Raw genomic sequence first — 144,179 nt, forward strand, 5'->3', positions numbered from 1 at the left:
ATCTGTCCACGATTCCCTGGAAACAGCAGTCTAAATGTATGCCAAGGGCCATATCGGCAGAAGAAATCCTGACAGGTAGGTCTATAGAAGCCAACTAAAAGGCTATTGAAATACCAAACAGTAGAGAAGTACAAGACTGTCCTCTAGTTCCACAGAGGCACACGAGGTGGATTAGCAATGCTAGGAGCTGGCACCTACAGTGTTCTCCAGCTTGGACGAGGTTGCTCCCATCATGCAAACTGAGCAGAAGAGCAATGACATCAGCAAGTCAGAATCTGAAGTCTCCGCTCAGCAGGGCTGTGGGGAGAGGGGCCATGGGACCCTGAGGCCTGCAAGGAAAGCTCTCTTGCGCTGCAATATGTCATACTTCAGGGTTGTATAAAAAGGAAGTGTGGGGTGGGCAGAGAGCCTAAGATGGTACTCATGCCTGTGAAAGAGGAAGCTCTCTGGAGCAGAGATGGTCAACCAGTGTGCGGTGGGCAGCAGGCACACTGGGGTACCGCAAGAATGTTTAAAACATGCAATATATGATGATTTAGTCAGGGGCACTGACCTCTTTTCCCTTAGATTGTCAAGGGACAATCTATGTTGTTATTAAAAAATGACAACAGTGCCCTGGCCAGCGTGGCTCAGTTGATTAAGCATAGCCCCGTGCACCAAAAGGCCATCGGGTTCGATTCCAGGTCAGGGCACATGCCTAGGTTTCGGGCTTGACCCCCAGTAGGGGGCGTGCAGGAGGCATCCAATGGATGTTTCTCTCTCTCCCTCTCTAAAATCAATAAAAACGTGTTTAAAAAGAAGTAAAAAATGACAACAGCTAACACAGTAACAGCCATCCAGTGTGAGTGAATCAAAATTATACCTGTTTTTTTGGTCAGACTGACAAAAAATGTAGTACGTGTTTTGGTGTGCCGCAGAATTTCAGTACTCAGTTTATGTGTGCCGTGAGGTGACGAGGGTTGAAAATCGCTGCTCCAGAGTGAAACGAATGAGCAGCTGGAATGGGAAGCCCCAGATCCAACAGTGAAATCAGCTCCCTGCAGCAAAGGAGGCAGTTCTAGCAAAATGTTGGGAACCACACACAAGGCTTGATTTGTGTTCTCCCAAGGTCCCTGCATTCCCGACCACACCTAGAGCTCTGGCCAATCGTTTCAGGGCCTCGGCAGTATTAATAGGTCCTATTGGTGGCGTTGTTGAGCTCAGGAAATAAAGCAGCGCCCCCGACTTGGCAGTGAGCCCAGCCAAGACTGACCAGTGGTGGCATCCAGCTCAAGAGCAGTCCATTCACACAGGCAGGTGGAAGTGGGGGGCTCCCTCCCTTCCTCAAGTCCCTGTAGTTGTGAGTGCCGCCAGGTGGAGCTGTTCTGTCTGTTCCACAGCCACCTGTTGAGCTCGTGGGTACCGCAAGTAAAACTGAAAATGGGTTGATTGCAATTCCAACTCTTTTTTTTTTTTTTTTTTAGGTTAACTATATTTTAACTACAAACGCATGACATGCTACATACTCAAACTTAGGAAGCACAGAAAGGCATAATCGGTGTCTCTGGGAAGCCACACCATTGACCGTCTTTTCATTTTCCATGCTCATGTGCACACCTCCTCCATGCTGGCTTCCCAGGACTGTTACTCTACAATGTGTGAAGGACTTCCACGCCAAGAACTCCCCATCTGTTCTGCAATATGCTTCCCCCTCCAGCTCTACTCCTTCCCCTAGGGTATGTGACTGGAGCCCTTTGAATGCGCTCTACTTTCTGAAGTAAGAAACTTGAGGGATGATGCTTGCTGTCTTTCATCAACTTCAACTTGTCTATACTGTTGGTGGTAGAAATTCTTTTACTGGTTACTAATACTACGAAAAGCACTCCCTCCTTATCTTCGGGAAGCTTGACAGAAAAAAAAAAAAAAAAGGATTTTAGGCAAAAACAATGACACAAAATCATGAAAGTATGAAGAATGTGGTATCCCGGGGAATGATGAGCAACTGGGGTGGAGGGATGATATGGTGCATAGAGAATGGAGCACAGAGAAGAAAATGAGAATTCAGGGAAAGGTTGAAGTCAGATAGCAAACAGACTTAAAAACTATGTGCATTGGTCCCGTTGCTGCTGTAACAAATGATCACCAACTTAGTGACTTGAAACAACACCGATTTATTATCTTACAATTCTGAAGGTCAGAAGTCCAAAATGGGTCTCAGAGATTAAAATCAAGGTGTCAGCTGAGCAGCATTCTTTCCAGAGATCCTAGAGGAGGACCTGTTTCCTTGCCTCCTGCAGCTTTCAGAGACCACCTGACCTCCTTACGCAGAGCCTCTTCCTTCAAGAGCAAAGTGCACCACGCCAGCCCCAGCTTCTGTCCACATCTCCTCTCGGACCTTGATCATTCTGCCTTCATCTTCTAAGACTGCACGGGGCCACCCAGCTAACCCAGGATAATCTCCTCCTTGCAAGATTCTGACTTTAATTGCATCTCCAAAATCCCTTTTGTCATGTTAGTTTCCAGAGATTAAGACATGAATATCTTTGGGGATTGGGGCATTATTCAGCCTACTATACCAAGCCCAGGAATTTGGACTGTATGATGTCAACCAGAGATCAAAACCTCGCTGCCTACCAGGGCCATGTGGGCCACGTAGCTAGATGAAGCAGGCTGTGTGTTAGACCACGGGGACAGTGGCAAACTGTCTGAAGGGAGTGCCGTTACTCAGCTCTGAGTGTCACCAAGATGAATGCAAACCAGCGTTGCCCTTTCACCTGGCTATTTTAGAGAAGCCAGAATCTAGGTTTTTATGTAAAATGTATCAATTTTACAATTTTATCAGACTCTGTTGGAATTCTTCAAGGGTTAGGTAATGCCTTGACTTAGAACGCTTCTCAAGGAGGTTGTGAGGGAAAGGGGCTAGAGGTTAGAATGGGTCAGAAAAGAACAGTAATATAAAGAATGATAAAGAAAGCCTCAACCACAGTGGAGTCAGTGGCAATAAAAAAAGAATGGATTCAAGAAATATCCAGCCCTGACCGGTTTGGCTCAGCGGTTAGAGTGTCGGCCTGCGGCCCGGAGAGACCCGGGTTCGGTTCCCGCTAAGGGCACGTACTTCGGTTGCAGTTTGTCCCCGGCCCTGGTTGGTCGTGCGGGTGGCAACCACTCGATGTGTCCCTTCACGTCGATGTTTCTCTCTCTCTCTCCCTTCCTCTCTCCCTCCCACTCTATCTGTACAAAAAATGGAAAAATATCCTCGGGTGAGGATAAAAAAATAAATAAATAAATAAATAAAAAGAAATATCCATAAGGAATAATCCACAAGACTCAGAGTTGCCCATGGGCTCTGCAGCCTTTATGTAGGAATGAACCCAGACAAGAGTGACATTCCCAAGAGAACCTGCTCAGAAGCAGATGCTTACATACCTGAGCACAAACCCAGGAGCTCTGTTTCCCGTGGTGAAACTGGGGAGGAAGGTCTGAAAAATACTGGTTAGAGAGGGAAGAAGAGCATCAATTACCAAAAAAGAAAAAGCCCATCATGTGAGCTCTTTGAGACTTGTTATTTAGACAGTTTTAAACATTACACACCACTCACATATTTTCTAACAATAAAAGTAATGTGTCTATCGTTGAAAATAAACATTTGGAGACTGCTAAAAATGTATGATAAAGAAAACCAAAGTGGCTCATGCTCCTGGAGCAGGTTTTCCCCATCTCAGCACTGCTGACGTTTGGGGCTAATTGTCTGTTGTCCCCAGGGGACTGTCTTGTACACTGCAGGACGTTAAGCAGCATCCCTGGCCTCTTCCCATTATATGCCATTCCACTCACGACATCCCCAAACGCCTCCAGACATTGTCAAATGTCCCCAGTGAAGAACCACTGTTCTAGAATATAGTAAGTATCACTTTTAACACTTTGGCCATTTACCACCAGTCTTTATGCTTTTACAGTGTAAATGTTAACTTCTGTGCTCAATTCAGGCTCCTGCTTTAATGCTCCGACAGCACGTTGGGAACAAATCGTATATTATTATGGATATGTCATGGTTTATCGAGCCATCCCCCAGTGTTGGAAATTAAGGTTGTTCCCAATTTTACACCATTATAAATAATGTCATGATGGCCATCCTTGCACATCAATCATTTTCTGCAATTCTGATGGTTTCTCTAGGATAGATGTCTTGAAACAGAATTAACAAACCAAACAGAACTAAGACGTCTTTAAAATGCATGGACAGAAGGTGAGGCTAGGAACACAGTGCTCAGTCTATGAAACACTGCTTCTCAAAGCATGCTTCCAGAGACACACAACCGTCCTTGAGCTAAAGTTTCTTTATCTTTTTTTTTTTTTTTTAAATCAGCCTTTACTCCAAAAATTGAATGGATAAAATTTCTCAATTTTGCTTTTTTATCCAATAAATATTAATCTGCGGATCCTGCCTATGCTTCCTCATAATGAGCCCTAGCAAGTTTTGTAGATCATGACCTTAAATTTTTCCAATCTAGCCCTGGCCAGTTTGGCTCAGTGGTTAGAATGTTGGCCTGCGTTCCGGGGGGGAGACCTGGGTTCAGTTCCCGCTAAGGGCACGTAACTTGGTGGCAGTTTGTCCCCGGCCCTGGTTGGGTCGTGCGGGTGGCAGCCACTCGATGTGTTCCTTTCACGTCGATGTTTCTGTGTCTCTCTTCTTCTTTTTCCCTCCCACTCTATCTGAACAAAAAAATAGAAAAATGTCCTCGGGTGAAGATAAAAAAAAATTTACAATCTAAGGTATTCTGAAACAGCATCCTGACCTGCAGATGCTCCTGACATTGGAATCGATTGGAAATCACCTGTGTAAATCTTTTCATTTGGCATCTGTTTCTTGAGGTCATGAAATACAATCATTCAAGACAGGTTGCATTTCACACCAAAGAGGCCAATATAAGAAACAGACCAGCCCTGGCCGGTTTGGCTCAGCGGTTAGAGTGTCCGCCTGCGGTCCGGAGAGACCTGGGTTCGGTTTCCGCTAAGGGCGCATACCTCGGTTGCAGTTTGTCCCCGGCCCTGCTTGGTCGTGTGGGTGGCAGCCACTCGATGTGTCCCTTTCACATCGATGTTTCCCTCTCTCTCTCTCTTCCTCTCTCTCCCTCCCACTCTATCTGTGCAAAAAATGGGAAAATGTCCTCGCGTGAGGATAAAAAAAAAAAGAAAGAAAGAAACAGACCATAGGGAAGGTGGACACAAAGCAAGGAGTCTCCTGAGCTGACTGATGATGGAGCAATCAGATGTCGGTGCTACCGTCACATGGCCAGAAGCAAATGCTTCCAGTAGGTAAAAGGAAAGGACATTTCCGGTGTGTGTTTGGTCTTGAATATAATTTTGTGGGTTATAACCAGACTTACACACAAATGTGTACACATGCACAAATCCACGTGCGTGCGCGCACACACACACAGTGCGACAAGATGAAACATACTTTCCTCACTGTGAGTCTCAGTCGAAAGTATTTCAAAGCCACTGATGCATAAAAGAGAGAGATGCAATATGTCACTCACATTCTCCGAGAAGCAGATGTCAAGATATAAGTAAACATACATGAGATTGATTGGTGGAAATGACTGTGCAGGAGAAAGAGGAAAGGATTAGGAGAAGGCAGTTTTGAAACTGAGATGTCAGTCTGGGACCCCAAAAGGAGAGAGGGCAGGAAGGTGGTTTGAGCAGAAAGAGCCTCAGTCCATAGTGCATCTTGACATAGGCAGCCTTGGCTAGGCTGCTGGGTACGCCAGAGCAAATTTTGTCCTCTAGAGCAGTCCTGTGCTGGGCAAGAATGGTCCAGCAAAAAATTACCCTCAACCCTGGGAGAACATAATCTTGGCGTGAAAGAGATGGCAGATTCGGAAATTTGGTTTTAGAGGCTGTCTACCAACTAAGCTTCTTGCAGTAGTTTCTCTGAAGGCAGATTTTTTGAGGTCACGTGGAGGTCAAGGGAGAAAAGATCTCCATACGTTAGATCCTTCTCTGTGGCATTTGCATGTAGCACAGCTAGGAGGAGTCTGTGCGCTGAAGAGACACTCCAGGGCTTCCAATCCCCGCTCCAAGGCCAGAACTCAAGTTCTGAGAAAAGTGAGACCCCTGGGCACAAAATTTAAGGAGGCCCTGTGTCCCTGAGACGCATTGGCATAATTCTGAGAGTGAGTGCTTCCTTAAATACTGTGCCCTGGGACCTCACCCTGGTCCCAGCTTTGTTCAGCTGGGTTAGTGACTAGCTATGTGACCTTGAGTCAGTTACTTACCTTCTGTTTCTTTATCTATATAAATGGAAATGAAAAAAAAAATGCAGCCTACTCACAGGACTGTTGTGAATATTAAATGAGTTCATGAATATGAACACTTTGGACAATGCTTGCTACCTAGTGATGATGTCAGAGTTGACTGCTTATATTATCTTCAGTATTACATTCAAGTTTAAAATTCAGATTTTCAGGCACAATGCCCCTGCCCCGAACAATGTTGCTTCAGCAGGCCTGGAGTGGGGTGGAGGAGGGTGTCTTTGCAACACGCCCCCTTAGTTATTCTTACACATACCCAGGTCTGAGCACCACTGACCAGCCTCTCCTCACTGACCACTGCTTTCTTACTCCTCGGCCACTTGCTCCTCATTTATTTCACTATTGTTCAAGCACCACAACATGGGCAACGAAGACAGACTGTGCCAGGTGTGCTTCAGCCCAAAGAAAGCCACAGGGGAAGAACCCAACGAATGCAGGGTCCATCTCCCTCCAGTATGACCCTGAGCAGGTCATAGTCACTTTATCTTCAGCCATTAAATGTAGGTGACCTAAGGTCTCTTTCCGGGGGGCATGCCTCCGTTCTGTGTTACTGTAGTCCCATCTGAATTGAACTTTTCTGCCTCATCCTCGTGTATTTCTCAGCCTCCTCATCTGATCCTTTGAAACACCTCCATAGAACGTCCTCGAGAATGCAATCACTCAGCTATTCACGGTGCTCCAGATCACGACAAGGAGAAGCCTTATGAACAGTGCCTTTCTTTCACACGTCGAAATGCTTCAGGTACAGGGCTGTGAATGCCTCCCAGCCACCTGGAACCAGGCCCCCAGCAGTGCCCTCGCCCACAGCTTTGAAGTCTGACATCCTCGCTAGGCAGCCAGCAAGAAGCACACAGGTGCGATTTCAATCGGGGCTCCTGTGGGACAATAGCTTCTGATTGAGATGCCATCCCGCCCATGTCAGAAATCGGCTGCAGCATAATCAACAGCTTTGTATTAAATGATAGCACCACTCACCAGCTAACTTCTGTGCTGCAGTGATTCATTTAACATGGAAAACACAAGCCAAAAAGCTTGAGCAACTGAAATGTTTTGCCCTGCTCTCAGAGAGGAGCTGAGGTCAGAATAAAAGACACGGTTCCAAACACAGCCTGAGCTGGAGTCGCTGGGGCAGGAAGCACGTCTCAACCTGGCCATCAGTTCAAGCTTCAGCCTGCATTCATGACAGGTCAGGGCGCGCCCAGCCCTTACGTCCTCACCGATCCCCCAACTCAGTGGGTTGGCTCTGGCTGTGGCAGGCAGGATGCTACCACAAATAGATGTTGCCATGATTTATTAAGTACTGACTAGGCACAGTGTTTTACAAGCACATTATCTCACTTAATCATCGATGACAACCTTACGAAGTTGGTGTTATTATCATTATCCAGATGTAATTGCTGAGGCACAGAGAGGTTAAGTAACGTAGTCCAAATCACAAAGTCAGAAAGGAGAGAAACCAAGTCCCTGTGGCTCCAGACCACTGTCCTGTTTTAAAGAGATGCATTTGAACAGAATAAAACAAAAAAAAAAGTATGACGTGGATCTGCCCTCTGTATTATGATATACAGGTGTAGAAAGCATCAAACATACCAGATAACAATCAGGTGGAGGGTCACTTTTGAAAAGGGCACAAATTCTGCAGAGGTTGAGAGAGCACCGAAGAGAGGGTGTCATTTACAAGGTGGAAGAAGTAGGTTAGAGAGGGCATCCCGTTGCTGATTCATCTTGTTATCTAAGCAGAACCAGGAAAACTAGAACCTGGGGCCTGAAACTCAACCCATCTCAAGGGGCGAGCAGAATCCAGACCCAACTGGGTACTAGAGCCCAGTATGTGGCCTTGGGATGAACATAGCTAGGCAGTCTGCTCGAAGTGATGCAACCCAAGGACGCAGAGTGTCCTGGTGTAGGATAGGGAGTTCCACGTGAGGGAACAGAGACAGAAATGTTTTGCCATACAGGAAAAGAAGGTCCACTAAGTGGATCAGAGGACAGGCTGGATTTATCCAAGTCTCTATCAATCACAAGCTGTGTGATCACAAGTTGCCCGATTCTGTCTCTTCATCTGGAAAATTGAAGAAAATAATGGCACCTAAATCATACGGTTGTGGGGAAAAATAACATGATTGATGGAAAGCACTTGACAGCATCTCTGAAAGAGGTTAAATCTTTTATAAAGCCTTGTTATCATTTTAATCATACACAGAACACAGTAACAATGGTTAGAAGGGGTAAGCTTTCAGAACTGGAGAGGTCGGCAAGGGGGAGAAGGGGATGGCAGCCTGGGAGAAGTTGGTGGCACTGAGATGTACCTTGGGAGGTGGACGACAGGCATGTGCCTGGTGGGGAATTAAGAAGTACTGTAACAACTGATTCTTTAACGTGTGCCAGGTTCTATTTTATGCACTACATGACTTAATTCAATTACACCTCCCCCCAACCTCTATGATGTAAGTTAGAATATAGTTTCATTTTACAGATGTGGAAACTGAGGCTCAGAGATGAGAGGTAACTTGCCCAAGGTCATAGAGCTAATAAGGGGTGAAACTGGAATGCCAAAGAAACATCAGATCATTTACTAATTGCCCTTACGTTTCTATTTAATCCTTGGTTCAGAATTATTTTGGTTCCTATATCAGGTATGGAGGAGGATTTTGGTCATATCTAGACTCTAAACTAAATTTTCTTTAACCACTAACAATCCCAGCTACTTCATAAAATGACATTAGTGTGTTAGGATACATGTTATCTAATTTCACCTAATGTGTCTAGATTATGATCACCTCCACACACTTTACCCATCCCAACCACTATTCATTCAGTCCCTCATTCAGCCAACAGTTGTTGTTAAGTTTTTTTCTACATTCTAGATACTATTCAGGCCATAGGGACTCAAAGATGAATAAAATACAGAGACAGAGAGCAGGTAAATAGAAAACCCCAGAACAGCCCTGGCCAGTTTGGCTCAGCGGTTAGAGTGTCGGCCTGCGGTCCTGAGAGACCCGGGTTCGGTTTCCGCTAGGGGCACGTACCTCGGTTGCAGTTTGTCCCCGGCCCTGGTTGGTCGTGCGGGTGGCAGCCACTCGATGTGTCCCTTCACATCGATGTTTCTCTCTCTCTCCCTTCCTCTCTCTCCGTCCCACTCTATCTGTACAAAAAAATGGAAAAATATCCTTGGGTGAGGATAAAAAAAAAAAAAAAAGAAAACCCCAGAACACTCTTATAAATGCTGTGACAGAAGTTTTACAAGACTGGGTGGGGGGTTCTGTGGGGAGAGGTGGTCAAGAGCCCAACTGCCTCACTTAAGTGATGCAACCCTTGGAGTGGAGGACGAGATCAGCTCCTGGACATGCAGGCTCACCTCCTTCTCCTCCCATCTCTGCCTGCTTTTGTCCAACACTTGCTCCATCCTCCAGGCCTCACAGTGACTTGAGCTCCATCCCCGTCCCTGGGATTCCTATTTACGTTCCTCTGATCATACTTCGTTCAAATTGGCCACTCAGTATTGAAGGTGCTTCTTTTCCAAATGTCAGATTTTGAGCAATACAGAGATGGAAAATAAAGACTATTGAGGGGAGAGGAGAAAGATAACTTTGGCAGAAAAAGTCTGTATATCTTATTCTAAATTAAAGGTGATTTTGGGTGTACGTGTGTGTGGCTTTATGTTTTTGTTTTTGTTTTGTACTGGTAGTTATTGGCTGTAGCTATGAATGGTATGCTAATCAGGGCAAAGGTCTCCTAAGTACACAAATCCCCTTTCCATGACACCACAGAAGTCATTCCAGCCTTCCCCCTATCTTTATGAACCTTAACTTTTCACTTGATATAGTCATACAAGTGTGAGGGGGATTGTTTTAGAAGTTGATATTACCTTCATAATTAAAACAATAAAATAAAATAATAGCAACGATATTATATTAATGTTTAACATGTTGGCCGTGACATTGGCAAAGCCATAAGATAAACACAAAAGGGAATGAGACATGTACCCTACCTCCAAGAAATTTATAATTTTACAGTATATGATGAAGCAGAAAGTCAATATTGCCCCAGAGAAGCAATTAAATAATCTGACTAGATATAAAGAGCTGACCGTTATTTATGGTCCAGATAGCTAATATTCTCAAAGTGCTTTTGAACTACTCTGATAAAAGGATCTCAGGAGTTATCTATACTCCCAAGCTTTCTTTTATCATTTCATTTTATTAGGGCAGGAGATTCTCTGCTATCTGTCATGAAACTTGGCTGCTCTTAAACGGAGGAGACAGCAACAAACTATTGAAAGCTCTTAGTTTAAATTCTCTGAAGTGTGGCAAGAGAGAACTCACTTTCTGATGTTTTAATGCTTCTTATAACTTGATCAGCAGCAATGATCTATCTTGCCGACTGATGATGAATTAACACTTGCTGAGACTCGACATCCAGGTAACCCACAAGAAAAGATGGGAGGAGCCAATGTGCACACACATGACTGGGATGACTCCCCTAGCCAGTTCATACAGTCTGTAATCAAAGTCAGGGTGCGAGCTCCTAGTAAGTTTGGGCAAAGGCCTTATTTGTGGGTCATATTGATGATGATTAGGAAGACTGCTTTGCCCTCAAACATCTACTGAAATGCTGCTGGGTGCTAACTCCACAATTAGTATCCCTCCCCCCTTTTATTCTGCCCTTTTTCTCTGTTAAGTTCAACAGTTTGAAAGCTGTAGGCAGGAAGTTATAATCAGTTCAGTTTTGGTCAATCAACATGTATTGAAAACCTCCTATAGACCAATACTAATGCTAGGCTTAGGATACAAAGCTGAGTCAAATGCTTTGCTTAATTTAAGAACCACATAGTCTAAGCAACAGTTTTCTAAAGCCTGCTCAAGGATTGCAAAAGACTGCCACTGAGGTGCTTGTTAAATAAAAATAAAAATAAAAATTCCTCAGGCTTTATATCAGAGATTCTGATTCAATAGAGGTGCTCCAGGTGATTTTTTTATGCAGACTGAGTTAGGATTCACCAGTCTAGGAAAGACACAAAGCCATCCATAAAATAAGTTATTATAATTCTGTGTTGTAAATTCTACAGTAGAAGCATCTATAAAGTGCAAAGGGGAAAAGCAATTAATATGGACTGGGAGGATGGAGTGGGACAGCCACAGGTTAGACGTGGAATTCAGACTGACAGTGATGGATGAGTGGAGTTTATTTGGTGGACAGGGTGTGGGAGAGAAGGGCATTTTAGGCAGAGAGAAAAGCTTGCAGGCAGACGCTTAGAGGGAAAGTTCTTGGCATATTCATTGGGCAATTTGGTGCCTGCTGTGCTCTCAACATAGACAAGCAGAATATGGAAGAGATGTGGACAAAGGGGACAAAACTATGGGAGAATCAACTAAGGGGCCCAGACAAGAAGGAAAAATGCATTCTTCTATTAATTGAAATGTGGTTCTAGTCATGTGTTTGAATTCACTTATTCAATCAACAAATATATATATATTGAGTACCCACTGAGCATTTTGTGAGATAAAGACCACAGGGTCGTAGAGGGGAGAATGGAGACTTGGAGCATAGGAAAGGAAAGTAGGGTGCTCAAAGGTGACCCACTTATTTAATGCAAATGTAAATGCAAATTATTAAAAATGTTGGGATTAAAGACCCAAGACTGGAGATTCCTGAGATGTGGCTAATTTGTATTTGAATATAGGAACTGGAATTAGATAGATAATGTATGAGAAAATCATTTGTAACTATATATTGCTACACAGATGTTTAGATTGCTATATACATATTCAAATAAACACAGAGTAGCATGTGAAGTGGGAGGGAAGATTGGTCCCAAGACAGGTCGTTTACTGAGGCTAATTTATTCCTCTCACGTACTTGAGAAACATGTACTTCTAGCAGCAGGATTTGCCTGTGCCTGTTGTCATAAAAGAAAGAATATTAGGTCTGTATTCCTTCTGTATCATAAGTCTTCCACTGGGGACCCCAGCCATAAACTGATTCTGCTCAGAAAATCTCATTTGGCCCCAAGTAAGAGATTCAAGCCAGGGAATGTAGGCTGCTAATCATTTACCTTTCTTTTTTCTTTTGTTGTGTTTTGTTTTCTGGTTTGAACTGTTTGGGATACTCTGGTTTGTTTCTTCTTCCTGTTGCTGTTCATTTATTTGTTTATGTTTTGTTTTAGTTTGCTTCATTTAACTTTCTTTTCTTTTGTGGGAGGGGCAGTGTGGGCTGTTTGATGTGACTGGTAGCCCAGGACAAGGTGGGTCTCTGAAGCCCCTCCTGCTCCTCAGGACACCTGGGACGGAAATGTGTTGAGGGCAAGTCTCCGTGATTAAGGAATACAGCTGGGCCAGGGTCTTGGGTAACTCAGGCTACCATAACAAAATAGCACAGTCTGCTGGTTTAGCCAACAGAAATTTATTCTGTAACAGTTCTGAACATAGTGGAGAGAGTGAAACATGGCTAAAACGTTCCCAGGGCCAAAGCATGCGGCTCCTGGTGGCTCACAGGAGGGGTGCTTTACTTGTCCAATGAGGCCATTGAAAGGATTTAACCAGGGGAGTGATATGTTGGGTCTCTATTTTTAACAGATCAAGAGGCCTGTTAAGAGACTGGGACTAGAGTGCTAGCCGTAGAAAAGGAATAACATGGAGGGATTTTCCAAACATAATGAATATACAACAATAGGATATAAAGTTGGACTGAATGTTAAAAGAAGCTGTCTCGAGAGACTTCCGGTCAAGATGGCGGCGTAGGTAAATGCGGTATCGCGTCCTCCCACAACCACATCAAAGTTACAACTAAACTACAGAACAACCATCATTCAAAACCACCTGAAATCAAGCTGAATGGAAGTCCTACAACTACGGAATTAAAGCAGCAGCCACATCCAGACTGGTAGGAGGGGCGGAGGCACGAGGGGCAGCGGCGAGACAGGCTGGTCCCACACCCACGTGTGGCGGATAAAAATCAGGAGGACACCTCGGCTGGGAAGGTCCTTCCTGAGGACTGAGGGGTCCCCGTCCCACACCAGGTGCCCCGCTCAGGGTTCCAGTGCCAGGAAGAGAAGTCCCCATAACTTCTGGCTGGAAAAACCAGCGGGAACTGAGGCTCAGGGAATCTGAAGCGGCTGGAGCCCCAGGAAGCTCCTTAAAGGGCCCACGCACGGACTTATCGGACTCTCTCCCTCTAAGCTTGGAGGGGAGGCAGCTCGAAGGGCACTAGAGGCACACAGGGAAGAACTGAGTTGTTTGGCAATGGAGCGAGGGTTGGAGAGGGGGCTTTCTCCGGGACAAACGTGCTGTCAGAGGCCTTTGTTCCTTTGGTGAGCCCTTCCCTGGGGCTGCAGACAGCTACCATATCTGGGACTCCAGCAACCTGGCTCACACTGGTAGCCCCACCCTGGTGATTCCCTGATGCCCCGCCCCAGCCAACTTTCAGGCCCACCCAAGCTGTTGCCACTTGCTTAACCATAGGATTGGCTGGTCTTGGACCCTGCTTCAGGTGTTCCTAAATTCTTTCAAACGAGCAGCATCTGGTCTCAGCTAGGCCCATACCACTTGTTAAGTAATACACAGAAACAAACACAGGGAGGCAGCCAAAATGAGACAAAGAAACAGGTCTCAAATGAAAGAACAGAACAAAACCCTAAGAAAGAACTAAGCAAAATGGAAATAAACAACCTAACAGATGCTGAGTTCAAAATACTGCTTATAAGGATGCTCAATGAACTCAGTGAGAACCTCAGTGACCTTAGGGAGGGCCTCAGGAGCATAAAAAAGGGCCAGTCAGAAATTATGGATGCACAGTCAGAATTGAAGGAGGCATTAACTGAAATAAAGAATAATTTACACAGATTCAATAGTAGAGAAGGTAAAGCCAAGAAGCAAACCATTGATTTGCAATATAAGGAAGCAACAAACGCCCAATCAGAACAGCAAAAAGAATCCAAAAAAATGAGAATAGTGTAAAGAGCCTCTGGGACAACTTCAAGTGTGCCAACATTCGCATCTTGGGAGTGCCAGAAGGAGAAGAGAGAGAACAAGAAATCGAAAACCTGTTTGAAACAATAATGGCAGAAAACTTTCCAATTTGGTGAAGGAAACAGACATACAAGTCCAGGAAGCACAGAGTCCCAAATAAGATGAACCCCAAGAGGCCCACACCAAGACACATCATCATCAAAATGCAAAAGGTTCAAGACAAAGAGAGAATCTTTTTTTTTTTTGAAAAATTTTTTTTTAATCCTCACCCGAGGATATTTTTCCATTTTTTGTACAGATAGAGTGGGAGGGAGAGAGAGGAAGGGAGAGAGAGTGAGAAACATCGACGTGAAAGGGACACATCGAGTGGCTGCCACCCGCACGACCAACCAGGGCCGGGGACAAACTGCAACCGAAGTACGTGCCCTTAGCGGGAACCGAACCCTTAGCGGGAACCGAACCCGGGTCTCTCCAGACCGCAGGCCGACGCTCTAACCGCTGAGCCAAACTGGCTAGGGCCAAAGAGAGAATCTTAAAAGCAGCAAGAGAAAGGCAGCTAGTTACCTACAAGGGTGTTCCCATTAGGCTGTCAGCTGATTTCTCAAAAGAAGCTTTGCAGGCCAGAAGGGAGTGGCAAGAAATATTCAGAGTGATGAAAAGCGAGAGCCTACAACCAAGATTACTCTATCCTGCAAAGCTGTCATTTAGAACTGATGGCCATATGAAGAGTTTCCCAGACAAGAAAAAGTTAAAGGAGTTCATCACCACCAAACCGTTATTATATGAAACGATGAAGGGTCTTTTGAAGAAAAAGATAAAATATATGAACAAACAAAATGGCAATGAATACATATCTATCAACAATGGAATCTACAAACAAAATGAACAGGCAGAACAGAAACATTCTCATAGATACAGAGAACATTTTGTTGGTTGCCAGATGGGAGGGGGGTTGGGGTAATGGGTGAAAAAGGTGAAGAGATTAAGAAGTACAAATTCATTGCTAGACTGACAAACCTCAAAGGGAAAGGGGTTGGGGGGGGGGAGAAATAAACCAAAGAACTTATATGCATAACCAATGGACACAGACAATAGTGTGGGAAAAGGGGGAAGGGGGGCGAGAATGGGGAGGAGGGGGTCTATGGGGGAAAAATGAGGAACATCTCTAATACATTCTACATTCAACAATAAAGATTTAAAAACAAAAACAAAAACAAACAAAAAAACAAAAGTGATCAATAACAAAAAAAAAAGAAGCTGTCTCTGGGTGGTGGAATGGGGGGATACATTCAGTTACCTCTTTTTTCTTGTATACAGTTTATAATTTTTCTACAATGGATATTGATTATTTCAATAATATATATTTTTTAATTTAAAAAATAAAGAAAGGAATTTTTTCTGAATATACCAAAAGAGGATAATGAAGTTGTGTATAAGGCAGATCCTGGAGAAACAACTACCAAATAAAAAGAATATACAAGAGCAAAGCAAAATAGATGGAACAGGAGAAGACCAGCTATCAGCATGTGTTCGTAACAGGAATCTCGGTCTTTGTGTCTGGCTAGGGCAGTACTTGTCAGATTTCTTTTTCAGCGTTGCAATTCATTCTTCCAATAAAATCTCCACAGAAGCCTTGTGTATAACAGATCATGGGGCACAGCTTTGGTTGAAAGGAGAGGAGGCCCTGAGCACCCCCTTCTCCACTTACACCTGAGGCCTCCTTTATCTCACTCCCAAAGGCGAAGGCACCTCTGAGAGTGAGATCCACATGGCTGGGCTTTTTCTTTTCTGTGTTTGTTTGTTTGTTTGTTTGGCTTTAGGGATTTAAGCAGAAGTAGCTCTGTTTGATGCTGAGTGGAAGCCTGGTTTCAACCTCTAGTTGACCACAGCCGTGATGGTGCACTGGCTGGAAAATGTATTTTGAAGGCAGTACAGCGCTGATTAAAAAGATGCCTTAGAGCCTGGCTGGTGTGGCTCAGCAGATTGAGCATCACCCCATGGACTGAGAGGTCCTGGTTCATTCTCGGTCAGGACACATGTCCGGGTGATGGGCTTGATCCCCGGTGCAGGGGCATACAGGAGGCAGCTGATCGATGTAGTTCTCTCACATGGCTGTTTCTATCTCTCTCTCTCTCCCTTCCTCCCTCTCTTAAAAAAATAAATAAAAAACATATTTTTGAAAAAGGATACCTTAGATGGAAAAACAAGAAAAAGAAACATTTTTCTTTAATCCTCACCCGATGATATTTTTCTATTTATCTTCAGACAGAATGGGAGGAAAAGAGAGGGAGAGAAAGGGAGAGAGAGAAACATCAATGTGAGTGAGACACATCAATTGGTGGCCTCCCACACGACCCTGACCAGGGCCAGGGACAAACTGCAACCAAGGTACGTGCCCTTGGCCAGAACAGAACCCGAGACTCATTGGTTTCTGGGCCCATGCTCTACCACTGAGCCAAACCGGCCAGGGCAGAAAAAGAAACCGTTTATCTTTCAAGGAAAGAAAAGACAAATGAGAGGATGAGAATACGAGTTGCAAGAAAAATGCCTGCCCCAGGTTTGGCTTAAACTAGATGTTTCTTTGATCTTTTATTTGAATCTGGGTCATGCCCTGGCCAGTTTGGCTCAGTGGTTGAAGCTTTGGCCCATAGACCAATGAGTCGCGGGTTCGATTCCAGTCAAGGGCGTGTACCTTGGTAGAGGTTTGTCCCCGGCACTGGTCAGGGTCGTGTGGGAGGCAACCTGTCAATATGTCCCTCTCACATTGATGTCTCTCTCTCTCTCTCCATACCTCCCACTCTATTGAAGATACATGGCTAAGGTGAGGATTGAAAAAAAAAATTATTTGCCTCTAGGTCATTGCTAAGAACAATTTATCAAGTCAATGTGCTAAGAGAGCAGGGCCAGTCCAGTCTCGGTGAATGGGCTGGACCACACAGGCAGTCACTACCCTTGTCTGTTACCACCCAGACAATGAAGGAATGTAATTGTTTCTACTGAACTGAGTTTGCAACACGGCTCTCTGAGCTTATGAATTAAGGATGAGGAACTGTACCTTTGAGACTGATTTATCTGAGAAGGAGTTTGATGAAGAATAGGTTCATGGGAGATAGGTTAAGAATGCATTATTTTTCCATCTCTCGCTCCCTCTCTCCTCATGGTGTCTGTGGCAGCTTCCCTGTTCTCTCATGACTCTGCACTCCTGGCTCAAGGTGATGCACCAGGGCTGAGCATGGGCCCAAAGTTGGACCAATCCTAACCTCTTAAGCCAATTCTGGTCTATTTCTCCAGGGAATGACAACTTACTTCACGCTGGTGCCACAAGTATCTCACAGGGGTCTCTAGGTTTGAAACCAAGAACATCATTTAATCTGTTTCAGGCAATTGAAGAGCTAAGCTTTAAAATTTGACCTCACCTTTCAGCAGGGGGAATGGAAAAACAAACAGGTGCACCCATACAGCAGAATACTATACAGCTGAAAAAGGAATACACTATTGATTCACATGGCGACTTGAGTCCATCTCAAAGACACTGTGCTGATAGAGGGAAGCCAGTTCCTAAAAGTGACAGACTGTATAATTCTGTTTATATGACATTCTCAAAAAAACAGACCATAATGATGAAGAATATGTGAGTGGTTGCCAGGTGTTAAGGGTAGTGGTGGCATGAGGCAATTCGGGGAGTTATGAAACTGTTTTGGGTCCTGATTGTGGTGGTGGTTACAAAAATTTATACTTGTGTTAAAATTCACAAAATTCATAAATAATTTTCAAAAAAATTTTACTGCTTGATACTTTTTAAATTAAATTTATTGGGGTGACATTGGTTAATAAAATTATGTAGGTTTCAAGTGTAGAGTTCCGTAATACATCATCTGTGCATTGCATTGTGTGCTCACCACCCAAAGTCGAATCTCCTTCCATCACCATGTATTTGACCCCCTTTACCTTTTACTACCACCTGACTCCCCTTGCCCTCTGGTGACCACCACACTGTTGTCTGTGTCTATAGGTTTTTGTTTGTTTGTTTGATTTGTTGCTTTTGGTTTTATATCTCACATAGGAGTGAAATTATGTGGTTCTTGACCTTTACTGTCTGACTTATTTTGCTTAGCATGATATTCTCAAGACCCATCCCTGTTGTCCCAAATGGCAGCATTTCATCTTTTCTTATGGCTGAGTAGTATTTCATTGTATATCTGGAGAAGGTGTGGTATATATAACACACACACATACTGTATAATACTTTTCAAAATAAAATTTTAAAATGGGTAAAAAGAAAAACTTTCTCACCTACAAGGAGAAAAGGCTGATCCACAAAAGACAGAAAATAGAGGAGATTAAAACTGCAGAGAGGCAAGAAGTTATGATTGGTGGACCAGACCCTTTTGGGCATGGTCATTTCCGTTGCTGCATTCTCAGTATTGGGTTATGTGAGACAATCTTCCTCTCTTGCAAAAAATTCCCTTTTGCATTTAAGCTAGTTCAGCCAAGCATTTCATTAGCCAGCCAGAGTCCTCACTGATTTAGGGACGACTGGCTGATTCAATTTGGCCTTAGTTGTCTGGAGCGGGAGGGTCCCTTTCCTCTCTGCAGCCGTGGCAGGGAAGGGACAGCTGCTTCACAGATAGTATCACCTTGGCATTGAGAGGTTTGACCATGTGGATAATAAAACCCACATTGCAAATTGCTGACCCACTAAGCCCTAACCCTGGCCAAAAAGTCTCTCTCTGTAAGGTTGCCACATAACACTGTGGGAGCTCATTAACTCTAAGAAATGTTCTAAGTGACATTTACAGTTATACACAGTTTAACATATCTTATGGGGATAGTTCCCACAAAGCCTGCCAGGAAAAGGCCCGTGTTAGCAGCCTGCTAGCAGAATTTCCTCCCTGGCTGAGGAGGGAGGCGAGGAAAGTCACGCATACAGAGACCAGTCATCCTTCTTCTCTAACTCCTGAAGTGACAAATGTCTGGGGCATCCTACCAGCTTGTCCTGTTCCTCACGGAGATCTATTCCACCTAGCCTGCAGTTCCACGAGGACCAGAAGCAGTGACCAGATCCTGTAGTCAGGACTGCACCCTCACTCCCACCCCACCCACTAGTACAAGGGTTAAAAAAGGAACATGTGCTAGCGGCAATTCAAGTATATGCTTATTAATTTATGCACCAACATTAATAAATGTGTGTTTCCTTCAATGAGGTCGGCACTTTGCTAGGAAACCAAGGTGAGTGAGACAGAGGTCAAGGTGATCACAGCCACATGGGGAAACAGACTTCTCAATGACTCTCTCCGCCCGGAGGCAGACCAAGGTTTCGAAATGCACTCAGGAAGGAGTGAAGAACCGAGGTGGTACCCACGGCAGCTGGGGGGCAGTAACAACATGGGTTTTGAAGGATGAGGAGGAGTCTGGCATGCTTCCGAGCGGGAAAGGGCCGTCTAGACTGAAGGGACACACAGAGCGTGTAAAACCGTGCAGCAGAGTTGGGAGCTCAGAGGAGCCTGGTGCATGCAGAGGCAGCCGAAGAGACCAGCAGGAGAAGGTGCAAAGCTTGGACTTCGTCCTGAAGGAGACGAGCAACCGGGTGGAGTTTTAAACAGAAAAATGACATGCACAGCTCTGCATTCGGGAAAGTCCACTTTGGCGGTGATGTGGATGGCTGGTGAAAATTGGGCTGAATCTAAAGGGAAGAGGTAAATTAGGAGCCCGAGGCTGTAGTCCAGGTGAAAAAATACCATGGCAATGAGGGCAAACTTGGGAGAATAAATTCAGAAGACAGAATTGATAACATGTGGTGATGATTGAGGTGTGAGGTTAAAAGCAAAACGAGACCGGGATGCCACTCATACTCATGGTTTGGGATCACAGGTGGACAAGGGGATGATGAGGTCAAGGAACAAGAGGGAAGACCGAAGGAAGAGCAGGTGGGATGTGGTCAGGCGGGGGTAAGAAATACTGAATTCAAGAGGAAAGCTGTTCCTCTCTGAAGAATAAAAGGAATCAGTAGGGACGTTTGTCATTGTAATAGTAACTTTATTTTGTCAACATAGCAATGCCCTGTACATCTTGTCTTATCTCTTACAGTCCATGGAGCAGAAACAAATAAAAAGCAGCTCAGTGAGGAGAAACCCGAGGAATGTTTAGCAGGCTCAGAAATAAAGTCTTGTCATCTGAGACACTCCTGGACAGCCAGTGAGAAAGAGACGTGAGCCACTCTGGTGATGAGTAGCCCACCAGGCTACTGCTACAAGAGGCCAGCGAGCCCGGCCGGTGTGGCTCAGTGGTTGGACATCGACCCACGCACCAAGAGGTCACCAGTTCGATTCCCAGCCAGGACCTATGGCCAGGTTGTGGGCCCGATCCCCAGTTAGAGGGTGTGCAGGAGGCAGCCATTCGATGTTCTCTCTCATCAATGTTTCTGTCGCTCTCTCCCTTTCACTTCCTCTCTCTCTAAAATCAATAAAGGGGGGAAAAAAATGTAAAAGACACTGATGATGCCAAGCTCAGAGGACTGATTTTAAAATTCAGCAATCTGATCACCATCTGCGCATAAGACTAGGTTTGGAAAAAATTCAAAACATTTTGGAAACAGTGGGAAAGGCAAAGTTCCTCTTGATTCAGAAATTTTCTCTTGATCATCAAGACTTGGTGTAACATTAAAATCACTGTTTTAATATGAGATTCTATTTTTTTTTAGTTGAAAAGTAAGATAGGCTTGTGCATGACTTACTGCTCCTAGGACACACAGAAAGACAAGAGCAGCAATTCTGTCAATGCAGACGTAAACTTTTAAAGGTTGACATTGCAAAACAGAATTCCGGATTTGAAAACAAATATCACTATGTTTATAATCATAAGCTTTCTATTATAGCAGAAGTTCTCTTATTAAACAGTCCCAACTATTAGCAGACAAACCAATATTCTTTGTTCTCTTCATAAAACACTCTGAGTCATCTCAGGATGTTCAGTTACTCTGTAAAATGCCCCCAGCCATTGAACTGTGTGCTCAGGAGCACTTGTTCCTCATCTCACTCCACTTGTTATTTTATATGCACTATAATTAAATATTCCATAATCTGATAAAATGTGATTGCAAAGAGCGACCCTGGCCAGTGTGGCTCCGTGGTCAGAACATTGGTCCACACACCTAAAGGTCAAGGGCATGTACCTGGGTTGCAGGTTTCATCCCCAGCCCCAGCTGAGGTGCATGGGGGAGGCAACCAATGGATGTGTCTCTTTCACATTGATGTTTCTCTCTCTCCCTCCCACTCTCTCTAAAAATCAATGGAAAAATACCCTCAGGTGAGGAATAATAAAGAAATAAGCCCTGACTGGTTTGGCTCAGAGGTGGAGCGTCGGCCTGCGGTCCAGAGAGACTGGGGTTCAGTTCCCGCTAAGGGCACGTAACTCGGTTGCAGTTTGTCCCCGGCCCTGGTTGGGTTGTGTGGGTGGCAGCCACTCGATGTGTCCCTTTCGCATCGATGTTTCTCTCTCTCTCTCTCCCTCCCCACTCTATCTGAACAACAACAACAAAAAAGAAATAAAGAAGTGTGATTGCAAATAGAAATGGGTGAATGCTAAAAAGACCCAGTAAAGACAAAGTGCTACAAAGGATGGATTAGGTTGACTGTGTGGGGTGTGGGTTACTGTTGTTGAGTCGGCTGTGACTCCAGGCCGCCTGTGAATGAGTGAAGTCCACAACACCCTGTCTTCGAGAGCCCTGTCCCACTCCTGCAGACTCGTGGCTTCTTTCAGAGTCGCTCCATCTCATGTCTGCTCTTCCTCTTTTCCTGCTGCCTTTTATTTTCCTCAGGGTCATCTGTCTTTTCCAAAAAAACCCTGCCTTCTCATGATGTGCCTGGAGTGGGACAATTCCCGTTCCTCATTTGTGCCTCCAGCAAGGTTTCAGGCTTCATTTGCTATCGGACCTGGTTGTTCACGGTATATCCCTAGAGCTCTTCTCCAACACGCATTTCAAATGAATCATCTTCTTTTATTTAGACAATTACAAATAACCTAAAGAAACAGTGAACATCTAGAGAGAACATATGTAAACATTTTTTCACAAGTGTCCTTCGGTTTTCTTTCCACTGTATCGAAACTGACACTGGAAATTAGTCAATACATTGTAAGTGTGAGCTAAGCAAGAAAGACCAGCGAGAACTCTGGTGACTGGATCTAGGTTTTTTTTTAAAAGCCATCATTTTATATCAATGATTGTCATGTGAATATATTTATATTTTAAGTTAACATGTAATGTTTGATCATTTTTACACACACATGTGCCTCTTGTGTGCTCTACAGGAACAAGCATTTTGATTACCTACCCCCCTGCCAGCCCACGACAAAGAATGAGTGAGCATCTACTCGGATACTTCGCCCATCCTTTCATATAGCTTCAGTTACCATCAAAATATTGGTGTCTCCCAATTCTCCTTATTTAAGACCCATTTATCAGACTGCTTTGAAGACGTCTATTTGAGCATAAACAAAAATAAATTCAATGCCACAAACCATATTTATTCCCTGGACCCCACCTCAAGCCTGATCCCCCCACACACACACACATTTCTTATCTCAGTGAGGCCAAAAACAACAAAAAAAGACTTTATCCCTGATTTCTTCTTAGTCCACAGTCACTATCAGTTCCTGAAGGGTGTGTGTGTGTGTGTGTGTGTGTGTGTGTGTGTGTACAAGAGAAAGGACACTTACGTCTTGAGGGCCTTTCACATCTGTGTGGTTCTCTCCAGCTACACTGCCATCTCTGCTCCAGGCCACTGTCAACTGTCCTCTCTTCTAATTGATCCCTCTGCTTCAAGCCTGTTCCAATCCAATCATTCTCCTTCCCAGAAAGTGACCTTTCTAAAATGTAGGCATGATTGTGTGAGTCCCTTGATGAGTTTCTTGATTAAAATTCTGTGGTGTCCTTTGTTCTTATAATAAAATCCAAACTCCTTAACGCGGTTACCAGGCCCTGCAGGATCTATATTCTAATTCCGGCTCTAGCCTCAGAAATTACAACTTCCCTTTGACACTCTAAACTCGAGCTAGAATCAACTTCTTTCCCTTCTAAGGGCAGACAAAGCTTGCTCTCGCCTCCTGGACTTTGAGTCAACTCTTCCTTATTCTTGGTGCACTCCCTTAACCCTAACCCCCACCCTAGCCTCCCAAAAAGCATCTTCTCCTGGATCACTTTCACTCATTCACAAAGCACCTTCAGGACTCCCATCCCGCCCTCATGAGTTCCCCAAACACCCTGCTGTGCTTCTCTTCCATCACTCGAAGCGCCGCACTATGATTATCTGCTTACACCTTGTTCGCTGCCATGCACCGGTGCTCAGCAGGAGAGTGCTTTCCTAATAAAGGCACATTGGGTGAGAGAGCAAAGGAAAGTGTCCCTGCAAGTAGCGTGGTCTAACAACAGAACCTCCTTTTCTGGAGGACAATCTCTCTCACCTTCCTTGAGAGCTTTGCTTCATTATTGCTCCAAGTGCTGCTACCCGAGTATGAAGACTATTCCCAAGAACTTGGAAAGGCAGCTATCCTGAAATGTCTCCTTACAATCTACCCTTCCTCCCATGTAAAAAAAAAAAAAAAGTTTCAGCACCCTCTTTTGGCATATAATTGAGTCAGCCATGAGCTGGAAATGACAAGTTTTTATTGTATAGCTTTATGACAAAGCCTTCTGTCATCAATATCAGAAGGCACAGGGTTTCACTAATCCAAAGGATTGCATTTCCCATTAAAAGAGTGAAACATTCTTGCATTAATCTATTTATTTAGTGTGAACTTAGCATCGACTGCGTGCTTAGTCACTGGACCATAGTCAGACCAAAAGAGGTTTGTCATAAACACTACTCCTACTTCTATGGTTAGATAAGGCATACTGAACAGAAGCTGAGCAATTTCTGCAAGGCTAGGAACTCAATCCTTAACATTCTGAAAATCTGTCATAAAGAGAACTAACCAGCTAATGATGGATGACTCCAGGGACAGAACAACAGAGATGGGTTCGTTTCTAGGTTCCTGTCACTGTAACTTTTCTCACAAGGTAGCCTAAACTGGGGGTGGAAGAGGGGGGATTAATTGCCAGAATTTTTAAAAACAGATTTGTCTTTTAAAAATTACTTGTACGTGGCCACCATTGGCTGGTAACATTGTAGTTGTCTCCTTTGAAGGGGTCAGTTTCTCTCCTACCTCCACTCAGCTGTTTGAGCCACTTTCAAATCTACCTGTCCCATGTAGGCTTTTAAGATTGTGACCCTTGTCTCAAGATAAAGTCTAAAGTCCACATAAAAGACCTACTCAGCCTGTACCCAGCTCACCCCTCCAGCTTGATCTCTTCTGCCTCCAGCACTGCAGTTAGTTGAAGTTAATGGAAAACAGTCACAATATACCCAACTTGTTCCTCTCTCTCAACCCGTAAGCGCCCTGTTCCACCTGCCCAGCCAACACCTATTTGTTAAGAATGAGGAAAAAGAGTTGTGGGAGAGAGGGAAGTAGTGAGAACTAGTTGTAGACAGGCTACAAAATTTCTCCCTAGACAAGGCATTAGATACACTATCCCGCATTAGGAAACCACAGATCTTAGCACCCATCTGGACTGGACTGAACTTACAATCGATTGGCTTTAGAATAAATGTCCCCATTAGGACGGAGTTAAGGGCACTTTGGCTCTGCCTGCTGGTTCTGCATTAGTTTTTCACATCACTGCACTGAAACACTGACAACAGCCTGGTGCTGTTTTGATCATTACCACAGTGGGTTATAGCAAAACTCATCCGGCTGCTTTGGGCAAAGGATAAAGGAAAACAGAGAAGGAGCAGAGACCTGGTGACAATTCACCCTAGGGCAAGATCAACTGTACTGTTAAGCTTTTTTTATTCAAAGTCATAAATTATTTTCTTTTTCAATATATAATGTAAAACAAGTATTCCTCCTTCTAAATATGGGTGTCTGCCCAGTAGAGGGTGGTCTGCAGTTGTGTGTTTTCCCAGTAGAGGGTGGTCTCTCACCTGCTTACAAAAATACTATGCGTTACATAGTAACACTCAGATTTACAGAGGGAAAAGTAAGAATAAGAACTTGAAAAATGGTTTGGTATAAAATCATGCCAGCTAGGGTTATGGTTGGCTTGAAATCCAACAAATATAACAGACAGAAAAGGGAAGCAGAGCAACACAGCAATTAAGCTCCTGGAGATCCTTGCAAAGTTCTCGGTCCAGACAGAGTGCGGAAAGATAACACATAGCCCAGTCTGAGGGAGGAGAGGCCAACAAAGGACCCAGGTCTCCAGCCTAAGAAGTTCAAGCTAATGAGATATCGAGGATTCCTACAGGCAGAGCTGGGTGATCAAATACATTATTTTACTATAGAATACACCTAGTGAAGCAACCTTTTGAATATTAACATCTTTTTTTTTTTTTTCCTCACCCGAGGATATTTTTCCATTTTTTGTACAGATAGAGTGGGAGGGAGAGAGAGGAAGGGAGAGAGAGTGAGAAACATCGACGTGAAGGGACACATCGAGTGGCTGCCACCCGCACAACCAACCAGGGCCGGGGACAAACTGCAACCGAAGTACATGCCCTTAGCGGGAACAGAACCCGGGTCTCTCCGGACCGCAGGCCGACGCTCTAACCGCTGAGCCAAACTGGCCAGGGCTGAATATTAACATCTTGACTGGCACCCAGGACTCAGAACCTACGTGACCTATAGAACTGAGCACATCCCAATCATATGACTACTTCAGCACTGTCTCCTGATGAATTAAGATGACTTCATGGAGTCCCAACCCAAGGTTTAGAACAAAGACAGGTCTAGTGTCTTTCCTAGTCCTTTCCTCCAAAGGGTACCCTAATTTCTAAGTCTTGTTTCTCTGATGGTGAATAAAGATGACCAGATGAAAGGTAAACCCAAGGAAAACACGAGCCCAGAATAGCAGGGAGATCACAGCTCCGTAAAGATGGTCATAGCACACCTAAATCATTCAGTGCTCCGGACAGAGCATGAGGCCCAATGGACTTTTCAAAGGCTTATTTTATTTATTTATTTATCTATCTATTTATTTGTTTATTTGTTTATTTATTTATTTATCTTTATTAATTTTAGAGAGAGAGGAAGGGAAAGGGAGAGAGAGATGGAAACATTGATGAGAGAGAACATCAATTGGCCGCCTTCTGCATGCCCCCACTGGGGATTTGGCCCACAACCTGGGCATGTGCCCTGACCAGGAATTGAACCAGTGACCTAGTGCATGGGTAGACACTCAACCACTGAGCCACACTGGCCAGGCTCAAAGACTTATTTTTAAAAGTGCATTAAGACCAACTTGAAAATCATATAGGCTCTGAAATATAAAAAGAGAAAATAAAATGTCATTATGTATTTTTTAAAAATTGAAGTTTTGGCAAACAGCTTTCTAGTACTTGCTCTGTCCCGGGCTCTGTTCTGAAAGCTGCTCTCATACTAACCCCTTTGCTCCTCAGCATCCTCTGGACTGTTCCTTCTGTCTCCATGCTACAGTTGGCAAAAGTGAGGCACATAATAGTCAGTCACTTTGCCAGTAAAGTGGTAGGAACAGGATTTGAACTCAAGTATCTAGTCTCTGAGTTCTTGATTCTGAATGTAAGCCAGAACACTCCTCTAAATAGTGCGTTTTTAATTTAAGTATCTACAAAACCTAATGTTCTGTCACCTAGAAAAAACTGCACTCCAACACAGCTCTTACACTGCATATATATGAGTGACATTTATTGAGGGGTGCAGTGCATTTTGGTAAGTATTGCTGTGGTAAAGTAGGAGGGCCTAGGGACTGCAAAGGTAGTGGTTCTGACCCGAGGCCCTTAGAGCCCTGAGAGTCTCACTGGAGACCTTGAGAAGAAGGTGGCAAGGTCACAGGGGACAATCACTGCTCAGACTCGACGACTCTGTGAAGGTCCCATCCCTTGATCCATGGCCCAATAACAGCCTTACCAATCACCCTAGGGGTTGGCAAACTATCTTGGCAAATGGCCGGATAGTAAATATTTTAGGCTTTGTGGGCCATATAATAGTCACCCCTTGTATCCGGGGGATACATTCTAAGACCTCCAGTGAATGCCGGAAACCACAGCTAGTGCTGAACCTTATGTTTCTCCTGCACATACATACCTATGATACAGTTTAATTTATAAATCAGGCAATTTTACAGATAGAAGATGCATTTTCTCTATAGATCTTAGCAACCTCGACACGCAATTGTTTTTCTTTCTTTATTAAGTTGGGAACGTTTACCTTTACATTTAAAGAACGTATTTAGGGCTTCTCTTTGGCATATCCAAATTGCCCACATCACTACTCTTTTGCTTTGGTTCATTATTAAGTAAAATTAGGGTGACTCGAACACAAGCACTGTGATACTGCCACAGTGGGTATCATAACCTGGGCGGCTACTAGTGACTGACAGGTGGGTAGCACATACAGCGTGGAGACACTGGACAAAGGGATGATTCACGTCCCGGGTGGGACAGCAGCATGAGATTTCATTGTATCACTCTGAACTGCATGCACTTTAAAACTTATTCATTGTTCATGTCTGGAATTTTCTATTTCATATTTTCAAATCATGATTGACCACAGGTAACTGAAACTGCAAAAAGCAAAACCGTGGATAAGGGGACTACTGTACTCAGCTCTGTCACTGCAGTGCAAAAGCTACCACAGCTAATGCATGCACAGATAATGGGCATGGCTGTATTCCAACAAAACCTTGTTTGTGAACATGGAAATTTGAATTTCATATCATTTTCATGAGTGACAAAATATTTTCTTCTTTTGATTTGTTTCAGCCATCTAAGGTTAATTTAAAAACCATTCGCAGCTCATAAAACAGGCCAGCAGGAATTGGCCCTGGAGTTATGGAGTGCATAGCAAGTCCTGCTTAGAAATTTGAAGGCTGAGGCAAGGTAAATGTGGAAGGAAGAGGCCTGAGCGCCACCTAGAGGCCAGATAATCTAATGTCATTCCTAGAATAATGACCCATTTTGCTAAGCTGAGTTAGTACTGTGGTTCTCAGGCTTGGAAGTACAACAGAATTATCCAAGGTGCTGTTTAAAAGACAAATTTTCAGGCTTCATCTCCAGAAATTCTGATTTAGTCACATGATGGGACCAAAAATCTATTATTTTAAAAGAATATGAATGGGTAATTCACAGGAGTCCTGGACGGCTAATAAATATGTTTAAAGATGTTTAAAATCACTAGTAATCAGGGAAATGCAATTTAAAATAACAAGGCATCATTTTATATACCAGAGTGATAACATTGGTAGAGCTGATAATACCTTGTGTTGGCAAGGTGTGGGGATGAAGGGGGGGTACTATTCAATGTGGATGCTGGGAATGTAAGCAGGTCCAGTCATTTTAGAGAAGAACTTAGTAACACCTGCTAAAATTGAAGAGGCACAAGCCTACCACCTCAAATTCAACTTCCAAGAATATACCCTAGATAAACTCTTATACATGTTCCAAAAAAAGACATATCGTAAAAATTTTATAGAAGCTTTATTTGTAAAATAGCAAAAATTTGGAAAAACATTAATGTATGTGAATAGAAAAATGGATCATTTGTGTTCTGCTAGAATGGACTTTTATGCAGTGTTTGAAATAAATGAATTAGAGTGACATGTATCAGTGTGGAGAAATCTCTCAAAAACACGTCAGTGAGAAAAGGCTAATTGTAGAATAATGCATACCAGTTTAAAACAGGGAGAACAATGCCAGACATTATGGACAGTTCATGCATGTGTGATCTAACATGCAAAGGAAGGATAACTCCAGGAATGCTAATTCAGGATGATTCTCTGGTGAGGGAAGGGGGGACAGCAAGTGTAAGGGACTATGAGGAGTCCTACCTGGATCTGTTAGATGTCTGATAGGGTCAGGTATGGTCATGTACTTCTATGTACTTTTCTATACAAGGGAAATATGTTGTAATAAAGAGAACTTAGCAGAAGAGCAGAGTTAGACATAAGGTCACAAACCTCCAATCAAATGCCAGAATGTTCAAAGCTTTCATAGTGGGTGGAGAAAGAAGTGTCAGACAGATTTTGTCACTAATCAACAGAGTTAAGGAGTAGGGGACTGCTATGTGGATGGGCTTAGTGAGAAATCATAGAATCGACATATATCAGGGTTTGCCCTATCAGTACTTCTCAACCTTCCTAATGCTGCAACCCTTTGACACAGTTCCTCATGTTGTGGTGACCTCCAACCATAAAGTGGTTTTTGTTGCTACTTCATAACTGTAATTTTGCTACTGTTATGTCTTAGGCGACCCCTGTGAAAGGGTCATTCGACCCCCAAAGGGGTCACGACCCACAAGTTGAGAACCTCTGCAAGATGGTTTCTGTTTATGCTAGTTGTCCGACACGATTACTAATAGTGCCCCCCTTCACTTTCAAAGTGGCCCAGTTTGGAAGATCAGTGATATGGCCACCTAATAGTAAAGCACCGTCAGCTCCTACGCCTGATGGGACAGACAGTGGGCACCCATCCAGGGCTTGCCTGGTAAGGCCAGAGGGGCTCATCAGGTAGACAAGGGAGAAATTTAAAGTAACAGTGAGAGTAGCTACTCTTCAATAGATCTTGTATCTGAAAACTGAAGATCCCAAGGTTCTCGCTTTTCTTTAGAATAATGTCAGTTTAGAACATAGGTCTGTGGTCTTCTCATCTTCTCAACAACACAGCTGATGGAGTAAAAAGGCCTACAGGGTATGCTCATGGACCTGGTGTGTATGAAAATCCCCTGAGGGGTTTTCAAAATAGAGATTCCCAGGTCCCAACACGAGATTACTGATTTGAGATCTGTAGAGTATGGCCACAGAATCTATATATTTTTCCAATCCCCCAGGTAACTCTGATGCGTGGATCTACAGAATTTTGCACTGAATACCAAAACTCTAATAGTTATACTATTGTATATAGCAACTTATTACTTAGAACTATATATAAATCTGGGACATGCTTACCTTGTTCCTTCCTGGCCCTGCTGGCGAGGTATCCGGGAGAGGCTGGAGGACAGTGCCAGGTCAGGGAACACTTCATTATTGACCTGAGTCCAAACCCTCGTGTGACACTCCAGCCTTGGCCATTGACTAGCTCGGATGCCCGCAGTCTCCTGCTCGCTGGAGAGGCAAACCAGAGTGAGCTCCTTTCCTATGGCCTCGTGCCGCTTCCCATTGGGTTTCTAAGACACTGAGCTGAAAATCAGAGAAAACTCCCCCGAGCTGCAGTCACACCTGTGGAGAAACATTAAAAGGATAATTTTTATTTTTTTGCATTTTCAGCTCTTAATGTTTTGTTTTGTTTAGTTTTATTTGTTCTTTATTATTACTATTATTGTTTGGTTTGATTTTTCTCCTTGAAACGCACCCTTGGATTTTGCCAAGGGTCACTAGACTTGTTTTGGATGTACTGAGAGATTTCTGAACACAGGGAGAAGAGGTCAGTGGCTGGGGTGTTGCAGCTGGCAGGGGAAGGTGCACGCCCCTGGGGCATCAGCAGAGCCTGGCGTGATGGCCTTTTCACTCCGGATGTTTAATTCATTGGCACTGGATTCGTGAGAGACCAGGTGACATTGTGTAAGACATTTGGTCCCCTAAATATTGTTCACATCTCATTGTCTGGGTAATTATCAGAGTGCTGTGTCGGGGCTATCACTATGATGACTTTAGATGTTTTATTTTACTGGATTTTCTCATTTCCTCGTTTACCTCTTTTTTATGTTTTGAGGACTGGGAGAGTACAAAACCGTAAGAGCCTCTATTTCCCAAAGGGCTCTGAGAAATTGGGGTCAGGAGAGAAATCTGTCAGAGGACACATCAAGTCCTAAGAGAATTCTTTTTTCCATTGGCCTGATGGAAGCTGCTTAATTATCTCTTAAAGGCGTGGTTTTCAGCCATCACTGAGCATCAGAACCCCCTGGGGGGACTTCTAAACAGCATTGATGCCCAGCCCCACCACAGGCCAATTAAAAGTTAAAACAAATTAGACCCAGAGACATAGAAGTAAGGTTCAGACTGACAAACTTCACAGGAGGAGGTGGGGGGAGGTAAGAGATAAACCAAAGGACTTATGCATATAAGCATAACCAACTGACATAGACAACAATGCTGGGGTGGGGGAGTGACGAGGGGGGGCAGGAACAGGAGAAGGGTGTCAATGGGGCAAAAAGGAGAAACATTTGTAACAAAAATAAATTAATTTAAAAAAATATATATATATATAACACATTTAAATATAAAGTTAATGTCTGGACCAGGACCTTGGACATAAGTGTTTTTTATAAAGTTTCCAGGTGTCCGGTGCCTGACACTGGGGGGTTTTGGTAACAAAACCAGGAAAATGCTCCACAAACCTTGGTCACCCCTGAAGAAGTTGAGACTCCCATTGAGAACACTGCCCAGGGGCTGTCACCATCTAGCCTACTGTGCCCAACACACACCTCCCCAATCCTTCTTGCTAGTGGAACTCAGCACTCCTGTGGATGGGGATAGGGACCTGGAACCTTCTGACACTGACTGTTACCTTGCAAAAGGTGTGAACGAGATGCTGGAAGAGGCAACAAACCTGGTCTAAGGAGATGGTGGGGGTGGGGGGGCTCTACACTGCCTGTGACCAGAGAGAGGGCAATGGCAAGATATTTGAGATTACGTGGAAAGAACAGTGCTGAGGACAGATTTTTTAAAATAACACTGTTCCCTTTTTATTTTTTGTACTGCTTTTTTTGCCCCTCACCCTAGGACATTTATCTTCAGACAGAGCTGGAGGGAGAGAGAGAGGAAGAGAGAAAGAAAAACATCAATGTGAGAGAGACACATTGAGTGGCTGCCACCCACATAACCCCAACTGGGGCCAGGGATAAACTGCAACCAAGGTACATGCCTTTAGTGGGAACCGAACCTGGGACTCTCTGGTCCATGGGCCAATGCTCTAACCACTAAGAAAACTGGCCAGGGCTGTACTGCTTTTTATTAAGCGATTAGGGACTCCCTTTGCAGGTCAGACACTCTGGGTCCCGCTGGTGTTCCTCCTCCTGGGAGCGTCGGGCTGGTGTTCTGTCCGGTGTTCTGTCCTGGTGTGTTGTGTGTGAGGCAGCCGGTGGGGTCAGCTGACTGTGAATCACTTTGGTCTTCCTTGAAGCCAAGTTGGACTGTTTGGAATTGATTGCACTTCAATGTGCAATATAAAAACGTTCATATAAACACAAAGTGTACCAGTGTTGGGGAGATTTATAGAAAGTGTCAATGCACTTGAAGTGAAGGTGAGCTGGACTAGGTACTCAGTTCTAGAGCCAGAGCTCCTGTGGTCTACAGCTCACACCTGCCCAGAAGCCCTTGGGAACAGAGCTTTGGTTGCTATGCACCACCATCTTCTCTTGTGGCTCCGATACATTTTCCTAAGCATTTCCTGGGCACTAGGGAAAGAATCTTCTTGGTGCAGAGATGTTAGAATCCCCTGGATCCAGCTGATGGGTTTCCTCAGAGCTCATGAGCAGGCCCTGTATGCCACAAAATGCCAGCATTGCACCCTGAGGGGGAGCAATTCTGAATCAAAAGACTGGCCCTGGCTGGTGTGGCTCAGCTGGTTGGAGCATTGTCCTGTACACCAAAAGGTCACGGGTTCAATTCCCAGTCAGGGCATGTCTCTCTCATATCTGTCTCTCTGTCTCTCTCTCAAATACAAATTATTTTATTTTTATTTTTTAAAGACGGCATATGTAGACACACTTCCCATTTTCCCTAAAAATGTCTCTTATTCTTATTAAGGGACATGAGTTGTTAGAGTGATGGAAAGGATTAAACTGGGAAGAGATTATGCAATGGGGAGGGAGTTATGAGCTACACAAACTTTTGTGCAAATTTCCTTGACCTGGACTTGAGATGTCATGTGGCCAATCCATGACAAGTGCGTGGTGAGTGCTAGTATAGATAAAGCTTCCTAGTGTTTGGCAAACATGAGCTACCTCTGCCCTCCATCCTGAAGCTCCTGTACCTGGAAGCCCACACCCTCAGGGAGGAGAAGATTTCTGGAAACAATCAAGATGACAAGGTTGAGATCATGTCATAGTCCACGCTCTCTTCTTATTTTCCTATGCATTCACTCATTGGACTCTCATAAAACTTTACAAAATAAATAGTATCATTTATAAAAGGAAACTGAATTACAAAGAGGCAAAAAAGAAAAAACAAAATTCCCAGAGCTAGCTACATAGCCATGGAGTGGAGGGGCCCAGGTTCAAACCCCACAGCTCCTGGTCTCTCCCTGCTCTTGCTGGACTCCAGTCCCTCCCTCATAAACTCGTCTGCTGAAATGAAGTGAGACCGGTGAGCGGGTTAACCAATCTGGGAAGTGTTCGCACTGAGACTGAAGCGGGGGGAGCTAACTGGTGCCGATGGAGAAGATTGTGGGGTGTGCTGGGGAGCAGCAGTTTGTAGAAGCACCATTGCACACTTGGTGATTTCTGTTTTTAATAAGTGGTCTATATGTTAGAACAAAAACGATAAGCAGTTGGGTTTCTCCAGACCACTACACAACCAGATGGCACGGACTTCAAAGAAAATGGAGCCTTGATACAAGGGTGGAGAATGGTTTTGAAGAAGAAACAAGGAGCTTGGAGAAGGCAGACCTCTCCCCGTCCTGTGCTTGCTGGAACCGGGAGGCCAGGCAGCCTCCCTCCCAGGGCTGCAGGGGAAGGGGCACCCCAGAGAGAAGTTAGGGGTCCACTCCAACAAGATGCACAGGAAACCCTCAGGTAAGAGGTTAACCCTATCAGACAGGTGGCATGTGGTGGGGGAGGGGGCACCTGCCCCACGATCCCCTGGGTGCGTCCTGGCCAGTTTAGGCTGAGGTTCCAGAATGCTGGCACCTGGTCCTCGGTTGCTGAGGTATGGGCTGACTAGGGCCGAGTGGGAAGTGGGGTGCAAGCAGAGGGATGGGGGGATGATTCTCTCTTTCATTTCCAAAGTGTGTGTGTTCTTATCAAGGATCACATGGAAGATGGAGGGTGAGATAGAAAAGTTGTGTAAGGTAGAGAAAGCCCGAGGGGAAATGATGCCTTGGGCCACCCACCCACATGAGTCAAGTTCCAAAGAATGTGGACAGTGCAAAAGCAGACTTGCTGTCTGCCCACTGTCATGTGTGTGGGAGTAGACAGCAGGAGCCTTGAGCCAGAAATTGGTAGGAGCACCCTGGCCTCTTAGTAAAGTCCGCCCAGGCCTGTGTCCTTGTCCTCCCAGAGCCTAGTTGTTCAGGCCAGCAGAGGTGGCCAAGTGCGTTCGGGTTTTGGTTAACACTCAGGGCTCGAGTTCCTGACATGATTTATGGCAGAAGTCAGCCAGAGTCTTCACTTGTGGCCAACGGCAGCCTTACCTGATTTCATACCTGTTTTTTAAACCATCCTACAAGCTCAGTGCTGTCAAGAGTGTCAATTCTGACCAGAATGGGAAGCCTGGCCCCATTCATCAATATCCTCCTCCCCAGCTTCCTTTCCACCCCCAGGGGGCCAGGCAAGATTTCTCCAAGTGTGGTCTGAGGACCACCCACAAGGGAGAGACCCTGCTCCCAGCCTCCGGGCTGGAATGTTTATCAAGTCCCCCATTTGCTCTCAGGCACATTCCAGTTTGAGAACCACTATTCAAATGTCCTTTCTCCCTAATAGATGGCTCCCTATTCCCTCCAGGGCCTTCACATTCACTTAGCACAAGCCATGAGAATGGAAGATCTGCAAGGAAAAGCAGACATGTCGATTTTGTTCACGGAAGTATCCCAAATTCTTGGAAGGGGACTCACGTAGTAGTTGCTTAATAAATATTTGTTAGATAAAATGTTGTTCGAATGCTCACTGTCAGGCACTGGCCTAAGTGCTGGGGGTGCCCTGCAAAGCAGGCTGGCCCATGGGGTTCATGGCTTCGGGTGTTTGGGGGAGCTTAGTAGGGGTCAGCAGACTTGGCAGACTAAACGAGCAATTATAATAAAGTGAAAAGAGTATTTTTATAGCCCTGGATGGTTTGGCTCAGGGGTAGAGCGTCGGCCTGCGGACCAATGAGTTGCGGGTTCAATTCCGGCCAAGGGCACATACCTCGGTTGTGGTTCAGCCCCAGCCCTAGTTGGGGTCATGCGGGAGGCAACGAGTCAATGTGTCCCGTTCATGTTTATGTTTCTCTCTCTCCCTTCCCCCCTCTCTCTCCCTTCCACTCTATCTGCAGATAAATAGAAAAATATCCTTGGGTGAGGATTCAAAAAAAAAAGAGAGAGAGTATTATGATACAGGAAGGGTGGTGAGAATAATATTAGGGTTATTATGTGAAGTTCACTGAAGAGACAGAAAGGTCTGACACCCCCATCTTTCTCTTTCGGGTGCAGGTACCCACCCCCACCTCGCCCTGGCACAGACACGCGGGCGCTCCCACACTATCAGACCCAAGAAGACTCAGCAGACAGGGAAGCAGGGAGACAGCCTGGGCAAACCCCTGCCCCATGGGAAAAACAGAGGGATGCCGCAGGGTGTGCAAAACTGCACACCACCCACAGAGTGAGGAGGTGAGGACCGCAGTCTGGGACCGTTCACGGTTCCCGTCAGCGGGAGGCGGGCCACGTTCCCAGTCTCTGTGGCACCCGAAGCCTTCCCCAGACTAACAAGCAGTAAAAGCCAGAAAGTAAAATCGGAGGTGGGCTTGCTCAGAACGCAGCAGGAAGGGGGCTGTACGATGTTTACATGCCCACAGCGCAGCCAGCAGTTAGACAGGCAGAAGGATGACAGGCGGTGGGTGAAGGTTTTATGGCCAGAAGTAAACATGAGTGAGGAGCCAGGGTCGGAGGGACTGTGGTCCTGTGCTGTGGTCCTGTCACATCATCCCTCAACTTCCTCTGGCGTTTTGTCTTCATCCTCCACCTCTTCCTAGAGGCAGGTTCCCTTCTCCGGATTTAGCATAAAAAACAAACAAACTGGCATTTAATCCTTCTGCTCTCTTTTCTTTGACCTCCAGCTATGAGAATTTTCCTCTTTTTTTCCCACCTGGCTAGTAGGAAATTCAGAGCCAAGGGCAACGTCCAGTTAAAATCACCAGCTTTTTCTAGGCATTTTGTAAACTTCTTTCCTGTTTCTTCTCCTTGTTGGAAAACATATTATTATTTTGTTTTAATTTGGATTGAACAGCTGTACTACAATTGTTTCTAGTCTTGAAAGCTGCCTTACATTTTTTGGAAGTTTTTTGCAGACATACATTATGAGTCAATAGAGCACATGTGTCCATTTCTCTCCCACCCAGCAATCCCTTAACTGCAGTCACGTTGCCTCTTCCTTTGGCCTTTGCCAGTCTCCATAATAATCCTTTGTTACTACTCACTGCGGATACCAACATTCTCCTGGAAGCTCTCATTCCCTTCATTTCCTCCTTGCTTTCCACCTGCTGGCCTTGCTGTGCCTCCCACCCTTGCCCTGGCCCCTACGTTTAGTGTTCAGCCTTCTTCCTGGCTCCGACACCTCGCTCCGTCTCCCAGATCCTGGCCACCGTGACACCCATTCCACTCAAGGGGGACCAGAGTCACCTTCCTTTCCACAAAGGATTCCCCCAGGGAAATCTAGCGTTCAGTTGGGGGGACCCAAGTAGGACGTAGTTCAGGGAATCTTGCACCCTGGCTCACAACCCCAAGCAATGAAATCACTTCACCGAGCCCTCCCTTTGTGTGTTTCCATCCTGCTGCTTGGTGAACGTGCGCTCACTCATTTATAACCAAGGCTTTCAAGCCCTGCATCGCTCATCCTGCTGTTTGACAGTTGTGCCTCCCAAACCCTTTGAATCTTAAATTAGTGTCACTACAATGGTATGATTCATGGCTCGAACGCTCCCTCAAGATTCTGGTGGTTGTTTTTTTTCAAGCAGCTCATCCATTAAGGTGGAAGAGCCAGCCTAGAACACACACGGTTCAGCCCAAACCCCCAGCTCTGTGGGTGGTCCAGCCTTGTGCTCCAAATACAGCTTCTGAGGAGGGGAGGGAAGGGAAGTTATGCTTGTTTATCCTTTCCTAAAATTTAATTTTCAGTGAATGTCAGTACTTGTACATGTGGGTTATAGGGATTCTACTCTCCTTTCCTTTCAGTAAAACAGTAAAAAGATTTTTAAAAGGGGTGCAGCTGCCTGTGTGCTGTACTGTCTTGTGAGTTCTCTTGTCTTAAATTTTATCTGAACCCAGTTTGACTAATACAGACCATGAAAATAATTCATTCATTCAACACATTTGTTGAGCAGGCTCTGTTTTATGAGCTGGGAATATACTGGCGAACTCCTTGGCAATCGTCTATTCCGGTGAAGACAGACAATAAATCATGTGTACATCAGGTAATACCGGATCATGCTGAGTGTTACAAAGAAAAATAAGAAGATAATTTTAGATAGAATAATCAAGGAAAACCCCTCTAAGGAGGTGCCATTTGAGCAAAGATCTGAGTGAAATTAGAGGTCCTTTTCCTTTCTCTTGTCCACGGCAGACATCAATGATCAGTCAGAGGCATTAATTCTTCTCCGTGGAGTCATGATCTCCTCTCAGCACTCCGGATCATCAATGCTATTTGGCTGGTGTCAACATGTATAATTAGGCCTATTTTCTATCCTGTTCCAAAAATGTCTTCCTTTCTAAGGCAAGGAGGAAAATATAAAATAGATAATGATTTAGGAACCAGCTTTTACTCATCCTCATTAAAAACCTAATGATGCAGGATCGATTGTCTTCTCTTCTTTTTGTCATAAATACCAAATGTTTCCATCCCTTGGCAATGTTTATTTTGTATGTTTGAGCTTATATCTCAACTCTCCAGTGTTTTTTAACCTGTTCCCATTCACTGGGCTCAGCAGTTTCCTAGGCTGATTAATCTAACTTCCGGCCTTAAATCATGGATGTTGTTACGCCAGAAGCATATTCTCAGATTTCAACCGGAAGCACATTGTTAATAGCATGTTTTCCTTGACAAAATCCATTTTCACAAGTAAAACATTTTGTACATACATCTGCATTTTAATAATTGATTTATCAAGCACCTACTGAGTGCTAGACAAAAAGTGTTAAAGAGCCCTGGCCGGTTTGGCTCAGCAGTTGGAGCGTGGGCCTGTGGTCGGGAGAGACCCGGGTTCGGTTCCCGTTAAGGGCACATACCTCAGTTGCAGTTTGTCCCTGGCCCTGGTTGGGTCCTGCGGGTGGCAACCACTCGATGTGTCCCTTTCATGGCGATGTTTCTCTCTCTCTCTCTCTCTCTCTCTCTCTCTCTCTCTCTCTCTCTCTGTCTCTCTCTCTCTCCCTCCCACTCTAACTGAACAAAATATGGAAAAATGTCCTCGGGTGAGGATAAAAATAAAAAAAGTGTTAAAGATTGATTAGATAATAAATGTCTTACTCAAGCCTTATACAATGTTAATGGAGAATAAAGGGCAGTGGTATAGAAGAGGGGGAGTCCAAATCTTAGCCTCTTATCATCTTTAAGACCCTGACTCTACAAAGCACTACCTCAATGATAGCCAATGACTTCCAGTTGCCAACCCAGTGGCAATCTTTGTTCTGTTTGACCTCTACTTAACCCTAAGGACTATTTCTTTCTTCTTTCCAATTGCCTCTGTCAGTTCCTATAACTAAGCATTATCCTGACCTTTGTTTTCTCCCATCTGTCTCAGCACTTTTTCTCTTGGAGACTTCAGTCACTACCAGAGATTTAATATTATTTTTATCCAAATGAATCTCAAATATTTATCCTGGATTACAATGTCTCTCCTGAGTTATAGTCCACCCAAACATCATTCTGGAAACTGAGATTCTATATATTTGAAGTCAAATACATCATCACTCTACTTACCAGATCTTTCGTATTGCAAAGAAAAAGCCAGCTTAAGCGAGGGATGAGGAATATTTCCCTCTGTAACCACAAGAGTCCTGAGCTCAATCCAGAAACTCAAATGGTGTTATCTAAAAGTGAATCTCTTCTAAACCAGAGAATTTATATGCATGTACGCATAACTGAAGGACATGGACCACAGAGGATGAGGTGGAGGGGGTAGGGAGGAGGGTGTCAATGGGGAAAAAAGGAGAAACATCTGTAACAAAAATAAATTAATAAAAAATAAATAAATAAAAAATAAAAATAAATAAATAAAACTGAATCTCTTCTCTTGGCTCTCTTTCACTCACTTTTCCTCCTCTCCCTCCCCTCCCCTTCTTCTCTCTTTCCCCCCACACTCCTTCTCTTGTTTGTGTGTATGTGTTGACTTCTTCCTTTCTAGGTCAGGCTCTTTCTATTATTATCTGTTCGTATTGTAGCTGCCATGGCTTACTTTCACTGCCTTAGTAAACCTAGAGAAAGAGAGAACTTCTCTTTCCCAATAGTTCCATCAAAAATCCGACAGTGGAATTTCATTGGGCTAACATGGGACAGTGGCCATCCTGTAACCAATCACATAAATAAAATGTGGAAATATGTTAATTATTATTATTATTTAATAGAACAAAAAGTTTATTACTCTCACTCAGTAGTTCCTGGGGGTTTTATGTTAAGTCAGACATAATTTGAGAAATACCAAAAATCTTATTAATCTTAGTGACCATCTTTAACACCACCTATGTGGGGGTGAAAATATTTTAATTATTGATCCTTGGAAGCTATGGATTAGCTTTAATCACAGAAACTTTAGTCTTCTATAGAAAAATTGAGTAAAAGGAGAAAGTATATTGACTAGACAAAAGCAACAGATATTAATTATAATCCACCTCCCAAAAATATGTTTTTCCCATTGATTCACTTGTTTCCGTTAAATGACGTTACATATGTAAAAATATTATGTAAACCAAACTCTATCCTCAAATGTTCTTAATCTTACCACTATTTTAATGATATCATGAGTTTATTTTTTAATTGTTTTTTTAGAGAAGATGGGAGAGAGAGATAGAAACACTGATGTGAGCAGCTGCCCCCTGAACGCCCCCCAATGGGGATCAAGCCTGCAACCCAGGCATGTGCCCTGACCGGGAATCAAACCAGGACCTCTCATTCCATGGGATGACACTCAATACACTGAGTCACACTAGTGGGGTGATATCACAAGTTTAAATAATTCAGACTTCAACACCTCCATCCCTCTTTGACTTCATTGTCTCCCATCAATTGTCTTCCATCCATCAACATTTAATGAGTTGTCAAATCTTCTTGATTCTGTAACAAAACTATTGGGAAGGTCCTCTACTTAAACCCCTTTCCACAAATGTATACCCTTTCTAATCCAGAATCTCTCATATCTGAGAACACCTTAAATACCCACAAAGGATTTTGATAATTCATTGACCTCATAGAACCTAGAATCTACTCTGGAAGTCAGACAGTTAAACAAGAAATATCCCTTACACACTGGGTACATAAAGCAGTTAAACTCAATTGACAAATTGCCTGCCTCTCTACCTGCAATACGTCAAAGTTAATTCTTGGGGCTCTGTTTCATATCCAACCAGAAAACACCAGCATTCTCAGAATTCTTCACACTTTAGTTAGGCAAAGGGGCAGCGTTGCACATTCTGCATGTCAAGGAGGCCTTTAGTAGCACCTGCTGACTTCCTGGTCCCTAGAGAAATCTTGCCTATGGTCCCCATCACCTACACAGAACTGGTGATTGTGGGCTGCAGGTGTCTTAGGAAAAGAGACATTGTGGATCATTGTACCCTTTTACACATTGGTTCAGAAAGCTTAAAAACTACTCATATTTGGAGAGAACCTCCTGAAGTAGCTTTGTATTTTCATGCTTTTGTATTCATATTATTCATAAATAATTTGAATTGTGGGATCTATTCCAGTATAGATCAAAATTTCTGAAAAAGCCTCAGGAATTCCCTGTACTGGTATCTCTTCCAAGGTCTGAAACATAAGCAGGAACTCACTCCAAATTTCAGTTTCAATCTCTGTTTTGCATTCATTTTTAATGATTGAAGGAGATGCTTCCCAAACTGTGTTCTGTGGACTCCTGATTCCAAGGAATGGTCATTGGGAACCTTCAGGACATAATTTGATAACTGGTGTCTTGAGAGATATTGGTCTGTTTACTGAGTAGTTTCTGGAATAAGGACATAATTTTGAACTCTAAGGGTTGTATCTGCAACAAATGACTGGTTGCCAAGGATACCACTATGTGCAAATTACAGAAAACACAATGAACAGATGGATTTTTAGTCGGAGGGGAAAAAAAGTCATCTGAACTTAAGAGGCAGGTGGAAATAAATATTCCGATTAGAAAAGAATCCATAGGATTTATATGGCTGACTAAAACGCACCTTTATAATTTCAAGGCTTTCTTTTCTCTTCCTCTTCCAATGGAGATAACATTAGAGTTCAGATAGGTACCTGGGTGGAGTCCATTCAAAACCTGAGTCTAGTTACTGTCTCACCTTCAGGTCCTTCAGTCAACACCCTCCACCCTTAACTTTTGGCCACATTCCCTTTTCCAAATGCTCTCTAACTCATCAATCTGCAATTAAGTGCATGTCCTGCATTCTAAACTTCCTCTCATAACTTGACCTCTCCCTCTTACCCAGCTTGCCTATAGAAACTCACTACATTTTGCATGACTCTGTGAGGAAGCCTATGATTCTTCTACATCCCAAGGAGTACAGGGCCGATAAATGTATAGGTTTCCCATGGCTGCTATAACAAATTAGCCCAAACTTAGTGGCTTGAAACAACACAGAGTTAGTATCTTACAGTTCTGGAGTTCAGAAGTCCAAAATGAGTCTCATGCGGCTAAAATCAAGGTGTCAGCAGGGCTGTTTCCCTCTGCAGACTCAAGGCGACACTCTGTTTTCTTGCTTTTTCCAGCTTCTAGAGGCTACTCAAGTTCCTTGCCTGGTGGTTGCATCACTAAACTCTGCTTCTGTCATCACATACCCTGCCTGATTCCAGACCTTCTGCTTCCCTCTCTAGGGACCCTTGTGATTATATTGGGCTCACCCAGATAATCCAAAATAATCTCACATCTCAAGAACCTTGATTTAATAACATCTGTAAAGTCCATTTTGCCATGTAAGGTAATATATTCACAGATTTCAAGGATTTGGACTTGGACAGACATCTTTGGGGTTGTTATTCAGCCTACCACAGTTGGGGAGGGGATAGAATTCTGCACTGATCCTATTCTCTACTGATATTTCCAGACCATTACTCTTCAACAGGTATCAGCAAACTTTTTCCATAAAGGGCCCACAGTCAATATTTTAGGCTTTGTGGGCTCTGAGACAAAATCGAGGCTATTATGTAAGTACTTGTATAACCATTTTAAATGTAATTATTTTAATATGTAAAAAACATTCTTAGCTGTCCAGCCAGTGTGGCTCAGTGGTTGAGCATCAATCCGTGCACCAAGGGGTCACCAGTTCAATTCCTTGTCAGGGCACATGCCCAGATTGTGGGCCTGATCCCCAGTGGGGGGCATACAGGAGGCAGCCAATCTATGTTCTCTCTCATTAATGTATCTATCTCTCTCTCCCTCTCACTTCCTTTCTCTCTAAAAATCAATAAAAAAAAAAAATTTTAAATATTCTTAGCTTGCAAGTGGTACATAAACAGGTGGTGGTCTGGATTTGGCCCATGGACTATAGTTTGCCAAATTCTACTCTCTAGTCTCTTTTTTTTAACAATATGTTTTTATTGATTTTTTTTTTTTAGAGCGAGAGATAGAAACATTGATGTGAGAGAGATACATCAATCAGGTGCCTACTGCACGCCCCCTACTGGGAATGGAGCCTGCAACCTGGGCGTGTGCCCTGACTGGGAATTGCCGACGCTCAATCCACCGAGCCACACTGGCCTGGCACTCTCTAGTCTCATAAAATACTTTCTTAGAAGCTCATGTCATTTAAATCTTCTTTACTTTAACTTGCCTTTGTCACTTACAGACATGCTGGTGACTGTCATATATATTGATGAATTACTCGGAGAAGTATCCAAAAAGGCAGGAACTGCCTCTTGAGTCCTCAATATGCAAAACTCTAATTCTACAAAGTAACATTAACATCATAAGAGAAAATGTATCTCTGTTCATGCTTCTCTCCTTTCTATCAAAAGTTCTCAATTCAGAAATGCATTCTTCCCATTCAAGGAATTCACTCACAAGTATACAGAGATTGCATGGAGTGGTAACAGTTTTCCATTTCAAAGACATATATAAGACTCAGTGTCATACACAGTATAAGGCATCAGATACTCTCCATGAAAAGACCAGAAACTATGAAAACAAATGCCAATTAGCAAGAGCACAAAGGAAAATTTTTAGCTTGTCGCCACATCTTTTTGACTATGTGAAACTGGTTTTGCAATTCTGAGTCTGAATAGACTCCCAAATATGGGACCTGGCTTCAGGCCCAGAGAAATCTTTCTTCTCAGAGCCTCAGAGTTCCTTGTGTTTTTCAAATAGGAGTTGGAAATAAAAGCCATTTTTTTATTTCATTTTGTCACTATTAGTCCCAGATCTCTTCCTACTGCTGAAAGAAAAAATAATAAAAAGGAATAGATGGCCAGGAAAAGAGGCTTTCGTCTGGCAGTTCCCGCTCACAGTGACTGAATGATGGTTTTTCCAGCAGAAAGGAGACTTTAAATGTATCTGAGGGTCAAGTGCCTCGGATCAAGTGAAACTAGGATGGTCTTGAAAGTAGGAATAATAAAGGATATACGATGTGGCTACTCTGGAGGCACAAGACGCATACTCTTAGTGGCTAAGCTTTAAAACTTTCCCTTTATTTCTTGAAGCCGGAGGAACTAGAAAGCTGATCATCAGTGAGGTTAAGAACAGCCATTGTCATTTCAAGAAGGAACACCCATTCCTTATAAACCTGTGAGAACTTTGTAAGACTCTCAGTGCTGAACTGAACTTGAAAAATGCCATGAGAGCCATACCACATGGTGACAAATGAATCAATGTAGAAGAAGCTGGGAGACTCTAAAGTTGAAAGAGACAAGGAAACAATTAACAACAGAGAAAACAATAAATGAAAGCAAATAAAGCAGACCTTCATAAACTTAAAACCATATTTGTCACAAACAATTAAGGCTTTGAGGCTCTGTAGAACAGCACATTGCAATAGGCCTTATTTCCCATTCTCTGAGTCTTTGTTACTTTATTAATTCAAAACTTCAAAAAAATTTATAAAATTTTAAATCTACAATTAGTGATAAAGTGAAGTCAGGATGCAGATTTTCAAGACTTGAGGAGATTATCACCTTGCAGGCTGATACTACTGATGCAATATTTTTTAAATGTTAAATACAGTACTTAGGGCAAGGAAATAAAGTATCCTGACCTATAAAGACTGAGTTGGGCTGACACACAATAGAAGACTGACACGCCTTTTCTGACCCAAATTTTTAAGAGGAATCCATTTTTCAACTTGTGAAATCTAGAAATAGGTGAGAAGATGAGGAAAGATATAAAAAAATGAAACTACTTTATCACTGCCCAAATCTGATTCAAGTTTAACTGGCTTTAACAGAACTGCCTCTCTGATAAGACTAATGCTGAAGCTTTGTGAAAACTGTGACAAAAGGCAGGAAGTATTGCCTGACACATTTTACTTCAACCAAGTGAATACAAGAAATGTTTACATGTAAATAAAATATTAGGATAAAAAGGAAGAAGTATCATGAGAAACATAAATACATTTGAAAATATTTAGCACGAAGAGAGGAAAGGCAGGGAGCATGATAACTATGAGTATGATATGAATTATTGCAAAGGAAAATGGATAAGTATTCTCGATGAACATAATTAACTACAAGAAGCATAAGAACTTTAAAAGTAGCCTCTTTATGATAAAATCTCTCAACAAATACATCATAAAGGCCATATATGACAATCCCACAGCTGATATCATACTCAATGTTGAAAGGTTAAAACATTTTCTCTAAGATCAGGAACAAGACAAGGATGCTTAGTTTTGCCACTCCTATTCAGCATAGTACTAGAAGTCCTAACCAAAGAAATTAGACCAAAAAAAGACATCCAAATAGAAATAAAAGAGTAACATGATCTTATATACAGAAAGCCCTAAAGACTTCACCAAAAATCTCTTAGAACTAACAAATTCAGTAAAGTTGCTGGTACAAAATCAAAATATGAAAATGTATTATATTTTTATACACTAACAACTATCTGAGAAAGAAAGAAAATTATCCTATTTACATTAGCATTTTTATCAAAAGTAATAAAATATTTAGGAATAAATTTACCCAAGGAGATAAAAAATCTTTATGTTAAAAACTGTGAGACTTTGATTAAAGAAAGTGAAGAAAACATAAATAAATGAAAAAGTAGCCTGTGCTCATGGATTGAAAAAATTAATATTGTTAAAATATCCATACTACCCAAAGCCATCTATAAATTTAATGTAATCCCTATGAAAAGTCCAATGACATTTTTTACAGAAATAGTAAAATATCCTAAAATTCATATGGAACCACAAAAGACCCCAACTAGTCAAAGCAAGTCTGAGCAAAAAGATCAAGCTAGAGGCATCATACCTCTTGGTTTCAATTATATTACAAAGCTAAACAAATTAAAACAGTATGGTACTGACATAAAAATAGAGCAATGAAATGGAATCTAGAGCCTAGAAATTAACCCATACATATATGATTAAGTAACATTTGACAAGGGAGTCAAGAATACTTAATAGGACACCAAAGTTACAACTAGACTACAGAACAACCGTCATTCAAAACAGCCTGAAATCAAGCTGCATGGAAGTCCTACAACTACGGAATTAAAGAAGCAGCCACATGGAGACTGGTGGGAAGGGCGGAGGCAGACAGACTGGTCCCACACCCATGTGTGGTGAATAAAAATCAGGAGGCTACCTCGGCTGGGAAGGTCCTCCCTGAGGACTGAGGGGTCCCTGTCCCACACCAGGTGCCCCACTCAGGGTTCCAGTGCCAAGAAGAGAAGTCCCCATAACTTCTGGCTGGAAAAACCAGCGGGAACTGAGGCTCAGGGAGGCTGAGGCAGCTGGAGCCCCAGGCAGCTCCTTAAAGGGCCTGCGCATGAACTTATCGGACTCTCTCCCTCTAAGCTTGGAGGGGAGGCAGCTTGAGGGGTGCCAGAGACATACAGAGAAGAACTGAGCTGTTTGGCATTGGAGCAAGGGCTGGAGAGGAGGCTTTCTCAGGGACAAGCATGCTGTCAGAGGCCTTTCTTCCTTTGGTGAGCTCTTCCCTGGGGCACCAGACAGCTGCCATATCTGGGACTCCAGCAAATAGGCTCACACTGTTTGTCCCACCCTGGTGATTCCCTGATGCCCCACCCCACCCAACCTTCAGGCCCACCCAAGTTGTTGTCAGTTGCTTAACCATAGGCTTGGCCTGTCTTTGATCCTGCTTCAGATTTTCCTAAATTCTTTCCAACAAGCAGTATCTGGTCTCAAGTAGCCCCATACCTCTCATTAAGTAACACATAGAAACAAACAGAGGGAGGCAGCCAAAATGAGGAGACAAAGAAACAGGTCCCAAATAAAAGAACAGAACAAAACCCCAGGAAAAGAATTAAGTGAAATGGAGATAAGCAACCTAACAGATGCTGAGTTCAAAATACTGCTTATAAGGATGCTCAATGAACTTAGTGAGTACCTCAGCGAACTTAATGAGGGCCTCTAGAGCATAAGACCAGTCAGAAATGAAGGATGCACAGTCAGAAATGAAGGAGGCACTAACTGAAATAAAGAATAATTTACACAAATTCAATAGTAGAGTAGGTAAAGCCAAGAAGCAAACCATTGATTTGCAATATAAGGAAGCAAAAAATACCAATCAGAACAGCAAAAAAAAAAAAAAAAAAAACCAAAAAATAAGGATAGTGTAAGGAGCCTCTGGGACAACTTCAAGCATGCCAACATTCGCGTCTTGGGGGTGCCAGAAGGAGAAGAGAGAGAACAAGAAATCGAAAACCTATTTGAAACAATAATGGCAGAAGACTTCCCTAACTTGGTGAAGGAAACAGACATACAAGTCCAGGAAGCACAGAGTCCCAAACAAGATGAACCCCAAGAGGCCCACACCAAGATACATCATCATCAAAATGCAAAAGTTTCAATAAAAAGAGAGAATCTTAAAAGCAGCAAGAAAAAAGCAGTTAATTACCTACAAGGGAGTTCCCATAAGGCTGTCAGCTGATTTCTCAAAAGAAACTTTGCAGGCCAGAAGGGAGTGGCAAGAAATATTCAAAGTGATGAAAAGCAAGACCCTACAACCAAGATTACTCTATCTGCAAAGCTGTCATTTATTTATTTTTTATTTTTTTTATTTTATTTTTTTTTTTTATCCTCACCTGAGGACATTTTTCTATTTTTTGTTCAGGTAGAGTGAGAGGGGGAGAGAGGAAGAGAGAGAGAAACATCGATGTGAAAGGGACACATCGAGTGGCTGCCACCCGCACGACCAACCAGGGCCGGGGACAAACTGCAACCGAGGTACATGCCCTTAGCGGGAACCGAACCCGGGTCTCTCGGGACCGCAGGCCGACGCTCTAACCGCTGAGCCAAACCGGCCAGGGCTGCAAAGCTGTCATTTAGAACTGATGGCCATATAAAGAGTTTCCTAGACAAGAAAAAGTTAAAGGAATTCATCACCACTAAACCATTATTATATGAAATGTTGAAGGGTCTTTTTGAAGAAAAAGATAAAATATATGAACAAGCAAAATGGCAATGAATACATATTCATCGACAATGGAATCTACAAACAAAATGAACAGGCAGAACAGAAACATTCTCATAGATACAGAGAACATTTTGTTGGTTGTCAGATGGGAGGGGGGTTAGGGGAATGGGTGAAAAAGGTGAGGGGATTAAGAAGTACAAATTAATTGCTAGACTGACAAGCCTCAAAGGGAAGGGGGTTGGGGGTTGGGAAGAAATAAACCAAAGAACTTATATGCATAACCAATAGACACAGACAACAGTGTGGGAAAAGGCAGGAGGAGGGCAGGAGTGGGGAGGAGGGGGGTCAATGGGGGGGAAATGAGGAACATCTGTAATACATTCAATAATAAAGATTAAAAAAAAAAAAAATAATAATAATAATAAGGAAAGGATAGTCTCTTCAATTAATGATGTTGGTAAGAATTGGATATTCACATGCAAAAGAATGAAGTTGAACCCCTATCTTATACCACTCACAAAAATCAACTGAAAATAAATTAAAGACTGTAATATAAAACCCAAAATAGTAAAACTCTTAGAAGAAACTTTAGGGGAAAAGCTCTTAGACATGGGTCACATCAATAATTTTCTTGGATGTGACACCAAAAGCATAAGCAATGAAAGCAAAAAGAAACAAGTGAGACTATATCAAACTAAAAACCTTCTGAACAGAAAATAAAAAATCAACAAAATTAAAAGGCAATCTATGGAATGGGAAAAAATATTTTAAAAGAATATATCTGCCCTAGCCGGTTTGGCTTGGCAGTTAGAGCGTTGGCCTACGGTCCGGAGAGACCCGGGTTCGGTTCCAGCTAAGGGCATGTGCCTTGGTTGTGGTTTTTCTCTGGCCCTGGTTGGGTCGTGCGGGTGTCAACCACTCGATGTGTCCCTTTCATGGCAATGTTTCTCTCTCTCTCTCTCTCTCTCTCCCCCTCCCACTCTATCTGGACAAAATATCAAAAAGTGGCCTCAGGTGAGGATTTTTTAAAAAGCATATATCTGATAAGGGGTTAATTTCTAAAATATCTAAGAAGCTCATACAATTCAATAACAAACAAATAAATAAAATGACCTGATTAAAAATGTACAGAGGACCTGAATAGAAATGTTTCCAAAGAACACATACAAATGGCCAACAGGTACGTGAAAAGATGTTCAACATCACTAGTTATCAGGGAAATACATATCAAAATCCCAACAAGATTTCATGGCACACCTGTTATCTAAATGACAAGAGAAAAAAGGAAACCTTATGCACTGTCATTGAGAACATAAATTCATACAGCACTATGGAAAACAGTATGGAGTTTCCTCAAAAGTTAAAAATAAAACGAACATATGATCCAGCAATTCCACTTCTGGGTATATACCCGAAGGAAATGAATTCACTATCTGGAAGAAATATCTGCACCTCCATGTTCATTGCAGCATTATTCACAATAGCAAAGTCATGAAATCCACTTAAGTGTCCATCAAGGAATGACTAAATAAAGAAACTATGTATAGATGAATATTATTCAGCCGTGGGAAGAAAATCCTAACATTAGTGATGACATGGATGAACTTTAAAGGCTTTATACTAAGTGGAATAAGCCCGATAGAAAGAGAAATACTGCGTGATCTTACTTATAACCTAAAAAAGTTGGACTCACAGAAACAGAAAGTGGATTGGTGGTTCCTGGGTTGGGGAAGGGGTAGAAAAATAGGGAGATGTTGATCAAAGTGTACAAAATTTCAGTTATAAAATGGATAAGTTCTGAGGATCTAATGTGCATGATGACTATAGTTAACAATTCTGTATTGTATACTTGAAATTTGCTAAGAGAATAGACCTTAAATGTTCTCACCACACACACACACACACACACACACACACACACGGTAACTATGTGAATGAAGGATGTGTTAGCTAACTGTATGGTGATAATTATTTCACTATATATATGTATACAAATTTTTTTAAAAGGAACTTAAAAGTAGTAAAGAAAAATATCTCCCAAGAGGGTTACTTTGACCTATGGAATGCCCTCTGAAGATTTAAGATCAATTCTACTCACGATGACCCAATTAGGAGTAAGCCTATCTAGAAATAGAGGGTTAGAACCAGGGACTTCAAGAGTCCTCTGGCCTTTAGGAATTTATTTCAGCAGCATCTCTCTGCTCACACAAAGTACAATGTGCAAGTTTCTGGTCGGTGGGTGGCTTCCTGTGTATCATCATTTGAAACCCAAGTCCCTCCTATTTTGTGGCTCCAGCACCATTGTAGAGCCTCAGAATTCTTTGCTGGATCCAGTGCATCCAGTCAGCACATAGGGAGAAAGGGAGTATAAAAGAATCATGTAGAAAATTTTATGAACCAGGCAACATCACAATGCAAATGTTACTTAGGAAAGATTGCTATAATCCATTGGGCAGAACTTGGTCACATGGCCACAGCTAACTACAAGAGAGAATGGGAAAGGTAGCCCATTTATATGTCCAGGAGGCAAAAGAAATGGTGTTTTGGTGAATGCATTACAGTCTTTACTACAGTTCAATAAGTAGTTGCTGAAAGCATACAATGTGGCAGGCTCTGTGTATCCTGCTGGGACCGAAGAGAACAAGACAGACTCACTGCCTTTGAGACACAGATAATTTCACAACAGTGTGGTAAGAGCAATGATCACAACAAGCCCAGCATACACGGAAACAGAGGATGATACTTAGCCCAGCTTGGAGAAGACTTGGATATCTTCCTGGTAGATGAAACTCTTGTGCTGAACCTCAAGGTTGAGTAGAGGAGTGGGAGAAAGAGATTGGGGGAGGTGTTTTAAGCAAAAAAAAAAAAAAAAAAATGATCGGAATAGATTATTCTGTGTGGAAGAGAGCTATAAGCAATTCAATACCATTAGAATGAGAGGAATAGGCAAGAAAGAGGAGCAGTAGATGAAGCTGTGGGGACCTGTAATGGGGACCCTGGCACAATATCTAGAGGCATTTGAACATTTTCAATAAGCAACAAGAAGAAACTGGGGTGTGGGAGGGATGAACACATGGGCAGCAACACATTTAATAGAGATCAATTTGGTATCAATATTCAGGATGACTTTGAGGGAGGCAAGACTCAGAGAAGAGTTTGGAGATTTTTAAAGTTGTCCAGGAAGAAATTATAAGGGCTTGAACTATATTGTAAATGAATGATTGATGCAAGAAATATAAATAACTTAAAATTGGAAAGATTTGCTCGTTGGTTTTATGTAAGGGTTAAAAGAAGAGACTGGAATCAGTCCCAAGCTTCTAAATTAAGTAACCCTGTAACTTGTTTTGTCATAGACTGAAATAGAAACATATACCTATAAAAAAAAATATAGATAGAACAGTAGTCTGGGAGGAGATGAGTGCAGTTTGGAAAATTGTCCAGTCATATATTGTGTAACAAACCACCTCAAAACTTAGTGACATCAAACAACCCCCAATTTATTATGCTCATGGATTCCACAGGTCAAAATGTTGGAAAGGGCTCAGCAGAAACATTTGTCTATTCTATCACACCTGAGGCTTTGATTTGAAAGAATCCTATGGCTGAAATCATGAGATTTCTTCACTAACATTCTGGGTCTTTGATGGGAATGATTGGAAGGTTGAGGTTAGCATAGTAGAATGTTTAGCAGCATCCCTGCCCCCTACCTACAAGATAACAAATGCATCCCACCCATTCATTGGGAAAACCAGAATGTCTGACATTGCCAATATGGCCTGAAGGACAACTAAGTCCTGTTGGAAATGGTTGAAGAACAGTAGGCTATATGAGTCTGAAATTTAGCCAGGACTGGAGAACAACATTGCAGATCATCAGCATGTAGGAGATCATGAAGAGACATTGCAATGTACGAGATGTCTTGGGCTATTTGGAATGAGAAGACTAGAAGGTCTAGGTTAGAAGCACAGACCCATATTGAAGGAAGTAAGGAAAAAAGAGAACATTAAGAAAACTAAACAAGAAAAATCAAGAGAGAGAGTAGGAAAACCAAGAATGAAAAGGGTGGTAGAGTGGCTATTGCTAGTGTCTGTTCAACACTATCTCTACTCTCTTCTTAGACAGACCTATCTTCTGGGCCACAAGGGCTGGTCCATGGATGGCCACACTACACAAGATAGGCCAAGAATTCCTTCCCTGTGATTTTAATTTTGAACCATGAAGTAACATGTTTCCTTTTGTGCCTTTATATTGGAATGATGTAAACCCAGAAGTGCCTATGGCGCACTCTCTGCCAATGGCGAAGGTTTAGCTGAGTGGGTTTACATGTGCCACGAGGTAATAATCACCACCTGTGTCTTGCAGCACAGAAAGAGGCTCTTAAGGCAAGTTGGTTGTAGCTCTCTAAGGCACCTACACTGCCTAACGTCTTCTCAGATGTTCAACTGTCAGCTAGTGCGTTTCTGTGGAACCACAGAAGATGACCAGGGAAGCTGTACCAAAAGCATCCCTTTCATGCTGTCTTCTGAGGTAGGCAAGCTGTGAGTCTGTGCCACACACACTCACACACACACCCTGTGTGGGAGCTTGATCTGTAGCAAGCAGTCTAACACAGTACACTGGTACATGTGTGTTAGTTTCATCTAAAGTGGAAGAACATGAGATCAGCAACAGAGAGAAGCAGAGATCTGAGAGCTGAGAGACTGACAGCATGTGAGCCTTAGGACCCAGTCATCCCTGAAGCTGGAGTTAATGCTGCCCTTCCCAGTTATATAAATCAATAAATGCTCTTACGTTGAGTATCTTTCGGCTGCAAATTAAAGTGTCCTCACAGAAACTGGAACCAGGAGTGAGTGACAGACGTAATCTGTGAAACTGCTTGAGTCAAGGTAGGTAACATAGCAGTGGCCTCCCTATCTTTGGCTGAAAAGCTGGAATCCCTGGTATATAGAAGTAAAGCCGTGAGTTGAACTGCTACCTAGTGCATTTTCCCTCAGGCAAAGCCCCACCACCCTAAACATGGAAACTTTATGAACTTGATAGAAAGACATCAGGATATTGGAGAACTGGGAAAGCCAGGAGCCCTAGAGCACACCTCCACCACTGCAGTCCCAGTAGCCCCTGCCTCACAAGGGTCGTACCCCTCCCCATTGCCAGCTTTGGGTGCATTCAGGGGATGGAAGCAGCGCCCCATCGTTTCATTTGTCTATGAGACAGAGACTAAGATAGATCTGTCCATCTAAAGCCCAGGGAAACAGGGTGGGGGTGGAGAGGGATTAGGGGGAGTGGAAGAGGGCATAGAGAAATAAATGGTTACGGAAAAAATAAAATAAAGTAAAAATAAAGCCCAGGGAAACAGGACGGTTCCTTGCGTTGCTGTCAAGGGACTGAAACCACAAGGGTGGGAACACAGATTCAGAGATGGTAATTTTGGCAATTGTTACTAGTCAAGGAGGCCACCCAACATGATATAATCAGGCCAGCTATTGAGGGTTTCAAGTACACTGTACTGCCCCCTTGGCAAATAGAGATTTGTGATTGTTCACTTCTTAAGACAGCCCTCCAAGCACCTATCTCAGAGAGTAGGTTGCTAAAGCAGTAGAGACCCCAGCAGAGGAAGTCTCCAGACCATCCTCCCAGGCAAGGTGATGAAGCCAAAGGACAGGAGAGATCCTCCCAGTAGGAAGGCTTGGAAGCATCCACACAGGTTATGGAACCCACTGAGTGTCAAGAGAAGGGAGCGGACAGACAGACAGAATTCACTATTTCTATCAGGAGGCTGCTTCCTCCTCTGTAATCTATTTCTAATGTGCACAGCTCTCTCTCTCTTCCTTCCCTACCAACTTCTCTCCATATTAGGGCCACTGTCTTATTTCTAGCCTTAGGTAAGCCTTCCAGTTCTCTATCTGCTTAACAATTACTCAACTTTACAGCAATCATAACATACAGAAAATGGAAAGCCCCTAGTCACACAGGGGCCATTTTTCCATTTTCCAGTTTCTCCATTTCTACCAATTCCCCAGTTATTTGAAAGGCCTGGCAAAAGACCAAATCCACCTATATAACAGGGCTGCCATTAAAATAACCACAGAGAAAGAACTGAAATTGAAAAAGATTTTATGTAACATTTATTGTTTCCTCCCTTCCAAAATTCCAATTCTTTTCTTGGAAATACAAACTTGTTTTTTTTTAACAAAATGTTTAAAATCATGATTATCTAGAATCATAACAAAGTGTTCTTCTCTCCAAAGTAGGGGGGGGGGCACAGCTTTTATTCTTATGCAGCATTTTCAAATATCCATGTTAATATATATATTTTAATAAACTATTTAAAATAAAACCCTTCATCCTCTGAGGTTACTGACATTGTCTAGTTTACTGACACATCTCCCATAATACATAATTCTATTCATTTTCATGAGTGAAGTGGAAACTATACTAAAAAATAGGATTTTAATCCCTGAGGTGCCAGTTAAAAATGGATGACGTTGCCATTGCAACACACGATTTAAAAAATCAGCCTTAAATAATGAGCATGGATCATGTTCTCTGGATCAGAATCCCCTCCACAGCATGGGGTCATGTAGAAAATGGTGTTGACTGGGTGAAGTTCACTCTGCTGTTCTAGCCCTCATGCTATGATCATCTTTCCTTTTGCAAAGGAGTAACACGTAGTGCAGTCTGCAGAAACTTCTGAGATCCTCAGAAATCACGAGAAACCACAGTCCTGTTTCTCCAATCCCCATCCACATTGTTGGAGAGGGACTTCAGCACCATTCCAAGACCTGGAAAGGTTGATGAACCGACTTGGTTTTTCTACTTCTCCATAAATTTAGTCAAAAGGAGGAATCAGTCCTCCTGACTAGAAAACAGGGGTGTCCTGCTAGTCTCTGGAGTCCGCAGCAACCTTAGCAGAACTGCGCCCGGCTCTCGGTGCCCACCCTCCCTGCAGCCCTTCTCCCTGCCGGCGGGCAGCTGTCGGCGGTGCCGGGTCCTGCCCTGCGCCTAGTAGTAGCGGTTCAGGCTCCTGGTCCCGGGCACCTCGGGCTGGCCGTTCATCCAGATCTCCCTGATGATGCGCTCCCGCTCCTCCAGCCGCTGCGCGCGCTCCAGCTCCTCCGCCGACGCGAAGACGTTCTTGTTCAAAGTCCTCTCAAAGCGGCGGTGTCTCCTGGCCGAGATGTCAGACGCCGAGTCCGAGCTGCCATCCTCGCTGTCGCTGCTGTCGCTGCTGCTCTCCTGGTCCTGCAGGAACCTCCGGGAGCGCCGCCGCCCGCAGTCCGTGTGGCAAGAGATCCTCATCACCAGGGCAGCCAGGGTGAGGACCAGCCCGATGCACACGCCGGAGACGAAGTACAGGGCTGCTCGCTCTGGGTTTTCTGGGGGAGGACACAGAAGAGAGCGTTTGAGAGATGACCACTCCAGCCCACCTTGCACACCTCTCAGCAGGCCCCAAAGCTTTTTTAAAAATATGCTTTTATTAATTTTTTAGAGAGAGAGGAAGGGAGAGAGATACATGGATTGGCGGCCTCCTGCACCACCCCTACTGGGGGTCAGTTCACAACCTGGGCATGTGCCCTCATTAGGAATCAAACCAGGACCTCTCGGTCCATGGGAGAAGCTCAGTCTACTGAGCACACTACCAGGGCCAGATCTCAAACTTTTGTGGGGGTTTTTATTTTGTTTTGTTTTTTTTAATCCTCACCCAAGGATATTTTTCTATTTATCTTCAGACAGAGTGGGAGGGAGAGAGAGGGAGAGAAAGGGAAAGAGAGAAAGAGAAACATCAACATGAGAGGGACACATCGACTGGTCACCTCACATGGACTGGTCACCTCCCGCAGGACCCCACCCAGGGCCCCAGGGCCAGGGACAAACCACAACCAAGGCACCTGCGCTTGGCCAGAATTGAATCCACGACCCACTGGTTGCCCTGGCCAACGCTCTACCGCTAAGCCAAACTGGCCAGGGCCAGACCCTAAACTTTTATTGTTACAAATACGTATTACCATTCTGTGTGACAAATACATACTATTCAAAATATAATTACCCACCAATGGTGAATCTGGGTAAAGACTATATGAGATTCTTTTACTATTCTTGCAAATTTAACTTCGAAATTATTTCAAAATGAAAAGTTAAAACTATTTAGCACCTACTATAAGCAAGCAACTGTGCTTAGATGTCATTTGATTAAGAGATATATCTGTCTAAAGCTTATTGTAGCCTATATGAGAAAAATTGTTGCTTCTGAATTTACTCCTGCAAATCCTTGAACAAACCAGTTAATCACATTTGTAGGCAGCTCATGCGAGGGGGAGAGAGAGAGAAAACGGAAGGGACACATCGAGTGGTTGCCACCCACACAACCCAACCAGGGCCGGGGACAAACTGCAACCGAGGTACATGCCCTTAGCGGGAACCGAACCCGGTTCTCTCAGGACCGCAGGCCGATGCTCTAACCGCTGAGCCAAACCGGCCAGGGCTTACTTCTTCTTTTTTGATGACAAATTTATAAATAAAGCCAAAGTCAGATGGTCTCCTTTATGCTAAATATACCATTGCAGGCCTTATCAACAAAGGTAGGCAGCTTCTAAGATGCCCCCCACCTCTTGGTATTCACACTGTTAGGCAAGACTTTCCTTTTGAGGGCTGCACCTAGTGGGCTAGACCCAGTGACTTACTTCCAACTAATAGAATATGGCAAACGTAATGGATGAGTCCAAGATTAGCTGACATAAGACTAACTTCCAACTTACTCATGCTCTTTCTCTGGCTTCTCTCAGTTGCTCACTCTGTTGAAGACACCTGCCATGTTGCAAGCCACCTTACAGAGAGGCCCACATAGCAAGGAACTAAGCATGGCCTCTGGTTAACAGCCTGCAAAGAACTGAGTGATGTCACCGGCCATGTCAGTGAGCTTGGAAGTGAATCCCCTGGTGGAGCCTTGAGGTGACCACAGCCCTGGCCTTGCAGCAACCTTGTGGGAGATGCTGAACCAGAGAACCCAGCCAAGCCAATCCCAGACCCCTGACTCACAGATACTGAGTCATAATGAATGTATGTTGCTTTAGTCACTAAGTTTTGAGGTCACTTGCTATGGAATAATAGATAATTTATACAATCACATATTGAAAGCTAGTGTAAGCATTTTGGATGACCTTGTCAGGTTAATTTTCAGAAGAGGAATTTGAGCTCTTCCTTGGTGGGAGAAGAAAATAATCATTCTATAGCTAAGCAATATGCTTAGTGTACCAGTGATGATTTCTATATTATGTGCTCAACGGAGTAAGAGCCTTTGGGTGAACAGCTTCCCTTTCTAGGTAAGTGTGAGAACATGGGGCATGCCTGGCTTTGAGTCACAGGGCATGGTCAATCTAACAGGACCTACAATTGACACCAGCAATTTAGTTTTCCATAACCCATATACACTGGTAAGTATGAGTGTAAATATATATTGTTTTGTGGGGTTTCTTTTAAGACTATAAATGGGATCATAAATGATAAACATTTCTTTCTAAATTTAAGAATACTTCTTAGAGAGATTTTCATACATCTCAACAGTATTCTTTTTTTAAACTCCTTTTTTCATCTTTTCCCGAGGATATGTTTATTGATTTGAGAAAAAGAGAGAGAGAAAGAGAAACATCGATATGACAGAGAAACATCGATTGGTTGTGTCCCATATATGCCCCAACCAGGATAGAACCCTCAACCTAGGCATGTGCCCTGATCAGGAATCAAACCCACAAACTTTTGGTGCACAGGTCAATGCTCCAACCAACTTAGCCACCTGGCCAGGGAAGCATTATTTTTGTCTGCTGCATAGTGTTCTGTAGTATAGACCTATCAAAGTTTATTTAACCATTTCCTTATTGATAACATATAAATTGTTTCCAAATTTTCACTATTATGATCAATGCAAGAATCAGTGTATTTGTATACATCTCTTTATACACAAGCAGAATTATTTCTACAATTATCTAGAAATAGTTGCATCAAAGGGCAAAGGCATTTTGAAATTTTATGCATTCTAAACTGTACCCCAAAAGGCTCTATCAGTCTATACACAGCTTATTGAACATACGTGTTTATAACCCTTCCTTTTCTCTGAAACCCCCACCAAAATGACAGGAAAGTAAATAAAACAAATAAAAATTATAGGTACAAAGAGAAGAGTAGAGAAGAAAACAGAAAACACCAACAGTGAATACAAGGGTAATCAACAAGCAATGTCAATGCAGGAAAGGGCAGTGACATCAGCATTGGGGCATGCAAGCCACCTCTACTCTTTGTCCCCCACCTTGTTAACAACTAATTAGGCACACATCCACAAACAAAAGTTCCTCTGTGGGAGTTTTGTGTTCCGACATGTGCCCAGGGACCCAGGCCCCCTGTTCATCTGGTCATAGGCAAAAAGACCTTGGCTTGGGCTACAGTAGTAGCAGAGCCAGCAAACCTGCCCCAACCCCTCCCAGAGCAGTTTGGGGGAAACCTGGAGAGTGCTGACTTGAGAAAATACTGGCAGACAGAGAAAATTTGTGAATCCATCCCTCTAGAGGGGAGATTCTAGCACACCACTGGGGCAAGCAAACAAAGAAAATTAATTGGGATTCAGCAGAAAGGGGAAGAGAAGCTGGTGTGGCTCAGTGGATTGAGTGTCGTTCCATGGACTGAGAAAGGGGAAGAGAAACTTCTAGCACTGTGCCTCCCTTTATGTGACAAAGCATAGGCTTGACTGTCCTGTGGAGACCTCTCCATAGGGGGAAGAAGAGAGCAGTGTGTAAGTGCCCAGTTACCCCAACTATGCTGGATGCTGCAGGACAAACACATTCCTCTCCAGCAACACCTGGAGTATTGAAGCAGGAACACCATGACTGGAGGTAGGGAGGAGATCTGAAGAGGCAGGTAAAAATATCAAAGGGCATTACAATGACAGGGTTACTGCTGATTGCACTCAGGAGTTCAGCAGGAAGTCCACCCAGGAGCATCTCTACCTGCTGGCAAGGCACCCCAACACCCCAAATGCTAAACCCATATCTGCCCCCACTCTGTGGTGGCTCCTTGCACATTCTCCAAGATTGGCAGCAAGTAAGTTTGGTAAATAGAGTGCTATCAGAAAAATAGAACAGGATCTGTGGGCAAGAAAGAAACCAAAAACTTGACCTATAGTACCACCTTCTGGAAAACAAAACAGAGGTTTCCAGCAACCAGCCAGGTGAGTTGTAAAAACCAAAAAAGACATAAAAGCTTAAAAATTCTGCTATAAAAGAAGCGAGAAGTACGGAGCATGTATATAATACAAGGTCAGAGAGTACCCCAGATATAACAGGCTCAACAGTTTACTTCAAGTGAAGACAACTAGTAAAGATTTGAAGAGCTGTCCACTACATCAAAGGTAAAATCGGTAATGCAAAACTAAAAAACATGGAAAAAAATTTTATCACCAAAAGATAACAATCCTTCAAGTAACTGAACTCAAAGGCACAGAATTTTGCAATCTAGTGTATAAAAATTTAAAATAGCTGTTTTTGAGGAAACAATGAAAGACAAATATAAAAGACAATTCAGCAAAATCAGGCAATTCAACAAAATTTTTCAAAAAAACCCCTACATGACCAAAACAAGAAGTGTATCAAAGTGATAGAAACAATGAAAAACAACCAAACAAATTCTGGAGCTGAAAAATTTAATGAATGAAAAAAATCAATAAGGGCCTCTGCAGCTCGGTAGATCAAATGGAAGACAGAATAAACAACCTAGATGACAGAAATCTTGAAATAACTCAGAGGCAAACAGAAAAAATAAAATAATAATAAATGATGAAAGCTTACATGATCTATAGAATTCATTGAAACATACAAATATGAGCAAAATCAGTGTTCCAGAAGAACAGAAGAGGAAAGGGTGAGAAAGTGTATTTAAAGAAGTAATAGCTGAGAACTTCCCAAACCTGAGGAGAGAGATTTAGACATCCAAGTTCACAGAGCTAATAGCTCATCCTTTTATCTCAATGCAAAAAGACTTTCTCCAAGACACATTATAATGAAACTGTCAAAAATCAAAGAAAATGAAAGAATCCTAAAAGCAGCTGAGAAAATATTGTAACCTCCAAAGGAATCCCCATTAGGCTATCAGCAGACTTTTCAACAGAAACCCTACAAGCCAGGAAAGTAGAATGACATATTCAAAGTGTTGAAAGAAAAAAAAATTGTCAGCCAAGAATAGTCTATCTGGGAAAGTTGTCTGGATATGAAGGAGAAATACTTTTTCCAGAGAAACAAAAGCTGAGGGAGTTCATCATGATTAGACCTGCCTTGCAAGAAATGCTGAAAGGAGTTCAAGCTGAAATTAAAATATGCTAATCAGTGACATAAAAACATATGAAAGTATACAACACACTGGAACAGGCAAATACTGTCAGACTTAGAAAACTCTAGTTCTGTAATAGGATAGTGTGTTAACCTAAGGGAAAAGATTATTAAAAATAACTTTAATGCCCAGCCAGTGTGGCTGAGTGGATTGAGCATCATCCCATGGACTGAGAGATCCCGATTCAATTCCCAGTCAGGGCACATGGCGGGGTTGTGGGCTTGATCCCCAGTGGAGGGCATGCAGGAGGCAGCCAATTGATGATGTTTCTCTCTCACATCAATGTTTCTCTCTCTCCCTTCCTCTCTCTCTAAAAATGAATGAAAACATATTAAAAAGTAAACTTTAACTACTATAATCTGTTAATAGATACAATATAAAAAGAGGTAAATTGTAACAGCAACAATATAAAGAGGGAAGTCAAAGGGTAGAGCTTTTGTATGCAACTGAAAGCCTTCAATCTTTCACTAATGTGTAAGATGTTAGCTGCGGGTTTGTCATTTCTGATTTCATTATATTGTGGTATGTTCCTTTTATATCCAATTTGTTGAGGGTTTTATCATCATAGGAAGTTGCAGTTTGTCTAATGCTTTTTCTGTGTATATTGAGATGATCAAGGACAAAGAAGGAAGAAGGATAAATCACTATCTCAAAGAGACACCTGCAATCTTATATTCATGGCAGCATTATTCACAAAAACCAATACCTGGAAACAACCTAAGTGTGTCCATCAGCAGATGCATGAATAAAGAAAATGTTATATATATATGACATTTATATATAATTTAGCCATAAAAGAGAGAGAGAAAATACTGCCATTTGTGACAACATTAATAGATTTTGGGAGCATTATGCTAAAACTGGGATACATTAGCAAATATAAGTACTATATCATATCATTAATATGTGGAACCTAAAAACATTGAACTCATTAAAACAGAGTAGAATGATGATTACCAGGGGCTGGAGGGACAGGGAAATCAGGGAGATATTGTTTAAGAGAAACACATTTTCAACTAGTAGATAAGTCCCGGAGATCTAATGTAAAGCACAGTGATTATAGATTGTATTATAGACTTCCAAGTTGCTAACAGAGTAGATCTTAATTGTTCTCAGTGCAAAACAGTGATAATAATTATGTGATTTGATAGAGGTGTTAGTTAATGTGATAATGGTACTCACATTGCAATATAGAGATGTAGCAAATCAACACATAGTCACCGTAGATCTACATATTATATATCAATTATGTCAATAAAAATAAATGAATGAATGAATGCAGTGAAGGAGGCTGAAACTGACTCTGTCCAGTTGATAGTCAAGAAACACTGAGAGAATTGAGAGAGCTCCTGTCTTGAGAAGCTTAACATTCCAGAAGGGAAGCTGCCCATCAGTTCCAGTACCAAAGGAAGTACTACAATAGAAGTTTGAAGAGGGATCTCTGGAAACACAAAGGTGAAGTTGAGATATGGAGATCTGAGAGAGCTTTCTAGAAAAGATTTGCAAACCAATGCTTTTACCAGACAGAGTGGAAAGCCATCAGGCAGACCTGCATTTAAAGCCTCATCGAAGCCTCAACTTTCAAAGATAACACTACCTACCTACCCTGCTGGATTATAGTAAAGGTTAAAGGTATTACAAATGACCAGCATAAAGGAATTATGCCAGATCCTGGAACAAAGAGGCATTAAATAAATGATAGTTCACTGTTTTCTTTCTTTCCTTCCTTCTTTTCTTCTTTCTTTTTCTTTCTTCCTTCATCCACCTATCATCTATCTATCTATCTATCTATCTATCTATCTATCTATCTATCTATCTCTACCTCTATCTCCCTCCTTCCCATCCATCCATCTAGTCTACCTGTTTTCCTCCCTCTTTCCTGCTGTACTTTCTTTTGTTTTCAATATTTTAGAGATTTTAGAGAGAGGTAAAAGGAGAAGGAGAGAGAGATAGAAACCGCTGAGAGAGAACATTGACTGGCTGCCTCCTGCATGCCCCACACTGGGAATTTGGCCCACAACCTGGGCATGTGCCCTGACTGGGAATTGAACCAGAGACCTCTTGGTGCATGGGTTGATGCTCAACCATTAAGCCACACCAGCCAGGCTCCTGCTCTACTTTCTTTCCTTCCTCTTCTCATCCCACCCTCTCGTCCCTCTGAGTGTCTGTCTCTGTCTTCTTTCATAACCTGTCCTTACCCCACTTATTAAAAAGGTTAATTTTAAAAATGGTTACTGAACTGAGCCTTGGAAAACGCTGTCCTCCCTCTAGCTTAACTAGTCCATCCTGTCCTGCTACCCGATCAGAAAACATCCTCTTCTGCCTATAGCAATCTCAGACATGGATTCCCAGAGAAGTCCAGGAAAGGCAACCACAGAGTACAAGGCAATTTATTGGGCTTCACCGGGTCCTGAGCAGGTGACTCAGGGCTGATTTTCAGAGCTGATATAAATTGTGTTGTTTTTCTTCATCATTCTTCTGCAAACATCAAAACTGTAGTTCTATCGTGGTTATTTTTTCTCTTCTCTGCTCCAGGTCACTTCCTCTTGGCCAGTGATCTACCCTGGTCTTGAGATTCAGACAGCTGTTAATTGCCCAGGAAGCAGAGTGGGGAGGGCTATTGTCATTGTTTTCCCTCAATAAATAAAAATAAATGTATTGCTGTATCTTGCTTCCTGCAGGATCATTGTTTTCCTGAGCAGGAAGAGGCTCTATGTAGAGGTCCTGGGGCTAATATCATTTGCACTCTTGGAGGTCAGATCATGCCCTGCAGACTCTACAGGACAGAGAGCAACACCAGTCCGGGCCAGGTCCGCTGGTCACTCTGCAAGTGGAACCTTTTCCCTGCCTGAACTTTCTTATTGGCCCCAAAGCTCGAGATCCCTTCAGTAGAAAGAAAAAAGTTTTAAAAATAATCACTGGTGTTTGTGTGGAATCAGGGAGCATTCAGCATAATCCCTTCTCTGAATTTTTAAGGCACTGTGGGATGTTTCTTTCTGGGGTTCTGCCCTTCCCCATGAAAAGTGAAGACTCCCAGTAATTCTCCTGCTCTCCCTGAAATGCTTCCTGCTCCTTCTATCCCTGACTCCCTGACTTGCTCCCTCTCAGGAAGAAGGAGCATTGGAGAAACTGTCCCCACTAAGCAGGTTGTAGCATATGTTCCTTTGTTTTCACCTCTTTCATTGTCCCCTCTCTTCCCTTATCCCCCACCCCTCGTTCCCAGCTATAAGCACCCCAGAAGAGGCTGTCCATTACCCTACCATCATTCTGCTCCATCCACTCCCTTTTCTTCACCTATAGTGGTACAGACCTGCAATTCTACAGCCCTAGGACTCAGGGGATCTAGACAGAAGCCCTGGCCCGTTCTCTGATCTGGCTTAACCTCTGCAGAAGCTGAGGCTGTATTCTGATGCTTTTCTGGCTCCTTTGAGTCTGAAAGGGAGGAAGAGCATGATTAATTGGCTCCTCCAAACTAGGCGGCACTTTATGTAGTTGTATTATGATTAGTTATGCAACCATTATTTTTTCCACAGAGACAGTGAGAAATCTGAAGGCAAAAACTCATGAGTCATTTTGGATTTCCAGAGTATCTGCCTTGCTTATGTGCATATCTTTTTAATTATTGAATTCAATCATGAATAATGCACAATATCCAAAAATCCAGTTAATAAATGTATTATATGTGGATATAGGTGTATTTATGTGTATATGTGTGTGTACGTAAATATACATTATACATAATAGTACAACATTAAAAGAGTAGAGGATGGAAAACATTTATAAAATCACCATAATCTCACAAACTGAATATGTAGTGAAGTGAATTTTCTTCTCTTCTATTTTCTGTCATATAAATATGTATATATTTATTTATATTTACTTGTAGAGTATACATACACACACACACAATTTATATATTTTTATCTGGATATATGCTTTTGTCTATTTTTAAGACTATTTCTAGAGCAATTTTACATTCACAGAAAAATTAAGAAGGTACAGAGATTTCCCATATACAGTGATACCTCGGTTCTCGAACGCCTCGGTTTTCGACCAAATCGGTATTCGACCAGGAGATTCGAGAAACTTTTGTCTCGGAATCGGAACAAATATTTGGAACTCGAACTTCCGAGATGAGCCGAGTTGAGCCGAATGGCGTTCATTCGGCCCAGCGCGCCTTGCTTGCGTCATCAGTGTGAGTGCAGAGAGAGAGTCACGCTTTGTGGAGTCACGCTTTCCTATTGGGTTTCATTGCTTCGGTTCTCGAACAATTCGGTTCTCGACCATCCTCCTGGAACGAATTATGTTCGAGAACCGAGGTATGACTGTATTCCCAGCCTCCCATGCAAAGCTTCTGCCATTATCAACATCCCCACCAGAGTGGCACAGTTGTTGCAGCTGAGGAACCCACACTGACACATCATTATCACCCAAAGTCCACAGTTAACACTCAGGGTCATTCTTGGTGTTGGACAGTCTATGGGTTTGGACAAATGTATAGTGACATGTTTTCATGTCACATAGAGTGTTTTCACTGCCCTCAGAATCTCCTGTGCTCCACCTAGCCATCCCTCCCCTCAAGGATACACATTTCATATAGTGTCTAGCATCTTCCTGTATTAGTTCACTGCCTTCCCCTCAATCAGGCCTAACAATGGCTACATAGTATTCTATCCAGAGAGTGCACCACAAGTTACAAAAAGCATTTTCTACCTTTGAATATTTAGGTTGCTGCATTTTTTTTTTAATTTAAAAGAATGATGAAAGAAATATTTTTGTGCTTAACACTACTTCTAATTTTGCTTGTTTTTATTTTTTATTTTTTTAATTTACTGCCTTATAATGGATTCTCCGAAAAGGAATCTCTGTGTCAAACGGGATACATATTTTTATACTTCTTGATACATATTACCAAGTGATTTTTTGAAAGTGGTCCATTAATCTTACCATCAGTTGTGTATGAAAGTACCCCTTTCTCCAAGCCCTCTCCAGAGCCAGGCACATTGACTTGTTTTCTCCATGCCTGCCTCAAGCTACACTGCAGAACAGAGACGCCACAGCCTGCGAAGCTGGAAATATTTACTCTTTGACCCTTGACAGAAAAAGTTTGCTGACCCATGACCTAGAAAAACAGAAATTAAGTGACATTTGGGTGTTATTTTTCATCCGTCAGACCGTCAAAAATCCAATGGTTCGAAATACTATTGCAGCACCATCTCGTGCTTCTTATAAAGAATAAGCTGATAACATTCTTTAAATGGCAGTTTGGTAATATTTATCTTAATTTATAATGTATATACACTTTGATCCAGAGATTCCAGTTTTGGGAATTTATTCTTCAAAAGCACTTGAACATGGGTGCATGCAACTGTTATTTATTGCAACAACTCTATTGCCCTATTTGAAAAGATCTGAACTACTCCCTCTGGCTATCAATAACAGACTGGTTAAAACTATGGTCCACATATACGATGGAACAGTATGTAGTTGTCTAAAAGAATGTGGAAGCTCTTTGTACACTGACATGACATATCTTCATAATATACTGTTCAGTGAAAAAAGCAAAATATAAGACAGTATGTATGCTTTGCTACCTATGCATAAAAAGGAGGAGGCTGAGAGTATATGTCCCTATTTTCTTCTTTTTTTAAATATGTTTTTATTGTCCGGCCGGTGTGGCTCAGGGGTTGAGTGTCAACCCATGGATCAAGAGGTTGTCGGTTTCATTCCCAGTCAGGGCACATGCCCAGGTTGTGGGCCCAATCCCCCCCGGTGGGGGACATGCAGGAGGCAGCCAATCGATGTTCTCTCTCATTGATGTTTCTATCTCTCTCCTTCTACCTTCCTCTCTCTCTAAAATCAATAAAGAAAAAAAATTATTTAAAAAAATATATTTTTAATTGATTTTTAAAGAGAAAGGAGGGGAAAGAGAGAAAGAAACATCAATGAGAGAGAAACTTCAATCAGCTGCCTCCTGCACACACACATACCCACTGGGGATTGAGCCTGCAACCCAGGCTTGGGCCCTAACCAGGAATCAAACCAACCTCTTGGTACATGGGTCAACACTCAACCACTGAGCCACACCAGCCAGGCCGTTCCTATTTTCTGGAAAGATTCAGAGAAACCTAGTGATGGGTCACACCTGGGGACTGGATGGAGGGGGCAGCTCTGGCATAAGACTTCTCACTCTGTCTTTTTACACTGTTTGATCATCAAGCCATGTTCACAAACAGATGTGTTGAGCATCTAATAGGTTCCAGGCACTTTTCTAGATGCTGAGGATAAAGCAGTCAACAAAAGAAAGAAAAATCTCTGTGCTCTTGGGAGCTTATACTCCAGTAGAGGAAATAGATAATAAACAAGATAAATAAACAAAATGAGTAGTATGATGAGGAGATAACAGGAAAAATGAGTAGGAGGATATGAAGCGCTGAATGCATGCTGGAGGGGAGGAGGTATGCAGAGGGATAAGGGCTAACCTTGCTGAGAAGGTGACTTTTAAGGAAAAGTCTAAAGGACATGGAAGAGTGAGCCTGGAGAATGTATTATCAATTCAAAACATTAAATTAAAAAGAGCAATCATTCCATTTAAACTTTCTAACAACCCTATTAGAAGTTATTGGGGTTATTATTATTAACAAGATTATCATTATCATATTACGATACCAAGGGGTTGCTTGCAAACAGTTGAAACAAGAAGTGCTAACTCCTCCAATCCAAGTGCTAAGATAGAGGGAAACAAAAACACAGTGCATGGGGAACATAGATGAACACCTAAGCCAAAATGGGGGAGTGGAGGGAGGAGATGACACAGAGTTCTAAAGACTGGGAGGGAGTTAGCCAGTCCAGGCCCAGAGGGAAGAATTCTTGGAAAAGAAAATGACTATGCAAAAGCAAAGAGGTTAGGAAAGGTCTGGCAAGTGATTTGAAGAGGCTAGAGTGAGGCCTTGGTCAGGGAGGGCTATAACTACATAAAGTCATGGAGATGTCAAGGTCAGACACTAAACATTCTGGGAAGGCACATAACAAGCTGTAGATTGGATCACCTCAAACCATCCCTAAGTCCCTTTCCCTTGCCTGCCTCTATCCAAGAGCATGTTTATTCAACTTCAGCACTACTGATATCTTGAACCAGTTAATTCTTTGTTGCGGGGGTGTGTGAGGGCTGTCTTGTGCACTGTAGAGTGTTTCTCCACCTGATAGATATCATATCAGTGGCAGCCACCCTTCCCTGCCCTAGCTGTGACAACCAACAATGTCTCCAGACATTGCCTAAAATACCCCCTGTAGGGCAAAATCATCCCTGGTTATGAACCACTGGTTTGGAGGTTAAAAAAGCTAAAAATTCTAATTTGTCCAGCCTCCCTTGCAGCTAGAGATGGCCATGTAGCACAGTGCTGGCCAATGAGATATGAGAGTAGACTGAAAAATCCTTCCTTTTACTGCCTTCTTTTGATCTTGAACGAAGGCAACAACAGCAGCAGCTACCTTGTAGCCAAGAGATGATAAGCATAAAAGAAAGACCATGAGAATCATATAGACAATGGCCCCTAGATTTTTAAGCCTGTGGACTAATGCTAGCAAGCACCTACCTCCCGACTTCTTGTTTTGTGGGTAAGATAACTCCTGTGTATTTAGGCCACCAAGTTGAGGATTTCTATTATTTGCAGCTGAAAACAACTCTAACTGTGAAATCATACAAAAAGCTTTTGGATGTTATCCCAGAGATAGTGAGGATCCACTAAAGGATTCTAAAAAATAAAAAATAATTGGATCATCACATCTATATTTTAGGAAGATCATTTTGCTATGAAATGCAGTCTATGAAGCAAGACTGGAGGCAGGTACCATGGAAAATGCCTTTATGGCAAAGCAGACAAAACCATGATGGGGCTTGAACCATCTCAGTGGTGGTGGGAATAATATGGAGGTGGCACATTTGAGGGACAATGGACCAACCTTAAGCAATTGGATATGGGCAGTGAAGAAGATGTATGAAAGGCTAAAAATTATATTTCTGGTGTAGGTAATACCCTAGATGGTACAAAAAGAAAGGAGCCTGTTTAAACAGAAGAGCATTATCCCATTCTAGGCTAGGTTAAATTTGAAATGCTTATGGCACTTCCGAGTGATAATGTTACAGGCATTTGGATACATAGCTTGAAAGTCAGAAGTAAGGTAGTGGTAATTTTTAAAAAATATATATGATAGAATTCAAAATTTTAAATGCCAATAAAATAATAGTGCTTATACAAAAGTAATATCAATGAAGTATAGAATACTTAAAATATAGCTAAGCAGCCCTGGCTGGTTTGGCTTAGTGGTTAGCGTGTTGGTCAGCGGACTAAAGGGTTAGAGCTTTGATACCCGGCCTTGGTCATGCGGGAGGCAACCAATCGATGTGTCTCTCTCACGTTGATGTTTCTCTCTCTCTCTCCCTCCCTCCCTCCCTCCCTCTCTTTCTGTTTTCCTCCCTCTCTTATTTCCACTCTGTCTAGAAATAAGTGGAAAAATGTCCTTGGGTGAGAATTAACAACAACAACTTTATATATGCAAAAGAAAATTAAAAATTGTACACAGACACTATACAACCCCAGCATCCAGGTATAATTTATAGTAAAATGTGGTCATATATATGGAAATACACCCACATAAAAGGTATTATACTGCAAATGCTGAATGATAACAGGCCTTATTCAGTTAACAGCATATCATAAACATCTTTCTACTGCAATTAACATTTACCCATTTTTCTGGTTTTTTTCTTTTACTATTATAAACAGTTCTGAGATCAACTGTCCTCATAGTAGAAGTTTTGCCCCATCCCTAACGATTCCCTCAAGATAAATTCTGAGATGTGGAATTGCTCTCTATATGGTATATGTGTTTTTAAGGTTTTTGACAGATGCTCCTGAATCATTCTCTAGAGAGGTTGTAGCAGTTTGCAATGACATCAGCACTATGCGTGAGTCCTCAACTCCCCATACTGTCTCCAAAACTGAAGGGCTATACTTCATCACTCTAATCTTTGAGAATTTTGTAAAACAAAATGTTATCCTCACCTATGTTTCCATTTTGTGTTTGTTTAATTGCTAGAATTTGAGCTGTTTGTGTTTTATCAGTAAGTTGTATTTTTTCTTTGGCACACTGCTGATTCTTGTCCTTTGTCCACTTTTCTTTTGGTATACTTACATTTTATTGATTTGTAAGAGCTCTTTATATGTTATAGATGTTAACCCTTCATTAATGCTACTTTTTTTTTTCTTAGTTTGCATTTGCCATTTAATTTTAGGGTATGTTTTGTTCAACAGATATTTAAAACTATTGGAATGCTCATGGTTTGAATTGGCTATTGTGAAAAATGGGAACAGGATGTATCCAAAAGCAAATAGAGGGACTGAAGCCCAGTTTGAAAGGCTCAGCTGAGGTTGGATACCATGAATTTCTAATGAGGTCAATCTGCAAAGTTGTAACAGCATTTGGTTGAGTGCAGAGGGAGGAAGAAGAGAAAGTAAGATTCACTTAGAGTTTGTATTTTGCTTGATTTAATCATATGCTGGACCAAGGAATAATAGAGTTATAAATATTAGCAAGTTTGTTGCTAAAATGATGGGTCACATGGGACAAGATAAGAGGCAACTTATGTGCTGGGAAGGGTCGGGGGTACCCTGTAGTTAAAAACCAGACACAGCAGAATGAGAACATGAGAGAGCTACAAGATTAGGAAATTCTCTACAATTACCTTCTGTGAAACTTTTTATATTGCTCCTGACCCATTTATTCTATTTTCTTCTTTTAAAACAATTATTTGTATCTGGTATATTTACCTTAATATTTTTCAATTTCTTTATTGATTTCCTTTACAGTCAGGCAGTGTTCCCCATCACAATCAGGATCAATTTCCGCCTGTCAAGTCTATTGATTGGACTGAACACATTTTATTTTAGCCACCCTACTTTCCATTTCCTTGCATTCTCTTTTCCTCTTAGCCCATACTTACTTAAAAGAAGCATTGTCTTTCTGCATCCCAAGCAATATTTAATTCCAGATTATAGGGTGGGAAGGAGAAAAGCTGGAGAGAGAGGAAAACAGGGCAATGCACCCTTTCAGCCTTAACAAGATCACAAGACACCCAGTAAACACCAGGCCATTCAATGAGTTACCAGCTCAGTGGTCACAACTCAGGGTCACTCTTGCCAAAATGGAGAGCTGCCAGTACCTCCTGTGCAGAGAGGAGTTCCAAAGTCCAGTACCCTGTTTGCTCTCACCAGAGGCATTTTCTTGCAACAGCTGATTTGCAAGTGCCCTTTGAGGCCTTGAAAACTCCAGACCCTCTGGCACCTACTTTATTTCAGGGATGTCTTGTCTTCACTATCGAGTTAAGGGACCATATTCAACTGCTTGTGAAAACATGACAGAGTTTCAAAAATCTCTTTTCTAGCCAAAGTGTCCTTTTCAAGAATAGCCTCAAAGAAAGAGTGAGGCTGAGAGTCTCTGACAATGGCTCAGGGGGAAGGAGGCCCCAGGCACTGGACTTCCTCAGGGAGGGGAGGTGCTGACTGAAGGCCTTTGCTGATCTGAGAAGGGACAAACCTATACTCGAGGCATGTGCAAACTACATATTGCATCTAGCAAATACAGAGGAGCCAGCCCGGTATGCCCGGAGAAGTCTTCCTTTCTAGAATGGGGTTGCACGTCATCCAAGATCCTCTCACAAAGATAAGCCATGAGCTTCCTTGATGCTCAACCCTGGCTCATATTTTCCGTTGCAAATAGAAACGTCAAGTTTTGTGTCTGAACTCTTAAGTCGCCCCACAGCAACCCTGGCTAGAGAACTAGAAAGCAAAACCAGTCCTTGCCCAGAGGATATCTAACCACAACTTCCGTCCCTTCTTTTTATACAACATCCAGTGACATCGGGTGAAACAAAATGAAGTGAAAACAAACCATCAAACAATGAAAAACTCAGGCTAGCATAGAAAATCAGTTTGGTCATTCAAACCAGTAAGCATTTTCATATATTAATTTCCGCTTGAATCGTGTATATTTTCATGTATGTTTAAGTGGCTTCTGTTACATGAAGAGCATCTGTTCTCAAGAAATTATCTTGAGGAGAAAGTCAGCCATTTTCCTAAAAGAGAACAACTTTGACCCAAAGATGGGGCAAATAGTAGACTCTCCCAGACCCATATACCTTCTGTCCCGTGTCTCCCAGGAGGTTATCAAACACCTCGCACAGTCCCCCAAACGCAGGACACACACTCTCACACACACACACACACGCGTACTCCCACATGCACACACACAATGGGTGGGGTTGAGAACTACTGCACAGAAACAGCCAGGCTGAGGACACTCCATCCAGGTCCTTCACATCAGAGTTAAATGCATAATGACAGAAGCAGACAATAGCCCCAGGCTACCTCATTCACTCTTTTAAGCCCAAAAGGAAACCAAATATTTTCAGCAAGATAAGCTCTTATCACCCCCACTCTCTGGAAAATTAGAAAAAGCCATGATTAACTCTCGAACCAGAGGACCTTTCTTGTCAAAACTCAGCACAGCAGAGCCTCTGCTCTAACTGCACAGCATTTCTCTCCTGAATGCACCCTGGCCCCAGCCCCAGGCTCAGCCCTGGCCCAGTGGAGACGGAACAACTACCTGAGACAAAGGAATAGGCCGCTAGGATGTTGCTGAGCAAAGCCATGTCCATGCACTGGGCAGTCAGAGGCTCCGTGCAGCAGCGGAAGGGCAGCCTCCACGTGGCATCCAGAGGCGCCTCCTGGAGATGCTTCAGCTGATCAGTGTGGCTCCTCCCTCTCTTCTCTTCTGTTTGGGAACACAAAGTGAGTGATGAGAACACATCCCGCTTTCCTGAGGCTGTGTTCCAGGTAGCCTGGGCTCAGAACAAAGGGCCAGTCCCCTAAATGCCAGGCAGCCTCCCCAACAGGGACCTGGCATCCTGTGCTCTTTGCTCCGGCGAGCTTCTTGGCTTTCAAGGAAGGAGAACCTCCTCACATCTCTGCTTTTCCTGGCCTTTCTCCTTTCTCTTCCCATAGCCTCCTAACTCCCCATTTGAGCACTCCTCCCTCACCTCTTCTTGTATTTTTTTACTGTGTTCTCCCTGTTTGCCTTTGAGGCACAGCCCAGTGTCACCTGAACCACTGCACTGCTACCCCAAGCCCAGCACGTTCTCCGCCTGGCTCTGCTGCCCCTACGCTGACGGCACCTTGCACTTTGATCAGCTTGCCTCATCCCACAGGTCGCCAAATGTGTGTCCTTGGCAATGGGTCTGGGCTGACTGCTCCAGACCTGCAAAGTTGTTCCTGTTCTAAAATGCCCCCAAGAACTTGGGAGCTCGAGCCTGCTCCCTGCCCACATGTTCATGATTCCACCTGTGACTGGGATGGGCCAAACAAATACACACGCTCTGCCAGACTGCCCGCCGGCAGAACCTTCCCACCAGGGCTCAGAGCAAGGACCTGGGATCTCAGCATTCAGAGGCTCGGCCTCTGGCTGGGGGAGCACGTGATTTCCCAGCTGCAGCATGATCACTATTTGGTTCACTAGAGAAGCCCCCGCAGAGAGCTCCAAGGGTGGAAGGGGGGAAATTCTTGACCTATTCAGTGCTGGTTTGAGCTGAGGGCGGGAAACTGAGTCACGGGGTGTGAAAAGATGTCAGAATAAGAAAAGCTAGACAAGCAGAAGACTCCAGTCCTTGTAGAAGAAACCGGTTCTCAGGTGGATCACCCACACTTGGGCCTGAGAGCTGCAATTCCACGGGTAGATGGAATGGCTCACAACAGAAAAGACAACTCGCCCTCTGGCAGATTCCAATGTGCCCAGGGGGGAACAAGACTAGGACAGACAGACCAACATGCAGGTAACGGAGAAATGACCACAAGGTCCTTAGAGCAGCCAGAGGCCCTGAGAGTGGCCGCATAAGGAGTGGGAGCGTGGGAGCGTAGGAGGGGCTGCTTCCACACCTGACTACTCTGTGCAAAACACAGGGTCTCCTTCAACAGCCATGTGAGCTCCTAAAAGGTAACAATCAGATTATAGAGGTGAATAGTTGGAACCACCACTCTGAGTTCAGAGACTTTTCTGCAGGTCTCAGGACTGTAGGACCCAAGAACAGAGTGAAGCCACTGGAAAATGTCTGAGTATGTAGTGGGACAAGGCTATTTCAGATCTATTTCCCTCTTATCTGTCCCCAGTAATTTTACCATAGAGCAAATGTCATCATTTTATTTCTGAGAGTTCTGCACCAGTCTGCTCCCTAGCCCTTCTGCCACACCTACTTTCTGATCAATCTAGTATCCACTTTCACCAACAGGGACATCTTCATAAAGTACAAATCTGATCACTTCATTCCACAGCCCAACCCTTCAACTAATCCCCATTAAACTTCTTCATACAACACACATCCATTTCCACAATATCCGACCCTTCCCTCAGCTCCTCATTCATCTCCTACCCGAGTCTACACCCATACACATATACAAAGAGATACAAACATGCCTAATGCTCCAACAGTGTCAGATTTGTTAGTTCCCCAAATACAACAAACTCTTTTATCTTTTCATGCATTTGATTGTGTTCTTCCTTTTGCCTAAAATGCCCAGCTCCCTTTACCTGTCTGGTAAATGTTTCCTTTAAGAGAGAATTCAAAAGTCCTGCTGCACTCCCCAAATTACAATGACTTTTTTTTTTAGCATTTTATTTTTATTTAATTAATTAATTAATTAATTATTTTATCCTCACCCAAAAACATTTTTTTCCATTTTTTGTTCAGATAGAGTGGGAGGGAGAGAGAGAGAGAGAGAAATATCGACATGAAAGGGACACATCGAGTGGTTGCCACCCACATGATCCAACCAGGGCCGGGAACAAACTGCAACCAAGGTACATGCCCTTAGCAGGAACTGAACCCAGGTCCCTCTGGACCGCAGGCTGATGCTCTAACTGCTGAGCTAAACCAGCCAGGGCTACAATGACTTATTTTGCATAAATAGAAAAGTCCACACTAAAATTCATATGGAATCTCAAGAAATCTCTAATAGCCAAAAAATATTGTAAAAGAGCTAAGTTAAAAGTCTCACACTTCCCCATCAAAACTTTACTAGACTTAATAAATAAATTTGGCAAAGTAGCAGGATACAAAATTAATATCAAGAAATCAATGACATTCTTATACACCAATGATCAACTCACAGAAAGAGAAACTAAAAATACAATCCCATTTACCATTGTGGCAAAAATATTAAGATACCTAGGAATAAACTTAACCAAAGAAATAAAGAACCTATTCACAGAAAACTACAGGACATTGAAAAAAGAAATAGAGGAAGATATAAAAAAGTGGAAGCACATGTCCTGTTCATAAATTGGAAGAATTAGCATCATTAAAATGTCCATACTACCCAAAGCAATCTATGGATTCAATGCAACCCCCATCAAAATGCCAGTGACATATTTCACAGAACTAGAACAAATACTTCAAAAGTTCATATGGAACCAAAAAAGACCCCGAATAGCCACAGCAATCTTGAAAAAGAAGAACGAAGTTGGAAGGATCACATTACCAGATTTCAGGTTATACTACAAAGCCACAGTAATCAAAACAGCCTGGTAAAGGCACAAGAACAGGCAGATAGATCAATGGAACAGAATAGAGAACCCAGAAATGGACCCAAGACAATATGCTTAATTAATATTTGACAAAGGGGGCAAGAGCATACAGTGGAGTAAAGACAGCCTCTTTAATAAATGGTGTTGGGAAAATTGGACAGCCACATTCAAAAAAATGAAACTAGACCATCAACTTACACCATACACAAGAATAAACTCAAAATAGATAAAAGACTTAAATGTGACTCATGAATCCATAAAAATCCTACAAGAAAATGTAGGCAACAAAATTTCAGACATCATACACAGCAGAATTTTCACTGATACATCACCTAAGGCAACAGAAATAAAGGAGAAAATGAACACATGGGACTACATCAAACTAAAAAGCTTCTGCACAGCAAAAGATACAATCATCAAAATGGAAAGGCAACCCACTGTATGGAAGAGCATAAATGCCAATGATATATCAGATAAGAGGTTAATTTCCAATATATATAGAGTGCTCATACAACTCAACAAAAGGAAGACAAGGAACCCAATTAAAACATGGGCAGAGGAACTAAATAAACACCTCTCCAAACAGGACATACAAATGGCTAAGAGAATATGAAGAAATGCTCAACATCACTAATCATCAGAGAGATGCAAATTAAAACAACAATGAGGTATCACCTCACACCTGCCAGAATGTCCATCATCAACAAATCATCAAACAACAAGTGTTGGCAAGGGTCTGGAGAAAAGGGGACTCTAGTACACTGCTGGAGGGAATGCAGACTGGTGCAGCCACTATGGAAAACTGGTGCAGCCACTATGGAAAATATGGTGTTACCTCAAAAAATTAAAAATTGAACTTCCATTTGACCCAGTGATCCCACTTCTAGGAATATACCCTAAGAAGCCTGAAACACCAATCAGAAAAAAATATATGTACCCCCATGTTCATAGCAGCACTATTTACAATAGCTAAGATCTGGAAATAGCCCAAGTGTCCATCAGTAGACAAATGGATAAAAAAGCCATGGTACATATACACAATGGAGTACTATGCAGCTGTAAAAAAGAAAGACCTCTTGTCCTTTGAGACGACATGGAGGGACCTGGAAAGTATTATCCTAAGTGAAACAAGCCAAACAGAGAAAGACAAGTATCATATAATCTCACTTATTTGTGGAATATAATGAACATAACAGTCTGAGGAATGGGATAGTCCCAGAGACGTGGAAGTGGGGTACAGACTGACAATCCCCAGAAGAAGGGGTGGTGGAGGAGAGATAAACCACAGAACTTATATGCATGTGTGCATGAACAATAGACATGGACAACAAAGCTGGGGACAGGGCCAGGAGGGAGGGGTAGGGGGAATCAGTGGGGCGAAAAGGAGAAACATCTGTAACAAAAATAAATTAATTAATTAAAAAAAAAAAAGTCTCACACTTCCTGATTTCAAAACTTATTTCAAAGCTACAGTAATCCGAACAGTGTAGTGCCGGTATAGACAGACATATGGCCTGATGGAATAGAATAAAGAGCCCAGAAATAAACCCTCACATATGTGGTCAAGTGATTTTCAACAATGTGCCAAAACCATTCAATAAGGAAAAAAGCAGTCTTTTCAGCAAATGGTGTTGAAAAACTGAATATCCACATGCAAAAGAATGAAGCTGAACCCTTGCCTTATACCATATTTTTAAAATTAACTAAAAATATATCAAGGACCTAAATGTAAGAGCTAATACTATTAAACTCTTAAAAGAAAACATAGGGAAAAGCTTATGAGACTGGATTTGGCAAACATTTCTTAGATATGTAAGGCAACAAAAGTAAAATTACGTAAGTTGAACTGCATCGAAACGTAACATTTCTGTACATCAAAGGACACAATCAACAGACCTGCCAATCAACAGAGTAAAAAAATAGCCCATGGAATGACAGAAAATATTTACAAATCATATATCTGATAAGGGATTAATATCCAGATTATGTAAAGAGCTCCTACAACTCAACAACAACAAAAACAAAAACACAACCTGATCAAAACATGGGCAAAGAACTGGAACAGACAATTTCTCCAAAGGAGATATGTACATGATCAATAAGCACATAAAAAGATGCTGAACATCACTAGTCACTATGGAAATCAAAATCAAAATGACAATGAGATACCACCTCACACCCATCAGGATGGCTGCCATCAAACAAACAAACAAACAAACAAACAAACAGAAAACAGTAAGTGTTGGAGAGGGTGTGCAGATATGGGACCCCTTATTTTGTTAGTGGAAAGGTAAAATTGTGGAGGCGCTATATAAAACAGCATGACAATTTCTCAAAAAAATTAAAAATCCCTATACGATCCAGTAATTCCACTTCAGGGTACATATCCGAAAGAATTGAAAACAGGAACTCAAACATATATTTGTGCACCAATTATTATGAAACATTATTCACAGTAGCCTAAAGGAAGCATCAGTCAAAGTGTCCAGCCACAGATGAATGAATAAACAAAATTTGGCATATATATGCAACGGAATACTACTCATAGCCTTAAAGGGAAGGAAATTCTGATGCAGGCCACAATATGGATGAACCCTAGAACATTATGCTAAGTGAAATTAGCCAGTCACGAAAGAATAATTATTGTATGGTTTCACCCATCGGAAGTACCTAAAATAATCAGATTCATAGAGACAGAAAGTAGAATGATGGTTGTCTGTGGTTGGGGTCAAAGGGGGATGGGAAGTTATTGTTCAATAGGTACAGAGAACAAAGTTTCAGTTTTGGAAGATGAAAAGTATTCTGGAGATGGATGGCGGTGATGGTTGCACAACAATGTAAATGTACTCAATGCCACTCAACTATACACTTAAAAATGGTTAAGATGGTAAATTTTATGTTACATGTACTTTATGACAGTTTTTAAAATTAATAATAATAAAAATAAGGTGTTGATGAGATACAACATGAAATTTTGAAGGTTACTTCATATAGAGAATCCTGATATCAAATGTTGGTGTTAACAGGAATAGTAGCAGAATTATTATCTTGTAGTGATATTACAACTAAAGTCAATAATATTCAAATTTATATCACACTATGAATATGTCTTAATTTTAGTAAAAGATGTTATCTTGTGTATCAAAAATTGGATAGTAGCCCAGCTGGTGTGGCTCAGTGGTTGAGCGTCGACCCATGCACCAGGAGGTCGCCTGTTTGATTCCGGATCAGGGCACATGCCCAGGTTGTGGGCCCAATGATCCCCAGTGGGGGGCATGCAGGAGGCTGCCAATCGATGTTCTCTCATAGATGTTTCTATCTCTCTCTCCCTCTCCCCTCCTCTCTCTCTAAAATCAATAAAGAAAAAAACTTTTTAATTGGATAGTAAAAAACTATAACCTATCACATGAATAGATTAACAGAAAAAAACATATTGCATCAATAAATGCAAAAATGTGTTTGGGTAAAACTCAATAAAAATTCATAATTTAAAAAAAGTCTATTGCAGTGAAGCTCCAAATTGTCCAGACCCTTTTCTTTGGCTATCAAAGAATCCAAACATTCTTCTAACAGTGCACCTGTGGTTCTAATTAGAATGATCCGTTTACATGTTTGCCTCCCAGACTGAAGAGGCATCTTATAAATCATTGTTACCTGAGCACCTAACTTGGTGCTAATGAAAAAAGTTTCTAAGTAAATTCTGGCTGACTGCCTGGAAAACAAAAGGAGCAATTAGGCACGAGCTTTGTATGCTTAAGTCTCAGAGCGTGTTTCTGAATAGGTCCGAGGGTGAGCCGCCTTGATGTCTAAAAGGGTACCAGGGCCCTGGCCAGTTTGGCTCAGCGGTTAGAGCATCAACCTGCAGACCAGAGAGTCGTGGGTTTGATTCTGGTCAAGGGCACGTACCTCGTTGTGGTTCATCCCCGGCCCTGGTCGGGGTCGTGTGGGAGGCAACCAGTCAATGTCTCACATCAATGTTTTTCTCTCTCTCTCTCTCTCTTTCTTCCCCTCCCACTCTATCTGAAAAATAAATAAATAAACAAATAAATAAATAAATAAATAATACATAAAATAAAAGGGTGCCAGGGCTGCCTGGCTCTGAGCGGGATGCCATGCACAGCACTTCCTCGGGTCTGTGAGAGGACCATGTGCAAGATGGATGCTTTACTGGGGACAGAAATTCTTCCTGCATCTCCTCATGTCCCTGCACTAACTGAGAGGGCTGCAAGAGCCAGAGGCAAGATGAAGAGGGACAAAGGAGGCAGGACAAGGGTGAAGAAAGACAACCGCTGGATGGTCCATCCTAAAGAGGAACCAGGAAGACCCTCCATGGTCCATGTGGTCCAAGTCAGCCTACAGCTGGGTCAGGACATCTTTACTGTAAGGGCCAGAGAGTAAGTATTTCAAGCTTTGAGGACCACTGAGTCTGTCCCAGTGACTCCACATTGCCAAGTGGTACAAAAGCTACCACAGATGATATGTAAATGAATGTGTGGCTGTGTTCCAATAAAACTTTATTTTTGAAAATAAGTGCTGGACTCAATTCGACCCATAGACCATAGTTTCCAGACACCCGTTCTACTTCTTACCCCTTAAATAAGGTTCAAGGACCAGCAGCATTGACATCACTTGGGAGCTTGTTAGATCTGCATAATCTTAGGCACCACCCAAGACCTTCGGAGTCAAAATTTCATTTTACAAGAAGCCCAGTAGAGTTTGCACCGTAGATCCGTGATCACTTCGGCCTGAGCATTAAGATGCTGTAGCAACACAGGCCCAGGCAGTTTTGCTTAGTGCCTTCTTTATAAATCTGATCGAGGGTAGGAGAGCAGTCCTCACTGGCCCTGCCACACAGTCAGCCCTCCAGGTGGTTCAGAACACCTTAGTGAGGACATCAAAACTGAGAGCAAGGCTGGGTGGAGGAGACCCTGTTCTGTTCGAGACAGCTGCCAACAGGACAAGGTCTGCAGAAGTCAGAGAAGTGATGAACCCCAGAGGCGAACTCTACACCACCCCCACCCTGAGCCCTGGGCCCGATGGAACAGCTCCAGGTAGTTCTGCACATTTTCCACTGGCTGTTTGCCTTCTAATTAAAACATTACCACACCTCCTATTCTGATGGTTAATGTTATGAGTTAACTTGACTGGCCATAGGGCATCTAGATTAAACATTATTTCTGGGTGTGTCTGTGAGGGTATTTCCAGATGAGATTGAGATTTGAATCGATGGACTCACAAAAGCAGATGGCCCTCCCCAATATGGTTGGGCATCGTCCAATGTGCTGAGGGCCTGCGTAGATCAAAAGGTGGAGGAAGAAGGAATTTGCTCCTTTTCTCCTGCCTCACTGTTTGAGCTGAGACATCCCGTCTCACCTCTTCTCTGGCCCTCAGATTGGGCTTTATGCCATCGACTCCCCTGGTTCTCAGGCTGAGGACTCAGACTGCACTACACACTGGCTTTTCTGGGCCTCCAGCTTGCCTCAATAATCATGTGAGCCACTTTCTTATAATAAATCTACATATAGATAAAGATTACAGGTATAGGTATAGGTATAGGTATAGGTATAGGTATAGGTATAGGTATAGGTACAGGTATAGGTATAGGTATAGGTATAGGTATAGGTATAGGTATAGGTACAGGTATAGGTATAGGTATAGGTATAGGTAGGTAAAATAGCCACCCTACTGGTTCTGTTTCTCTGGAGAACCCTGACACACCTACCGATATAAAGGTAAGGGGCATGAAGCACTTATCCACAGCAAAGTGCAGTTTTGTGCTCCGTTCCTCAAGGAAGTTCTCTATCACTGGCTAGCTCCTACCACAGTGAACAGTGGTTCTCAACATTGGGCAGTTTGCACCCAGGGGGCATTTGACAAGGTTAGGAGGCATTTTCGGCTATCACATCTGCAGTAGGGGTTGATGTGGCATCTAATGGGTAGGAAGTGAGGAAACTTTTAAACATCTTACAATGTACAATAGCCGTCCCTCCCAAAAAAGAATGATCTGGTCCAAAATATTAATATCTTGAGGTTAAGAAATTTTATCCTAGAACAAACAGCATTACTTCATTGACCAGTCTCAGTGACACTGCGTCTGTGCACCTTATCACATCACCAGTACAATCCAAAATGTGTCAGAGAGAGAGTCTGCTGAGCAGCTCCCAGGAGCCTTGATCGGGACATCACAGATCCAAGCTTTGGGTCAGCAACCCAATGTCTCCAGTCACCAGAAGTGAACAGACTCTGGGAGAACAGCTCACATTAACCAAGCCTTCAAGAGAACATAACATCAACCAGTACCAGTTTATTCACTCCTAACTGGAGAGCCACCGGCTGCAAGGTCTAGATTGGCTCCTCCTCCAGACAATTTGAACCTGGGGACTGTCCTGGCGAGGGAAAAATTAGGACTGAGGAACAGTAGATTTTCAAAGCTGGGGCTTTCTTCCTGTGATGACCCATTGGATTAAGCCCACACCATTCCAGGGAAAAATCATGTCTAGAGAGCACTCTAGGGCCAGTCAACCAGCACCACACCACACTCTTTGGACAGAACCTACCAATTTATATAAATCTTCCCCTCTGACATCTTTGTTTCATCTATGACCCAAAGCTCCTTTGCCTAATTACTGACACATTGTAACAGGATTGCAAAGAGATCACTCCTGCCCATGACTTACACCTCAGAATTTTGCCTTCCTGAACATGCGCTGGTCTCTTGATGAAGATGACAACCTGTCTGATGAGTACTACCCCCGAGACTGACGGACTAATTGCATGCATTGTATACTCTTATTCACTGGCTTTCATGTTAAAAGTAACCTCATTTCCAGTGCTGCAAATTCATCTTCTCTGGAGCCCATTTTGTACTGATTACAATCACTGAGTGTATAAAACAAAATGTGCCTGGAGATGATACATTTCATCTTCAATTGCAGTATCAGTAGTGAGCATCCCTGGTATGTAAGTCCCCTGCCTGGGGACTCTATTATTACATAGTATGCAGAGGGTAGTAAAAAATCTCATGACCCCCTCAGCTACCTGGGGAGAGGTGTGCTGTCAGGAACATAGGCGCCTCTGGTAAGCACAGTTCATCTCCGGTAACGTTTGCATCAAGCAGTACAGGTCCTGAGACTGGCTAGGCCCGGTTGGCTTCTCAAACTCTGGAAGAAGAGAGAAATGGCACAAAACCCATCAGAGAGCATCACAGGGCCAGAAGACCACATCATGCGTTAGACCTGGTGTCATAGGGAACCACTGAGCAGAGCAGCCTTGGTGATGTTTGTCTGGCTCCCAAAGAGACGGAATACCATCCCCTGAGAGGACAAAGCCCACTGCCAGAGTTTAATCTGGAGCTGGAACCAGACAGCCACAGAAACCGACCTCCCAAGGTCATAGCAGGAAAGGAAGCAATGAGTAAAAGATCAAAGGCAACATGCTTCCTCTTCCCTCCTGTCAGCCAAAAGCCACAAAGCAGCTAGAGTGGGATGTGTCCGCACAGCCCCTCATCAGTGGGGTTTGCAGGCCAGCCTCTCTGAAACAGGAAGGGAGGGGATTCGGTTCCCAGAGAGCAGTGCCCAGATGGACCATAAAATGAAGCCTCATGAAGTCTGTGTGGGCACAGAAAACCTGGAAATGCTGATGTGCAGATTCCTGTAGCCTGTCCCTTTCATAGCGTGTCCCCTCACGCAGCGAGGGGAGCCATGGGGGCCTCTGGAAAGTGTGGGCCCCACACAGCTTCTTTATGTTGCCCGCTTCCATTAGAAGTGTGCAGAAAAAATTAAATCAGTCCCGGAGCTCAGAGCCCTGAGCAGCCCCCCTGCTCTACATGGACACACTCATTCATTTATCTTCACATCTTCCTGCTGACTCCGGCAGCACCAATTGCTGCTGGTTTATTTACATCGTTATAGATACTCATCCCAGCTGCCTCTGCCTCACAAGGATTTATGGCACCTTCCTATCCCCATTATACCAGGGGAGGAATTAAGGAAGGGAACTTGAAGCACACTCACCCTTCGTTCTGCACTAACGAAAGCCACCCTGGGGACTGAGCCCCGCAGGGCCACACAGGGTCTGATGCAAAGGCTTCTGTGCAAAATAGCTCCCACATCACAGGGAGGAAAGAGGATGCACGTGGCCCCTGAGAAATGACTGAGCGGAGAGAAAGCGATTTTCTCTGGAGGCTGACAAACGCCTGTGGATGATACATCCAACAAGCTGGCCCTCCAGCTGCTTGGCCCACCTTCCCCTCCAACCCACTCCAGCAAACCTTTCCAGGGACACATCCTGGACCTTGTTGTCACCTGTAAAGTGCTGACTCTGAAATCTGGGCCGGGAGCTCCTTCAGGACAGAGGCCATGTTTTCGTTATTTTCTTTGTTCCCAGAGTCTCCCACAGTAAGTGCACAGAGCTGACCTTGAGTGACAGTTGATGAATGAGCCCCACTCAGAAATGCCCCTCTCCAACCAGAACCTTATACCCTCTACCTCCTCACTGCTGGAATCAAAGTAAACCTGCTCCCCAGTCTCTCTGAGGTCTCTCCAGCTCACCAGGGCACAAGTCTTGTCCTGCATTCACTTGTCCCTGCACAGCCTGGCGACTTTAACTACTACACTGGGCTCGTGGCAGGGCCTCTCTGCTGCCAGCCCAGTGCCCCAGGCCCAACCACAGGCCCGCTCCAGCCCTCACCTTCCTGCCTTCCTGCCCACAGGCTGAGTGCTTCTGCGGAAAAAAATCATTCTTATTTGCATCATTGCGAATGTTTGGTTTATATCCTCAGTGGGGCCCTTATGTTGCTAGAAAACCCTACATGGCCCTGGCATTGCACTCTCTCATTTTCAAAGGAGATGTACCAAACTTCTACCTCTCTCTTCCTGTCCCCTTCTCCATCCTCACCTCTCAGATGAGCCTCGTCTTCCCGGAGAAAATCGAGGCCAAGCGACGTGAACGGTAACCTCCCTCTGTTCCAGCTGATCCTGACCTTCCTCCCTCTTGTCTCTAAGGAAGATTTTACCTGTGTTTTTCATCAAATAATTTCCTTCTTCCTCCTATAATATTTAATTCCATCAAGTATTCATCCTTTCACCTTCCCTTTATTGACTTATCTCCATCTCTCTCTCTAGTGACAGGTAGACAGATAGAAAGATGGATAGATAAACACAGAAAAAGAGAAACATAAGAGATTATATATATAATTCTCAAACTTTCGATTTTTACCTTCCTTTTCCTCTTCTCTCCTTCTCTATATATGTAAAATATATCATATATATATGTACATATATATATATACATGTACACACAGAGGTATGTACATACATAAACCTGCATGTCTGTGTATATATACACATGTATATATCTATGTGTATATATCCATACATACATATATGCACATCTATCTTTCTCTCTCGAACACTTTCTCATTCTTTCCCAAGCTCTCTAGAAATCTCTCAGTCTCCTGGTCTTATCGACTCCTCATCTACAATAAAGTTGTTTAATTGCTCCCATCCTTAAATGACCTTCCCTTTGCTCAGCTTCCACCAGGTCCCTGTCACTTGTTCTCCCTTTATAAACAAACGTATTCACAGAAACGTATACTTCCTCTCTCCATGTCTTTACCATCGTTCAGTCCTTGGCCTACAAATATCTGGCTTCCCACCCAGCCTATCTACCAATGTTGGAAAGGTGATGTGATGGAACCATCTGGTCTGTGCCGCTAACGGGAGCTCGGGTGGCACCCGGCAGCTCTTTGCTGCTCGGGCTCTCGTGCCCTTCTCCCTTCGTGCTGGCTGGCACGGTGCCTGGCACGTGCGTTCTTTAAAATGAATTCTGTCACAAAGATGAGAGTCGAGGACTCAAGGGAGTGGAGCTGGGCAGACACAGGTTTCAGGACAGAGTGAATATGGCAATACAATGGTGAAAGAACAGTCTTTTTGACAAATGGCACTGAGACAACTGGACATTGGTTTTGAATATTTATTCATTACTTGGACTAGAGTTAGCCCCCTAGTGGATCTGAAGAAGCTGGAAACCCAACCCCAACCCCACAGGTAGAGGTGGAGGGCCTGCTCTCTAGCCAAAGGAACAGGAAAGAAACAGCCTAGCAAGACAGAAAACACACAGACAATAACCACTCTGCTTGAGCCAAACACCATCAGAAAAACTACGGCCCCACCTACACCCCCTCGAGCAAAGGCTGAGTGAGGAGCCTAGGCTTCTACACTTAAGAGACTATGACAGGACACCCAACATTTCCAGAGCAAAGAAAGGCACTAGAGAGAGAAGGAAGAACATGAGTTGAAGTATAGGGCATGTCTGGGGCAAAGGGGTAGACAGTGGCCTGGTGTCAGCAAAAGCCAAGTAGGAAGGCGGGACTTTCCTCCCAGATAGCTGGTAATGCAGTACCCTTCCTGGCAGTATCAGTGGAGATCAGATGGAAGCCTAGACTTCTGTCCCCACTCGGCAGTACCAGGTGTCCCTGTCGCTCCCTGCTGGGCAGAGTCAGACTCTCGTCACCTCTAGTGGTTACAAGCCCCACCATCACCAAAAGGATGTCAGCGGAAAACAGATGGGACCCAGAACTGCCATTCTCTCCCAGCAGTAGAGAAGCCAACTGACACATGTCAACACCACGATGACAGAGATATTACAGTTATCTGACAAAGATTTTAAAGCAGCCACGTTAAAAACACCTCAGTGAGCAATTGTGGTGTGCCTGAAAGAAATGGGGGAGGGGGGGGGGGGGTGGAATCCTCAGCAAGGAAATAAAAAGTCCCAGCAAAGAAATAGAAGGTATAAAGAAAAGAATTAAAATTTTAGGATTAAAAACTATAATAACCAAAATTTTAAAAATTTAGTAAATGGGCCCAAATAGAATGGAAGGAAAAAAGGAAAGAACTGGTAAATTGGAAGACAGAACAACAGAACTTACTCAGTGGGGCAACAGAGTAAAAATAAACACACACAAAAACAAATTTAAACAGAGCCTTAGGGATCTGTGAGACTATAATAAAAGGTCTAATATTCATGTCATCAGAGCCCCAGAAGAGGAGGAGAAAATAGGCAGAACTGAAAAAGTGATAAAAAAAATAATGACTGCAAAATCTCCAAATTTGGCAAGAAACATAAACCTACAGATTCAAGAAGCTGAGAAAATCCCAAATAAGATAATTAAACTCTTGAAAATCAAATATATATAAAAAAAAAAATCTTGAAAGCAGCTTGAGAAAAATGATGTCTTAGCTGTTGATCAGATAGAGATCAGAAAGAAGAAATAAAACTGTCCCTATTTGCAGATGACAGGGTGGTCTACATGAATATCTCAAAGAATCTACAAAAACAAAACAAACAAAAAAACCCTAATAAGTGAGTTCAGCAAGGTCACAGACGAGATAAGCACAGCACACAAAGTTCAAGTTCACTTCTATACAGTAGCAAAGAACATGTGGACAGTGAAACTTAAAATATAATACCATTTACAATCACTCAAAAAATAGAATAGATATAAATCTAATAAAACACGTACAGAACTTGAATACTGAAAACAACACAGGGAGAGAAATGGAAGACCCAAATGAAGGGACAAACCATCGTGGCAGACTGAAAGACTCCACAAATAAAGATGTTAATTCTCCCCAAATTGATAAACATGTATAATGCAATTTCTATTAAAAACACCAGCAAGGTTTTTGTAGATATAGATAAATTTATGCTAAAATTTGTATAGAGCCGCAAAGGAACTAGAATGGTTAAAACAAGTTTGAAGAAGAATAAAGAGGGAGGAATTAATCTACCCGATTTCAAGCCTTACTATGCAGCTATATTAATCAAGACTGTGTATTAAAGCAGAGAGACAGACACACAGATCAATGGAACAGGGCAGAGAACCCACAAATATGCCCAACTGACCTTCGACAAAGGTGCAAAAGCAATTCGATGGAGGAAAGACACACAGCCTTTACAACAAATGGTGCTGGAGCATCCCTAGGCAAAAACGCGAGCCTCAATCACAGCCTCACACATTATATAAAAATTTACTCAGAATGGACCACAGACCAAAATGTAAAACTATGAAACTTTTAGGAAAAAAAAAAAATAGGAGAAAATCTTTGGGACCTAAGACTAGGCAAAGAATTCTTAGACTTGACACCAAAATCACAGTCCAAAAGAGGAAAAATTAATCATTTGGACTTCATCAAAATTAAAAACATTTCATCTGTGTTAAGAGGGTGAAAAAGACAAGCTCCAGACTGGGGAAAAATACAGGGGTGGGCAAAAGTAGGTTTACAATTGTGAGTATGCAAAACACAGAGTTAACAAAACTATTGTAATAATCATCACCTGCAGTTCTTTTTCCATATTTACTTTCCAAATGTAAATCTACTTTTTCCCATTCCTGTATTTGTAAATCATATACTTAGTAAAGGGCCCAATATCTAAAATATATGAAGAGCCTTCAAAACTCAACAGTAAAAAATCAAACAACCCATTTAGAACAGGAACAAAATCATAAAAAAAACACAGTTCACAGAAGAAGATACACGGACAGCAAATAAGCACATGACAAAATAGTCAACATCAGTAGTCACTAGAAAAATGTAAATTAAAACCACAATGAGATACCACTACATATCTATCCAAAAGGCTAAACTAAAAACTAACACCAAATGCTGACAAGGATGTGGAGAACTGTATCATCCATACATTGCTGGTAGAAAAGTAAAATAAAACAAGTACTCTAAAAAAGTTGGGCATTTTCTCAAAATAAAAAATAAAAATAAAAAACTAGACATGTGATTGTCATGCAACCCAGCAACTGCACTTCCGGGCATTTGTCCCAGAGAAATAAAGATTGATGTCTACCCAAAACCCACACAGATATTTATAGCAGCTTTATTTGTAATAACCCAAAACTGGAAACAACCCAAACTTCCTTCAATGGGTGAATATTCAACAAACTATGGTATATCCATACTATGGTACACTACTCAGCAAGAAAAAGGGGAACACATTCTTTTACCAAATGCAACAAGATGAATGAATCTCTAGAAAATTATGCTGAGTGAAAAAACTCAATCCCAAAAGGTTCCATATTGTATGATTTTATTTAAAAAATATTCTTGAAATGTCAAAATCATAGAAATGGGAATGAATAAGTGGTTTCTAATTTGGTAACAAATTAGGGGTTAAGGGAAGAGTAGGGTCAAAAGGGAAGGGAGTATAGCTATTAAAAGGCAACAGAGGGATCTTTGTGATGATGGAAGTGGTCTGTATCTTGACTCTATCAAGGTCAAATTCTGGTTCTAATATTGTACCATAGTTTTTCAAGATGTTGCCATTAGGGGAAACAGGTTAAATGGAACATAGGGTATCTGTATTATTTCTCATAAGTGTATATAAATCTGAAATTATCTCCCCCCAAAAAGTCTAAAAATAAGTATGCATGATCTCCAGAATCATCCTGAATCTTAACTTTCACATTAAAGTGTAAGAAGCATTTATCTAGAGGACTCAACCAGGATATTAGGAGAAAACTCAGAATTCTTTTTCATGAGGAACAGTTGAAGGGAAGAGAACATTTCATCTTGGGAAAACTTGGAGATTATAAGAGTTCTTTTTCCAGAATATGAAGGGATTAAAGAGGAGAAGTTACACTTGGTTCATGTGGCAACAGGAAACAGGCTGATGTAGGGGAAAGGGCACAAGCTTCAGGATGGATCAGGACTGACTGAGCTTAACTCCAAGCACTGCTGTTCCTATTTTAAAACTGGCCAAGTCAGTTAACACTCTGACCCTCTGTTTCCTCATCATCAAAACAAGGCTTATGATTTCTATCTCAATCCATCAATCAGCGGCTAAGCAGAGAAATAGAAACTGCTTCAAGTCTTTGCAATAGAAGGAATGTAATGCGGGGAATCAGTTACAGTGATAAAGGTAGATTTACATGTTGAAGGTGGTAGAGAAGCTGAGATTTGCAGACTGCCACGATGATGACAAATCAAGAGTTTAAAGAGCTCTCAAATTGGTATGACTTAAAAAAGACAAAATTAGCCCTGGCCAGTGTGGCTCAGCAGTTAGAACATGAGCCCGCGGTGCAGTGAGACCCGGGTTTGGTTCCTGCTAAGGGCACGTACCTCGGTTGCAGTTTGTCCTCGGCCCTGGTTGGGGTTGTGTGGGTGGCATCTACTCGATGTGTCTCTCTCACATTAATGTTTCTCTCTCTCTCTTCCTCCCTCTCACCCTCTCGCTCTATCTGAAGATGAATGCAAAAATGTCCTCAGGTGAGGAAAGGAAGGAAGGAAGGAAGGAAGGAAGGAAGGAAGGAAGGAAGGAAGGAAGGAAGGAAGGAAGGAAGGAAGGAAGGAAGGAAGACAAAATTAGCTGGTGTAAGGTCGTACAGGATGGGACCATGAAGTAATCCACAGATGAGCAACAACAACTAGTGGGCCGTTGAAGGAACAGAGGGAGGAGGCAGTGTTACCAGAGAGCCAAGGTCACCAGGACAAAGGGAGGAGGCAGTGTTACCAGAGAGCAAGGTCACCAGGTAACATGGAGTACTCAAACAGTGGGAGCTGGAACCACAGACATGCAGTCACTACTAGAGAAGATGCTTGATGAAGAGAAACAGGGAGGATGTACTCTGGCTTCCTTCTTTCCTCTGCCCTCAACCTGCCACTGGTGCCTCCACTGCCCAAACCCAGCAGGAAGCTAGTGCACCTCTGAGCCTGAAAGGGGCAGCCTCTGGGTCCGCCCCTTCTCCAGGACAGAGCAGCGCTCAGAGGCAAACAGACCCAGGGCTGGCACACTCACAGGGGGCTTGTGAGGATGCAGAATATGTAACATGCCTGCCACAGAGTAGGTGCTCAATAAATGGTCATTCTAACTTACAGTATATGAGCCAAAGTATATGATGGGCATTCTGAACCACATCTTCTCATTTCTTTATATCTAAATATATAGAAACACAAGCTGGGATATTTGGCTCATGCCACAAGGACTCTGCCAAGAATGCATTTTTCCCCCTCTCTCTCTAAATGAGCAGCACATCTGAGAAATGTGTAAAGCAGCCCTGTCCTAAAGTTTCATTGTATAAAGCAAATGTTGAGTTTCCACAGCTGCTGGCTTCAGCCTACCCAGAGGAATCATTTCAGTGAAATATTAATCTCTGAGAAAGCCACACCGGGGTAAAACTGCACAGTAATTCAAGCAGCATGTGCAAAATTTATTTAGTGTTGGCCAGGAATGGTTTTGATTATGTGAAGTCGTCAGAATAAGAAGAAAGTGGTTGAAGATGTTTGACTAAATCGTGAAGGCTCTGGAAGCTCCCAGCTCTCTCCCCGGTTCAGTTTATTTCCGCAGTCCCAAACCACGCACACACAGGAAACTCCCATGGAGCCGGATGATGGCGCTGTCAGAACCACAGGGCAACCCGCAGCAAAAACAACCAAGACAGGAAACATCAGCACCAGCAGTCCAAGGACCTCCACTGTCGTGGGAAGGCCAGATGTCCAGTGTGGAAGAACAACCAGGGTAGGGACAGAAGGAAGGGTGAGAATCCAAAGAACTGTTCAAACCCTGCAAGATGGTTGCACCAGAGGTCACAGGTGAGGGGCAGAGCATCTGCAGGACACCTCACATTTCTGGGTGTTTCTGGTGAGGAACTGGTGTAGGACTTGAAGTAGCACCTGGGAGTAAGGAGAAGGCCGGGGCCCATCCCTGAGGATGAATGATCCAGGCACTGGAGACTGGGCCTTGAAGACAAGAATTGAGCCAACCCTATGGATCTTAAAAGGGATCGATGAGTAGAAGGCATCTAGTGTCCGTAGGTTGGTGGAACAGACAGAAAGCCCAGGAAGTTAGACTAATTTTCAGCTTCTCGGTTCAGTCCATGGGTATCAGATCCCTGGCACCAACCTGGGGACAGGGATTTCCGTCCCAGGAAGGCCTCTACGAGTGAGAACATCAGAAAGAGGACATGCATTTGAAAAGGAGACAAGCAAAACCTGGTCCTGTGAGGCAAAGCACATGGCTGGAGGTGGGCAGCAAGGTTCTCATGATTAGCCTTAGGTTGGCCCCTCAGGACCGATGGCCTGATATCTATGTCCAGAGCGTCAGATCTCAAGGGTTTACTGCTTCCAGTCAGATAAACCAGGGCCATAAGGTGGGGCTGGTCTTAGCTGGGAGGAGTAGCTGGACTGAAAGGGAAGTCCAGATCACTGACGTTGGACGAGGAAGAAATAAAGACTCTACCTGGATTTCCCAGAGATCTCTCCAGCCCAAAGTGTCCTGAATTCATTCCCCCACAATCCACTCCACTTTCTCTCTTCTCTACAAGTGTTCGTAATATCCTGAGCTTTCCAATCACTCAGGCTCAAACTTGACAGAGAGCGTGGGTGGGGGTGGTCATTGCAAACTTTTCCTCTCTCTTGTCCTGAACATTCTATCTCATGTCTATTCTCTCCATCCCTACTACCATTCCCCTAACTCAGGAGTTCCTTCCTCTTCTTCTCCCCCTATCTCAATATCATATACTGGTACCAGGCGGAGCATTCAGAAACAGTGTTCTAACAATGCCACTACTCTGTTCCAAAAGCATCACCTACAGAGCAACATCCAAATGTGAGCCTGCAGATCAAGGCTTTTCATGGGTTCCTCCCAACCTTTCCAACACAGCCCAATGTCCAGGCAAATGGAGTCATTCTCTTCTCCATACGCTTCCCACCTGGTTCCACCTCTGGGTTTCTCCCTGTCAAATGTACTTCTCTACATGATTGCATTTCTGGGTTCCACCCATCCTTCAAGATCCATGTCACATCCCCTCCTGCAAGAACATTCTGATCCTCCCCCGCATACATAATTGCTGCCTCCTTTGGACTCTCGGGATTCTGTGTGCCAATCTTCTGCAGACAGTAAAATGATGTGCTTTTCATATATTTGTATGAGACTATAAACTCTTTGAGAATCGGGGCCTTATATCAGATTCTCCTTCATGGAGGAGGCATAGGCAGACCAGAGAACACAGAGTTTGGCCAGCTTGTAAGAAACGTAAAGAAGTCACAGGGGAAAACTTTGGAAAGGAAGATTGAAGACATAATGAGATCTTGGAGTGATAATTAAAGGCATTTCAGAGTCATCCTCTGAAGTAAAAAAATAGATGAGGTAACCCTGACAAAGAACACCAAATATAAAGGGAAAGGCCCATAGCTGGACGCTGGAGAAGGAAGGAAGTGTCACGGAGACTGGCAGGAAGTGGTCAGACAGAATCATAGCCTTTGGACCACACTGGGCATGAAAAGAATTTCAACCCTGTTGGTCAGCCACACCAAATGTGCTTGAATAATTCTGACCAATCCTGCGCTGGCAGACTTGTGGATCCTTAACTTAGGCGATTAAAAATGTGATCCACTTGCCATTGTATTCCTAACTGGTGTTTAAGCAAAGGCTTCAGTCTACCACCATTGAGGCCTACCAACATCTGAGGCATCTGCAAATGTGAACTCACAGAAATAATGCCCAACCAAGAACAGGCCGATGGGAGCAAGAAGCATTCCAGGGTACCTGGTGCTTCTCTGTTTTGGCCTACAAATCCCAAGCTGACCTCTAGGTCTATTACAATCATAAAAACTAGCATATAAACACAGGGACCCTGAGGAAGTCAGAGAGGTGGATCAAAAACCCTAACTGTTGGGAGTCTGGAGGCCCAGGACAGTCCCTCCTGGAGCTGGGGGAAAGGGAACTCCTAGGTAGCAGGAACCAACCTTCCTGGGCAAGAACTCTATGGATCTTTGGGGAGATGGGAAGCTCCTACCTGAGACCTTCCTGATGGCTCCTCACCAGTCCCAAGCCACACAGGACCTGCTCTGGGCCAATTCAGTTCAGTTCAGCAGACAAGCTGCTGAGCACCCAGGGTGGGAAAGCCCTGAGCTGGGCAGACACCTTTCTGATTCTAACACCAGCTCTGCAGCTCCTTGAAACCACAAGGGTCTTACACCTCACTGCAGCACAACTTGTCTGTCTGTTTGTTTGTTTGTTTTATTAATCATCATTCGAGAATATTTTTCCATTGATTTTTAAATAGAGTGGAAGGGAGGGAGAAAGAGACACATTGATTTGCTTGCCTCTAGCATGCACCCCAGCTGGGGCTGGGGAACAAACCTGCAACCCAGGTATATGCCCCATCTGCAAATCAAACCCATGACCCTTCAGTTCACAGGCCAACACTCTAACCACTGACCCACACCGGCCAGGGCCAACCTGTTTGTTTCAAGGGTTCTACAAGTGTTCAATTTAAATTACATTAAAAAAATATATTTTTAAAACTGCAAACAGACATACTCCAGTGTGTGATATACCAAATGTGAATAATCATGAACCCATAAACTACAGGTTAATATATTCATACCCAGTTCAAAATAAAGGTTGTTTTGCCAACATCATGAATGTGTTTGAACACATGTAGCTATGGCATTAATTAGAAAAGCTGTAGTTCCAAATATGTCTCTTAACAATTCAGACCCATACAAGTCTTCTCATGCTGTGAAATTGTATGAACAAGTACACTTCCATCACCCTAGCTACCTGTGCCTCGTTCAGCTTAATGCCTGGCAAGGCTCAGGGATACCCACGCTCATATAAAGATATAACAAAAAACGGTACAGGAATAAATGACCACATAACACGTGGCACAGTGGTATCACCAGTAGCTTTTGTGCTTGCTTTATCCTTAGAGTACTTGGCAGGCTTTTAAAAATCCAAACAAGCCCTGCTGGTGTGGCTCAGTGGATTGAGCATCATCCAATGGACTGAGAGGTCCTGGTTCGATTCCTGATTAGGGCACATGCCCGGGGTCATGGGCTCCATCCCCAGTAGGGGGCGTGCAGGAGGCAGCCAATTGATGTTTCTCTCTCACATCAATGTTTCTATCTCTCCCTCTCTCTCTAAAAAAATCAATAAAAACATTTTTTTTAAATCCAAACAAGACCAACCCAGGAATGCAGGACCATGCTGTTACAATCCCTCCTATAGCCCAATACATGTCATGATGAGTTTCAACTCAACATGTAAAATTAAAAATTTTTTTTTTACTGTGTTAAAGGTTTTAAGTGATTACTAGAGAGAAACAGGCACTGCAGTTTCTGAAAATAATTTTAATAACATAATTAACAACCCAGCAAATGTAATTTGAGGAAGTATTTTCTGTCAAACAAAGATATAACTTGGTTAAAGAACCTACTTGTCTATTCCTTTCAATTAGATCCTTTATAATTAAGGAACGCAAATAGTTACATAGTGTTAGTGAGTCAACTTTAAACCCAAATTTTGCTATATTCCTTTTTCAAGTTTCTGGATCATTTTAAAGTTGAAATAACCTGAATCTGCAAGGTATCCTGTCGAAAAATGCCATCACTTCTCGTGTCCAGCTATCACAATTCTCTCAAGGCTGTGCAGCCAACATGCAAAATACAGGGATGCATTCAGAATTAGGAGGTTGTATCTTCTCTCTCTCCTATTTTTTTTTTGGGGGGGGGGGGAGACAACCAAATTTTTGGTGGCCTTGTTTCAACAAGGCTGGAAAGAAAGAAAGAAAGGAGGGAGGGAGGGAGGGAGGGAGGGAGGAAGGGAGGGAGGGAGGGGAAGTTGTGAGGCTATAACCATAACCCCAAACCCTCAACTTCAGATTTTCATGTTTATTGTAACCGTCTCATTGTTTTCATTAATTAACTGTATGCTATAAATTAGAATTATCAAATGAAAGGATACTATATACCAAAAAATATATGTTTCTTCTTGTATTCATTGATATTCCACATAGGATGTATTTGAAGAGTTTTAAGGCCAAAAAAATTAAAAATCACTGAGTTTCTCACAACACAGGAAAAACCCAATATATTAAGCAAGAGAGGATAGAAGAAACAGATCTTTTTGTGAAAAAGGAAGAAACCAGATGTGAGTTGGTACGCTTCACACATAGCCCCAGGTGTAAACTTGGGGGGGGTCAAAAAAAAAAATGCTTGTTGAATTAATCAGTGAAGCAGAATAGCGTGTCCCTAGCTCCTGGAATTGGAAGGGGGAAAACATTGGAAATGGAGAAACAGGGAGGGCCTCGGAGGAAGTTCTGCTTTTCCTGTGAGAACCCACCAGTTAAGTACGCAGGCCTTTCTTTGTGGGAGGCAGGGCAGACCAGATCGGTGATGGCCGGTGGGTGGATAACCACATGTGGCCCACAGGGCTGAGGTATCAGCATCACTGAAGGAGTGTCGTGAGCAGGGAGGTCTCTGGATTTGTGGTAGAGAAAAAGTGGCAACCAGACATATGATTTGGAGGAGAAGAGGCCACGGGAAAAGGGCAGCCCAGAGAGCAGAAGCAAAACACAGACTAGGCATCATTCACGGACTCAGTCGTTGATTAAGCACCGTGAATACAGGCATGATACTGGACACTGGAGTTATGACGACAAACAAGCCTTGGTCAGTGTCTCTTTGCGGGAGGGGAGCACAGGGGAGCTAAGAGGACGGGTGGGCATAGTCAGCTTCCTGGAAGAGGCAGCCCTGAGGATGAGCCTCTAAGAAGAAATAGGAGTTAATCAAGTAGGTAATAGTTGAAGGTAGTGAAGGGGAATGCATTCCAACAGAGAGACCATTTGTGCAGAAAGACAAGATATGAGACGGCAAACTGTATAGTTGGGAAAGAGCAAGTAGATCCTAGGTATAGCACAGCCTGGCCAGTGTGGCTCAGTGGCTGAGTGTCAACCCATGCACCAAGAGGTCACCGGTTCCAATCCTGGTCAGGACACATGCCCAGGTTGTAAGCCCGATCCCCAGTGTGGGGCATGCCGGAGGCAGCCAATCGATGTTCTCGCTCATCGATGTTTCTATCTCTCCTCTCACCTCTCTCTCTAAAAATCAATAAAGGAAAAAAAATTTTTTTTTAAGAAAATAAATAAATAAAATGAGTATAGCACAAAGCGAAAGGGAAGGAATGAAGAGAGATGAAGCCCCTGAAGGGCCTGGTGTGCTCTGCTAGCTTGAACTCTCTCCTGTCAGCACTAGGGAGCCAAAGGAGACGCTATGCTGAGAACAGCACAGCAGAAACTAAATGCACACTCCCCTTTTCCACTGTCTCGCACCGTGTGCTCAGGTGGCCTCCCATGAGAACTTCCTGAGAGCAGGAACTGTCTTTCCACCTTTTTAACCTTTATATCCTCGGAGCTTAGTGTATGCCTGGAATGCAATAGGAACTCAACACTTACTGTTATATGAACTAATAAGTGAATGAGCAAAGTGCAAAGTAGGGAAAGGGGAGGCTGGGGGCACAACTCCAGTGAGTGTAGCCGAGGGGACTGGCGGATGCCAAGGCTGAGCAGTTAGCACAGGAAACCCTCTGAAATAGGATAAACGGAGTAAAGAGTGACAGAATCCCCATGCCCCAAGCATCGTATGGAGGAAGCAGACAGGAAAATAACCACAGATGAAAACATCTGAAGTAGGATCTGGACTGAATCCCACTTAGTCACCTCAGTCTGAGGAAGCACTTTGAATTCTGCATGGAAAGGGACTGGAATTATGTCCTGCAAAAATGATATGCTGATGTCCTAGCCCCCAGTACCTCAGAATGTGACCTTATTTGGAAATAGAGTGTTTCAGATTTAACTCCGTTAAGATGAGGTCAGCAGAGTAGGCCCTCATCCAATATGACCGGGGTCCTTATTCAAAGGGGAAATTTGAACACAGACACACACAGAGGGAAGGCAATGCGAAGAGCCACCTGATGAAGACAAAATGCCTAGGGCTACCAGAAGCCAGAGGAGAAACATGGAGCAGATCCTTCCCTAGTGTCTCAGAGGAAGCACGGCCCTGCTGATACCTTTCCTGACCTCCAGAGCTGTGAGACAATACATTTCCGTTACCTACGCCTCCAGTTCGCAGAGCTTTGCTGTGGCGGCCCCAGGAAGCTAACACAGGCTGGTAGTCAAAGCAGACCAACCACTGTGGCAAACAGCTACACTCACCCACCCTCCTCGCTGCCGGACCAGCTCCACCTCTGTTGTATGTCCATCCTCCCTGGCCCAAGGTGTGGGTCATGCCAGTGATTCACATCACTCATGGGGGGTCTCTCTGCCACTCTGTTTACCATGTGACCCAATCCTGGCCAACAGGTCTCACTAAAAGAACCTTTCTATCCATGATATAATTCACTTGTTCGTGAATATTTCTATGTCTCTAAAGTCCTGTTTAAAATATTAAGCACGGTCTGGCTGGTGTGGCTCAGTGGTTGAGCATCAACCCAGGGCACCAAGAGGTCACCGGTTTGATTCCCGATCAGGGCACATGCCCAGGTTGTGGGCCCAATCCCCAGTGGGGAGCATGCAGGAGGTGGCCAATCGATGTTCTCTCATTGACGTTTCTACCTCTCTCTCCCTCTCCCTTCCTCTGTCTCTCTTAATATCAATAAAGAAAAAAAAATTTTTTTTAATAAAAATAAAATATTCAGCGTGCCCCGGCAGGTTTGGCTCAGCAGTTAGAGCATCGGCCCCCAGATGGAAGGGTCTCAGGTTCAGTTCTGGAGAAGGGCACATATCTGGGTGGCAGGTTCAATCCCTGGGGCCATTCAGGAGGCAACCAATTGATGTGAGGCAAACATCACATTGATGTTTCTCCCCCGCCCCCTTTTCTCTCTCCCTCCCTTCCATTCTCTCTTAAAAAAAAAAAAATCAATGGAAAAATATCATTGGGTGAGAATTAACCAAAAAACAAATAAATAAAATGAAATATTCAGCACAGAGGCAGTCTCTGTTTGAACCTAGACAGACACTAAAGTAATGATCAGTGGGGTTACTAGACAACCTGATGGAGAATTGTAACTGAATTGGTTTCCTTGACACTTGATAGATTCGTCCTTTCAGACGCTAACCTTGACCTCCGGGGTTGAAACCCACAATTTTCCTGTAGCTGATACTATTACCTCAATTTGACAAATATCTCCTGCGCTTCTGTATTAGTCAGTGAATAAGACGATGTCCTAATCTAGGCAGTTAAATTCAGGGATTCCCTAATCTCTAACATAATACCGCACTGTCTTCTCCATGCTGTAACATGAACAAAACCGTCAGGTAAGAGCTATAAATCCAGGTATGTCCTTCACCGAACAGAATAATTCACACCTAACGGTTTTTGCAGCTAAAACACAGGTTCAGTTTTTGCTATGCCAGAGACTTATTGAGAACCCTACAAGGCCAGATGGGTCTAAACAGAGTCAGAAAGGGGGGGGGGGAGCTGCACAGGCCAGGAGGGGAGAAGACTGCAGTTTAGGAATGGCACGGGCTTTCACACCAGACCCGGGTTCCATTTCAGCTCCATCTTTTACTAGCAATGTGACTTTGGGCAAACAACTTACCATTTCTAAACTTCAGTTTGGAGAATAGCAAGTACAACTTAATATCCTTAAGAATTCTGCTCAGCAATGAGGTCATCCATGTAATGCACCCAGCGTGGTGTCTTGTGACCAGCAGGTGACCGCCCAGGACATGCGCATGGTTCTGAGCCATGCACCCCGACCGGCCACGATTTTCTTCTTCACTGAAGGCACCCGTCCACTAAGCACTAAGGAAACAACTAGACGTGCTCCCATCAAATTGGTCCTGTAGCCCTGTCATTTTAATGTTGAAGCATGTCACAAACCACTTTTCCCACGGTCTCTCCCTCAGTTCCCCCGGATTAAAGCAACGTCTCCTAACCAGCCTCCCTACCTCCATGCTCTCCCCATCCTCCAATCCAACCTCTACTGAGCCACCAGAATTATCATTCTTGAGCAGGGCCTGGTAAACTACAGCTCACAGGTAAATCCAGCCCATGGCCTGCCTTTTGTATATACAGTTTTATAGGAAGATAGCCACGCTCATTCATGTATACGCTGTCCGGGGCTGCTTTAGCACTCCAGTGGCAGAACTGAGTAGTTGCAACACACCCAGCAAAGCTTAAAATAGCTTCCGGTGCATGACAGAGTTTGCTGGGCCCTTGGTGACTTGTTCTAGAACCCTCCCCTTGCTAGCTCATCACTCCCCGGTGACTCACCTCTAAGGTGAAGTCTACGCTGTGTTCATTAGCCCTCGCCTCCCTCTCCTGGCTCATTTCTATTCCTGCCCCCACACGCCGCCAAACGCCATCCTCGCTGCTGGGAGTCATCCAAACACACCAGGTTCCCTTCACGTGGAACGCCACCATCCCCATTCCATGCAGATGTACTATTCGCTTTTTCTGATACCCAAAGCTCAAGACCAAGCAAATAATTTGGCTAAGTTGCTGTTTCATATGGAAAATATATATATCCCAAGGCCATTTTCTGTGTAGCCTTTCTGATTCCAGTTCCGTCTCTGGGAGAGACTCATCCATAAAGGCCTTCTGTGGAGGTGTGTGCATTTCATGAGATGTTTCCAGGAAGAGCAAAGATGCCTTTTCACCCAAGGCAGATTTGTGAAGTTGGCAGCCAAACCCTAATTCTAGCCCTGAGCCTCAGAGATGTCAGCACCATGAACTAAGACAAACCTGAGTGCCTTAAGTCAAGCATTCGCCCTCTGTGGTACCTACCTCTGGTCTGAGCAACGAAAGATTCTTATGTGTTAAAACACAGAGACTGTCTCTGGCTCTAGATAAATACCTCTTCTCAGAGCCTGCTGGACCTGTGTGCTGTCAGGCTGGTAACAAAGCATTCATAAGGAAATGTCAGTCTTTTCCATTATTAAGAACATACAATGGCAGCAGCCAAATCATCCCGGGTCATTTTAAGCAGAGGGTTATCACCCAGCAAACGTCCTTCTAATAGGTCTCCCATTTCTTATAATATTCAAGCAACTGTCTCCTTCTACAGACTTACCTTCTGCCCAGTCACCTTTCCCTCTGCCCAGAGGATCAGGTGTCTTATGTCCATTTCATGTCCCCTCCTCCCACCCACCCAAACCCACCCCCCACTGTGCTGTGTCCCTTTCTCTCTTCTCAAGGCTTTGTGCCACCCATGACCCTTACTACCCTCACCCACAGAGCCGACACCAATTCCCCCTGCAGGACGTGGAGCCCAGCACACTTCAAAGACAATTCAGAGGAGGATGGACCACACCTGACCTTGACAGCGTCTGGATTTAACATGTGATGATTCACAATGGGGTATCATGAAAGAAATTTTCTCTACTCCACCTAATCCAAAACACCTAGCAGGGACTTCCCGGTGACTCCTAACCGTCTAGAAGGATGCTGTCCAGAACATGGGGAGAAAGAGTTCAGATCTGTGTGAAAGAAGTCAACATAGAGACACTTCTTCCAGTGTGCAGAGTGGTTGTGACCACTTCGTGGGGCTTTCTCTGGCTCTGTCCCCCATTTATATACTAACAGGCTTTTTCCATCTCTAAAATGTTCCCGCCACCTAACACCTCCAGTTACCTTCTTCTTTCCCTGATACTTCATAGCAAAGCGTCTGAAAGAATTGCCTACGCTTCTCCACCCCTCATGCTACATTTGCTTCGCACCTCACCTCGTCATTCAAACTCACTAAGTCACCAATAGCTTCCTAATGCCCAAATCCAAGGATATTTTCTTTCTTTTCTAGGTGATTTCCACATCACGTGAGGCTATGCATTCCCCCTCCTGGAAACTCTCTTCTCCCACATCCCAGGCTCCCATGTCCTCCTACCCCCCTGCCATCCCCTCCTCCATTGCTTCACCAGGTCCTTGCCTTCCCAGCCCTCAGAGGTCAGTGTTGCCTAGGTCCCCTCTTCCAGAGGCCTGAGCTAAAATCCCAGGTCCATTGCTTATATCCATCTGTATGACCTTAGGCATTTACTTACTACCTCAGTTTATTCATTTGAAAATAGGTATAATTATAGTCTTTCCTGTCAATGGTTACTGGGAGGATTAATACACATGAAGTATTTCGCGCACCAGTACACACTCAGTTAGCATTAGCCATCATAATTCCTCTTCCCACGCTCTACACGCTCCTTGAGCAACTGAGCCACATCAACTGAGCCACATCTTGACTTCATTACTCTTGCTAGAAGTTTGCAAGTGAGTCTGGAAGACCTCTCTCCTGAGCATCAAACCTACAAACCTATGCCCACAAGAGGTCTCTAGCCATCCCCGAGATGCTTCAAGTTCAGTGTGTCTGAAACTGAGCTCACCATGTTTCCCTGCAAATGCTCCCCTTCTTCCTTCTCCTCCATGACCTCTCATAATGAATAGCCCTGCTACTATCCTGCTACTTGGTTACCCAAGCCAAAATCTCAGTCACCCTAGACTCCTGCCCCTCCCTTACTCCCCCTCTAGATCAGTCACCAAATCCTGTCGACTTTACTGCCAAAGTATTTCTTGAGTGTGTTCCCAATTCTCCAGCCCCTATTACCTTAGATAGAACCTCATTATTTCTCACCTGCATGATAATAAGTAAACATAATATTTAAAATATTGGCTACTCTTATGACATGCCAATTATGGACCAATCAGTGTAGCAGACACTTCACATCCTTCATCATACATTATCCTGACCACTATCCATACCATCCATGTGGAAGGAATTAGAGTCCCTGTTTTCAGGAGACAGCGAGGCTCAGAGACATTTAATTAACAGCCTAAGTTACGCAAAGACATTGTGGGGCTGGGATCTAGACTGAGGTCTGTCTGACTTCAACTCAGCTTTCCCCACTCTATATAAACTGCAGTGGTGTCCTAACTGGTCTTCCTACCACCTGTCTTATTCCTCTTCAATACCTACTCTGTTGCCAGAGAGGTCTATTTTTACAATGAAACTCTGACCCAGTCTCTCTTCTGTGTGAACTCCTGTAGAAGCTCTCCAGAATAATACAGATTCTTCAGGAGGTTGTTCCTGATGTGGTCATTCTGTCCATGCCTACATCTGCCTCTCTTCTCTCCAACGATATGTCCCTCCCTTCCTTTCTTGGAGCACACCATGCTGCTCACCCCGCCATGCTGTACTGCTCGCCAGTCCCTCTGCCTGGGATGCCCTTCTCTCAGCAGCCTGGATGCCTGCATCTCAGCCTCCTAGATGCATGTGCTCTGGACCCACCTGCTGTCCAAGCTGAGTTCATGTAGGTGTCCCTCTGTGATGGCCTGCAGCACAGCATTTGAAGGGTGTAACGTTCACTGGGCAAGCACCTACTATGTGCCAGAGTTCCCAGGAGGCTCCAGGGTTTGGGAATCAACAAGACATAAGTCCTGCTTTCAGAGAACTCACTTTGACAAGAGAGACAGACAGTGAAATGCTGTGTTACTGTCTTTGGCTCCTGTCTCCACACTGGGTTGCTAAGGTTCTAAGGTGGGAAGAATACCTTGTTCATCTCTGTGTCCCCAGGCCTAGAACTGTGCTTGGCACACAAAGGTGTCAGTAAACACTGACAGCTTGAGCTGAGCAGACATGCAGGCTACCAAGCTCTGTGAGCACACAAGCCCACCCACAGGAATGATCCACATTCGTGTATGACTTTTCCAGACTCTAAGTGTCCGAGTCTGTTTTCTGCATTTCACTAGGTCCTCACAGTGCACCGGCTGCTTGACACGCAGCAGGCGCTAACGCTGGAGGATTTCCAGCCAACCATCCCGCCCAGCTTGTGTAACTGACCTGCTGAGAGAGGACACCAGTCCTCACAGCAGGTAAGTGGCAGTGCTGACACCCCTTCCAGTGCTCACCCTCCCGCCCGCCCCGCAGGCTCCCCGTTGCATCTCACTGCAGCTGCTGTCAGAGGTCGCCCAGCCATGTGGCACACAGGACGGGAGCTTCCAGAAGGCAGCATGTGTCTTCCAGGGAGAGCCCTTCCCGCCCGCTCCCACGAGCAGCTATGGCCTGTCCTGTCTTGACAAGATGAGTGAGTGAGAGGACAAGCCAGCCGTGTTTGTGTCCCTGCCCAGGGCAAGACGGCTTCAGGCAGCCCCTTTGATCGGGGTCCCTGTGCAGAAACAAGATCCCCTGAAATCTGTTCCCTGCAGCGGCCGCCGCCGCCGTCTGAGTGACATGGGCAGGAGGGCACAGGGCAGAGGGGAAAGGCTTAAATTACGGCAGGTGTTCTGAAAAAGCCTTTTCCTCCCAAGTTTATGGTGACTTCTCTGCTGAGTGGCATTTCCGCCTCCTCTCACAGGGGAGGACAAAGTGCAAGCTGCCCAGGTGATCAAAGAGGGGTGAGAGGAGGAAGGGAGAGGTGCTGAACCCCGGAGCAGAGAGCTTCTAACTGCAGCAGGGCAGGGCCTCAGACATCAGGCAGGGGTGGGGGAAGGGGGGAAGCAGGAGGAAATGGCTGTTTTTTCCCCTGGCCACAGCAGCCCACACACCTGCACTTTCTGAAAACTAGATTTTCTAAAAGTGTCTTTGATGATAATATGACCATCCCAAGCCTGTCTGGACAATGGTGAAGGGCTTGGAGGCCAGGTCCACCTTTTGGCTATGGGTGGGACCGTTTTTCTCCTCATACTGACCTCAGAGGGTAGCTGTGGGAATCGATGAAAAACAGGCATATGAAGCCATCGACACGGAACCTGGCACCTACCCCAGGTGTCACTACTATATTGAACACTAGGAATCCCCCATTGGACCTCATTCCCTGCAGGGAGGACGTTCAGAAGAGACCGTCCTTCCTGCAGCGTCTGTTCCTGACTCCTGGCTGCACTGGGTTCTCCTCAGCACAGCATCTTCTCTGGCATGACGCTGGTCCGCTGTGTGCGCGTCTGTCTTCTTGTCTAGCTCCCATTCACGCCATGAGCCCCGTAAGGGTCGGAATGTGACTTTCATGCTAGAACATTCGTTCACTCATCTGAAACTCACTAAGGGCCTCCTATGTACCAAGAGGTCATTAAGTGGTGAGTAAATGAATGGAGTCTGGGGACAATCCACAGAAACACCTATATAGATCGTCCAGTCAACAAACCTATGTATCCATTACCTGTGGTGAAACCTATGAAAAGGCAGTGGGTTCAAAGAGAACTGCAAATGTGAACTCAACTCCCAGGAAATGTGTCCATCCTGACAGCTGATCTGCTGGGTCCCATGCTGGGTTTATTTAAGACAGATCTGATCAATATCTATCCATCTCTGAGTGTGTGTACGTCTCTGTCTCTGTATATCTCTCTCCTCTCTCTCTCTCTCTCTCTCTCTCTCTCTTTCTCCTCTCTCTCTTCTTCCCTCCCTCCTTCCATTACTCCCTCTCTCCCGCCTTCCCTCTAAGTCCTGAAAAAATGATCAATTATTTAGTAATTCATTCAGACTTTTGGATGCTCTGAAAGTAATATTCAAAACTCTGAACTGGGACAGAGCCGTCACAGTTCATCAGCCAGGGCTCTGAAAAGAAAACAAAACAACCGTCCCCAACTGTGGAGCACAGCTTTGTTTGTGACTGTGGTTTCTTTGCTTACTGGAAACAATGTCCCTCCCTGGCCCCTGGGCTCCGGTCCCACTGCCCCAGGAGGAAACAGGCCTGCAGAGGAGGAGGCAGGGCCACCATTCAAAGGGCTCAGCACACCTGAGCTGTAAACCCACCCCACTGTCTCCCAGCAGCAAAAACAGACCCCTGTACTACTGAAAACTCAGTCACTCCCCCCAACTCCAGCGTCCCAGCCCCACCATTACCGCTGCGTCTGCCAGGCCCTTTCTTGGCTCTGTGCCGTGTACATGCAGTTTCCTAACTGTAGCAGCCATGATCACCAGTCCCCCAAACCCAGCAAACTCCTACACTAAGACCCAGCTCAAACAACTCTCCTGAGCCTTTCCCAGCTCCTCCAGCAGAGCCCGTGGTTGGTTCCTTCAAGCTCCGGGTTCTCGCTCAGGTCTCTCTTATTCCACTTAACACTCTGATGACCAGTTCACATACCCAACACATGGCATAGACTGTGACCCTGATGATAAGGACCATGTCTTCTTCCTGTTTGTGTCTCTGGCATCCAGCACAGAGCTACTCGTCCCGCATGTATTCCAACCACAGCCTAAGACCTCAAGATCCCATCACCACTTTGGTCTAGTCTGGTCTAGACCGAATGCCCCTTACAGCCCTGAATGGGATTTCACACAGAGTCAAACAACAAAGGTACATTGCACAGGGAACCGAGCCCAAGACCTAACCGCGAGGTCTCTCTCCTAGAAGCAAATGTGCAAGTAGAAACCAGCTTCATTCAGAATCTGGTCAGTTATGAGGGGCTTCCCAAGAGGGCAGCCAACAAGGTGATATCAGAGGTCTGGACACCTGGCACCAGGCCTGACATGCCCTGCGGGGCTAGTTTATCTTCTGAACCAGGCAGTAAAAGCCTCAGTTAAAATGCAAGTGATGCCCAAATATCTTGGGTCTGACTTCCACCTCAGGCATTAGTACCTGGGGCAATGTTTCTCAGCTCAGGCAGCTGGTGACTCAGAGGCCCAAGATAGCCAACAGGCAGTAAGAGTCTGGGTCAGAGGGGGCAAGGCAATGAGGAGGTCTGAAGGCTCTCTGATGTGTTGATGGTCAGGAAAATCTCACCTGTCCACTCTCAAAAACAGCCTTCCTGGAGGATTTCTGCATCCCCTAACAAAACCACAAGGCCTTGCATACACTAGGTAACCTCATCCCACTGAAGTCTGGGGGACAACCTGCCAAAATAAGCAAATTCAGGGGATCCCAGCTGTGCAGAGCAGCTGTGGAGGAAGCCAGAGTACATGAAGGTGCAGGTATTTGTGCAAGGCAGTCTGGCCTACTGAGCAAGGGGCCAAGGAACCAGCAAGGAGGGGGCTCAGCTTTCAAAGCCCAGAGGGCTGCATTCGGGGAAATAAAAGATTCCAAATTGGTGAAGTGATCAGCCATACATAACACACAACTCACACAGAGGGTCAGTGACTGGTTCAAACCTGGTTCTCCAAAACCCCATATGGGTCATTAAATTCTCTTAACAAGGTTTACCTTTAATATATAAATGTTCCCCATAATACTTGGAGAGAAGGCAGACTCTGCCCCTGATAGAGTATAAGGTAGGAGACCCAGCTGGTGGCAATCAGCCACCCATCCCACATTCACTGATTGAGTCCACCAATATTTATGTGCTGGGTACACACTGCCGAGAGCATGCGCTTGGAAAGGACCAGGCTGGAGTCAGGTAGTCTCTGACCCCAAGTTTGCATCTCTCTCCTCCAGGCAGGTGTGTTGACTCCACACCCTAGCCCCAAAGGGTTAATGCTGTTCTAACCCTGACCAGGCTCCATTTAGCACCAAGTTAATTGGTGCTGACTCGGCACTGTGACAGAGGACTGATCCCAAAGGCCTGTCCCTCTATGGCTGAGGGCAGGGTAAGGAGGAAGGGAAAGAAACAGGCATTGTAAAAATAATGGCACAGTGTTAGATCACAAGTATGGTATAGGTGGAAAACTCAATGGATTTCAGCTCTTATTTTTTTCTTTCTTTATTGAGTTTAGAGAGGAAGGGAGAGGGAGAGATAGAAACATCGATCAGAGAGAACATTGACTGGCCGCCTCCTGCATGCCCCCCAATGGGGATCTGGCCCACAACCTGGGCATGTGCCCTGATCAGGAATTGAACCGGTGGACTCTTGGTGCATTTAAGGATTAAATGAGTAAAAACATAAAATGTTAAACCTGAACCAAGTCCTGGCACAGAGGAGGCACTCAATACTAAGATGAACAATTATTATGCCTTTTGTTAGTCACACTACTTTGCAGAGAAGGCAATCTATTTCTTCCTATTTTACCAATAAGGCTTTGAGAGACTGAGTCAACTTCCTCAAGGCCACAGAGTTAATAAGTGGCAGATCTGGGACCTGAACTCAGGCAGCCTGACTCCAAAGCCTACAAGCGTAAGCACCACCATGAGCAGGGCACTGTGCTAGGTTCTGAGCACATAAAAAAACCCACAGGAGATGAACTAGGAATCCCTACACAGTGCAGTACAGACTACACAAGAGATGTATTGAAAGAAAAAAGGGGGAGAGGAGGGCTAAGGTTGGGGTAGCAGGCACCTGAAGAATGTGCCACCCAGAAGGGGACTTGAGTTCTAGCCCCCAAGAATGATGAGGAATTTGCCAGCCAAGGAAAGGGCATTCCAAAAAGCCAGGACCCAGAATACCAAAAGAATAGTGAGTTGGGTAGTATGGTAAAGCAGGCACACACAACATAAGGTTAGGCTGGAAAAGTAAACTAAGGCCAGTCATGGGCAGCCGTGTGTGACAACATCAGGGGTGAGCTTTTATTCTGTAAGACACTGATTCTCAAGCTTCAATATGCACAGGATCTCTCTTCAGAGCTCATAAATCAGATTCTGTCCCCGCTGTTAGCTCTGGGGGCCAACAAGGGTCTTCAGTGACTGTGGTGGTGCGGCCTGCTGGGGTTTTAATGACAGAACTCTGGCACTGGAATGAAGGGAGGTTTGGGGACAAAAGCTACTATAATTGTTTAAACTGGAACAGATAAGAAGATGAGAGTTGGGAATAATAGCACTCTTCATGAACTGATACATGATATCAGGGTTTCTCAGCCTCAGCACTATTAACATTTGGGACTGATAATTCTTGGGGCGGGGCCTGTCCTGTGCATCACAGGAAATTTAGCAGCATCCCTGGCCTCTGCCCACCAGAGGAAGAGCATCCTCCCCCACGTACACGTAGACAGCCAAAATGTCTCCAGACATTGCCAGATGTCACTTGGGATGCAAAATCAAAACCCGAGCTGAGAACCACTGCTTTAAATCCTTGCATTCCTATTTTACAGATGAGGAAATTCAGCCACAGAAGGGCCTCAGCCAGGATTTACATGCCAGTGGTCTGGCTCCAGGGCCCCCACTGTTAGCCATCTAGCTTGACTGCCTTTCAGGGAGAGAGATTCAATCCAGCCTTCTGAAGCAGAATTATCAATTCGGTGACAGACTACATGGCAAGAAAAGGATGGGAGAGTGAATGAAGTTCAAAGGTGAAATCTCAGTGCTTGCCACTAAACTGGGTGAATGGTAGGTACTAAATAAGTCCTTTGGGTTTGAATAGAGTCCAGATGCACTGGCTCAAAAAGGAAAAAGCCTGGTCCCCCAGTGGTATAAACCAGCGGAAGGTGGTGGGTTCCTGCTCAGACTGGACAGAGAAGCCATCTGTAGGGTTGGTTGTGGGATATGTTGTATACACCAGGTAGTACCCAAATCCTGGCTGGGCCCCTTCCCAGCTGTGTGGGACTGGGCTCCTTAGTTAACCTCTCTGCATCTCATTTTGCCCATTTGCAAAATAGGAATAAAAGTTCCTACAAAGACTTGATGTGAGAACTCAGGGAATTAATAAAAAGCAAAATGGCAAGCTAGCACGAGGTGGCTGAACCCACCTTAGGGACCATCCTGATTACCTCCAATGACCCTTGGGAGTCTCGGATCCAGTACTCCTCTCCATCGCCCTCCCACCCCCCCCCCCGCCAGGCACCCTTTGCCGCCCAACCCAGTCGATGAGAACCTTAGAGGGCAAGGAGCCGCCCTCACCTCTTTCCACCAGCAGAGCGTCCCCCTGGGGCCTTAGGTGGCACCAACTTGCCTATTCCCTCCCCAATCCGCTCTGGTTTCGGGGTTCTGGAAGTCGCCAAAAGCGCGCTGCGAGCTGGGTGCCTCCGAAAGGAGCCAGGTAAATGAGTTCAACATGAGCCACGGAAATTTCAGGCAGGTCCGCACCCCGCAGGCCCGGGGTCAAAGCCAATCACTGCCGCTGGCCGGCCAGCCAAGTCGCCGCTCGCGGAGGCGGAGGAGCAAAGAGGCGCCGAGATTTGGAAGGCACGCACCCCCGAAGCCAGGCTGCAACGGCAGGGAGCTGAGATCGGTCGGATCGAGGGGATGGGGGGTGAGGGACGGGAGAAGCAACAGGAAAGTAGGAGGAAGAGGAGGTGAAAAGAAAGCGCTGCGAAGCAGAGTTCCCTGGGGGACCCAGCCTACAACACCTGGGCAGGTCGGGAACAAAGCTGCGGCTTCAGGTCAGAAGTGCTCCGGATGCATCCGCAGCGGGGCGCTCCGGGGCAGCCAGGTGGGGCTGGGGATGCCGGGCGCCCCGGCGCCCCCGGCGCGCTCTCGGGCGCCGCTTACCTTCGCCAGGGCCGCCCGCACGCACTTCCGGGGGCTGCGCGCTGGGGGCGCGGGCCGAGCTGGGGGGACTGCAGCGGGTCACCCAAGGAGGAACGCGACAAATCCGTGCCCGGGGCTTGGGCCGGCGCTGGTGCCTCGGAAAGAAATCCCAGCGGAAGAGCCGCCAGGGACTGCGCGGAGAGCCGGGTCCCGGCCTCGGCGCTCACCGGCGATCGCGCCAAGCCCCGCAGACGCTGGAGGAGCCCGAGTCAGAGGGAGGAAAAGGTTGTCTCATTTCCTTCGGTCTCCCCACTCCTCCGCCCCCTCTGCTCCGGACCTGCCCTCCCTCTCCCCCGCCCCCTTCCCCAAGCCAACGGCCCATGTGGGCGCTCTGAAGACGCGAAACCTGAACGGCTGCAGCGTGCGGCGCCTCCCTCCTCGCCAAGTTAGTTCCCGCTCCCAACCTCCTGCCTGCCGCCCCGCGATTCCGACAGTCTCCAGGACCCTGGAAGGTTCCCCACCGGCACTGCACCCAGTCCGGGCGCTCTGGTCTTTCCCCCTGCTGGGACGAGCCCAGATTTAAAAGCAGACTTCTAAGCTCCCGCGGCCTCCATCGTCCCGTTCCTGTCCCACTGCCTGCTTTGAGCCTGTATTAAACCACTCAACCCAGACAGGAAATACTTACTTTGTTAAATTTGATCAACCGCCCCCGCCCCCAGTGGGGAGTTTTAAAGCCTGATGCATAATCTCAAAAGAGTGTTCATTTTGATTAGAAGGAGAGCAGCTGAGGTCTTGGGCTTTGCTCATTCAGAGTTGGGGGTCTGTTTGTTAATTCAATGACTGTGGGGAGCCTAATAGGCATTGAGCTGGGCAGAAACGAACCAGAAGGGAATACTGTTCCTAAAATCGTCCAAGGTGATTAGTGCAGGCGCGCGGGGGGGGGGGGGGGGGGTGAATGCTGTGGTCTCTTAAGAGATCGCTCAACAACTGGAATAACATTCTGCCCAGTAAAAGCTGCATGGCCAGAGGCAAGAAGGAGAAAGCCCTGTCAGGAGGCAGTCTAGCAGAGAACACAGCCAGGAGGGGAAGTGATGGTGGGCAAACAGGGAGGAGAATGTTGAACCAGTCTATCAAGAGAGGACAGAAGCAGCAGGGAGCACGTGGGATAGAACTGATGAGACCTAGTGACCAAGAGCCCAGAGGCTCCTAGTGACAGTGGCTGACAGACTCCCAGAGCATCTCTGGAGCTGCTGCTCCACATGTGGCTCTAGGGCTGGTAGTATTAACATCAACGGGGAGCATGTTAGATATGGGGACTTTCCAGCTCCACTTGTTTCACTCAGTCAGAATCTGGATTTTAACAAATCCCCAGATGATTCAAATGTTCATTAGCATTTTGGAAGCACGTCTCTTTACCCCACTTAGTGTGTATTAGACTGACTGTATATTAGAAACACCTGGAGAGCTTTAAAAACCAATATGAGGCCCCCGCTCCACCCCCACAAATACTTATTTAATTGGTCTGGGGTGGGGCTTACAACATCAGTATTTTTTAAATGCTTTCCAGATGACTTAATGTAGTCAGAGTGGAGAACCACTGCTCTAGACTTATTCAAGAGCTACTTCATTTAACCTTGAAATGCATCTGTTCAGAAAGGAAAAGAACACCTGTGTGTGAATGAAAATGTAATGGCAAGTTGTAGCCCTAAGACAGAGGTAACTGTCAGCTGGAAAGAGCCTCAACCAGATTCTAGCCACGGATGGCCACTAAATTGCTATCTAAACTTGGACCAGTACTCCCCTGCCAGGCCTCAGCTTCCTTATTGGTAAAATACACATTTGACTAACTTTACACTCTACCTTCTGGGATGCAAGGTGCCATCATCAGAGCTTCCCTCACTCCCCAGCTTTATCAGCAGAAAAAGGAAGAAGTGGTGTTAAGAAGAGGATTTTCCTGGTGTAGTATTGTGTGTACCAGCCTCGTACACAGCCATCCATGCATGAACACCAGAGATCAAAGGATTGTGTGCCAAGCACAGAGCTACACACATAATTGCATAATCTCGAATAAATGTGCTCAATCAATGTGTACTAAATAAACGAATAAATAGAGCACAGATGCCAGTTGCATAGACTTTCCGTGAACGGGCCCTAATCCAGAGCCTATGCATTTGCCCTCTAAGCCAGAGGAAAGACATTTGGAAACACTCTGACCCATGAGCCTAGCTTTGGATTTAAAGCTACTACTATGAAGACCTGCTAACATTTGTTGAATGCTTACTGCACACCTGGCATTGTGCTAAATGCTGAGCTTAGCATCACCATATTGCATTATAATGGTGAAGATACTGTTGAACCCCCGCACTCCAACAGGTTTGAGGAATCACAGATACAGAGGGATATGAGCTGCCATCTGGAGCAGCCTCTGCCTCTTGTGCAGCTGACACAGGTGGCCAGAGAGTCCCACTGGGGGGTCTTACAGATCATTTTCTGGAGCATGCATCCTTGCATAGAGGTCAACCTTGAAGGAAGGGTTTTGGAATGATAGTTCCAGGGTCCTACAGAAACAGACACTCTTAGAAGCTATCTCAGGGGACCCATGGGCTATGGCCAAGCCTTGGAAAGGGGCTCTTCAAAGCTACCTGCTTCATGGATATATGTGTGTGTGTACCCACGTGTGTGTGTGTGTGCACGTACTGCCTTTTAACCGGAGCCTCTTAGGTGCCAAGCCCCAGACCTCTTCACATATATATCTTTTTATTCTAACAGCATCCTGACAGGTTAAGTACTCTTGTTTTCTTATTTTATAAATAAACTGAGACATCATGACGTGACGATCCGTTTGTCCTTGCAACCAAGTTTCTTAGCATCCTATGGACACCACTGGCAACCTGCACGTCACACATAATCCTCACCTGGGGAGTGTTTTGAAATAAGTTGGGCTTCAGACCAGATCCATTAATTCCGAATCTCTAGGGGTGGGGCTTTTTTTTTAACTTAAAACATGCAGTGAGGATTGAGAAACACTTCTACAGGAAATGCAGAAACAAAGCCTAGGTCCTAACAGATGAGAAGTTTACGAAACAGCAAGGAACTCAGTCTAGTAGTGATCTCCAAAAGTCATCAGGAATAGAAAGATATCGAAATTGTTCCCTTGTCCAAAGCATGTTAAGACAGTTGCCAAGCTGACAAAAAATTTTTGGACTTATCTCAACCTTGAGTGAGTGAGGTCATCCCTACATGGTCAAGGGTAGGAATTCTCATTCCATCTCTGGAAAGTACAAATGATTGAAACCAGAATTCTTGCCCCTTCTCCTATGGCACTACAATTTACAAGAAGCCTTCAAACACCCAGCACTTATGGATTCCAGAAGGAGTAAATGATCTCCAGGAGCTGAGGGGCAAAGCAGTCATGTAAACCAAATAGCGAAAGACAAAGGAAATGCCTCATGGCCCGAGAGGCTAATGGATGTGCAGACAGAGACACCAATGTGTCATCACTCCTGATGTCACTTTAGGAAAATCAGAAGGCTGAGACTTTTTAAAATGTGCTGCCCTACGGTCATTTCATATCTATTCATCTTAGCAAAAGTAAGCTTGAAAAGAAAAGGAGTACTTGTTTAACATGTTAGTTTGGGGAGGCAGGAAAATTTCTTTTTCTTTCTTTCATCTTCTTTTTAACCCACTGTCTCACGTTTGTCATTACATTCCTGATCAAGTAATGGGATTTCTGTGAAGATCCATGGATAGCCACTAGCCAGGTGGCACTTGAATTCCTTCATTCCACAACAGCCTGCTGAAATGAAACTAGTCATTTGATAGTATTAGCTGCTAACACCTCCTAGACACCAAAGGTCGAAGAATACAGCACCGCACATGTACAGTCCAACCTTTCACCAACTTTTTACAAGGTCTAATAGATGCCTTTAGTCACCAAATAAATCAATGTTGACGGCTATACCCCTTTCAAAGTTCCAGTTTCCAGATGCAGACAACTAAATTATAAAATCCATGTTCACAAGGCCTGCTGTTCCTCTTCAGAGAGTGATGTCTTTCTTACCTGTGCGGAGCAATGTGAGGGAATGCTGGGAACACCATTCAGGTGTTTCGATGAAATTTTAAAGCAGTAAACAGTCCAGGGAATAGAAGCACACAGCTGAGTCCCCACAGTGTTCTAATCTTCTCCCCTACCTTTCTTAAAATGTTTTGTGCCCAGAAGGGATGAGATAATGAGGAACAAGCGTCAATTAAGCATGTCTTCAATCTATTTAGAAGTAGAGGCTTATCTTCACGGAATTATTTTCTCATGGCCCCAGTCAGTAGACTAGAGAGCTAAATACTCCTGGCTAAACCACTTTATCTTGCTCGAGGTAATAGAGTAGAAATCAAAATATTTCTCTAGCCAGTTGCTGTTGCCCAATACAACGCTACCTCTGATTAATGATAGGTTTTAAATCAAAACATATTCCCCAGTTAAACTATAAACATAGCTGAGTGTACATTTCGCTTCATTTTCCATAGGGAGATTTTCATGCCCAGGCTAACACCTCTACTTGTTCATCTTGGCCAACAAGGTTAAATAAGCATGAACGGAACTTTAATAAGTCATCCACACAAAATACTCTGTTATAGCCAACAGGAAGCCACTGTAAAAATGAGAGGTTTCAATCATTAAAAAAATGAAGCAATGGAACTATAAAACATGCCCCGTGAAATTGCTAATAGTGATCTTTCAAAAAATGCAAGTTAGATCCCTACCACAACATGGCAGATACCAGACCCTAAATAGCTGTCTATTAGCTAAATATGTCTACTTTTATATTGAAAATACTATTGATTCACATAAAATTGAGACACCCATGACCTATTAAAAACTATACTTCATATGGAGCAAACTATTAAAAGTCACATTTTTTAGAGGAATAAGAAGCACTAGAGTTCGCCCTGGCCAGTTTTGCTCAGCAGTTAGAGCATCGGCCTGTGGACCAAAGAATCTCGGGTTCGATTCTGGTCAATGGCACATACCTCGGTTGCGGCTCAGTCCCCAACCCTGGTCCAGGTCCTATGGGAGGCAGTAATCGATGTGTCTCTCTCACATAGATGTTTCTCTCTCTCTCTTTCCCTTCCTCCCTCCCCACCTCCCTCTCCCTTTATCTGCAGATAAATGGAAAAACAGAAAAATATCCTCAGGTGAGGATTAAAAAAAAAAAAGACACACAAGAGTTCAAAATACAGTATAAACTCGGAATTAAGGTAGCTCCGCCTAACAGCATAGCTGGGCCCTGTCTCATGCTCCCTTACAAGGCTGCCTGCAACCTTTTCCAAATTCCTCAGAGGCTTCTTTCCTGTAACTGCAGGGTGCAAGCTTGAGAAATAGAGTGATTCGTTCTGAAAGAAAAAATGAGCAAACACAGAACGGAGACAAAGCATGCCCCACTGTTCATTTCCTTGAAGGGTGTGCGCTAACTGGAGCAGAAGGCTGTGGCAGGGGGTGAAACCTCTGAGAACCCCACAGAACACTCACTTCTTGGATCCATAAATTTCACGGTAGCAACTTCTGGAACATGGTGTCCTTATGCACAAGTGTGTTAGATTTAATCAAACCAAATCAATGGCAACTTGTTCATTACCCCAGTGCCCAAATTGGAGTGATTTCCATTCCTGAAGTGGTATCTGCCACCAGCAACCGGTCAGCCTCCTGTGTCTGGACACAGCTGATGGAGTTTGGCATCTACTTTGCTGTTTTTGTTTTTGTTTTTTGTTTTGATCCTCATCTGAGGATATGTTTTGAATTGATTTTGAAAGAGAGAGAGAGAAACATTGATGTGAGAGAGAAACATTGACAGGTTGCCTCCCATACATGCCCCAACCTAGGTATGTACCCTGATCGAACCCACAACCTAGGTATGTACCCTGATCAGGAATCGAACCTGCAACCTTTTGGTGTATGAAACGATGCTCCACCAACTGAGCCTCCTGCCCAGGCTATGTAGTTTGTTGTTGTTGTTGTTGTTGTTTGGTGGTGGCAGGGAGGAGAGCCGATCTACTTTGGATGTGAACAATTTGTCTAAGATTATGGTTCTAACTGCAGAAGAGGTCATAAATGACAGTCTGATTCATTTGCTTCACCAAAAGGTCCACACTAGGAATCTTTTAAATTAGCTAGCATGATTACTGTATTTATAATATGATGCTTTTGATTTGTTTTTCATGGTCTACTTTACTTCTCAGAGCACAGCGTTAACTTGTCCAGTCTTCCCTTATCCACAGTTTCACTTTGCAGTTTCTGTTACTTGTGGCCAACTGCGGTCCAAAATATGACACGGAAAATTCCAGAAATAAACAATGTATAAGTTTTAAACCGTGTGCTGTGCTGAGCAGCATGATGAAATCTCACCCAGTCCCACTGCTCCCAGCCAGGATGTGAATTGCCCAGCGTGTCCAGACTGTATGTGCTTACCTGCCCCTTAACCACTTAGTGGCCGTCTGGGTTTTCAGATGGGCTGTCTCAGTGTCACAGTGCGTGTGTTCAAGTCATCCTTATCTTACTTAATAATGGCCCCAAGTGCAAGAGTAGTGATGCTGGCGATTCAGATATGCCAAAGAGAAGCTGCGAAGGGCTTCCTTTAAGTGAAAAGATGAGTACAGTACAATACGATCTTTTGTGAAACAGAGACCACATTCACATAACTCTCATTACAGCATATTGTGATAACTATTCCATTGTATTATTAGTTGTTGTTGTTAATCTTAATTGTTGTTAATCCTAATTTATAAATTAAACTTTATCATAGGTAAGTGTATATAGGAAAAACACCAGCGTATGTAGGGTTGGGTACTGTCTGCGATTTCAGACATCCACCGGGGGTCTTGGAACATATCCCCAGGGATGAGGGGGGACTACTGTAATGAGATGTACAGAGTGACAGAGCTTCCACTCAGATAGATGAGTGACCTCAAATCCTATACCCCTGGGGCACATGGGAAGTTTGGTCAGGTCAGGGAATCTGTGCCTCAGGCCTCTGCTCGCTAGATCTTTCTTCCTCGCTCAACTTCGTCCCTTGTCTTTGATCTTCCCACTGCCTCCTTCCCTCAACCTTGAACATGCCAAAACCTGCCCCATCATTTAAAACACGTTAACAGCCCAGCCTGTGGGCTCAGTGGTTGAGCATCGACCCATGCACCAAGAGGTCGCTGGTTCAATTCCCGGTCAGAGCACATGCCTAGGTTGTGGGCCAAATTCCCAATGGGGGGCATGCAGGAGGCGGCCAGTCGATGTTCTCTCTCATTGATGTTTCTATCATTCTCCTTCTCCCTTCCTCTCACTCTAAAAATCAGTAAAGAAAAAAATTTAAAAAAACATTAACAAATTACTGTTAAATAGATCTTCTACATTCTGTACCCATTTAATAGATATTTTCCATCTTTATTTCTCTTTATTATCAAACCTCAGACAAATAGGTGTATTTATCATCATCACTTACTCAATGTCTGTTCTGTCCTGAACTTACCATAGTCTGGTTTCTGTTCCCATCACTCCAGTGAAACTGTCCTTAATAAAGTCACAAATAGCTCCCAAATTCTGAAATCCAGTGGCTGCCCTTGAGCTGGTGTTGGTGGCCTCTGGCAGTGTTTTGCATTGTTGGCCTCTGTCGGTGACCTCTGGCAGAGTTCTGCATTGTTGGCCTCTTCCCTCTTCCCAGGCTCTCCTCTCTTCTCCATTTCCTAGATCCCCTCCCACCGTTGCAATCATTCCTCCTTTGTGACCTTCCCTAACTGGCTTTGCTTCATTACGAAGGCATCTATCTGTTCACGTCACTGAAATTTTTCCAGGGTCAGCCAGTCTCTTACAGGATAAGGTCTAGATTCCTCTGCATGGGATGCACGGCCCTTGGCCTCTCCCACCCATCCCGTAACAGCCTGTCTTCCGCACTGAGTGTCCAACTTCTCACAGTCTCCCAAACATGCCATGCTATTTCATGCTTCTGTATCTCTGTGCAGAATGTTCTCGACTCCACCCCCATCCTCCCCTGAAGAATTCCAGCTCATCTTTAAGACTCAGAGCAAAGGTGAGCAATTCTGGGAAGTGTCCCCTGACCCCAGGTAGAGGCAGTTCTCCCTTCCAGGTCCCCGGTGCCTGTGATGGGTTCATTTTGAGTTCTGCAGTGTGTCACCTCCCCTGGATCTGAGTCCTGTGAGGGTCATAGGTGCTTGTTCATCTGTTTCAAGTCAGGTAGAGTGCCTAGCACCTAGTGGGTGCTACTATCTAATTCGGGTGCAAGAAACCCCACTTTTATTTCTCTAAATTGAATTGAATTTGTCCTGAGCTCTCTACTTTCTCCCTGGAAATTTAATCTCAGCCATTATTGGACATGCCTCCTCCCCAGGGTCCCGGGGAAGTCCCTGGTGACTTGCACCATACACAGCCTGCAAAGAGGGCCCTCCGGACTCTGTCTACACTGGCTGCTCATCTAGGCTTATTGTCCAAGCCTGCAAGGAACCAGGTGGCAGGTGCTTCTGAGGCCTGGGCCTGGGGATTATTTTCCCACAGGGTTTTCAAGGCCACAGTTCTTAATGTTTAGTCATTTCCACCCCACCCCCACTCCTGGCCCAGTTGTGGGTGTTGTGGGCCCAGGTGTTCATGCCTCACGAATACCCCCAGTGATCCTGCTCTTTCTTCCCTTTTCAGGGGCTCGGTCTTCAGCCAGGCTGTACACCCTCAGAAACCCCCGGCCCTCTCCCCACCCCACACCGTGCAGTGCCATCCCTTCAGTGAGTACAGCAGCTGAAACAAAAGCTGGAATAAGTGTGTCTTCTCCTAGACAGCCTGTGTGCAGCCCTGCAACAACAAAAATACCCCAACGGCAAGGGCACACCAGGCTCTTGCTGTCTTCTTGAGGCAGAGGAGAGGAAAGTACCTAACGCAAAGAGAACAAGACACAAAAATATCTCAGAAAACTATATCTGCCCATGACCTTCAATGAATGTTTTCAATTATTTAATAAAAGCTGAAATGTTCATGAAAAAAAATATGAATGAAATTGCTCTCCCAAAGAGAGAGACCTCCTCCCGGCAGCACTCCTGACTCAACCTCAGCCTTCTCATTCCTTCCCAGGGGAGGGGAGTAAGGCCTAAAATCTCAGGGGTGCTCCCATCTGGGGCTGGGTATATTTGAGCTGCTAACTTGAGTTGCGGACACAGGCATTTGCACCCACTGCACTAACCCACTTTCTCTCGTGGAGAATTTTAATCTCTTTCGTTTTTGCCTCGCCCGTGAGAAGACTTTGAGCCTGCTTGGGAGGGGGCAGGAGACAGAAGTTGCAGGTCATGAGTTGAGCGGTGGTTAAATCCTACGGGAGGAAGCAAACGCGTATGTAATCAATCCTTTCAGGAAAACAAGTATTACTGGAGAGGAGGAAGCTGCCAACGTAACTTCGTTCCAAGAATAAATAGCACGTTCAGTGTTTGCTTTTCTCTCTTTGATCCCCTTGAAACCCTCTGGAAATGCCTGGCCAGCAGTTTTGCTCCCCCGGAGGCCGGAGGCCTGGGAGAAGGACCACAAGCATTCTCTTGAGATTCCTCCCATGGAGCCTAAGCAGGGCTCCCGGGCAATGCGGGAGCCACAGGGTCTATTTTAGTCAAGTTTAATCACCTGAAATATGCCACAGTGTTTCCAAACATGTCATCGTGATGCCCAGAAGCTGTTGAAAATGGAATAGTCGTGTAGAGGGTCTGTGACCAAAGCCACTGGGAGCCTTGGAGGTTGGAAAGTTAAGACAAAGCAGAGCTCGAGTGGGTTAATGTTCAGTTCTGGTCCCGGGAGGTGGTACATGCCCGCCAACAGCCAGTGAGGTGAGCACACCCTCTCCATGGGGAGTTTCCGGTTCAGAGGCTCCAGAAACCACAGTTCATAGGTACATAGGCTCCCCCCACCCCCCCATTGCTTCATTTCAAGGGAGGTTCAGGCAGGACAATACCAGTGAAAGACAAGGGCTTCACGTCAAACAGACCTGCACATCGTATGAGTTCTTCCACTTAACTAGCTGTGAAGTCAGTCAAGTTAAGCACTCGGTTTTCTCGTCCGTCACATGGGAATGATCGTACTTAAAGGATGGTCATGAAAGCCTGAAATGATGCATGTAAACTTAGCATTTTGCTCAACTCTATGTTCAATAAATGCCAATTTTCTTCCATTACTGCCTCCCCACAGTATCTTATTCAAATCGGAAAAGACTGAGCACTGATTAATGGTAAGACCTTTACCAGGTGTGTGCAGGAAGCGAAGACATATAAAACCTCACGCAATGGGAAACTACAAACAATATAAGAAATCAAGTCTGGAAAGGGTCAAGAAACAGGTACATGTGTCGTCATAAGTAGAACTGCACAGGAGGCACTGATCCATGGCCAATGCTGACAGTCAGTCCTCGAGTTGGGAGGGAAAGCTTCAAGGAGGGGGTTGGGCTCTCTCCGGACAGAGAGGCAAGGAACAGCCAGACATGTTTTGGGGAAGCTAACAGACTTAGTATGTTTCATAGGCTCCCCTCAGGGATACTTTGGGAACTATTTGGAAAGGAAATTGAGGGATGTGGTAGATTAAAGACAACGGCAAAATCTTTGTCGCTCTCCCTATCTAGCGTACTTTACTTCTCCCATCCTTGAATCTGGACTGATTAACAAGTAGAACATAGCAGAAGTAATACTCTGCCAGTTTTGGACTTAGTCTTTAAGAGAATCAGTAGCCTTCACTTCCTGATTCTTGGAACTTTTGCTCTTGAAACTTTGCCTCTTTGAATACAGGCACCATGCTGTGAGAAGCCCAAGCCATATGGAGGAGTCACGTGTAGGCTTCTTGGTCAAAGTTCCAGCTGAGCTCCCAGCCAACAGGTGGTATTGAGAATAGCCGTGTGAGTGAGCCATCATGCATATCCCAACCCAGGCAAGCCCCCAGATGACTGCGGTTGATACCATATAGAGCAGAAATTCCACCCAACTGATCCCACAGAATTATAAGAGATAATAAAATGGTCCTGCTCCTAGATACAAATTTTGGGAGTGATATATTATACAACAATAGATAATTGAAACAGAAAGGAATTTGTGGGAGGCCTGGAATGACAAACACCATAGTCTACACTCTTTCATCATTATCATCATCATCATCATGGAAACCATTAATAAATGATAAGTATGTACCAGACACTGTGTTTTTTTAAATCCTCACCCAGGGATATGTTTATTGATTTTAGAAAGAGGAAAGGGGAGAGTGAGAAACATCGATGTCTCACTCATAAGCACCCCAACCAGGGAGGAAACCAGCAACCTAGGCATGTGCCCTGACCAGGAATCAAACTCAAGACCTTTGGTGCATGGGCTGCCACTCCAATCAACTAAGCCACGCCGCCCATGGCTGTGTTGTAAGTTTTTAACATATTTTTAAATTTTAACTTGCTTATGAACTTGTGTGGCAGGTACTATTATTGATATTTAATAGTCAAGAAAACTAAAATTTAGAAAGTTTCAGAAATTTGCTCAAGATAATACAGCCAGAAAATGGTAGAAATGGGATTCAACCACATTCTGACCACTCCCAAACTTGTCATCTTCTTTCTGCAAAGAAAATCAGCAATGCTTATTATCAGAATAAGCATGTTGATAATCTTGGGAGACACAAGCTCCTCTTCCAGCTGAAAATTGGCAACCAGCTTGAAAAACACAAGCTGCCCAGGCTTGTCAAATAATTCCAGACAAGAAAGTGTCAATGGGTCTAACTCCCTTTGTTCAGAGAAGATATAGGTACATAAGACAATTTGGAAAGAATAAGCATAAAAAGTTTTGCCCTGACCAGTTTGGCTCAGCAGTTAGAGTGTCAGCCTGCGGACCAAAGAGTTGTGGGTTCGATTTCAGTCAAGGGCACATATCTCGGTTGCAGTTCAGTCCCCGGCCCTGCTGAGGGTTGTGTGGGAGGCAACCAGTCGATGTGTCTCTCTCATATCAATGTTTCTCTCTCTCTCTGTCTCTCCCTCCCACTCTATCTGAAAATAAATGGAAAAATATTCTCTGGTGAAGATCTAAAAAAAAAGGAATGAAAAGTTTTAATGGGAGTTTGGTACGAAAATAGAAGCTACTGTATTATCTATTTCTGTATAATCACCCCCCCCCCCCAGAAAAGCAACTTAGTGGTGCATAACAACAATGATCATTTATTATTTGCCATGGGTTCTATGGGCCAGGAACTTAGGAGTGGCTCAACTGGGAAATTCTAGTTTGGGGTATCTCAGGAAGCTGACTGGAGTTTAAGTCACCTGAAGAATTTCCTGGCACTGGACGGTCCTCTCCTAGGTAGCTCACTCACACTGCTGGCAAGTTGGTGCTGGTCGTTGGTGGGAGGCCTCAGTTTCTCATTAGGCAGGCCTCTCCAGAGGGCGGTTTGAATGTCCTCATGTCTTCTTCTTTTTTTTTAATTCCTCACCCAAGGATATTTTTCTATTTATCATTAGATAGAGTGGGAGGGAGGGGGAAAACAGAGAGAGACAGAGAGAAACATCGATGTGACAGAGCCACATTGACTGGTTACCTCTCACACGACCCATCTAAGATCGGGGACAAACTGCAACCAAGGTACGTGCCCTTGACCAGAAGTGAACCCATTACTCATTGGTCCGCAGGCTGATGCTGTAACTGCTGAGCCAAATCAGCCAGGACTGTCCTCATGTCTTAAGAACTGGCTTCCCCCATATCATTTCTTTCACAAGGCCAAGGCAGAAGCTACAATGTTTTTTATGATCTAGCCTCAGAAGTCACACACCATCCCTTCCACCTTATTCTATGGATTACACAGGGCCATCCTGACTCAGTCTGGGAAGGGACTCCATAAAGTCACGAATACCAGAGAAGGTAATCATTGATCGGGGTGTGGGGGGTATCTCGGAGGCTGGCTGCACATTCCTCAATCCACTTCAAATATTAAAGACTTCTACAAAGGATATTTGAGGCTTTCACATCTGTTTGCAGGACTAGGAGCAGAGGTCAAGGAGCCCGTTCATGATGATCTCAGCTTGCATCACCATCATACGGAGTTCTGAAGAGCGTACTTGAATGCTTCGAATATCCGAAAACTCTGAGAAATTTCAACCATCCATTTCAGCCAACAATTCTGAAGTGAGAGATTCTCAAAAGGCTACTACTGCTGGCTATCTCAGCTGCCTACAGCACCAAAAAGGGTCATTCACTAGAGAGTACCTTGGAGCTGCTGAGAACCACAAATCTGCTTACAGAGTGTGGTTACTCCTATACCTCTGCAATCTCATGCAAATGCCTCTCATTGACTGACACTACCCTAGGATCCTAGAGAGAAGGGGATTCTGGGAAATGTTACTCTTGGTCTCTCGTTAATGATGTAGGGGGTCTGTGGAAGCAGGTGGTGGTAATGCTGAGCTGACAACAAATAATCCCAGGCTTTGGGGTTTTTTCAGTCAATGAAACATGCATAATACTTATGTATTTTGGCTTGAAATTCACCCTTATGTTCCGAAGATAGTAATGAACATTTTTTAAAGATTTTTTTTATTAAGTTTTAGAGAGGAAGAGAAAGGGAGAAACATCAATGTGAGAGTGGAACATGGATCAGCTGCCTCCTGCCCACCCCCAACTAGAGATCAAGCCTGAAACCCAGGCATGTGCGCTGACCAGGAATCAAACAGGCAACCCTTTGGTGCACAAGATGACACCCAACCAACTGAGCCACACTGGCCAGGGCTAAAATATTTAAGTAAGGTAAAATATGCACATTTTATGAATGAGATAGCAAGGAACAGGGGCTGAAGCTATGAACCTATGGATGAAGAAATGAGCAGCTAGGGTTAGAATTCTATTCTTTAAGGATGTTATGGACTGAACATTTGTGTCCCCACAAAATTTATGTATTGGAGCCCAATACTCCATATGATGTTATTAGGAGTTAGAATTTCTGGGGGGTAAGTAGGTTTATATGAGGCCATGAGGATAGAGTCTCCATAATAGGATTGGTGCTTTTACAAGAAGAGGAATTAAAACTGGGGCTCTCTCCAGGAGCACACAGAGAAGTTATGGCCCTGGCCAGTGTGACTTAGTTGGATGTCATTGTGCACTCAAAGGTTGCTGGTTCAATTCCCATCAGGGTACATGACCAAGTTGTGGGCTTGATCCCTGGTAGGGGGCATGCAAGAGGCACTTGATCGATGTTTTCCTCACCTCCCTGTTGCTCTCTCTCTTCTGCTCCTTTCCTCTCTATCTAAAAATTGATTTAAAGAATATATTTTTTTTAATGTTATGTTAGCACACAGTTAGATGGTGGCCATCTTTGAGCCAGGAAGCCAGCCAGCTCTTCCCAAAAACTAAATCAGGCGCCTTGCTCAGCTGGTGTGTTTCAGTTAGTAGAACCTGGACCCATGCACTAAGAGGTTGCTGGCTGATTCTAGGTCAGGGCTTCAAGCTTGATTCCCAGTAGGGGCTGTGCAGGAGGCAGCTGAATGATGTCTCTCTCTCTTTGATGTTTCTATCTCTCCCTTTCCCTCTAAAATCAATAAAAACGTATTTTTAAAAAATAATAAATAAGTCTACAGGCACCTTGATCTTGAACTTCTCAGCCTCCAGAACTATGAGGGGGTGGGGGATGGAAGTATGTGGTTTAAGCTACTCAGTCTATGGTTTTTTAATATAGCAGCTGGAGCTGATTAAAACAAGGGATTGAAGGGTGATGGGACTCAAAAGCACTCTGTGCCTGACAATAGACCAGAGCTGGCCTCACCATATGAAAGAAGGTTACTAACAGCAGAGACCACACCTAGGGCTATGGCTTTTTAAAGTAGAGTATCTCTGGTCCTATTCCAAATGGTTATCACCAATCCCACCCTAAAGTAGAGGAAGGCCTACATGTATTATCCCCTCACTGAAATCCACAATTTCCTTATATTAGTTTCATCTTTGTAAAGGCCCCCAAAATTATTTCATTACATTTTACCAATATATTTTACTATACTTGCCTTTTTTCTTACATTCTGAATGTAATTCTCTTCTTGCTAAAGTTCATCCTTTAGTAACATTTTTTTCAAATGTTTATAAAAGGTAGATGTTCGTATTTTATTATATTTCTGAAAGTATCTTTATTTTTCCACTTCTTGTACCATAATTTATACATATAGAGTTGTAGGTTGACAATGATATTCCTTCATAACTTTGAAGATATTATCCTGTCTTTTGGCATTTCTTTATTAGTGAAATGTCTTTTGCCAATCTAATTGTTTTTACTTTTCTATTAATTTTTAACAATTTCTCTTTATCCGTCATGTTCTAGCATTCCCATTAATATGTCTAGTTGTGAGTTTATTTCATCCTATTCAGCACCTGTATGTTTTTATAATCTTAAAACTTATGTTTTCCTGTAGTTCTTAACATTCTGTTAATGTCTCTAATATTGATTTTTTTTTGCCATATGCCATTTTTTTATTTCAAACTTGTTTCATACTCAGTTTGTGTTGGAACCTTTTTGCCTGACTTCCATGTAATTTCATTCATATTTTTTATCTCTTTAGCTCTATAGCTTTCTATGATTTCTACCATTCTATACTTGAATTAAGCAATTATAAAGAGGTCCCAATCTATTCAGACAGACAAAGCTCAGAGTATGGGGGCAAAGGGGATGAATGAGATGAACCAAAGAACTTATATGCATGTATGTATAACCAATGGGCATAGACAACAATGCTAGGGGGGTGAGGGGGCAGGATGGGGAGGAGGGTGTCTACGGGGGAAAAAGGAGAAACATCTGTAACAAAAATAAATTAATAAAAATTGGAGGAAAACAAAAAAGAGGTCCCAATCTAGAGTTTACCCTTTGTATTAATTTGTATTTTAAATTTCTTAGAATATACTAACATTTCCAAGACTTCTGATTTCCTTTTCGTTTCTATGTCAAAAGTTTTCCATGTTTAGGATTCACACCTAAATTGTTACTGTTTTTGTTTCACAATCCTTGGTTTTTTTAATGGGTATTATTCTGTCTCTTAACTTTTTGGATAGTGTATTTGTCTATTTAATAGTCTATTCTATAGACTTACTGTGTGCTAGATAGATTAATTACTTATAACAATTCTATAATGATACTCTTATTTTTATCATATTACAGATCAGGAAACTAAGGTCCAGAACAGTAGTTTAGTAAAAGTCAGCCATGCAGAGTAAGAGAGTAAGAAAGAAAAGGAGAATTCAACTTTATTATAATGTTTATTTCTTTAAAAAGGGTGAATTTGAAGGAAGAAATGGAAGATATCTGGTACAATATTCTTATCAAATTAGACTATAAATTCTATGCAATTCTAATCAGAAGAACAAAAGGCCAAGATATAGCCAAGAGAATTCTGAAACAAAGAACTTACCCTATAAGCTATACAGATCTAGTGTTAAGTAATATAGCAAGTAAGATTGTAAGATAATAACAGCCCAGACATGAACAAGTAGATCCATGGGACAGAATAAAAAGCCCAGAAATAGACTCAAGTATGAGTCCTTAGTATAAAGTAGAAGAGGCATTGGAAATCCCTGGGGGAAAGACAGACTAATAAGTGGAACTGAGACCATGTAATTTCCATATGGACATTTCCACAGCTTAAAAATATCATTCGATCTTTACCTCACACCATTCAAAAAATGAATTACAGATTGATTGATTAAAAAATAATAATAATAGCAGTATCTAAGGAAAAGGGAACTCATAAACAAGATACAAAGAGCAGAAATCGTGAAGGCAGATTAATTTGACTAAACTTAAACTAAAGCTTCAGTATAATAAAGCCCCCTTTATTGAGAGGACAAGTGTTCCTTTTTTATATTCACAGAAGAACATACATGGGTAACTGGTATATGGAAATGCTTGTAACAGGGAAATAAAACATAAAACAACACTGAACTTCCATTTAGCATTTCTCAGTAGGACAAAAGCTGAAAGTCTGACACATTCCTGTTGGCCAAGATATAGGAAAACCGTAACTGTCAAACACTGCAAATATAGGTATAATTTAGATCAACCACTTTGGAGACCTATTTTATAATAATTAGAACCTGGCAGTTGACAACCCAGCAATTCCAACTCTAGGTTTATACCTCGATGAATTCTGAACCTGTGCTCTAGAGGGGAGCTCTGTCTATAATCACAAAATACTGGAAAGACCCCAATTGTTCATAAGAAGGAAAACAGATATATACATATGATATAATATAATAACACAATTTAAATGACTGAACTGTATTTTTATATGTCAACAAAAATAAATTTTAACAGCATAATGTTGAGTGGAAAAAGTTGCATAGCCTTGGCCAGTTTGGCTCAGTGGTTGGAGCATCGGCCCGCGGCCCAGAGAGACCTGGGTTTGGTTCCTAGGAGCACATACCAAAAAAAAAAAAAGAACTTGCATAACATTATGTACCATATGATACCATTTATGTAAATTCTACAATGTCAATTATGTATTGTTTGTATATATATATGTATTTATGCTTTTATATGACAGATTCATGATCGTTCTTTCTTCTGCGGAGGAAAAGTATTAAATGGAATTGGGGAGGTGAGCAAAGCAGAGTTCAACTTTATTGTGATGTTTTATTTCTTTAAAAAGAAACTAAAGCAAATAAGATAAAATGTTAGCATTTACTTATTTTTGGAGTTGGGTATATTGATGTTTCTTCTCTGTACTTCTTTTGTGTTTTTTCACCAATTAAACAAATCAAAGAGCTATTGCCCTTTCTATCAGAGCATGTGAATCCATCAAAATGTTTTAATGACTTTCTGTTTTAAGATTTGCTGAGAGTCAAACAGAATAGCACTGAACACTGAGGCTGGGCTCACCTAGAAGCCCCAGTTCTAAGAGGAAACAGCCCCGATGGAGCTGGTGGCCCAGGTTGGTCAGAGGGCTCCATATCCTGTGAGAGCCACATTGAATGCCCCAAACCTGTCAACGTTAGCTGCCGTAAAGGAGTCTCCTGGTCCCCAGACCCCACCTTCTTCACACGTTGACCACGGCCAGGTCAGCCCAAGAGCAGAATTTAGGAAAACCTGACCAGGGTTGCGCAGAGGAGAGAGCCATGTCTGCAGTACTAGTTCTGAAACTAGAGCGGAACTCTCTCAGAGCAGCGTCAACAGGGAGAGGAGAGAGGGGTTTTGTTTGTTTCCAGAAAAATGCTCAGTGTCACGGGATTTCATTACCTAATTATTACAGTCAGGCTCTTTCTATACTAAATTCTAACCCTCATTATCCTGGCGGTGGTAAGCTGGTCCCAATTAAGTGAAGTTAATTCTCCAGGCCCAAATCCATACCATGCCAGTTTGCTGGAAGAACATGTGGAATATGATCAAGGAAGTAGTCCATAATTCCCAAGAAATCAGAGTAGAGATTGATAAAATAACTTTCAAATTTTCAAAAAAGAGAATAAAGTGGATCCCAGAGATTATACCAATCAGGTGGAGTCTAGAACGTATTAGAGACTATGAAAAAAATTGATAGTATGAATGAGAGGCAACGTTCGCATGAGTTTTAGAATCAGGAAAGCCTTGAAGACCAGCTCCACCCTATAAGGGAACTATGACCTTGAAAACGTACTTAAAATTTTTGACCCTCAGTTTCCTTTTCTGTCAAATGAGGATATTAATACCTAACTCACAAGACTTTTTGTGAAAATTAAAAGTGGTGATGAGTGTAAGGTATTTCCAATGAAACTGTACATACCAGTAGCTCAATAAAAATTAGTGAAGATGGTCCTGGCGGGTGGCTCAGTTGATTGGAATGTCATCTTGTACACCAAAAGGTTTTGGGTTCAATTCCCGGTCAGGGCACATAGTGAGATTTCAGGTTTGATCCCCGGTCAGGATGCCTATGGGAGGCAACTGATCAATGTTTCTTTCTCGAATCAATGTTTCTCTCTGTCTCTCCTTTCCTCTCTCTCTAAATCAATAAACATATCCTCGGGTGAGAATTTTTTTTAAAAAGTAGTGATGAGCCCTGGCCAGTTTTACTCAGTGGTTAGAGCGTCGGCCTGCAGTCCAGAGGGACCCAGGTTTGGTTCCCGCTAAGGGCACATACTTCGGTTGCAGTTTGTCCCCGGCCCTGGTTGGGTCGTGCGGGTGGCAGCCACTGGATGTGTCCCTTTCATGTCAATGTTTCTCTCTTCCTCTCTCCCTCCCATTCTATCTGAACAAAACAATGGAAAAATGTCCTCGGGTAAGGATTAAAAAAAAAAAAGTAGTGATGATGATTTATAAGCTTTGAGAGAGAATGCAATGAGAATTAGGGACTGGAAAAGATCTATTAATAGTTGTTTCAGACTGACTTCATTTAATTTTCATTATTAAATTGATTAACCAAGGAAATACTATTAATCCTAATCTGTTTTTATTTTATTAAAATATTTAGCAGAGTCTTTCATTATATCGTATTTTTAAACCCAAAACAATATCATGTTATCTGTCTTTGACCTGTGAATAATAGTACTAAGCCGCCAACTACTGGCCGCCTCCTGCATGCTCCCTACTGGGGATTTGGCCACAACCTGGACATGTGCCCTGACCAGAAATCGGACCAGCGACCTCTTGGTGAATAGGTTGACGCTCAACCACTGAGCCACACCAGCCAGGCTGCCTTGTTTAATATGTTTATTGTTTACTGATCGATTGGATCAACTCATGATAAATGTATTTATACCTTTAAGCCTCCACAAAATTAAAATTATCTTGTCAGATTGGGACACCTGTGTTTTGTTGATGATAACTGTGTAACTTTTATCATCACCTCCCCTAAGGAGAACATTATAATTTGATTTAATTTCTCCCTGAGAGAAATGAAATACTAAAGAATAAGATTTTGTTCAGTAGGCCAAGCTTTGGAGAGACACAAGCCATTGTAAGGTAGAGATCTTTTCATTAATCACTTCCATTGAGAATGCATGGGTTAAGATAGTATAAATAACCCACGCACTTTATTTTATTTGAATAAAGAATATTCAAATTCATACCACATCATAAGCACTTCCTCATTAAAACTTCTGAATATCAACTTTTTATTTGGTGTTAACATTTTAGTTGAACAGATGTTTTAGTGTGAGTCAACAAAGAGATACAGCCACTAAAGAAGGTGTCATAGTCATGGGCTGTGTCCAAAAGCCAAGCACTGAAGACAGTAGTTTAAATTGCAATGGCCTTTGTGCTGGTGAGACTTACTGAGCGGTGATCCAGTTCCAACCGGCGAGGCTCTGACAAGGTGCATGCAATCCGGGTTGTGAAGCTTGCCAAATATCATCGCATGAGAAGCCAGATCACATGAGGGACCAGATTATAGAAGAAAAACTCAAGGGATTCAGAATGATTAGGCTGGGAAAAAAAGAGATGTATAAGGCCCAGCCAGTGTGGCTCAGTGGGTTGGGCGTCATCCCATGCAACAAGAGAGGTTGCTGGTTCATTCCCGGTCAGGGCACATGCCTGGGTTGCAGGCTTGATCCCCAGTAGGGGGTGTGCAGGAGGGAGGCAAGGATCTATGTTTCTTTCTTTTCCTCTCTCTTCCTCTCTATCTAGAAATCAATAAAAACGTATGTTTTTTCAAAAAGAAACGTATAAGGAACATGATCATCAGAGTCAAATATTTCAAGAAGGAAAACAGGAGGGAAATTGTGACTGAAGAATCCCACCCACAGCAAGGCTGCCATTTATGAATCAGAGGAAGACATCTCTATCACTATATTCTAAAAGTCTAATCTTAAACGCAATCTAGTATCCTTCATTGTGTCCTAGAACAGACAGAAGACATCAGTAAAAAACTAGGGAAATTTGGAAACAATTGATACTTGAGTGAATTACGACACCTACATCAATTATCTTAGTTTTGTTAAATATACCATGGCTATATAACTGTTTATTAAGATTTCTCTGTTTTTCCCCTTTTAAATATTTGAACTTTACTTTAGTAAGACTTCTGAAGTTTTGAGTCTGGTTCTAGGCAGTAAACTACCAACCTAAGAAAATAATTTTTAAAAGTCATATGCACAAAGATAATCATTACATCATTATGCACACTCATGAAAATTTGGAAACAAAATGTTCCACAATATAGGAGCTGTTAAATTATGCTCCATCTCTATGATTTAATGTCTTGAAGCAATCTCAAATGTTTATGAAGCTGATATTAACATGAGGAACTGTTTATGATGGAATATGGAATTTAAAAGCTGGATACAAATGTGAGTTGTAACCCTAGCTGCTATTAAGCGATTATGCAATTTAAGCAAATAGAGACAAAGATTAGAAAGAAAAAACATTAAAAACTAATACACATTTTTTCATGCTATTGGGTTCTTTGTCTTTGACTCTATTTTCTAGCTTTATTTGGTAGGTGTGTATATATTACTTTCATAATAAAAGAAATCCATAAAAAGATTTGAGCTATTTTCATTATGTAAACAGTTTAGAAGTTGATCTCTCTTCTCTCCCCCAGGCTTTGCCTGACCATAGAATGTTAAAGGACTGAGAATAAAAGTTTGAGATTGCACAGCATAAAGTAACTCACAAGCATTTTTTTCAAACAACATGAACTATGGCTTAATCCATTAGAGCTGAAAAAAACAACTGTCTCTGTGCTTCCAAGCAGTCACAAATGGCTTAGAGGCAAGAAAGCCATCAAGATTGAAGAGTGTGCCAAAGATATTTCAACTGATGATGAGTGTCCCGTACATAAAGACGAAAAACAAAGCCAGAGGGGGAGGGATTAGAACCTGTCACAGACCTTGGACCGAAAAACAAAATTACATCTTGGTGCAGACAAATGTTCATAAAATAAGTGTGGCAATAATCCAAGCTGAGAAGCATATACTTAAGGATGGCATTTATCCAGAACAAAGATTTAAGTCTCATTACCAAAAATGCTTCATGCAACTGTCAAACACAGAGCAGAGAAAATCCAAGTCAGGGAGCTGAAATGCCACAGGCAAAACACCAAACACAAATTGTATCCCAGAGAACCTTTGCTGGGATGAGTCGGTCACCTTTGCTCCATAAGGGTCCCTCGCAGAACAGTGATGAAATAAGAATCTCATGCACAAAGACGAAAGAGGGCATCATCGCAGGAAAAAAGCCAGACAGACAATACCAGCACCTTCCCATCTTGCAAAATCATCCTCAGGTATTCAGAAATACTGACTGCTGCAGACACCAACCGGGAATCGGTAAACCTCCAAAGACACTCCATCTGACTTGGCATTTCATTTTTCCAGTGATGAACTGTGTGTGTGTGTGTGTGTGTGTGTGTGTGTGTGTACTCTATGTAACTTTTACTGATAGTCATTGCAAGCCAGAAATATGGGCTTTTTAGCTCTAATACCAAAAAAAAAATATTTTTTAATGCTAATAAATGTGTTGCTTCTATACAACTTTTATATGCCTGTTACTGGTCTCAGTTCAATTCTTTTCCTTGATAATTATATATATATATATATTTTTTTTTTTTTTAATCCTCACCCGAGGACATTTTTCCATTCTTTGTTCAGGTAGAGTGGGAGGGAGAGAGAGGAACAGAGAGAGAGAAACATCGATGTGAAGGGACACATCGAGTGGTTGCCACCCACACAACCGACCAGGGCCGGGGACAAACTGCAACCGAGGTACGTGCCCTTAGCGGGAACCGAAACCGGGTCTCTCAGGACCGCAGGCCGATGCTCTAACCGCTGAGCCAAACCGGCCAGGGCTTCCTTGATAATTATAGAACAGAAGTCAGTTATCAACAGGCTTAGTTGTTATCAAACCTATGGAATATATTCATAGTTTAGTCTACCATGCATATGCCTGTCTCCAAAACTTCAGAATTATGACTTCTTCCCTGTGGATACAACACAGTTGTAACCCCACAGTCACTCTGGTAGAGCTGACATTCTGTACTTCCGAATATCATAAACATTGAGGGATGATTTGTACGCACTAAAAAGATCTAGAATTCTCTTCTAATACTTCGAATTCATTTCCTTGAAATAGCTACAATTTCCACAAATTTGTATTCCCTCAGAACTCAGGGCAGTTTGATAAAGGAAAATGTGTCAAGTTTTCATCTGAATACCTTCATTTCCTTCAATAAATTAGAGGTTCTCGGCTTTTTCCCCTGCAGTTTCAAGGTAAACCTGTTCAAATTTCACCAAGGATGTAAAAATCTCTGAGCCATCGACAGCCTGATAAATGGAGTCTCTTGGGGTATATTTCTATCCCAAAATTCTTGATCTGAAAACAAAATTCAGTGAGCCTCTCTGACAATGTTAAATAAAATAAACTTTAATTTTCTGCTTCAACTAATTCAAGTATCTCTTAAGGTATAGTCCTGAAAAAAAGTCAGCTCTCCTCACTCTTTCACATCATGAAAACAACCTTCACAGAGAAATTTCTTGCTAGAAAATGAATGGAAGCTGGAGTCACCCACCTTCTTTGTTAGCATAAAGGTAGATGTCAGTTCTACTTTTCATTGTAGTGCCCTATCTGTGGGATGTGAACTAAATGTGTCCAAGGTATTGGGTGTATTGGTGGGGAGGGGCCAAACCCAGGAGACTTCACCCCAGGATCAAATAACATGGAAATTCATTGAGATACAGAGTTTGTCTTCTTTATCCTTTCCCATTCGCATAGGTGGGAGGGAGTAATAGAAAGTAAGGGCTGCTTGCCAAGGCCCACGGTCCACCTTCAGCAAGGCTTGCTCAAAAAGAAGTTTCAAGGGCACATATTTATCATGAGCATGAGCAACTCATAAAAATATTGCCCCTGAGCCACAAGCCACAAGCAAAGGCTGTTCTGTAAGATTTCTGGCCAGTTTGTTCTCCCTTCCTTCAGCCAGATGCGTTAGAGGACAGTTTTGTTCCCAGAGGACTTTGCCGTGAGTAAGGTCTTCAGACGTGCTGCAACTTGAAACTTGACTCACATAGGATATGAATATGTAAATTATATTCAAACACAATTGAAACCTGCAGCTCAGAAGTCAGGATAGGGCCTTTGGGAAAATTCCAGTAGACAAAACTGTCACAGATAAATCTGAAGATAGATTTTTTATACTGTCTGGTTCCTTCCTTTTATTTACCCTCTTTAGCATATACAAATGGCACAGCTATGGCTAGATGAGAATATTTCTATTAGTGAAGCAAACCCTCTCATTTTCCTCTGTTCTCTATTGCTCAAGAGAAGCATTTACTATTCCAGAAGTACCGGCTGAATAGTGTCATACACACCAGAAAGGATGACTTCTGATTTGACTCAAGGGGGATAACAGATCTATCTCACAGGCAGCCTCTCCCTTCACTCGAAATTCTGAAAAAGGAAATTCTTCTCTGTAAAACAAGAAAATGTACCCTCAGTAGACCAGAAATCGGGGAGGGGAGGGGTCACTGAAACATGGAATACAGCTAGAACTGGGCCGAAGAAGAAAACCCCAGCCCAAATGCACACGGGAGAGAACAGAAACAACAATTGAAGCGAGGACGGGAGGTCGGAGAAGGAGGGGCCCTGGACTCACCCACAGGGTGATCATCTAAGGTCCCACAGTAGGAGCCACCGGGTGTGTAGAATCCTTCCTGTCCTTCCACCTTCCCATCTTCTACTTGGATTGATCCACTTGGATCCAGCAGGAAACAGCAAAGCTGCCTGTGCTCAGAGATGAGCCGTGAGCATGTGTGCTTGGACTGAAAAGCACACTCTTGCCTCGGGAAACTTATCACCTTCTACAAGTAGGAGAAACTCTCCTGCCAGAGAGCCTAAAGATCAAAGCAGCACACCTCGTAGCAATGTGCGCCTCCCCAGACTCAACGTGCGCGCCAGCATACAGGCCAGTAGCATGCAATGCCCCCCTCCTGCCTCTCACTACAACCTATGCAGACTTGCAAGCAGGTAATGCATACAGAGCAGTTAATGGGGAAACACAGATGCAAAGAATCATTCACAATCACAAATCATTAAACATTTGAGGAAAGCTAACACTATTAAAAGGAGGCACCAAACTCAGAGAAGAGAAGAACTTGACCAATAGAAAACAGAGGTGATGAGGCCATCGGAAAATAACAACCACAAATCAAGTTAAAAGAGACATACTCAGAAAATAAGTGCAACAAATATGACAGATAAAGGATGAGTAGGCAGACTATATGAAGAACTCCAATAAATCAATAAGAAAAAATAAATAAACAATCCAATAGAAAATGAGGAAAGGTTCTAAAGAAGTAATTTGTACACATAAAAATATAAAAATGGTTTGATCTCCCTATAAATTGGAGAATTGCACATGAAAATGAAATATTGTTTTCACCTTTGAGATAAAAGTTTTTTAATATAAAATGATGGCAAAAATAAGGGGACATGGCTGCTCTTAGGTCATGATCCAGCCAGAGGGAAGGAGATTGAGGAGTATCTATTAAACGACAGTTCCAGATCCTTTGACAAAATCATTCCATTTTTTTGTGTCAGCTCAAGAGAGACATTGACCTATGTGCACAAAGTTACATATATGGCAATATTTGTGGCCACATTATTTGTAATACTAACTCTTGGAAATAACCTTAATGTGTTCAAATAAAGAAATGATTAAACATACTATGACACGTCCATATTATAGAAAACAAACAGAAAATAATGAGATTTCTGTACTTATACTTACATGGAAAACTCTGTAAGATGTGTTATTAAGTGAAGAAAGCAATTCATGGACAGTACTTACAACAAATTCCACATATGTAAAAAGAGTTAAAACAAAAATATTATGTGACTTTACAGGTACATATAGGCATATAAACATGTGCATACGTTTTTGAAGAGATACACATACAACTGATAACAGCACTTTACCCTGGGTAAGAGAACGGGAAATGGGAGGCGGCAAGGAGGGATTTCAGCATTATTTGCAATATTTGAATTATTATTAATTTGAATAAAAGGTTCAAGCTTCTAAATTCAGAAGCCATTCTAATATAGATCAAGTAGAGAGGTACTTAATCATCTTTTAGATGATAAAGAAAACCCACCACCCAGGATTCCAAAAAGTATTAATGACTATTTTTGCAAACAAGATAAGGAAAGCAGCCACTAAGTTTTTGTTCTCGTCTTAAGAAAAAGAATAATAATTAACGACAAGTCATAGCTGCAGCGACAGAGCACCACATGCTGGCTCAGGAGGCAACACAGCACTTCCTCTCTCTGAATACCAGGCCTCTCAACTTCTCTACCATAAAATGAGAGAAAAATGATCTCTGGAAATAAAGTCTTACCATAGAACTCACCTTTGCTGAGTGTAGGAAACCCATACTCATTTCACCACTGGCTTTTCCTAAAAATTGGAAACATGCCTTGTAAGATAGCCTTTAGAAAGATAGTATCTCACAAAGTATTTTATGCATTTAAGTAGAATTTTCTATAACTTACTTTATTCGTGCCACTATTCATAATCATCAGTGTCCCATGGGATAGGCAAACAAAAGCCATTGCCTTTCAACCAATAACAACACCATGTTCTCAACACTTACTGGCTGTTCTGAGAATACTGATAAGTCCCTGACCTGTTTAATTGTGGGGAAAATGTTCTTTCATGCAAAAATGGGAATAGAACTTTGTGATGAATAAGTCTTCAAAGTGGAAAAACATAAAAATTCAAATTGTTTAGGGGGCATGCTCCTTCCCAATAGACACAGAAGAGAAGAGCCTTCATAGTGATAAGCCTACCATTGCTGGTTGTATCAGTCAGGTTAGGCTAGATTATGCTACAATAACAAACATTCCCCAAATTTCAGTGGCTTCAAACAATAAAAATTACTTTCTAGCCTGGCTGGTGTGGCTCAGTTGGTTGGACTGTGCATCGAAATGTTTGCCAGTTTGATTCCTGCTCAAGGCACACGAGGTTGTAGGTTTAATCTCCAGCTGGGGTCTGTGTGAGAAGCAACTGATTAATGTTTCTCTCTCACATGGATTTCTCTCTCTGTTCTTTCTCACTCTCTTTTTCCCTCTCCTTCTCTCTCTAAAATCAATAAAGACATGTTTATAACAATTAAATAACATTTTCTTTCTTTTAATATCACATGTCTGTTGTAGGTCAACAAGGAGGCCCTGTACATCACTGTCAGTCAGGAGCCCATATTGATAAAAACAACCAACATTTGGAACATTGCCACTCACAGTGCAGATGGAAAGAGAGAGGACAGGATTCTGCAGAATCTTGCATATGTAATAAAATGCTCTGGCCCAGAAGTGACACACATGACTTCTGCTCATTGATCAGAGTTGTTTACATGGCCCCTTTCAATCATAGGGGCCAGGGAATATAATTATATTATGTGCCAACAAGAGGAGAGAACCATAAATATTTATCAAACAAAACTAATGAGTATCACATTAGTTGGTGAAGGGGCATCAGAGATATCTACACTGAAGATCTCAGGCCAACGCCAAGTTAAATGAAGGGCAAGTATATTAAGGACTTGGAGCATCAGGTTGGTTTAACCAGGAATTATAAATAATTTACCCTGCCTAGGAATCTTAACATAAATATAAAAATTTTTAGCACTTGCACAGTTTAGGATAATTAATTTATTCATGTAGGTGCTGCTAGGATATTTCTCCCAGATGCTCACAAACAATTTATGACCAATGGTTTATAAAGCTGGCTGATCATCTGGGAAGCTTTAAAAACTAGAAATGTCTGAGTCTCACTCCAAAGGGTTCTAATTCAATATGTGGCTAGAATGGGCTTCAAGAATCTATATACTTCACCCTTAGGTTCTAGGGTTTCTCATAATTATTAGATTTGGTGACTTGTGCTAAAGACATTCAATTCAGCAGTCTTCACGCAAGGCAATGCACCAGACTTTCCAACCTCACTGACAATTGAGACTGGTGAATGACCTGGGTGATCCAAAGGGAACCACTGAGCACCGGTGCACTAGAGAGAAGGAAACACTGGCTGAGGGCCATCACACCTGCTACTTGGTCCTTGTTCTGATTATGTATTGCTGCATAGCAAACCATCCTAAAAGTTAGTGGCTTGAAATAGCAACAAGCATTTCATTCACTCATAAATCCACATTTTGGGCAGGGCCCTGTATATAGCTGTTCTTTTTCCAAGTGTTTCCAGCAAGGGACACGTCACTGGACCTAGAGGATCCATTTCCAAATTGGTCACAAAATGCTGAATGTCAGCAGGGGATATTGACCAGGAACCTCAATTCATCTCCACCTGTGTCTTTATGGGACTACTTGGGCTTCCTCACAGCATGGCTTCCTCACAAACGTCCATGTTCATAGAACAGAAAGTGAAAGCTGCCAGTCTCTTAAGTCCAGAAACTGGCACAGTGTCACTGAAGCAGCTCTCTACTAGCTGCAGAGCTTGCCCAGATTCAAAGGGAGGGATAGCTCTCACTCTCAATGGAAGACATATTAAAGAATTTGCAGCCATCTTTCATCTGCCATACTTATTGCTCTGCCCTTTGTGCTGCAGGCTTCTCACTTATGAAATCAAAGAGTGAAATTGGATTATTCCTAAGGGCCCTGCCAATCCCCAAAGGCTATGAGTCACAGGTTCTGATGCATAATTTGCTGATGAGTAAAGAAGCCCAGTCTATGAGTCCTTGCTCTTTGTAGGCCTGCATGCGGTGACAGCTACACTCAGCCTGAAAGACATGCATAGCTCACCACATGCATAGCTCATGGGCCAGTGGTGACCCTGGGTGCCCAGGCTCCTCTGCATTTCCCACTAAACTCACTATTTTTCTCTCAAAGCCAAAGTCATATTCTAATCCCCAGAACCTGACAGCAGCTGCCCTAACCGTCACATCATTCTTTCCCCATCTCTTGGGCAATAATTCATGAGCTACACATGCAATGAGTAGACAAGAAATTTCAACACAAGGTTGGCAAAGCTCAGGAGTACAATGAAGATCTTCAATGAATGGGCTCTATTTCCAGACAGTCCAGATTTAAACACCCCCCAACATTACATTCTAGCTGTGAGAACTTGGGTAAAATGACTTCATCATTTTAAATTTCATTTTTGTGTTTTTAAATGGTGATATAACTAGCACCTACCTCATAGAGTTGTTGCAAGAGTTAGTTGTGATCATGTGTCTAAAGCACTTAACATAGAACCTGACCCACAGCAGGCACTTGATAAATCTTAGCCAGTGTTTTTATTGTCATAAAGCAATAGTCACTCTGGACATTGTTTGTTGTGCATTTTCCAGAACCAGTGATGATGGGTCTCGCTGGAGGAAGCAGTAGGAGGCCCAGGATACACTACAGTAGGCCTGGCCACTGACCTCTGGCCTCCCCACAGGAGAAAAGAAAAGATGACCATTGCAAGCCTCTCAGACCAACATCAGAGTGGGAGTCCCACATTAGCTGAGCATCACTGGTCAGTCATTTACTGAGCCTAGTGTGAACGAAGGTCTCACCTCCTTGGCCACTCAGGGCCTTTGTTGAGTGTCCATCATGAGCCTACCAGATGCTGGGGTCACAGCAGTGAACAAAGCAGCCCAGGCCCCTGCCCCATGGAGAGCACATTCTCTTGTTCTGCCATATTTGAAAGGCCTCCTTCAGACTCCCGTGGCCGAGCCATTCTGGTCTGCCCTGACCTTCAGTCTCACATTCTAGAATCTGCAAAATGTTCTGATACCTGAAAGCTTGCCTTGCAGAGTCTCTCAGGGGTGAGGGCTGTGATTGGAGGGGAAAGACTGCATAGGCCCTGGACAACACTTTCATAACCGTGTGGGAATATTTCAGTGCAGCAGTCAAGTGTAATTCCTCAATGTTGCTACAGAACTGCCAGCTCATTTCTGAAGAAATGCAAAAACAAACAAGCTGGCCTTGTTTGCTATGTCAATGCTGTACGGTAGTGCTGGGTTTGGGGAGGCGGCTGCCCCAACATCTTGTAATATCCCTGGGGATTCCTTCAGGAGATGGCTACAGAGTGCCAGTGTTCCCTGAATAAGGAAGAAAAGCCACGTAGCATATGGGGGAGACATTCAGGCATGACAGAACCAGGCAACACAGTCTGGCGCTCCAGTGGGCTACAGTCAGCTCTCAGCAAAGGATGGATACAAGCCAGCTCCCTCCTGGCCACGCCCTCCGAGTCCCTCACAGACACACACACTCTGGCCCTTCTTTCTCATCCACCTCCTGCATGGGATCCTCTGCCCTTTCAGCTTCTTAACCATGACCTTCCCCAAGGTTTCTCTTCGTCTGCTCACCTGCTTGCTGTGAGATTCTAGATAAACACATGCAGCGCAGGCCACTCCCCTGAGCCCTCACTCACATCTATCCAGAGGCCTCCTGGACATGTCTCCAGGGTCCCATGCCTCTTCAAACTCAGTGTAATCAACCTGTGGGTCGCGACCCCTTTGAAGGTTGAACAACCCTGTCACAGGGGTCGCCTAAGACATAACAGCAGCAAAATTACAGTTATGAAGTAGCAACAAAAATAATTTTATAGTTGGGGGGCCACCACAACATGAGGAACTGTATTAAAGGGTCGCGGCATTAAGAAGGTTGAGAACCACTGGACTGTAATGGGTTGAATTGTGTCCTCCCAAAAGTGTGTCAAAGTCCTACCCCCAGTACCTGTGAATGTAACCTTATCTGGAAATTGGCAGATGTAATCAGGTTAACATGAGGTCATTGGGGTGGGTCCCTACCCAATATGACTGCTGTTCTTACAGAAAGAGAAAAATGCCATCTGAAGACAGAGACACACAGGAAGAAGGTTATGTGATAAGAGTGATACAGCTACAAGCCAAAAAAGGCCAAGGACTGATGGCCACCACTGAAGCTAGAAAAAGGATTCTCCCCCACAGGTTTCAGAGGGAACGTGGCCCTCCTGACACCTTGATCTTGGACTTCCAGCTTCTAGAATTGTGAAAGAATAAATTTCTGGGTTTTTTTAGCTATTCATTTTGTGGAATTTAGCAACCTTAGAAAATAAAGACACTCAACATGGCCCACATCGAGTTTGTCATTTTCTACCTTTCTCAGGCTAGCTTCTCTTCCGGAATTTCTTATTGTAATAAATGAAACAAGTTTTCAGATCAGAACCCTGAGAGTCCACTTTGACTTTCTCCCTATCCCCACACCAGCCATCAAGCACCGAGTCATGTCAATTTGACCTCCTTCATACTTGACCGATTCTCCTTTGAGCCCAGTCTCTGTCCTGGTTCAGCCCTGATAACTTTTCCAGTAAAAGACTGTAGTAACTGCCTTTCCATTCGGCACACTTGGCCAATCTCCCTCCATCTGACACCATGTCCTGCCCCCAGCCTAACCCACCCTCCACATTCCACCACTGTGAGCTAAAGCACCTCATGTCACACCCCCACTTAAAACCTTCCTCAGTGGTCCCCATTATAACCTCTAAACTCATAAGCATAGCCTGCAGGGAACTTCACAAATGATTTGGGTCTGCCCAGCTGGTGTGGCTCAGTGGCTGAGTGTTGACCCATGCACCAAGAGGTTGCCAGTTCAATTCCCAGTCGGGCACATGCCTAGGTTGTGGGCCTGGGGGCATGCAGGAGGCGGCCAATTGATGTTCTCTCTCATCAATGTTTTATCTCTCTCTCTCCCTCTCCCTTAAAATCAATAAAGAAAAAAAAAATGTTTTGGCTCCATTATAACAGCCTCCATTTACCATCTTTCATATACTCCTTCCCTAACCTTGAACTCTATGCTCAGGCAATACTAAAATCTCTCCAGGTTTCAGAACATGCCATGGTATTACACACTTCCATGCCCTCGCAGGGGCTGGTTCTTGTGCCGGAAACATCTACCCTCTTATTTTCCTGGTAAATGACAGTTCACCCTTCCAATCTCTGATTAAATGTTTTCTTGGTTGTGAAACCTTCTAGTCTTTCCCCAGGCAGTTTTGGGGAGCTTATGTTTCCTCTGTCCTACAAGGGTAATTATCTTCTTGTATTATAACTGAACTGCTTGCATACCTGTCTGTTCACCACACAATTTTGAGGGCACAGACTATGTTTTCTTCTTTGTATCTCTACTGTGTGCCACCCATTAATTTCATTCTCTTTTCTCTATTCATTCAACAAACATGTATTGAGCTTAGGCACTGGAGACACCATGAGGAGCTCTTCTCCTGCTCTCCCGGTATTGACTGTCCAACAGGGGATAGAAGTAAGTAAACAGACAACTACAGGAAAGCCAGCAATGCCACCAGGGGCAGAGACACAAGATGCTATAGGAACTGGCAAGGACTTTGCCCAGTCTCAGGGACTCCCACAGAAGAAAGGTCCAGGTGTGTGGGGAGGGCAGAGAGTTGTCAAAAATGCCCCTGGGCCCTGGCCAGTTTGGCTCAGTGCTTAGAGCCTCAGCCTGTGGACCAAAGTCTCAGGTTTGATTCCGGGCAAGGGCAGGTGCCTCGGTTGTGGTCCAGTCCCTGGCCATGGTCGGGGTCATGCAGGAGGCAACCAATCAGTGTGTCTCTTGCATTGATGTCTCTCTCTCTCTCTTTCTCTCTCTCTCTCTCTTCCCTTGCTCTCTATCTGAAGATAAATGGGAAAATATCCTTGGGTGAGGATTTTTTTTTAAAAAAGAATGCTACTGGTGCTGCCCAGCTGGGGCACAAAGGGAAAGGGGTAGAACAAGGGAAGAGCCCGGTGCTGTAAGCAGACCCAGATCCCAGGAACCTTAGAAGTCAGTTAAAGAGAATGAACTTTATCCTGGGGGCCCAATGAGTCACAGAAGTGTTTTAGGTACTTTGTCATTTTTCCCCCTTTTTAATTTGTCTTCATCTGATTGCTTTTAATTTTTTTAAAAAAGCAAAAACATGATTCTTATAATAAGCAAAAAAGCCAGATATAGAAACAAGAAGTGAGAAATCGCTCCCTGCCATTCCTATGCCCTGAGGTAACCTGTGCTGTTAAGCCTCTTCCCCACGCTGTATAAATACACGCCAACACAGAACAGGCATGCCTATTGGGTTTTCTTTGCTTATTTGACTTTTTTTTTTTTTTTTTTATAGAAATAGGATCACGGTAGACACCTTTTTCTACAACTTGCTTCTGCACTTACTCTATTAGCATCTCTCCCTGTGACCATGTTGGCAGAAGTAACATTCATTCTGCTTGGTGACACTCAGTGATCCCCACAGCTCCAAGGGGCCCTGTTGATCCCGCCCTTGTATTATTGATGGACAGTTGAGTGTTGCCCAATATTCTGCCTCAGCGAGCAATGCTTCTGTAAACACCCTTGTCCTATATTCTTAGGTACTGGTGTTTTTATATCCTCTCAAATGATGGCCCCAAATGGGGTTACAGAGGTAGTAGTGCACATTTTGAACTTGAATAAACAGAGGATTTTTCCCTGGAGGTTTCAATGGTTCACACTCCCATCTCAACATATAAAAGTGCTTGTTTCCCTGCGTTCTCTCCAGCACAGGATGTTCCTGGTCTTTTTAATTGTTGCCAATCTAATGAATATATAATTGAATTTGACTTTCTCTGACAAATCCTCCTCAACTCCGTTAAACCTTCATTTCCTCTTCTGTGAATTGCCTGTTCATCTTTTTTCCTATATTCTTATTGCCTTTTGTCATTTTATTACCAATTTATATGAGCTTTGGGTGGATTAAGGATAATATCTTTCATATGTGCTGCAAATGTTTATCTGAGTCTATAGTGTGGTGTGGTGTTTTTTCCTTAAAATTTGAAAAAAGAATATGCACAGACATGTGTTTCTTCTTCCCTGCACAGTTTTTGAGATTTCCACTGTTATTAGAAAATCCCTTTTCTGCTCCAAGGTTATACAAATTGGGACAATGAACTTTCCACTAAATTTTCTTTAAATACTTTATGTATATATTTCTCTGTTTACTTACCATTAGATCTTAAATCCAAAACCATCTGGGATTTATTGTTGGCTATGGTATGAAATGCTGTCTGCCTCACTTTGGCCCCAGATGGAGAGCCTATTAGGTCAACACCATTTCTTGAATCAATCATAATTTTCCCACTGAATTGAAATGTCACCTTTGTCAAATTGTAAGCATCCTGTGTCCATTCCTGAAATCTAGCCTAGTCCATTGAGCTATTTAGTCACATGCCACGACATATTCTTTTGAACGTGTATTTTAAATGTTAATGTTTGGTAAGGCACATGTCCCTTATATTCCTTTTTTGAAATTATCAGTTAAACTCTACACGTGCTCTACCACTGTGCCCCACTCTAATTATGTTCGTCCATTAAATCCGTCTGTCTTTCAAAGAGGATGTGGCTCAGAGTCTTGGTGAAGCCGGGATGGCTGCAGGGATGACAGCCAGGTCCCCCCAGGTGCCTCACACGCAGTCTCCCACTCTGGTCTCCTAGAACTCTGGGCGCTGATGGCTGTTTTCCCCACTCCCTCAGAGTCGCCTCATCCAGATGCTGGGGGCGCCCTGCCCCCTGCTCTCCTGTCTCTGGTTTAGGCAGCTGCCTGGGGCTTTCTCCCCCTTCAGGTTCCTTCCAGCTCTGGGCACAGAGGCAAAGGGGACCACACCCTGTACCCGCCCACTGCTGCTCCCCTTTTCTGCAGCTGCCCCGAGACCTCCCCTCCGCCGCCAGGCTCTCTCAGCACACACTCTCCTTCTGCAGAAGCCCCTCTTCGATATCTCCCTGGGGCACCGCCCACCCCTCTCTGCACGGGATCACTGGGGCCTCCTCTTCAGGGCACTGCCCAGGGCTGCAGGACAGCGTCAGAGACACGCGCGGGGGCCGCACCGTGTCCTCCTGGAACTCACACGCTGAAGTCTACCCCGCAGGACCTCGGAGCGGGACCTTATTTGGAAATAGCCGTTGTAGATGTAATTAGTTAAGTCATTAGAGTGGGCGCTCATCCAACATGACTGGTGTCCTTATAAAAAGGGGAAATTCAGACACAGACACACACGGGGAGGATGCCACGTGAAGATAAAGGCCGAGATGGGGGTGGTGCGTCCACGAGCGAAGAAACCCCAGATGCCGCCAGGAAACCACCAGAAGCTAGGAGAGAGGCCTGGGTCAGAGTCTCCCTCGCAGCCCTCAGCAGAAACCAACTCTACTGACACCCTGACCTTGGATGTCTAGCTTCCAGAACCGAGACAATGAATTTCTAAGTCGCCCAGTCTCCGGTACTTGAA

The 144,179-nt window shown here is 43.6% G+C and overlaps 1 protein-coding gene across 1 annotated transcript; it reads right to left on the reverse strand.

Annotated features, from left to right (window-relative positions):
• Positions 1–54,264: 54,264 nt before the first annotated feature.
• On the reverse strand, positions 54,265–109,276 carry EVA1A (eva-1 homolog A, regulator of programmed cell death). Its single transcript, XM_036263213.1, has 4 exons — positions 109,029–109,276; positions 82,007–82,128; positions 71,999–72,166; positions 54,265–55,341 (listed from the first exon to the last, which is right to left on the reverse strand). Exons 2-4 carry the CDS (start codon positions 82,032–82,034, stop codon positions 54,968–54,970), a joined length of 570 nt encoding a protein of 189 aa, XP_036119106.1. The 5' UTR covers positions 82,035–82,128; positions 109,029–109,276; the 3' UTR covers positions 54,265–54,967.
• Positions 109,277–144,179: the final 34,903 nt, after the last annotated feature.

This window comes from Molossus molossus, unplaced genomic scaffold (genome assembly GCF_014108415.1).
Source record: "Molossus molossus isolate mMolMol1 unplaced genomic scaffold, mMolMol1.p scaffold_m16_p_15, whole genome shotgun sequence".
NCBI lineage: Eukaryota > Metazoa > Chordata > Mammalia > Chiroptera > Molossidae > Molossus > Molossus molossus.

What these genes read in the sequence shown, in the direction of transcription:
- EVA1A (XM_036263213.1), bottom strand. Translation starts at nt 82,034, where the DNA reads ATGTTCCTGACAGCACACCTCTCCCCAG. An exon ending in GACAGCACACCTCTCCCCAG is followed by an intron (nt 72,167 to 82,006) that starts GTAGCTGAGGGG and finishes GTTCCCAAACAG; the next exon opens with AAGAGAAGAGAGGGAGGAGC. An exon ending in GGCCTATTCCTTTGTCTCAG is followed by an intron (nt 55,342 to 71,998) that starts GTAGTTGTTCCG and finishes GTCCTCCCCCAG; the next exon opens with AAAACCCAGAGCGAGCAGCC.